General features: G+C 37.2%; 8 protein-coding genes across 27 annotated transcripts in view; 3 read left to right on the plus strand and 5 right to left on the minus strand.

Annotated features, from left to right (window-relative positions):
- The first annotated feature begins 33,577 nt into the window (after positions 1-33,577).
- On the plus strand, positions 33,578-36,127 carry LOC113302880 (exocyst complex component EXO70B1-like). Its single transcript, XM_026551838.1, has one exon. The coding sequence runs from the start codon at positions 33,757-33,759 to the stop codon at positions 35,749-35,751; it is 1,995 nt and encodes a 664-aa protein (XP_026407623.1). The 5' UTR covers positions 33,578-33,756; the 3' UTR covers positions 35,752-36,127.
- A 2,682-nt stretch (positions 36,128-38,809) lies between these two features.
- Positions 38,810-43,221, plus strand: LOC113302882. 4 transcript variants are annotated; one of them, XM_026551843.1, is made up of 9 exons: positions 38,810-38,943; positions 39,313-40,172; positions 40,273-41,019; positions 41,117-41,260; positions 41,393-41,462; positions 41,554-41,650; positions 41,732-42,228; positions 42,350-42,440; positions 42,597-43,221. In XM_026551843.1, exons 3-7 carry the CDS (start codon positions 40,491-40,493, stop codon positions 41,756-41,758), a joined length of 867 nt encoding a protein of 288 aa, XP_026407628.1. In that variant the 5' UTR covers positions 38,810-38,943; positions 39,313-40,172; positions 40,273-40,490; the 3' UTR covers positions 41,759-42,228; positions 42,350-42,440; positions 42,597-43,221. The 4 variants fall into 4 exon arrangements, with proteins under 4 accessions (XP_026407628.1, XP_026407624.1, XP_026407627.1 ...); XM_026551839.1 differs by having other exon boundaries at positions 41,117-41,462; XM_026551842.1 differs by having other exon boundaries at positions 41,117-41,462; positions 42,386-42,440.
- Positions 43,222-47,065: 3,844 nt separating this feature from the next.
- On the minus strand, positions 47,066-51,286 carry LOC113305993 (SNF1-related protein kinase regulatory subunit gamma-1-like). Its single transcript, XM_026554984.1, has 7 exons — positions 50,776-51,286; positions 48,728-48,900; positions 48,450-48,500; positions 48,392-48,415; positions 48,033-48,308; positions 47,591-47,754; positions 47,066-47,453 (listed from the first exon to the last, which is right to left on the minus strand). Exons 1-7 carry the CDS (start codon positions 51,284-51,286, stop codon positions 47,153-47,155), a joined length of 1,500 nt encoding a protein of 499 aa, XP_026410769.1. The 3' UTR covers positions 47,066-47,152.
- Positions 51,287-53,508: 2,222 nt separating this feature from the next.
- On the minus strand, positions 53,509-56,771 carry LOC113302883. Of its 16 annotated transcripts, none has more exons than XR_003337163.1 (10): positions 56,331-56,771; positions 56,152-56,238; positions 55,961-56,045; positions 55,629-55,663; positions 55,165-55,225; positions 54,970-55,040; positions 54,740-54,869; positions 54,524-54,640; positions 54,157-54,205; positions 53,509-53,846 (listed from the first exon to the last, which is right to left on the minus strand). XR_003337163.1 is itself a non-coding variant. In XM_026551849.1 (10 exons), the coding sequence occupies exons 4-9, from the start codon at positions 55,372-55,374 to the stop codon at positions 54,167-54,169; spliced, it is 402 nt and encodes a 133-aa protein (XP_026407634.1). In that variant the 5' UTR covers positions 55,375-55,663; positions 55,961-56,045; positions 56,152-56,238; positions 56,331-56,771; the 3' UTR covers positions 53,509-53,846; positions 54,157-54,166. The 16 variants fall into 16 exon arrangements, 6 of the variants coding, with proteins under 6 accessions (XP_026407634.1, XP_026407633.1, XP_026407630.1 ...); XR_003337162.1 differs by having other exon boundaries at positions 55,917-56,045; XM_026551849.1 differs by having other exon boundaries at positions 54,740-54,830; positions 55,169-55,225; positions 55,348-55,663.
- Positions 56,772-83,958: 27,187 nt separating this feature from the next.
- LOC113304834 lies at positions 83,959-84,827 on the plus strand. The gene is made up of 2 exons (XM_026553975.1): positions 83,959-84,121; positions 84,257-84,827. The coding sequence occupies exons 1-2, from the start codon at positions 84,022-84,024 to the stop codon at positions 84,673-84,675; spliced, it is 519 nt and encodes a 172-aa protein (XP_026409760.1). The 5' UTR covers positions 83,959-84,021; the 3' UTR covers positions 84,676-84,827.
- A 126-nt stretch (positions 84,828-84,953) lies between these two features.
- On the minus strand, positions 84,954-86,428 carry LOC113304831 (universal stress protein PHOS32-like). 2 transcript variants are annotated; one of them, XM_026553973.1, is made up of 3 exons: positions 85,922-86,428; positions 85,743-85,828; positions 84,954-85,466 (listed from the first exon to the last, which is right to left on the minus strand). In XM_026553973.1, the coding sequence occupies exons 1-3, from the start codon at positions 86,268-86,270 to the stop codon at positions 85,182-85,184; spliced, it is 720 nt and encodes a 239-aa protein (XP_026409758.1). In that variant the 5' UTR covers positions 86,271-86,428; the 3' UTR covers positions 84,954-85,181. The 2 variants fall into 2 exon arrangements, with proteins under 2 accessions (XP_026409758.1, XP_026409757.1); XM_026553972.1 differs by having other exon boundaries at positions 85,743-85,834.
- Positions 86,429-87,400: 972 nt separating this feature from the next.
- Positions 87,401-89,804, minus strand: LOC113302888 (60S ribosomal protein L17). Its single transcript, XM_026551852.1, has 7 exons — positions 89,664-89,804; positions 89,508-89,544; positions 89,362-89,402; positions 88,247-88,477; positions 88,059-88,161; positions 87,900-87,967; positions 87,401-87,796 (listed from the first exon to the last, which is right to left on the minus strand). Exons 1-7 carry the CDS (start codon positions 89,664-89,666, stop codon positions 87,728-87,730), a joined length of 552 nt encoding a protein of 183 aa, XP_026407637.1. The 5' UTR covers positions 89,667-89,804; the 3' UTR covers positions 87,401-87,727.
- Positions 89,805-143,322: 53,518 nt separating this feature from the next.
- The window catches only part of LOC113302887 (60S ribosomal protein L17), a 2,237-nt gene continuing 1,380 nt past the window's right edge, over positions 143,323-144,179 (minus strand). Inside the window, exons 4-7 of the mRNA XM_026551851.1 lie at positions 144,089-144,179; positions 143,902-144,004; positions 143,745-143,812; positions 143,323-143,639 (exon numbers count right to left, since the gene is read on the minus strand). The exon at positions 144,089-144,179 is cut by the window's right edge and continues 140 nt beyond it. Coding sequence (XP_026407636.1) covers positions 143,571-143,639; positions 143,745-143,812; positions 143,902-144,004; positions 144,089-144,179 — 331 coding nt within the window. The 3' untranslated portion in view covers positions 143,323-143,570. The remainder of the gene's footprint in view (positions 143,640-143,744; positions 143,813-143,901; positions 144,005-144,088) is intronic.

Below are 144,179 nucleotides of genomic sequence, written 5' to 3' on the forward strand. Positions count from 1 at the left end.
GATTCTCTTCACGGGTACGTGCTAGTCTTAGCGCCTATTCCTGCATTAACCTCTTTGATGTTCAAGCATGATGAACTGAAGCGTCTGCTGCTCGAGAAGGCTGAAGTCTAAGCGCTACGAGAGCGGATAACTACTAATAGACATGGCGTGAATACTAAGTTTAGGGAGGTGTCTGAAGCTTATCAAACCGCGCTAGACACGGAACCATCGGGTCGTGTGTCTCCAGAAACTCAACGCGCTCTCAATGATGCCGCTACCACACATGGAGCGGCTAATCAGTTGTATGAAGATTCCCTGGCGATGGTTGCTACAATAGACCGGGCTATTTCAGATTGTCACCTCTGTATTTCCAACCGAGTGGTGCGGCCACTACTCGGTCATACTTTGGTCTTAACAGTGACCACTTTGCTTGTACCTCATCCTTACATTGAGGACGAACTAGATCGTCTGCTAGTTCTAAGGGAGGAAGCGGGAATGTTATGGACCCTTCATTCGTTCCACCGGAACAAAACACGTAGATAATATGATGAACATGAGGACACCCTTTCACTTTAACAAGGGGCTGGGGCCGAGGATAAAATCATTTAGGAAATTATTAAGCGAGTTCACGAGGCTGATCAAGATTTGTGCTTGGCCGACATACAAGTCAGCGACAGTCTCTTGATGGTGGAGGCTCTGGACGTGGATATTGCTCGCTGTCGTTCAATATTGGCAGACTAAATTATTATTATTTATTATTATTATATTTTTTTTTGTTGCTTCTCCCTTTTTTTTAATATTTCTCTAGGACTTGGGGTTTGAAATTATGAAGGTATCCGATGTTCCAAAGACGCGATTTCTCAAGATACGCCTCCCCTTCAATGTTGTCCACGTGTCAGCCATGGTTTTTGTGGTCGTTGTAGTTGTTCATACTTTCATGATTCTTTATAAATATGCAATATTGGCTTCTTTAATCTCCACTTTGTCTGCTTATTTATTTTGTTCTAAATGGCATATGTTCTTCATGGTTACGTTCTTTCGTTGGCACCAATACCCTCGCTGGTTGACCTTCGATACAAGGAGGAGGAACTCGCGAGGCTTTTGTTAGTAAAAGCGGAAACTGAAGCGCTCAAGGCGCGGAGGGATATTGGAAGGGATGCCAAACGATCCCAATTTTCTGATCAATACGATACATTCCAGATGGCTGAAAGGGTTCGGGGGAAGGGGCGCGTGTATGTCCAAATCCGACGCGGATTAGACGAGACGATTAAGATCCGTCAAGCTGTCGATCAGCTCTTTGAAGAGACCGTTGTTATAACGGCAAGTATAGATCAAGCCATAGCTGATTGTCGTCTGTCTATCTCTGAGAGGGCTTTCCATCACTTGCATGGGTGTACTTTAACTCTTGCAGCGGTTTCCGCGCTTGTTCGCTCCTTTGATATTCCTGGTGAATTGAGGCATTTGCTCATTCTGAGGGGGGGGGGGAGATAGATATGTTATTGGCTTCTCGAGGGGTGCACGTGGACAAGATGCACACAATTTATCATGATCGAGAGGAAATGATAGCCGCTGCTCGTAAATCAAAGGTTCCCAGCGAAATAAAGGAGCTCGCTGAATTGGCTGATGAATCCGATTATGCGTTGGCTACTGCTATTGATCAACGTGAGGAAGCGCTCTTAATGGTGCAGTCTGTAGATGTAGACATTGCTCTTTGTCGCATGTTACTATCAAATGATGAATGAGTGACAGACGACTTGTTTTCGTTAGTTTAATTTATTTATTTTTTTAGCTTTCCTTTGTACTCGGATATTTATTCTATATAGTGTATTTCACTTCGTCTGCCTTCTTTCTCTCCCTCTCTTTTTGAGTGTTTAATTAATGATATGCTTATTCAATCCCCCCTTTTAACAGGGACGCTGGGTAGGAACTTGTGATAAAGCGTATTTACCCTCTCTCCCCCTCCCCTCCCCTCCCCTCTTTTTTTTAACGCGGATTAGGAGGGCGGGATGTATGTTAAACGCGCCTACTTCCCCCTTCGTTTTTCTCAATGGGGGTTGGGAGGGCGGAATGTATGTTAAACACGCCTACTCCCCCTATGTTTTTCTCAACGGGGAACTGGGAGTGTGGGATGTATGTTAAACGCGCCTACTCCCCCCTTTGTTTTTCTCAATAGGGGTTGGGAGGGCGGGATGTATGTTAAAGGCGCCTACTATCCCCTCTTTTTTATTTGATGGAGATCCGGAGGTCGGGATGTACGTTAAACGCGCCTACTCTCCCCCCACCCCTTCCCCCCACCCCCATTTTTTTAGCGGGGATTGGGAGGGCGGATGTATGTTAAACGCGCTACTCCCCCCCTTCGTTTTTATCAATGGGGGTTGGGAGGGCGGAATGTATGTTAAACACGCCTACTCCCCCTCTGTTTTTCTCAACAGGGAACTGGTAAGGAGGGATGTATGTTAAATGTGCCTACTCTCCCCTATTTTTTATATGATGGGGATCCGGAGGTCGGGATATATATTAAACGCGCCTACTCCCCCCTTCGTTTTTCTCAATGGGGGTTTGGAAGGCGGAATGTATGTTAAACGCGCCTACTCCCCCTCTGTTTTTCTCAAAAGGGAATTGGGAGGGAGGGATGTATGTTAAATGCGCCTACTCTCCCCTATTTCTTATTTAATGGGAATCCGGAGGTCGGGTATATATGTTAAATTGGTTAATCAGGTGCCATTGGCATTCCCATGGTTTTTCGTTAGTCAATCGGGTGCCATTAGCATTCCCGTAATCTTTTGTAAATTTGTCAGCCGATCGGGCGCCATTGGCATTCCCGCAGCCTTTTGTCAGTCGATCGGGCGCCATTGTCATTCCCGCAACCTTTTGACAGTTGATCTGGCGTCATTGGCGTTCCTGCAACCTTTAGTAAATTTGTCAGCCGATCGGGTGTCATTGGCGTTCCCGCAACCTTTTGTCAGTCGATCGGGCGACATTGGCATTCTCGCAACCTTTTGTCAGTCGACCAGGCGCCATTGGCATTCCTGCAACCTATAGTAAATTTGTCAGCCGATCGGGTGCCACAGTCGATCGGGCTCCATTGGCATTCCGACAACCTTTTGTCTGTCGATCAGGCGCCATTAGCATTCCTGCAACCTTTGGTAAATTTGTCAGCCGATCGGGAGCCATTGGCATTCCCGCATCCTTTTGTCATTCGATCGGACGCCATTGGCATTCCCGCAACCTTTTGTCAGTCGATCAGGCACCATTAGCATTCCTGCAACCTTTAGTAAATTTTTCAGCGGATCGGGCGTCATTGGCATTCCCGCAGCCTTTTGTCAGTCGATCGCGCCATTGGCATTCCCGAAACCTTTTGTCAGTCGATCAAGCGTCATTGGCATTCCTGCAACCTTTAGTAAATTTGTCAGGAAATCGGGCGCCATTGGTATTCCCACAGCCTTTTGTCAGTCGATCGGGTGCCATTGGCGTCCCCACGACCTTTGTAGATGTTACGAATCATATATCAAAAGTTGGATTTTATTCGAAACGAGAGTTTTTACATTGATCTGTTTATGCATAAAACTTCTTTAGCCATTTACCATTGATCGGTGACTTAACCTTTGTGCCATTCATGCGTCTGAGATTGTAATACCCGCTTTCTGGTACCTTCCTTACTCTGAAAGGTCCTTCCAAGTTTGCGGCGAATTTCCTTGCACTAGCATTTCTTTGCACATGAGGAGCGATCTTAAGGACCAAATCGTTTACCTCGAATCTCATTTCCTTTACATTCTGATTACAATAATTTGATGTGCGCTTCCGGTACGCCTCATCAAACCGTTCTGCACGGGCTCTCCTCTTGTAGATGGTGGATTTTCAACAAAGGGCAAAACCATAAAATTATGATACATGTTTCTGACACGGCTTTCAGGCATGTGACGATTCATATTTTATGAAGCCATGATGATTATGCATTTCGGAAGGCCTCCACTAGCTGAGCGTTCGATACCTCGCATTTCATCATGCCCTCTATGTAGAATAGCATAATTGGGCGGTTCTCCGTAATATTGAGAGAAATAACGCCTTCAGGACGTCGGTGACACTCACTGTTCCCTGACTATGTAGAGAGACCGTGTATAGACCCAGGCGGTTCTCCGTAAGATTGAGAGAAATAACGTCTTCAGGACTTCGGCAAACATCCGCTGTTTCCTGACTATGCACCTCAGAATGGGTATGGCGCTTTAACTGGCTAATATCCCTTCTGCAATAGATTAATTCTACCGTGACATTCACCATTGGAATCTTAGAAAATAATCTATCTTATCTTATTACTCATATTTCATGACCGAAATGGTAATAGATAAATGTATTACTCCGATTTCATGATCGAATCCACGGATGATCTCATCAAATGGTAATAGATATTACTCTGATTTCATGGTCGAACCCACGGTCGAACCCACGGCTGGTCTCATGAAATGGTAATATCACCACTTATTTTATTACTCCGATTTCATGGTCGAATCCACGATCCCATGGAATGGTAATACCTATTTTATTATTCTGAATTCATGGTCGAACCCACGGCTGATCCTACGAATTGATAATAAAAAACTACTCACTTTTATTACTCAGTTTCATGAATCATTCTCCACTGAATTTCATATATTAGTGCAAGTGTACTCGACAATGATGCACGAACGAGCACCCAAATGCGCGAACGCACATCCAAAATATGGACAAATGAGGAATCCCGCACAAAACAGGAGAGAGAAAATAACAATATTAAAATAATGGAGAAGCGCCCATGGGCAGGGCCCACCGGCCTGCCGGCCGTACCCTAGCCGTGGCCGGTCCCATGCTTCCTCACTTATTTTTCCTTATTTTTGTTGTTTTCATATACTCATGAAGACTCCTCCATCTCAACAACTTTCCTTGTTTGAGCAAAACTCATGGTTTCCCCAATTTTGTGTAGTTTCACGAAAAATAATAATAAAAAATAGGGAAAGGTGTTGTGGGACCGGGCAACTTAGCCGGTCGGCCATGCCCTAGCCGTGGCCGGTCCCAAACCTTGCAATCCCTAACTTTTCATAAATTGTTATTTTTCTCATCTTGTGAAACTCCCTTGTTTGTAAAAATCATGGTTTCTCCATATTTTCTCAAATATTGCGCAAACCATGAAACCGCCAAAAGTCAACATGGTCATACGACCGACTAGGCTACTCACGAAAAATATATTAAAATATTATTATTTTAGTATTCACAAAATATTGATCAAACGAGCATACTTGCTCATTCGAGCAAAATCGAGGATTTCAGTCAAAGATCGAACTCTTCTGAAAATCCGAAATATTGCTCAAACACACATCAGAAAATGCTGAAACTCTCATGACTGAGACACGAGCATCATGGAGACACGGGCATGCTTCCTTGACCGACCAAGGGTGGCTCTAAGGCTTGCAATGAGCCGGTCTCACACGTTTTCACACTTTTGACCTAATTTGCGCAATTGCTCTTATTGGGTCCAAACTCTTCACAACCAACTCAGAGTTTGTGCAAACGCCCATCAAGGGTCCCACAACCACCAAGTCTCACGCCATCTTGGTCGGTCCCCCACTTTTCTATAATTAGGTTTTATCACCTAATTCTCAATCGAGCACTATACAATAAATGATGAAACTGACATTTAATTGTCATTCCTTTACCAACCGGCCAACCCAGGACTCTGGTGTACGGTCACTCGAGCAATTGGGCATCACATGGACGTTCGTAGTCCCATGTGGTCGGTCCCTCCTTCGCTCATGACCTATTTTCAGCAATTCGTCAATTAATGAGCAATTGCTCAAAATTAGGGTTTCGAACAAACGCTCAACAAATCATTACTCTGAGCAAGTTCAAAACACTAAATAAATTTGTGTTGGTCCAGCAAACAACATGCATATTAATTATGTAATATTCAGTAATCTACTAATATTTTAATATTTTATTGGGTCACGACACCAATAAATAAATAATTCGTCGAATTGAGTAACACTTGCTCAATTGCTCGAATATTGATTCACTATCAATATTTCAGTAATTTATCAGTAATTCGTCGAGCAATACTTGCTCAATTGCTCGAATATTAATCCAACTATCAATATTCAGTAATTCGTTGAATTGAGCAATTGCTCAATTGCCCAACTATCAATACTCAGTAATTCGTCGAACCGAGAAATACTTGCTGAGACGCTCGAATTTACAGTAATTGCACACGAGCAATATCAACATAAGAACTAACACGTTCAAATTCATGAATCATTGAGCAATCACCAATCATGCTCAATTTCACAAAACTTAGATTCACTATCTAAAATAGTCAATAACTGACTAATAAAATACACGTATGTCATGCAGACTCCACGATTCGTGAGACTTCAATCACGTCACATAGGGGATATCAATTAGAGTTTTGTTCTGGCGGCCTACAGCACGTGGATTCATCCACGATGAGAAATGTGAGTAACTCGTACAATGGTTGAAGGAGTTAGCAAATTAGTGGGTAGACGGTTAACCAAGTCTCCGCACGACCTGGAACTGGTTTCACCACGATCTTCCACTTTCCCACTCTTTCGCTCATGAAACCGTCACACTTACTGGGATTAATGTGTTCGCTATTCTGACAATATAAATAAGTCTCTGGATCCACGATTGAACAACAACAATTTTTTGAGCAATCACTCTCAGAAATTCCATCAATCGCTCAGAACTTATTCACATAACTCAACTTCAGCAGTTCTTCAATTTGCATAAACCTTCAACACACCCACAATCCTTGATCATCATTGATCCCACACAATTCTCAGCTTCCCTCCTACAGATCAACCCATCTCCCTCTTTGTGACCGAATTGACTCTGGAACAGCCATTGTCTTGGTTTAGGCCGGAGTCCTACAGATTGATCTCTCGAATCTAAGCACTCCCTTTGCAGTGCATCTGTGTGTGGTTCAGCAGTTTGCTTGGTTGAGGAGTCTCGATAGCACGCTCGACTCTTCACTTTCCTAAAAATCCAGCAAACCGTTTTTCTCCATCCACAGATTGGCGACCACAGTGGGAGATTAATCTCTCGGTTGCAAGCTCACATTTTCACAAAATGGTTGATCTTAGGTCAGGTTCAGTTACAAATCCTAACACAAACAATGCTAGCACTCTCAACAATGGTGGTACTCCAGAAACTATTCCCGCTTCCAACACCGGCGCTGATGATACCACTCCTCCTCAAACCAACATCGGCAATCATCCTCTCTTTGGCCGGTCTCCCGTGGAAATCAGAGAAAATTCACCTAGCATAGCTGATCTTATGAAGGTGCAAAAGACTCTCGCCAAAAAATAGATTGACATGGATGCAACGCAGAAAGAGCTGTGAAATTATCTCAAACTCTCTCTGACAAGATGTCATAGAAAACTCGAGAGAAAGGAAAAGCCAAAGAAACATCTTCAGCTGCCGATACTAAAGTCACTCTGATCCATGTAGTAGATGATGATGAAGTCCACAAGGCTGCAGATAACCCACCAACAAAGAAACCTGCAGGCTTCATCACTCATGAGGACATGAAATGCTTCATGGAGGATCGAGGAAAAGACAAAGCATCATTTTTTCATCGTCATCAACCTCCATATCCTGCTGCTACGCAAAGAATTCCTCTTCGAAGGGCTACACTTCCCCAACGTCCATATTGTACAACAGAACAGGGAACGCTCGATAACACGTCTATCGATTTATAGAAGCACTAGGAGACCATTGACACAATGGAATGATCCCAATCTACAGAGTCTTGCTGGAGAATCTGCGATTCCAGACTTTCTCAGAACTTCATAAAGAAACCAAACGATCAATAACTACCGCACATGCTTTACTGGAAAAGGAAGGACCTAGACCAGAACCTCGTGATACTTAGCATCTCTTCAACAGACAATACAACCTCCAACCTTCTGTTGCTGAAGGAAGCAAAAGGAAAGCCGAGCCACCACAACATAAGCATGCTTCTCCAATCTCTCATGTTCCTCCGGAAGCGCAAAAAGAGGATGAACAATTCTGAAATGCACAAACCTCAACCCTGCATCAAAAAATGGGGAAATGATCAGACGGACTCAAACTTCCCTCTTCTCACCGAAGAAGTGATCGAGTTACTAGAAGTCTGGATTCAAGATGGTGCAACCAAATTTTCATTCACCAAGGGAGAGTCGACCGAAGAAGAAATAGAGAATCATAGAACATCAATCTCTCCGAGCAACCTGCCGACGGAGAATTTCAATCATTAATCGAGCACATCTGTGAATTGCTTTATCTGTCAAGAGATCAAAGGAAAGACATGCTCACGGCTCTGCATCACATCGTGTCAGCAAGTCCATTCCGTAAATACTTCCTGAGCCTCTAGACGTAGACAAAGATATGTACGACTGGGGACTGCTTACCACAGTCAATCTCCAAGGAAATTAATTTGAGAGAACGTTAATCGATGTTGTCACTTCTATCAACACTATTCCACTGAAATCCCTCAAAGTCACAGGAATCACTCGACAAGAAGCTACTCATGCTCCCATCTCAATCAGAGACCATAAAGAAATGCTCATGGATGCTTATGGATACATCACTCTCAAGTTGAAAATAGGCTCAACCTGAACCAATGCCAAGTTTCACATAATCAAGAAGATCCAAGATATGACATGATCTTCGGACGAGCGTGGATCCATGCTGAAAACATGACTACCAAGAAAGCGTCTTTTGTTTCACGTCTCTCCAACGAAGAAAGCTCTGATCCAGAAGATTTAGCGGACGCTCCATCATCAGAGCACTTGGAGGAAATTCAAACTTTGACGAGGTTGAAACAAGAACCTGCAAAATATGCATAGACATTTATCAATAGGTTTCGCATTCAGGCAAGTCTCATTCCTCCCATGTTATGTCATTTATTTCCTCACATACCATTCTAGCATGGGGACTCAATTCTGATAGCATCTATGCTATTACAAGATGTTATGAGTGGGTAATCTCACTTCAGCAATATTTTACCAAGTGGTTGAATCTGACACCGCTTCGAATCGAGCATCTCACCGAGACATTCACTACTGAGAGATGACGGAAGCATGGCAAAGAACGCTTTGGGAATTTCTTCATAGACTTGTTGAAGGAATGTCCACGAGTGCTACAAAAGCATAAATCTCTGATGTCTGCATAAGTGTCGAATCCCAGTATCGCAGCGGAATTCTGAATCACAGAAGATACATGGGGCCGAGACGATCAAGCCTAAGACATTCGACGCTTCAATGCTCAAGCATCTAAGAATTCTTCAAATTGTAATCCCTATCAAAGATTATACCCTTCTCATTGGCGCCTATGGATTCAGCACAAATATCTCGACGATGACACGCTGATTAAATACCAACATGATCAATCGATAAGTTTTCACTATCTCATGATAAGACTTTTGTATCAGATTCAACATCATGCACTCATAAATGGATGCTACAAACTCCTTCAACTCTGCTAAGTGAATGAGGGATGCACTGGGGACTTGATCTTATTGGAAATATCAATTCAATATATTTCAATAAATGTTATCCACATAAAAAGTCATTGCAACCTGATGCGATTCCATGAAACGCCATCAAACAGAATCTCCCTACATCACAAGCCCCTGCACGACTGGGGAACTTTCTCTCTTCACCAATCATATCCAGAATGAAGACTGCTACTGCTATCTACCGCGCAACAATACCCTGACGAAGCTACTTCACAATAAAGTCATATCAGGAGAATTTGGTTTGAAATCCTAGTAAACCTTCATCCTGGGAATGCTCAACTCACCAACTGGTTCATGCATGTAAAGGCTCACTGGATGGAAGAGCAAAGACTATCGCTTTCGGTCTCTGGAGCGACTCCAACCATATTATCGGCATCAACAGGGACATGTGTAGGAACTCCATTCATGTTTTCAACATCAACAAAAATTTCTGGAGAAAATTAAATTGTGATCTCATCAGTCTCAGGCGCAACATCCAGCTTCATCAATTATCTACTCTCTGAAGCGTTACTCTATGGATCGTACTTCTTCAAGCCCTAATGATTCATATAAAAATGTTTAGACCTGAAAACATGGTAACATGAACATCTTCCCAAAGATTAAACGACAGACGGGCACAAACCAAAGTCTTCTAAAAGATGTTCTCATCGCTTCCACAAAAGAGATACAACACATTTCAGGCCATGGGTTTACAAAAACGTACCAATCGGTGAGGAATGGGACAATTCCTCTTCAACCAAAGATGTTCGTCTATGTATCTTATACAACATACCAAAAGGGCGCATCAATCGCACATACGAGCTGAAAGATATGGCCTTTACCGTCAGGTCTACGAAATCTGAAAAAAATTATAGGGGATTACAAATTACAAATGTGCACACCTCGTTGGCTGACCTCTACAACTCTAAATTGAGTGATTCTTTTCTCATGTGATAACTCAGTCTCTTAGCTTCAAAAGTTGGGGTCAAGTATCGATCTCCGACGTGATATGAGGTTCCTACAGCTTCCATAGAATACAACATGCAAGCAGCAATTCTTAGACGAGATTCATAACTTCCACAGTCGATCGGTGTCCACCAGGTCATTCCGCTAAGTCCTTAATCAAAGTACCTCCAACTTAGACCACCTATGTCTTTACATCAATTTTTCTACCTGGGTCCTCTATCTAGGTCTTGCCAGAAGAAGGGAAAACAAAAAGAGAGGTTTAACAAAACACTGGGAACTGACGGTCCACTGATCATGGCAATGAGTTTCACAGTCCAAGACTCGTGACACCAGACTCTCGTGCGCTGATCATTCATGACAAAAGGAATTCTTCCACCGGGAAATGCAATCATGGTCATTACATCACCCTCTCTTGAGAGAAACCTCAGTGATGATCCTGTGACCAGGGTTTCAGAAGTGATGTTTCTACGACTGACAGAAACAAGATGGCACTGCAAGCACCATGCTCATGTATCAATCAAGGGGTCCTGATATCAAATGAATCAATGACATCAAAATCCTTCACCAACCGTCCAAGACACAAGCGAATGGTCTAAAGACACAACAGGAGTGTTTTACAACAAGCCCGTCTGAGATAATTTTACACTTCCCTGTATAAGATGACAAACTGGGAGCAATTGGTGAAGAATCTAGGGATGGGTCATATGCAATTCTATTCGTATGGATGTTCTCTACAACATATCAAAATTTTATAATAATTGGATGAACGATCAAGGAGATATGGCCAAAACATTGGACAACATACAATCTGAAAAAGTTCTGAAAGTCTCCTGGAAGTTTACTGTTTCGCCTTTTTCAGGCCCTAGACATGTTCAAAACTCAAAAATCTTCTGTTTTAAATCTTGGAAATTTCGCGGGCTTGAAGATACATATGCAGACCGCAAAAATCCTATTCTGGACGAGGATTCTACAGTGTTTTCACTAAAAGGCTGAAGTCTGAAATTTTCTGGTGACGTATTTCAGCAAAATTACTCTATACTCACATGGATTCTCATTCATTCATTCATAAATCAGAAATTTCATACTTCCATGAAGAATTTACAAGAGATGTACTTACCAAGGGAGTATTTTAATCATTTGAGGGCTCGACAATGCCGGAATCTCCATTGGCAATGCTGTTATCTCCATTCGGTTCGGGATTTCGGGAATTCTCCATATTCCCATTTTCCAAAGAAGAGTGCGCTTCATCAACATGCTGCGTATCTACAAAAATTTCTTCCTGGATTTATCAACAACAATTATTATTATTTTATTCAAGGAGATGCCACGATCACCTGCACGAAAGAGATACTTACATCGACTTCTTCATCAGTGCTGGATTCCTGAATTGTTTTCCTGGGAACAAGTTGAAGACCGTCAATCGATGGAGAAAAAGTCTGAAAATAAATAACAAACCTTGGTCTTGTGATCCTAATTGCACGGGCAAATTTATGACATAGGGAGCGCTAATAACTCACCAAAGAAACGGCTGGGGATTGCATGTCATTTGCTAACATCCTGTAGTCCTTACTTCTGGTTTCTCCTCTCTCGTAGACTTTCTTCCATTTCCGTGGAGTCTACATTGATCCGGGATCTCACTATAGGATCATCATGTGGTAAAGCTATTGAAATAACCAGGAGTACAACTCAGTATGAAGGATCTCTCATCATCACTCAGAGGTCCTAGAAGTACCATTTCTTAAAGTTGCATCCTTAGAGATGTCATCTCTGGAAACACCATCTTTGGAAGTATCATCATGGGAGTCAGTCATTCTTGCAAAGTGGCTACTTCAGCACATCGTTCATACAAAGCGCGGGATTCAACAAAACAATGAATCATGGAATAAAGGCGCTCACAACAGCGGTAATTCTCAACTCTTACCTATTTACAGTTTCACGAACTTAGTGATAACAACGTAAAACTCCGAAAAACTTGCTTACTCTTTCAAACATGCAAAAGTGAGCAAAAAACTTATCATTCAAGAGTCAACACTGACTTCTCACGAAACTTCCATCATGTGAACAATTCATATAATTTTCACCGTATGAGCGACTCCTACCGAGTGAAAACTCATTGGTTTTGTGCATACACTATCAGATCACAAAATCCATACAAACAATATTTTAACAAAAATTGTTTACTTCTAGCAATTGCTGAAAATCAAAATTTGATTTCATATAAATTTTCACTGTGTGAACATCCACCGGTTTTTCAAAAATTGGACAGACGTCCATTCTACAATTGTGAAAACTCACATACATACATTATTTCACCGTAAATAATTGTCTACTTTCAACAGTTGTTCAAAATCAAAACATTGATTTTACAAAAAAAATATATATTTTAACGCGAAACTGATGTAACTTTGAAAATATATTTTTTTGCTCCCTCTCGCGAGCATCCGTCTTTGAAACGGAAGTGTATTTTCAAAAATTTATGAAAGCTCACATATCGAAAATAAATTTTTTCATAAAAGCTCATAGACAAAAAATTTATTACTAACAGACGCACGTCTATTCAAAAAATAAAAAACTTTTCTCTCGTACGAGCATCCACCTTTGAAATGAGAGTTTACTCCCTTTTGTGAAATCTCACATACTTCAAAATAAAATTTTGGCTTTCGTGAAAGCGCATAGACATAATTTTTATCACTATATTTTGTTTGTTTCTTAACTAACGAACGAATGAACATTTGTTCTTAAAACAAGGATTTCTTTTTGGGATCGGGACCGCAAACATTAAACCGACCAAAACAGGATGCACGACCGTCCAAATCAGCAGTGCCTCATCTCACAGGATGACACTCCATCATTCAGGGTCCTTACCTGAACATTTGCTCGTACATGACAACGTTGGAGAAAATCGAGGATTCTGAAAATACCTTTGTAGACCGAGTTCGACCACTAATCTCGTTGACTGAAAATCATCATTTAATGCTTACTGCGGAACATGACTGTCCCTCACTAAGCAGGGGACTTAATGTAGATGGTGGATTTGCAACAAAGGGTAAAACCGTAAAATCATGATACATGTTTCTGACACGGCTTTCAGGCATGTGACGATTCATATTTTAAGAAGCCATGATTATTATGCATTTCGGAATGCCTCCACTAGCTAAGCGTTCAATACCTCGCATTTCATCATGCCCTCTATGTAGAATAACATAATTGGGCGGTTTTCCGTAAGATTGAGAGCAATAACGCCTTCAGGACGTCGGTGACACTCACTGTTCCCTGACTACATGAGAGAGACCCCCCTCTACATAGAAGAATGATTGGGCGGTTCTCCGTAAGATTGAGAGCAATAACGCCTTCAGGACGTCGGTGACACTCACTGTTCCCTGACTATGTAGAGAGACCGTGCATAGACCCAGGCGGTTCTCCGTAAGATTGAGAGCAATAACGTCTTCAAGACTTCGGCAAACATCCGTTGTTTTCTGAATATGCACCTCAGAAGGGGTATGACGCTTTAACTGGCTAATATCCCTTCTGCAATCGATTAATTCTACTGTGACATTCACCACTGGAATCCTAGAAAATAATCTATCTTATCTTATTACTCCTATTTCATGACCGAAATGGTAATAGATAAATGTATTACTCCGATTTCATGATCGAATCCACGGCTGATCTCATGAAATGGTAATAAATATTACTACGATTTCACGGTCGAACCCACGGCTGGTCTCATGAAATGGTAATATCACCACTTATTTTATTACTCCGATTTCATGGTCAAATCCACGATCCCATGGAATGGTAATACCTATTTTATTATTCTGAATTCATGGTCGAATCCACGGCTGATCCTATGAATTGATAATAAAAAACTACTCACTTTTATTACTCAGTTTCATGTATCATTCTCCACTGAATTTCATAAATTAGTGATAAATACTCAACAATCGGGCATCTGGACTACCATTGGGTAAGCCCCATAAAATAGTGCAAGTGTACTCGACAATGATGCACGAACGAGCACCCAAATGCGCGAACACACATCCAAAATATGGACAAATTAGGAATCCCGCACAAAACAGGAGAGAGAAAATAACAATATTAAAATAATGGAGAAGCGCCCATGGGCCGGGCCCACCGGCCGGCCGTCCGTACCCTAGCCGTGGCCGGTCCCATGCTTCCTCCATTAGTTTTCCTTATTTTTGTTGTTTTCATAAACTCATGAAGACTCCTCCATCTCAGCAACTTTCCTTGTTGAGCAAAACTCATGGTTTTTCCATATTTTGTGGTTTCCCCAATTTTGTGTAGTTTCACGAAAAATAATAATAAAAAATAGGGAAAGGTGTTGTGGGACCGGGCAACTTAGCCGGTCGGCCATGCCCTAGCCGTGGCCGGTCCCACACCTTGCAATCCCTAATTTTTCATAAATTGTTATTTTTCTCATCTTGTGAAACTCCCCTGTTTGGAAAAATCATGGTTTCTCCATATTTTCTCAAATATTGCGCAAACTATGAAAACGCCAAAAGTCAACATGGTCACACGACCGACTAGGCTACTCACGAAAAATATATTAAAATATTTTTATTTTAATATTCACAAAATATTGATCAAACGAGCATACTTGCTCATTCGAGCAAAATCGAGGATTTCAGTCAAAGATCGAACTCTTTTGAAAATCCGAAATATTTCTCAAACACACACAGAAAATGCCGAAACTCTCATGACTGTGACAGGAACATTATGGAGACACGGGCATGCTCCATTAACCAACCAAGGGCGGCTCTAAGGCTTGCAACGAGCCGGTCCCACACGTTTTCACACTTTTGACCTAATTTACGCAATTGCTCATATTGGGTCCAAACTCTTCACAACCAACTCAGAGTTTGTGCAAACGCCCATCAGCGGTCCCACGACCACCAAGTCTCACGCCATCTTGGTCGGTGCCCCACTTTTTTATAATTAGGTTTTATCACCTAATGCTCAATCGAGCACTATTTCAATAAATGATGAAACTGACATTTAATCGTCATTCCTTCACCAACCGGACAACCCAGGACTCTGGTGTACGCTCACTCGAGCATTTGGGCATCACATGGACGTTCGTAGTCCCATGTGGTCGGTCCCTCCTTCGCTCATGACCTATTTTCAGCAATTCTTCAATTAATGAGCAATTGCTCAAAATTAGGGTTTCGAACAAACGCTCAACAAATCATTATTCTGAGCAAGTTCAAAACACTAAATAAATTTATGTTGATCTAGCAAACAACATGCAGATTAATTATATAATATTCGGTAACCTACCAATATTTTAATATTTTATTGGGTCACGACACCAATAAATAAATAATTCTTCGAATTGAGTAATACTTGCTCAATTACTCGAATATAGATTCACTATCAATATTTCAGTAATTTATCAGTAATTCGTCGAGCAATACTTTCTCAATTGCTTGAATATTGATCCAACTAGCAATATTCAGTAATTCGTTGAATTGAGCAATTGCTCAATTGCCCAACTATCAATACTCAGTAATTCGTCGAACCGAGAAATACTTGCTCAGACACTCGAATTTACAGATTGCACACGAGCAATATCAATATAAGAACTAACACGTTCAAATCCATGAATCATTGAGCAATCGCCAATAATGCTCAATTTCACAAAACTTAGATTCACTATCTAAAATAGTCAACAACTGACTAATAAAATACACGTCTGTCATGCATATTCCACGATTATTGAGACTTCAATTAGGGTTTTGGTCTGGCGGCCTACAGCACGTGGATTCATCCACGATGAGAAATGTGAGCAAGTCGTGCAACGGTTGAAGGAGATAGCAAAGTAATGGGTAGACGGCTAACTAAGTCTCCGCACGACCTGGAACTGGTTTCACCACGATCTTCCACTTTTCCACTATTTCACTCATGACCGTCACACTTAATGGGATCAATGTGTTCGTTATTCTGACAATATAAATAAGTCTCTGGATTCACGATTGAACAACAACAATTTTTCGAGAAATCACTCTCAGAAATTCCATCAATCGCTCAGAACTTATTCACAGAACTAAACTTCAGCAGTTCTTCAATTTGCATAAACCTTCAACACACCCACAATCCTTGATCATCATTGATCCCACACAATTCTCAGCTTCCCTCCTACAGATCAACCCATCTCCCTCTTTGTGACCGAATTGACTCGGGAACGGCCATTGTCTTGGTTTAGGCCGGAGTCCTAGAAATTGATCTCTCGAATCTAAGCCCTCCCTTTGCAGTGCATCTGTGTGAGGTTCAACAGTTTGCTCGGTTGAGGAGTCTCGAAAGCACGCTCAACTCTTCACTTTCCTAAAAAACCAGCAAACCGTTTTTCCCCATCCACACCTCTCTTCTATTGTATCTAAATGGGCAAAGCGGATTACTCTTCTGGTGTCATATGACTGGCCATTTCTATCCTCGCGGATGGAATTGCAATCTCTGCCGGCAATATCGCGTCCTCCCCATAGACCAGAGAATATGGAGACTCCCCCGTGGAACTTCATTTCGAGATTCTGTATGCCCATACCGAGAGCGGGAGATGCTCATGCCACTCTCTGTGGTGGTCCTCCACCGTCCTGCTCCTGATCCGGATGAGCGTCTTATTGCTCGCCTCGGCTTTCCCGTTCCCTTGAGGATAGTAGGGGGTTGACGTATGAAGCCTCACATTATATTGGCGTAGCAAATCTATTACGTCCTTGTTTACGAACGACTTTGCAGTATCCGCCATGATAATCATGGGCGCACCAAACCTGCAAATAATGTATTCTTTGATAAATGTTGAAATAGTTTCCCCGGCATAGTCTTTGAGAGGTATCGCTTCTACCCATTTCGTGGTGTACTCAGTGGCGGTTATTATGTACTTGTGGCGCTTCGAGGACATCGGGTTGATCTGCCCTATAATGTGTAAAGCCCAACTGTGGAATGGCCATGGTGTTACCACGCTATGCATCACGGTGTGGGGTGTTCTGATTAGGTCTCCGTGTGTTTGTCAGCTGAGGCATCTTCTCACATGTTCTGTGGTATCGCTTTCCATAGTGGGCCAGTAAAACTCGCCTTCACAGAGATGTATAAACAACTTTCGAATTCCTTGATATTCTGTATTGTGGGACCGAGTCATTACTTCAGCGGCCTCCTCGTCCGATAAGCACCTTAACATAGCTTTACTATAGCTTCTGCGATAGAGGATCCCCTCATATATGCAAAAACGCGCAGCTTTCTTTTGGATTTTTAGGGCCGCCTGCCTGTCACTAGGTAATTTTCCATTTTAGATGAAACCCATATATGGTTGTCTCCAATATACCCCGTTGACTGTGCAGACCTCGGTGGGTTGTGGCGGGGCTTGGAAATCAACGCGTCTTGGAGGGCCGCTGCTTGCTATTATACCCCTCTCCTATGAAGCTTTCTTTATAGGTGAACTGCTGCAATTTGCCCACATGTTGTCGCGTGTATCTCCTGGAGTATTTTTTACGCTTCTCTCTTATTTACGCATGATGTGTTTTTCAATGATGTTGTAGTAATAAGTTCGTTGAGACCTGTGAAAGCAAAAGATTTTAGACTTATAAAACTTAAAAATAGAAAACTTATTGCAAAATTGATTTCAAGATATTAACCAAGACACTAGATTCCACTATTACACATGAATGAACGATACCAAATATGTTTCAAAACTTTAACTATCCTTTAAGTCCTGTATTTCTTAATTCACACATAATCAAAGATATTCCCAAATATTAATTGTATTCCCTAAGAATAGACTATCAATCAATTAAACAAAGTATAATCTATCAAATTGAATCACAAGTAATTAAGTATATTATGTGAACATTTAGAACTCCACAAAAGCGGTGATTGAATGAATTATAAATTGTAAATTAGAGAAAATAAAATTGTTACCAATCATTCATGCATAGATCGCTTCATCCATTGCCTTGGTTGCGCGAGAATTAGCTCATCATGATGGAAACACGCTCAAAATTCATTTTTATTGCTCAAAGGGTGTTTAAAAAGATGAAATGGGAGAAACAATGATAAAACAGTGATTTTCTTTTCTCTCCCAAAAAACTCCCCCCAAATGTGCTCTCTAGCTCTCTATTTATACACACAAATACACATCACTCAAATATATTCTTCCATAACTCCAAAATATTCTTCTTTTTAATTAAAAATATCTTCAGAAATTTTCCTTCTCTTTATTCTATATATTTCTTTACTAAACCCATATCTTCTTTAATTCACAGAATAAAATCCAAGATAAAATCTTCTAAGGATATCTTTCTTGTTTAATACAAGATAACTTCCTTTTTCTTCAAAACTTCATGTTTGTAAGGCAAGAAGATATTCTTATCTTAAAGATAATAAATCCTTTACCGTTGAAACCAAATTTCCCGCCAATTTTTTTCTTTTCAAATCAAGGAAGAAGATGGATCCCCCTTAACCAGTAATGGGGTGCGATTAGCAGTTGGTTCCCGGGGGTGCCCCTTATCAGTTAGGTGCCCCTTATCCAAAACTGAGAGTCCGAATAACATGTGTCCTCCTGGTGCCTATACCAACTTTTCGAGCCTAATTTTCCAAAAATACCTACAAACACATAAAACACCATAATAAGTAGAAAATCGAGTACCAACAATACTGAAAATTGAGGACAATTTGGTCACAAAAATGTGTCTATCAACGCACCTGGAAAGAGATCCCCCTGTTGCTCGATAGTAAAGAGCTCCTTGGATCAATACGAATTAATTCAGAATTCGGGTAGGTATTACACGATCCTCTTCCGTTTTGGTCAGATTGTCGATGTAAGTCCGCTTCCAATCATCCGCCTCTTCGAAGTCCATGTCTTATTTTCAGGTGTTGGGCAGCTCCTTCCTCCTAACTGTTACCGTACCCTCTTCCTTATCATTTAGTTGCATCTTGATAGCTAGTTTTTCCAGGGCATATGCGTGTTTATTCTTGCCTCTGCCCGTATGATCTAGGGTCGAACCTGTCTGACTTATCAGGTTTTGAGCCTCTGCTCGATATGGAGATAAATGTGTCTCTTTGACGTGGAAATCCCTGTTGACTTGGTTAGTTATCAACCTCGAGTCACCTTTTATCTCGACGCCTCCCAAGCCAAGCTCCTTCGCCATTCTGATCCCTAGGATCACAGCTTCATATTCGGCGATATTATTCCCGCTCCTCCGGCGGTATCATATGACGATCCATCAAAAAACATGGTCCAAGACTTGTTAATATCGGTGGCAGCTACCTCTCCCGGCACCAGGTCGTGAATCTCATCATCTCCTTTTCCAGGAAACATAGCCATTAGGTCGGCGATTTCTTGCCCTCGTACTCCTTTAGGTCGATGATAATCGAGTTATAACTCTGATAACTGCAATAGCCATCGGGCTGTTCTCCCAATCAGGACAGGCTTAGAGGCGAGGTAAACTATGGGGTTTGCCGCGGCTACAACGATCGTCTTATGCGTCAGAAGATACGGCCTTTGTTTCTGTGTTGCATAGATGAGGGCTGGGCATGCTTGTTCCACTCGTGGGTATCTCAATTCTGCGTCTCTTAAAACCCGACTTACGTAGTAGATGGGTGATAATTCGTTTCCTCCCATATCTTGTGCCAGGACTGCCCCTATGGCTGAGCTCGTGAATGTCGTGTATAAGTAAAGAGGCACTCCTTTTATTGGTGGTTTGAGAACTTGGGGGATGACGAGGCATTTTTTTAGTTTTTCAAATGCGAACTGTTGAGTTTCCTTTCATTTGAATATGGTCCCTTTCCTTAGTGGGGGCAAGAACGCCGACATTATCTGTGCCAAACCGGGCACGAAGCGCCGTATATAAGATATCCGTCCTATAAACGCCTGGAGATCTTTGGCATTAGTTGGTGGTGCCATATTCATAATCTCCTCGACCTTACTTGGATCCACCTGAATCCCTTCATCGGTTACAACGAATCCCAAGAACTTTCCAGATGTTACCCCAAAGGCGCAGTTGAGCGGGTTCATCTTGAGTTGGTACTTCCTACATCTTTCGAATACCGTATTTAGGTGAGATTAGTGGCTCTTAGTCTCTGAGGTCTTAACTACGATGTCGTCCACATATACCTCTACCGTCTGATACAGTAGATCGTGGAATATGGATGTCGTGGCGTACTGGTACGTGGATCCAGCGTTTTTTTAGCCCGAAGAGAATCACAACATAGTAGAAATTCCCATATGGAGTTTGGAAAGCAGTCTTCTTTGCATCTTACTTGGCCATCTTTATTTGGTTATATCCATTAAACCCATCCATGAAAGAGAAGAATGTCTTGCCACCAGTCGCGTCCAGCGTTAAGTCGATGTTGGGTAGTGGGAAATGATCTTTGGGACAGGCCCGGTTGAGACCCCTATAGTCTACGCATCATCAGATCTTTCCATTATTCTTCACCACTGGGACAATGTTGGCTAACCAGGTCGGGTGCTGGATAGGTTTGATGAACTTGTCTTTCAACAAGCGTTCCACTTCTTCCTTTATTGCGAGAGAGGTAGCCCTCGGTAACTCTCTACTTATTTGTTTTATCGGCTGGAATTCAAGGGACACTCCAAGGTTATGAGCTACGAGGCTGTTATCTAGACCCAACATTTCGTCATAATCGTAAGCGAAAATATCTCTGTATTCCCTGAGCAAGGCGATCAATGCTTCCTTTCTTCCGCGTCCAAGATTTTACTGATCATGATCGGTCGCTTGTCATCTTCTGTTCCGATGTTAATTTCTTCTACATCATCCATGGTGAGGTCTTTTGGAGCCCGTTCTTCTATAGACTGTGTGCTCGCATTAATTAGTTCCCGTAATTCTTCATTATCAATTTTATTGTATGGTAGTTCGCTTAGGTTTTAATCGTCTGAGGGGGCCTCTAGATCTGGTGTGTCGAAGTTTTACGTGCTTGTAGATGCTCTCTCGGTTAATTGCTATAAGCGGTACATGTGCCCCCTATATGTCCTTGAGAAACGCTGGAACCTAGGTTGATCTTCGTGTTTCCGCTTTCTTTCCTCTGGAAACGTCATTCTGGACAGGCTGAAGACTGACTTAATTGGCTCCGTCTTCTCTTCCTCACTCCATTTTGGTAGCGGGATAAGTTTCACCTCGGGGATTTCATCCACCTCCTTAGCCAAATCATAAAAAACCGCATCTGCCATGTAAGCTTCTTCCGGGTCAAAGGGGTGGCTCGTGGATGGTATCCGAAATTGCCTTCCTCATATGTTAGTCTTGGCGCACTGATGGTACGTTGACGCTACCACTTTATGGTTGAGTAACCACCCTCGTCCTATCAGTACATGGAACGTCGTGTCGTCTTCTAGTACATAGAAAGGGGTAAGCCCACAAATGGGACCAATCTTCATAACCAAATGGACGATCTCGATGGCCGTCTGAGTATGTCCTCCAAATCCTTTCACCGTTGTAGTTCATATTTTGATTGTCGACTTTTGTACTCCGAGAAATTCTAGCGTGTATGTAGATATTAAATTTAAGGATGCGCCCTCATATACGAAGGCCCTCTTCAAAGGGATCTTATTGATATACGCGGTCAGATACAGGGGTCGGAGGTGCTCTCCCGGGTAGCAAATATCCTCGTTCGTGAATACGATAGCTTCTTTAGGGAGGGAATCGTAGGGCTTTCCCGTCGCAATCGTTGTTATAGATTTGGCCGCTTCCCTGCTTTGATCTTCGCTAAAACCTAGCGATTCGAAGAAATGTTGAGCCAACACCGTGCCCGTGAATTTGGTGGCAACGCCGTCTGTATTTGAAAACGCGCGGCCCTCCATGGCGATCTCGCATGCTTTTTCATCCTTTTCCTCCCACAGTTTCCATTCGTCTCCGCTGGGGTCATGAGAAAGCATTATTACCTGATTTTGAGTTGCTTTTCCTCCCTCGGAATCTCCCATTTCGATTTCGCCCACTTCCAGTTCTTATGGCGTTGCTCTTCGATATCGTTGGGGTCCGCCCTTGTTGGAGGAAACTGAATTTCTTTGTTCGCTGCCCACTGTTCTAGGAGCCCGATGATCTGCTCTTTACTACAAGGCAATGGAGAGGAAGCGGTTGATCCCTGTAAGACTAATTTGTTTGCGCGCCCCATCCTTCTTGGTTGTTGTTTGCGCGGGTGTTCTTTGGTGTTGTTGAGATATTGTTGATTGCATTGCGCCAGACATAATCCGAGTTGCTCTCTTCAACACAGTCGACGATTCTTGCTGCCGCTTCTTCCAACTCGACGAAGGTTGGGAATCAGAAGTTCACTAGGATTTTCTTGTAACATGGTATCATTCCGCGTACGCAGATCTCCACTAGTACATCTTCTTTAACGTCCTCATGGCAATCCAACGCGAAATGACGAAACCGAGTGATGTACTTCCATATGTATTCCCCTAACCGCTGGTTACATTTACTCAAGTAGATGGTCGTGACTTTCCTTTTTGCGGAGTAAAACTTTTTGAGGAAGTGTGTGGATAGGTCCTTCCATGAGATGATTATTCCAGGCTTTAGGTTATCATACCAAGAGAAGGTCGTCTCATTCAACGACTTCGGGAACTCTCTTAGGCATAATTTCCCATCAGAGGCTCGATCGTTCATAGAAGCGATGAATCGGCAAAGATGTTCTCGCGTGTTCCCTTGTCCATCGTACACTTTGAAATTTGGTGAAGTATAATCTTCTGGATATTGATAGTCCACGACCTCAGGGGTGTACGGGATTTCCATAAAATCATAATTTTCTGTTTTACCACTTTGTAGTTCGTTTCGAAAAATTTGGCCACCGCTTCCTGCGTCATCATATCGTGATCCTCTCATTTATCCTCGGCGTTCTCTAGGGATTCCTTGGAGCTTTGCTCGTTGCTATATTCTTTCAGCAACCTTCTCAACTCTCTTTCCCTGTGGATGTGTTCCTCCAACTCTTTCTGCATTTCCTTCAAAGTAGGTTGCGCGAGTGACGTTCTTCCTCCCTCTAGTTGTTTATCCTTCTCTTGTGTCGCTTCAGGTATTCTCGCTTGTAAGATTGGGTCCGTCACTATACCTATCCGCTCCCCTTCTAGGTTAGGGGTCGTATTATTCAACTGACCGCTAGTCGTGTTTGGGCTAGTACCACTCAGCTGCATCATGATAGACTAAGCACGAGCCTCCGGGTGTGGTCGCCAAATGTTAATACCGGAATTCTCGTCAGGTTCTACCCGTCCTAGTGTACCAAGATGACCTCACTTTTCTTAGAATAGTATGATAGAGAGTTGTCTTTCCATTGTACCTTGTCTTTTCTTATATAGACTTTCCAAAAGCCCCTTCTTTTTATGACATCTTTCCATGTGTCCTAAACCTCCTTAAGTACTACTAATGCCATCCCTTTTCTAATATAACCTTCTCCTTCCTTGTTAATTCCTTCATTGTCTCTTCCACCTCATGGATACTTCTTCGGTGGACTTGTGCCTTAGTCCCCATGTTCCATGTGTGGCCTTTCCCCTCTTTGGGGCACCCTAACCTGGTTAAGGAGAATTATTTTTCATGTATCAACAATTGGTATAACAAAGATGCGTGGATTGATAAAATCTACCTATCTCACCTTTAGGGGGAGTATTATCTTTGTTATTATAATGTCAACAACGGCATTTAAGGATTGAATGAATGCAGGTTATTGTGCTATTGAATTAGGGAATCAAGCGTATGTGTAATGAATTCTTGTAATTTGTTTATCCATATGATTGTAAGAGTTTTGTCACTAAAATTGACAAAGGGGGAGATTGTTAGAGCATAGATCGGTTGAACCCACCAAGCGTTGGTATGTCAAGTTTGGTTGTCATGTTTTAGTGAATCAAAACTCATTTTAAGAGTCGCTTGATTATGTACTAGATTCAACTTCGTATAGGTTAGCTTGAAAGTATTAGGATATGAGACATTAAAAGTATTGCGAAGACTTGAAGAAGTGAAGAAGTAAGAAGCTACAACGACAACATCATCCTTCCGCTTGAGGTTAGTGATATTTGACTTGAACTGTTTCATTCCCTAACGTATCTTTCAAGTCGTGCATATTGAAAACGAAACTGCGAAGCATGAACACTCTAGATATACATAGTATTAAGGAATACAATATGAAGTTTATTGCTTAACCATTAAACTTTGTAGATAAGACATCTACATAATTGTTTAAATGCTATTGTGATTATATATGGGTATGAGGTGAGGATTTCATCCTAGGAAACAATGTTTTTACATGTGTTTTAAGGAAGTAAGTTCATAAACTTGTTTATGAATCGAAAAGGAAATCGCCAGGCGTTATTGGGATTGTTATTCATTTCATATCTTGTGAACATCCAATATGTGTGATTTAGTATAACCGCTCACGACTTGTTTGTGTTCATGGTAAAACTATTCACAAAGGCCTGACTTATGTATTGGTATGACTTTTATTAGTGAAACCGATCTTAAGTAATCAAATGAGATGGTATGATCGAGTTTGTGATTTGTTGGACCGAATCTGGGTAAAGGGGAACCGATCCTATGAAGAGGTTCAACACATCACAAAGGGGAATCGATCCTTGTATGAGGTGCAACAAGTTTGTAGTAGAAAGGGGAACCGATCCTATGGACATGTGCAACACGTTTTTAGGCAAAGGGGAACCGATCATATGGACATGTGCAACACATATGAGTTAGATACCATATATATGTGGGGAACCGATCCTAGTAACTAGTCAATCGAATTTTGGAAAGCTAGTGTGACTATGCACAATACTCACATGGAGGTAGAACCGAAACTTGTTTTGGTAGAACCGAAACTTGTTTTGGTAGAACCGTTAAACCCATGATTTGTGATTGAGTGTTCTTGATCAATCACATAGTTCTTGTAAGTCAGATGAACCAATTCTAAACTTGTTTGGAAGTGTGCAAATCGGTTTCAAGGTTATAAGTATGAAGGAGGACTTAGAAAATAAGGATGTCGACATACTTTGAACATGTACAGTAATGTTTATCTTTTATTGTTCGAAGTTATTCCTTAATAGCTAAATGAAGAAAATCCCAAGATCGAAATATAAATAAGTTAAGACTTTTAATTAAGGTTGTTAATTTTATTTTAGGAAAATGAGAATTAATAATGTGCATTTACTAGTTGAGATTTTCCAAAGAGATTTTCGGTCATTATTTTGGACAGAGCATTTCTAGGAAATATGGAAACCGAATTTGGAATGTATTTCATATCTTGAGAATATTTTCGGTTTTGGAAATTCCTTGGTGTCCAAACTTCCTTGTCTATAAATACTTGAAGTTTGGATTTCTAGCAAACTAATCCTTCGTGACAGCAAACTTCCTCGGCTGTGTTGTTACTGGTGAAGCCGCCTATTCGGAGAGGAGAGTAACCTAATTAGGCGAAATCTCTTACGGATGCTCAGTTTAAAATATTCTTTGGGATTGAGAAGCTCTATTAGTACTGTTGGTGGGAAACTAGATAATTGCGGTTTATCTTTTGTTTTCGATTGATTTAATTGACTAATGGTGGTTGAACTTTGATTGCACCTAGTTTGTTTATGTTTGAGAATCTTCTCTTCTTATATAAGATTCACTCAAACTAGATCGAAGTTTCGACAGGGATATTTAGACTGTTTATAGATCTAAAGACGTCTTGTGATAATCCATTGTTAACAAACTACGTTATGTGCGTGATTGATCACAAGAGATTCAAGTTGTTGTGTGCAGGTGTTTATTGAAGATCTAAGAAGATTTGAAGACAAAGAAGATATTAAATATTTCTGATTTGGGGTTCATAATCTTTGGTGTACACAATACTTGTTTCAGTATAAGAGGATCCAACTATAATCGGTTTATCCTTGTGGTAGATTGGATTGATTAGTTGTGTAGATGGCATCAATACAATTCTTTGTGATTAAAAGTATTGATTGCAAAATCTTAATAATTACTTCGGTAATTGAGAATAAAATAGATCTAAGAACCTGATGAAGGAGTTTATGTTAAGATAAACAGAAGAGCCTTTGTCCGACTTGTTAGAGAATTGCTCGGTCGAACTCGCATGCGTTGCTATCTCAAGCATGTTTGTCAATATTAGTGATCAAAACTATATGTATTGATTTCTAGTTTACTTATGACTAAGTCTCGGTCTAGGATAGTCAAGTGTAGTTGAATCTCCAGACTCCATGGAGATCATCTTTTGAAGACGAAGAACTACTCGAGGAACCGGTGGAACTTCATCCGACTAAAAGGTATGTGGAGACTTGAACTTATCTATCAATCAAAAGTCTATTCTATCTCCTACTCTTGAGACAAAGTTGTTTAAGTATGATAGTTTTCATACATACACATTTACTATTTCGAGCCGAGTTTACTCGCCTATCTTTTTCTCGAAATATGTATTGGTAAGCTTTCCCTTTAACCATTTTCATCTTTACCCGTGATGAAATTCATGATGACGTTTCAATCTTGAAAATAACTTTGATGACGATAGTCGTGAATAAAGATTGTTATAACATTATAGAAGAATGTTTCAATGATTGAAATGTAGAGTTGAGATTACCATCTATAGATATAAGCATCTATAGTGTATTCGCACATTAGTGTATAAATCCATGTACTGAAAGCCAAGTGTGTGCATATGTGTGCATGCGGTATTAGTGAAGGAGACAGGTTGAGTACGCGTACCCGTGGAAGTTTTCATACCGAAAATTTCTGCTGGAGTTTGTAAGTTTGCAAACTAGTAAACCAGTCACCTTAGGCACGCGTACCCACGGAAGTTTTCGATCAGAAAATTTCTGCTGGAGTTTGTAAGTTTGCAAACTAGTAAACCAGTCACCTTAGGCACGCGTACCCACGGAAGTTTATAAACTCAAATCCGGTAGCTAAGGTACGCATACCCGTATGCGTACTCAAGCTGGTGATATCTCAAACCGTCGCTATTGTTCATGAATTGATTCAAGTGGATCAAACCGATTTTTTTCCAATTTTTTCTATGAATAAAGACCTAAGCAATTGAATAACTCTTCAACTAGTTCTTATGAGTCATTTGAACTAGTTATGAGAAAGATGAATACGGTTAATACGAAGGTGCTCATATGGCTAACCATTGGTTAACTATTTGTGAACCAACTAAGTGTACATGTTTAGGTACGGTTACTCAAACCTAAATGAGTGCATTTCATTTGTGTGTGTGACAAGCTAAGTTTCGATCTAACGGTTGAAAGATATTAGCTTGGTTGAATCAGGTTTTTCATCTAACGGTGAATATTGAATGCTTTGTTACCAAGGTAACTTAGATTGCAAACCCTGATTTGAAAACTATATAAAGGAGACATCTAGCATCTGGAAAAACTAATCCCCACACCTCATGTGTGATACTAGTTGGTTTGCTAGAGTCGATTCTACTTTAACCTTAGGTTTCTTCTCGAGACCCTGTAGGTTAACGATTAAAAGAATTCATTGGGATTGTGAAGCCAGACGAAACTACTTTTCTTGTAGTTGAGCGATCTGATCTTGCCATTTTCTATCGTACGATTTCAATTGAATAATTGGCTTGAGATTATATCTCCGATAGGGCAAGATAAAAAGAAATCACAAACATCTTCGTCTCATCGTTTATGATTCCACAATATCTAGTTTCGCTACCATACAATTTAGATTATTGTGAGGTGATTGATAATACTAGGCTGTTCTTCGGGAATATAAGACCGGTTTATCAATTAGTTCATGTTCACCTTGATTTATCAAAAGACGGAACAAAAACTCTTGGGTATTTCTGTGGGAGACAGATTTATTCAATTATATAGACTTTTCTGTGTAAGACATCTTTGTCTATCAAGTATCCGACTTTGGGTCATAGCAATTCTTAGTTGTGGGTGAGATCAGCTAAGGGAATCAAGTGTGTAGTATCCTGCTGGGATCAGAGACGTAAGGAACGCAATCGTACCTTGAATCAATGTGAGATTGATTAGGGTTCAACTACAGTCCATACAGAAGTTAGTTTGTATTAGGCTAGTGTATGTAGCGGCTTAATACAGTGTGGTGTCCAATCCGGACTAGGTCCCGGGGTTTTTCTGCATCTGCGGTTTCCTCGTGAACAAAATTTCTGGTGTCTGTGTTATTTCTATTCCACATTATATTTTGTTATATAATTGAAATGTCACAGGTTGTGCGTTGTATCGATCAATTGTGAAATCCAACCTTTGGTTTTTGATTAGAAATTGATTGATCCGTGGATATTGGTCTTTGGTACCATCCAAGTTTATATCTCTTGTATTTAATCAAGACTCGCAGATTTGCTTGAGTAAGAATTAAATCAAGAGATAAAGATATAAAACTCTTTGATATACTTTTCTATTGATTGAGTCTAACTGTCTAGTTGATTCTCATAAAAGTATATTGGAGTTTGTCCATACAGATTGCTAATAGAAATATTGGGTGAGGTTTTTAGACCCCCGCTTTTGCACGACTCGCATCACTTGGTTGAATAGAGTTGATACCAAACAGATTTGTTGTTCCTTTACTGTTTGGAATACGAACCAAAGGAATTGTTCCAAGTACTTGACTTATTCATAAGTTGGAGGCGGGGGAATACAGACGGAACTAGGTGAACTATAGATTTAGTTGCTTGGTGTCAACTATAAGAAGTTGGTTTAATTTTGTGTAGCGGCTTAATCCTGAGAGTATTCAATTCTGGAAAAGGTCCCGGGGTTTTTCTGCATTTGCGGTTTCCTCGTTAACAAAATCTTGCTGTGTCATTTACTTTATATTTCCGCATTATAATTGTTTTATTATAATTAAAGTAAATTACACAAACGTTAATTCCTGTTTACTTGATAAGCAATCCTATTGTGTTTGGTTAAGTCCGAACCTTTTTATCAAGTAAACATACTTTGTTGTTGTATTGTCTCGATCTCGTATCCATAGACGATCACACGAAGTGTGAACCGATTAGTTGCATTGTCTCGACTTAGTCCATAGACAATCACTTTCGGAGAAAGGACTTATAGGTAGGAAAAGTTTTAGCTTGAGGTATATTTGGGTACCTCTCCTTTTCAATACTCAAATTATACACATTCACCTACTTCTTATTACCAAAACTATTCAAATCCTACACATTATCCACCTTCTAATTCAGTTCCATGTAATAATTCTTATATAGGTTCTTTTAATCGATCTAATGGATATCGTGGAAATCGATCTGGTGGTGGTTATAAAAGTGGTTATAGAGGTGGTCAATTTGACAATGGAGGTAGATCCAACAGGTTTGATTCTAAAGGAAGATCTCATCAAAATTTCTTTCCTCCAACATCACAAGTCAAGTACAATTATTCCGAGCCTTGTCAGATTTGTAAGAAAGATGGCCTTCTAGCATATGACTGTAGGTACATATATAGTGAGAACTCAATGGTCTAGGCTTATAAAACTAGCTATGAGTACTGTGGAGAAGATTCTGAAGATTTATGGTGTCCAAAACCTGAGGCATTTGTTGTTTACAATGACAACACTGCATCTTTAATTCTTCTTGGGTACCTGACTCAGGAGCTACTCATCACATTACCTCAGATCTTTCTAATCTGAATCTTAATTCTGAGTACCAAGGACATGATCAAGTAAAAGTTGGCAATGGCTCAGGTTTGCATATTACTCATGTTGTCTCTTCTACTTTACAGCATAATGATGTGCAATTTACTCTTTCCAATGTGCTTCATGCGCCTGCCATCTATTACTAGAAACCTTATTTTTGTGCATCAATTTGCAAAGGAGAATAACCGCTTCTTTGAATTTCATCCTGCTATATTCTATGTGAAGGATTTGGTTACTCATAGAGTTAACCTCAGTGGTCCTGTTAAAGATGGCTTATATAATTTGGAATTCAATGCAAATCAACTCAAACAGGCTCTCTCTACAACAACTTCAGCTAGCTGGCACAACAAGTTAGACCATCATGCCTATAAAACTTTGAAACATGTTTTATCTTCAGTTGATGAAGTCATTTACAAACATTTATCTACTAAAGTATGTTCTGCATGTGAAATTGCTAAATGTCATACTTTACTTTATCCTTATCCCTTAGCTTACAAGTCAGAAGTTCTTCCTACTTTTATCAAATTCAAAACATATGTTGAAAATATTTTGAGTAGAAAGATCAAACTTGTTCAATCTGACTAGGGAGGTGAATATAGAAATGTATCTACATATCTGGATAATTGTGGCATAGGTCATAGAGTCTCATTCCCCCATGCACATGCTCAGAATGGGAAAGCTGAGAGAAAACATAGACATATAGTGGAGACTGGCTTAACTCTACTTTCACATGTTGCTCTTCCCATCTCTTACCGGAGCTATGCTTTTGAAACTGCCAATTTTTTGATCAAGAGACTGCCAACATCATAATTACATCACATATTACCTTTAGAAAGTCCATTTCACATCAAACCTGACTATCAATTCCTACACACATTTGGTTGTGCATGCTATCCTTGCCTCAGACCTTTTAATCATCATAAATTAGAACCAGGGTCAGTCCAATGCATTTTTCTGGGATACAATCACATGCAAAAAGGTTATAGATGTCTTAATCCTCTCACCAACAGAATTATTATCTCCAGAGATGTAAGATTTGCAGAGTCATAATTTCCATTTACCCGATTATTTCACTCTCTTGCTTCTGACAATATTTCTTCACCTACAATGAGAATTATGCACTCTGTTGTTACTTCTGTTGCAATCTCTAATGAGGTAGATATCTCTCTCTCTGACAAGTGTGATGCTTCTCCTTCTTCACCAATCTCTAGTTTTACTCAGTACCTATTACTAATGAGGTAGATATCTCTCTCTCTGACAAGTGTGATGCTTCTCCTTCTTCACCAATCTCTGATCCTACTTTAGTACCTATTACTAATGAGCACTCAATGACTACTAGAGGCAAGAAAGGTATTTTAAAACCCAATATTTTTAATTCTGAAGTTCAAACAATATGTGAGGATATTATAGTTCCTACTTGTTATTCTGAGGCTTGTAAAGATCCAAGGTGGAGAGCTGCAATGGATGAAGAGATCAATGCACTATTGCAAAATGGTACTTGGAAGTTGGTGTTAGCTGGTTCAGGTGACAATGTGATTGGATGTAAATGGATTTTTAGAATCAAAGAGGCATGCTGATGGTACAATTGAAAGGTACAAGGCTAGGTTAGTGGCAAAGGGCTATAATCAGGTAGAAGGAATTGATTACCAAGACACATTCAATCCTGCTGTCAAACCTACTACTGTAAGGATGATATTTTCTATCTCTCTTTACAAGGGATGGCAGATTAGGAAACTTGATGTCAAGAATGCATTTCTGCATGGTCATTTGTCAGAAGATGTTTTCATGGTTCAACCCCCTGGATATATATACTGACAAACTTATACCCAATCATGTTTGCAAGTTGCAGAAGTCTTTGTATGGGTTAAAAAGGCTCCCAGAGCCTGTTTTGCAAGACTTAGTCAATTTTTAGTTCACCGTGATTTTCAGTCTTCAAAAACAGATACTTCTTTGTTCTTCAAAGTTACTTCTTCTTCAACAATCTATGTGCTTATCTATGTTGATGATATTTTGGTGATTGGAAGCTCTCCCGTGGAAGTTGATCAACTACTAGTAGATTTGGGCAGAGAATTTGCAATTAAAGACTTGGGAGAATTGCATTTCTTCCTGGGTATTCAAGCCTCTCGAAGAACAGTGAAGGCATCCTTTTGTCCCAAAAACAATACATCTCTAATGTGCTACATAAGACAAAGATGTCCTTTGCACATCCATTTTCTGCTCCACTTACAACAACTCAGTCTACTGATCCTTCTCCAGTATTTGATGATCCAGTTTTATTCAAGAGTGTTGTTGGTGCTTTACAGTATGTCACCATCACTAGACCAGATATGGCCTTTGCAGTTAACAAAGCCTGTCAATTCATGCGATCTCCTACTGAATCTCATTTGATAGCAGTAAAGAGAATATTGAGATACTTGAAAGGGACATTATCATATGGTCTTCAGTTCAAGCAATCTAGTTCACTGCAACTTCAATCCTTTTCAGATGCAGATTGGGATGGAGATATTGCTGACAGGCGCTCTACCAGTGGTATGGCAATTTTTATGGGCCCTAACCTAATTTCTTGGTGTTCAAGGAAGCAGAAAAGTGTGTCTCGTTCAAGTATTGAGGATGAATACCGTGCACTAGCTGATGCTACCTCTGAGATTATTTGGGTGCAACCTCTTCTCTCAGAACTTCAGTTTTCATCACCTAGACCTCTTGTTCTCTGGTGTGACAACATGGGAGCTACTTATCTCACTGCCAACCCCATTTTTCATCAACGTATGAAACACATTGAGATTGCATTTCATTATGTACATGAACTGGTGGCATCTAAATCTCTTGAAGTCAGGTTTATCTCCACTAAAGACCAGCTAGCAGATATCTTTACGAAGGGCCTTTCTACTACTCGGTTCTCTTGTCTTCATTCCAAGCTCAGTGTCTCTTTTCCTCCTTCGACACTGGACTTGCGGGGGTGTTAGAAAATAGGTTCAAGTGTGTGATTTTAGTGTGTGTTATGTAACTGGAAGGTGTAATTGTTGGTCAATGTGCAGACCAATCATAGTCTTTAAATATGTCTCTCTTTTTCTTCTGTGTCTGTAATGAAAATCAAAGAATAAATGAATCAATAAAATCTTCTGAGAGAATTGTTTAACGACATTCATCTCTTGACAGGTGCACACTTTTTAAAGGAGTGAGGGTGCATTCCTGTAGATTACACGGAGTTCACATGTTAAAAAAAAAATTCTTTATCATGCGCACTTCGCTTAACCAGGACCAAATGTCTTCTGTTGTTCTCCTTGCTGCACGTGCTCAACAAAAAGACAAAGAACTTCTTTCATTTTACAGTCACATGAGTGACGTGTCTCAATGCTCAGCGGGTCCTTCACTCCTTCTCATAACTCCACAAATCCAACAGACAAAAAGGCAAACCGCCGTATCCATAAATGCTATTCACGCTTCACACCCGGTAATCCCTCTCACCGAAAATAAACGTTTATTTCCTTATTAAATAGAAATAACATTCCCAAAAAGGACGGCCCAATATTTTCTTCAACAGTAAGTCCATTTCCAGAGAGAGAAAAGAAAAGGAAAATGCTCATAGATCATCGATTCAATTCTCGAAAACCCTAATCCCCAAATCTCAAGGTAAACATCTCAATTTTCCTCTTGGATCTGAATTTTCTTTGATTGATTTGTAATTTTATTGAACCTAATTTTGCCATGGCGACGAAAACTGAGGAAGGAGATGAGAAATTAGTAGCAGTAGCACAAACGATCTTGAAAAACTTAGGAACGACAGAGAATATAACCCAAGACATGATATTCATATTGTCCAAATTCGATGATCGATTTTCCAATGTATTCGCTGATAATAGCAATCACAAGAGTGAAATTGAAGAGCAGCTTGAAATCTCCGAGAAAGTGATATTAAAATGGGAAGAAATGAATATGAATACGAGGCAGAGAAACTGTTTAAGATGGGAAGATTCACATGACGAAGCGAGTGAGTATTTAAGAGCGGTAGATGATGTGATTAGGTTAACGGAAGAAGATTTGACTCCATGTGACAGTGAATTGAAAGATCGTGCTGAGAGTTTGTTGCAGCAAGCGATGGCGAGGTTGGAAGATGAATTTAGGCATGTTTTGGCTAGGAATACTGTTCCACTGGATGGGGATAGGTTGAGTAGTGTGTCGTTTTCTAGGAGGGTTTCTGTTTCTTTTGCTTCAAATGAAGGGGAGAATCAGGGTTCTGAGACGACGTCTGTTGAGGATGGACAGGAGGGGTATTGTGAGGAGAAGGAGGGAGTGGATGACGATGAGGAGGAGGGTGAGGAAGAAGAAGTAGAATATGGGGATGGTTATCTTGATTTGATTAATCCGAATGCTGTTTGTGATCTGAGGGAGATTGCGGAAAGGATGATTAGGTCTGGGTATGAGAAAGAGTGGTGTCAGGTTTATAGTAGTGTTCGCCGTGATGTTTTAGATGAATGTTTATCGATTCTTGGTATTGAGAAGTTAAGTATTGAAGAAGTGCAGAAGATTGAGTGGAGGTCATTAGATGAGAAAATGAAGAAGTGGACACATGCTGTGAAAAATGTGATTAGTGTTCTTTTGCCTAGTGAGAAACAGCTTATTGTTGAAATTTGCGGTGGGTCAGAATTAATCACTGAGGTTTGCTTTACTGAGACCACAAAGGGATGTGTGATGCAGTTGTTGAATTTCGGTGAGGCGATTATAATTGGACGGCGTGCATCAGAGAAGCTCTTTCGTATACTTGACATGTATGATGCGCTGGCTGATGTGATGCCGGGTTTGCAAGCATTATTTCCTAATGATTCTGGTGAATTTTTGTGCAATGAAGCACGAGGAATTCTGGATGGACTTGGTGAGTCAGCAAGAGGAACACTAGCTGAATTTGAGAATGCTGTTCGGGGTGAGACGTCTAGGAAGGCAACCCATGGTGGTGAAATCCATCCGCTGACACGTTATGTGATGAATTACTTGAAGTTACTTGTTGATTATAGTGATTCACTGAATATGCTCTTAAAAAGTGGCACAGAAGATTCGGATCATTCGGGAAGTAATAATTCTTTGAAGACGGATGACTTGTCTCCAATGGGCCATTGTTTGCTGTCGTTGATCTCATCTCTTGAGTCGAATCTTCAAGAGAAATCAAAGTTCTACGAGGAAGGTGGGATACAATATATATTTTTGATGAATAACATCCTTTACATTGTTCAGAAAGTTAAAGATTCCGAGCTCGGGAAGCTTTTGGGTGATCCCTGGGTTCGCAAACGCCGAGGTCAAGTACGTCAATATGCAACAAGTTATCTGAGAGCTTCTTGGAGCAAGGCCTTGTCTTTTATGAAGGATGAAGGAATCGGTGGTGGTGGGAGCTCAAGCAGTGTATCAAAAGTCGTTCTTAAGGAACGGTTTAAGAATTTTAATTTATGTTTTGAAGATATTTATAGGAATCAATCAGCTTGGAAGGTCACAGATCCTCAACTTCGTGAAGAGCTACGGTTATCTATCTCGGAGAAAGTTCTTCCAGCATACCGTTCATTTATGGGGAGATTTAGGGGCCATCTTGAGCGCGGGCGTCATTCCGGGAAGTACATAAAATACACTCCGGAGGATTTAGAGAATTATCTTTTAGATTTGTTTGAAGGAATGCCACGAATTCTGCAAAATCCAAGGAGAACACTAAGTTCATAGGACAATGAAGACATGGGAAGGTAAGCCCTTTGCTCCCATCAGGGTGTTGTTACTTCAGATCACTTGTCGAATTATATCATGGCAATCTGATATTTACTCTCTTTTATTTCATCTTCTGAATTGAACATTATGATGAAAAGATTCTCAGAAGTCTTATGTATGACCCCTATATAACTCTATATATACTGTTGGGGTTATGCATGACTTTGTAAATCATATTGAGGGTGGCATCTTGTCAGGATTTATGACTGTTTTGTTGTGATTCCAGCCATAATTACAGTAGCTCTGTGCCATAGGATTGTAAAATATGAGTGTGCTCTGAAAAATGTTTCGGCTGTTTTTAGTCGCATAATGCAGTTACTTTTTTGTTACCTCATCTTGTTTTTAGTCACATAATGCAGTTACTTTTTTGTTACCTCATCTTGTTTGACTTTGCACTTTTTCAACCTTCTGTTGTCCAATTATATATGTCATCCCTTGTTACTGCAGAGTATGTAAACCATATAGAAGCTGCTGTCTGTAACTCAATGGTGGTTCATACTTTCTGTGTAGAAGTTACAAATATGGAACTTGGAGCTTAGAATGATGATTGATGTTATATCTATTTTGGAACTTTGAGCTTGAAATGATGACTGATGTTTTATCTATGTTCGGAGATTGATGTTTCAGACTCTTATGTTACATATTTAGTTCATATAGGGATATACCCTGCCCTTCACTTCAGTTGGTACACCATGGAACATTTTATACTTACATTTACGCTAGTTTCCTCAGGGAAATCAGTTATTCACAATATTTTCCACAAAATCCTAGCGTGAGAAGATGACAATGTAACTGCACCTGATTTAATATCTCCTCTATGCAATTAGCATTGCTTGGTGATATTCTGTGATAAAATTTAAGGTCATCCCGTGTGGTTAACATCAGTTGAGGAGGTTCTTGTGATCTGGTCATAGATATAAGTAGGAGGGGTTCTAGAATACCCCTCATTTTCACGATCTTTCAAAGTAATGGGTCTCTTTTGCTCTTTTGGGTTATTAGAGCAAGTCCAATGGGACTCATCGTATCTGCTCATTTGATGATCCACATGGATGGGCAAATTCATTTTCTCACATTGGTAAAATAGAATGTCGGTGGAGTTTGAGCGGAGCGGCTTCTGTAGGGACGATCGTCCCATGTTGAGCTGAGACTCGGTGAACCGTGCCTCGGTTCAATCAGAACCGGTCATCTCCTTCTTCGATGAAATGGTTGTATGTCAACCTGTCAGTCCATTTGTTATATACCTACTAACCCTATATAAATCTTCTTTCATCCACTAATAAACTCATACAACTTGGATCTATTTTCTATTTCTACATTAGTTCATCAAATTGGTTCTATCAAACTTCTTCCATTAATATATTCCTTGTTTTAGGTTGGTGTAATCAATTTTTTTCTCTCTTGATGGATCCTAGTTTGGAAAATGAAGAAGCGTAGAAAGTTACAATGATCTTTCTCTAACAACAAAAATAGTTTATGCATCAGCATGATCAAATAGATGAAGATTCAAAGCTGGATCAAATAGTCGAAGATTCAAACAGTGAAGAACGCCATGGTACAATTATACACGTGGATCGTACCGCGAGCTCCAAAACTAAGAGCAATATTGACAAGAACATATACGTGGAGATTTCGAGGAAAAGGACATTAACAAATTATGCGTGATTATTTTAGCGACGGATATATTTACTCTGACGAGGATTTTCAACTTCGCTTCTGTATGCCGCGACACTTGGTTATTAGGCTTATCAAAAGGTCTTTGTCGGGTAAACCTTAGTTCAGTTATCAATTTGATGCACGAAATGCACGAAGACATAGTCTTGAACAAAAGGTCAGAGCAGCCCTAAGGATTCTAGGTTATGGTATGTCAGCGGATGCATGTAATGAGTACATCTGTACGACCAAAATAACAGCATAGGAAAATCTCGGTATGTTTTGAGAAACTATGTCAAACATTTTGGTCCACGTTTTTTACGACAACCAACACAAGATGATGTCGACCGACTACTGGTAGAAAATGCGAAGATAGGATTTCCCGGAATGCTAGATACCCTTGATTGCATGCATTGGGTGTGGTATGAATGTCCTTATGCTTGGCAAGGGCAAGTATAAGGGCACGACGGCTTCTTGTGATCGTTGAATATGGCATATGCCTTCTATTTTTTTGGACACTCGGCTTCAAATAACGACATCAATATTTTGCATAAATCACCTTTGTTTGAATTACTGAAGCATGAAAATTGCTCTAACTGCAAATTTTACCGTAAATGACAATAACTATAACAAGAGGTATTTTCTGGCAGGCAGAATTTATACAGCGTGCTCAACTTTAGTTCAAACTTACTTTGAGTTACCTGAAGCCAAGGAACACCGTGCTAGAACGCATTTTAACGGGAAGTAGATGGCATATACATAGAAATGATGTTCAACGAGCATTTGGAATTATAAAAAGGAAGTTCCATATATTCGTTCGTTTGAACCAATAAAAATGGATATGGTTATGCGTACCTGCATCTATGCATAACATGGTAATCGAGGAGTCCCAACGGGATACCAGTTGGACAAGTTATGCAAATAAAGATGGGGCTCTTAAGAAAGTGCCCATGTGGGAAAATGCATTTAAGAAAATACCCACGTTTTTTCATTATTTATTTAATGTCTACGCTGTTACGCTTTCCGTCCGGCCCCACCACTTTGGTAAAATCTCGTTTACTTTGTCAATTTCTCATCACACGAGATGAGAAAAAGGTGGGCGTAATTACTAATATATCCATTGGCCTAGAAATGATGAAGTAAATCTCACACCATCCATGCGTTGGTTTAATCGACGGCTAAGGTTTCAAACATCTGTTATCGTCCACGCGTTTTGTTAATGGATGGCTCAAGATTAAAATCACCAGAAGGTTACACGTGTTTGAAAAGTGAAAAATAACAAAACTGTGGTTAGGGTTTCATCCCCTTTCTTTATTTCTCTTCAGCTTCGTTTTTCTCCGCCATTCTCTCTAAAGGAACTCTTTCTCTGAAAAAAACCAAAGTCTCTGTCTCTGAAAAATCAAAGCTTTGTTCTTCCCTGATAGATAAGGGTTTGTGATTAAACAACATCTCTGCCCTGAATATGAAGAAAAAAAAGGAGAAACAGAAGTGTACGCAGCCGTAAGAAAACCCCAACTTTATTTTTCTTGTTTTATCAGTTTGTTTTCTTTGTTTAGATTTCTTCCTTGTTTTTATTTGTTAAAAGGGAATCAAATCTATGAGGGGTACTTGGTTTGATTTTATATTTGTTTTTTTGTTTAAAAACAAAATCAATAATCCCGAAGAAAAAATTTAGATTATCTGATTTTGTTTTTTATATATTATGTCAATTTAATATGCTATTAAGGATTGAATTTGAATAAATTATGTAATTAGGGTTTAAATTTGGGTATTTGATTTTATTAGGGTTTCAATTTGTTGATTTCTGTAATTGGTGTTTGTTGTAATTATAATTAGACTAATTTTTCATTTATTTTTGTTCTGTTGCAGGGGATATATCTATTTTCCATATGGAAACATTAGTGTGTATGCTCATATGAGTAAGTTAACATTGGAATTCCCTCACATGGACAAAGATAAAACAGATTTGAAGATGTCGGAGAACATGTTGCATTCAAGGTTGGGTCTGGCTGAAGAAGAAATAGTGCACTTATATTACACACCTGATGATCCATGTTTGCTAGTATGTTTGGTAACAAATGATGACTTCATTAGGTTTTGGGACAATTCTGTAGCCGATGATAAAGATTTTACACATCTTGTGATGATTACAACTAACTCTAAATTTGAAGATGATGACTTCTTGAATGCTGCAATGGAACCTCCAGTGATAAAAATTGATTATGAGACACCTAAGAAGGATGAGAGACCAAAGAAGATTTGGAAGATGAATAAGAAGCCAGTTTCAAAGGAAAAGCCAAAGCTGCTTAGGAGGTCACCAAGGTTTCAAGCCTCTTGTAAAGTGCAAATCTCAGATCAACAAGGACCATCAATGAAATTATGTTTTGTGGATTTGTTAAATGAAGTGGAGAATATGTCATGTTTGAGTGAAGCTAGTAGAGTAGGAACTAATAGAACGCAAGGTAGCAGTCAACCTAGTCAAGAGAAGTTTAATCATGATTACTGGGTTAATATAGCACAAGGAAGTATTGTGGACAATGATGCAATTGTATATGAAGATGAGGACAGTGTGTAGATAGAGAACACTGATTTAGATGAGTGTAACCCAGTTGAATATCCAGATGCCCCTTTAATATTTGATAGTGATGAAGACAATGAGATTGGTTATGATGAATATGTAAAGTCATATAAAGTACCAGATTACAATGAGGAATCAAGTAGCATTGAAGGTTTGAAAAGTAGTAGATGCTTTTACTAGTAGTAGTAAATGTTGATTTTTTATCTATTGTAACTTTAATGTATTATAACTTTAATGCTTGTAACTTGCAGATGAAGATGGTAGTGGTACTGAAGTTGAAGACAAAGATGGTGGTGGTCCTGAAGTTGAATTTAAAGTTAATGGTGGTCCTCAAGTAGAGATTGATAAAGCTGGTGGCAAACCAAGTCGGTACAATAAATACCAACCAGATATCAACAACATTGGTGAGGATGATGATCCATCTCTATTCCCCGAAGAAGATGAAATACCACAAGTGAACCCTGATAAGATGTTGGTAAAGTATGCTTTTCATAACAAAAAACAATTTAAAAAGCATCTTAAAAGATTTTGTGTCAAAAATAATTGGCAGTTCAAATGTAAAAAAAGTTGTTCTAAGCAAGTTAGGGCTCATTGTAGGTTTAAAGATAAATATGATTATAAGTGGTGTGTATATGCTAGTAGAGTTGATAATGAGTCAACTTTTGCTGTTAGAAGTGTAAACTTGGAACACACATGTGTAGGTGATAAAAAAGGTTTTAATACGTCTGCTGACCCTGAACTTGTAAAAGATGTTGTAATTGAAAAGTTGAGACATAGTTATGGGTCTTTCATACCAAAGCCCAGGAATATTCTAGAAGACTTTGCAATTACTCACAACATCAAGATTCCCTACATTTGTGAATGGAAAGCTAGGAATCTTGTTTTAGAAGAATTTTTTGGAAACTATGAAGAAAGTTATGCTGAAGTTCCTAAGTTCTATTCAATGGTGTCCAAGACTAACCCAGGATCTGTTGCAAAGTTTATATATGGAAGAAAAGGTAATTCACTAGCTAATTTAGTTTTTTGTTCTTTGTTTTGTATTATTACATTTGTTTTGGGAATGGAAAGTAATTGATGTTCAATCTACTTATGCAGATTTCAAGTTTGAGAGCATGACAATATCATTTGCTGCACCAATGAAAGCCTTTCAGGAGTCTTGCAGAGGTGTTGTAGAATTTGATGCATGCCATCTAACTGGAAAGTGGGGTGGTGTCTTAATGGATGCAACAACACTTGATGGTGAGAATATATTAGTGCCTTTAGGTATTTCAGTGGTTAGAAGTGAAACTAAGGAAAACTGGTTACAGTTCCTCAAAAACTTGGCACCAGGGATCTTAGATCATCATAGTGGCAGAGTCACTTTTATATCAGATCAGCAGAAAGGTTTGCTGGAAGCAGTTGCAGAGGTTTTTCCTGGTTCACCCGATAGATATTGTTGGAGGTAATTAGATTACTTACACAGTAGTTGTTGTGACTGTTTTTGTTTACAATGATTAATTTTACATTGTATCTGTGTCTGAATTGTGTTGCAGGCACAATTACAAGAATTTCAAGAAATACTATAAGTCCCCAACCTTGCACAGCTCAATGTGGAATGCTGCCAAATGCTACAAGATAAGGCATTTTGAGGTTTGTTTCTTTTGAATTGCTTTGTTTTACATTTGTAGGGTTGTAATGTAACAACATACTAATGTAGAGATATTAATGTAGGAAAATATGGCTGCTATGTACAAATAAAATGAAGCAGCTGCACAGTATCTTATGAAACAGGGCTGCCAAAATTGGTCTAGGGCATTTTTTGATCCTATTAGTTGTTGTGAGCATCTCAATAACAACTTCTCTGAGTTTTTTAATTCAATGATTTCTGAACTGAGAGACAAACCGATAATCATTCTTGGCATGTTGTATGGTAAGTTAGTGATGAAACTGTTTACTAAGAGGAGAGAACAATGTACAAAGTGGAAATCTGGAGAATTGGTTCCTAAAGCTAAGGACCTTCTCAAAAAAATGCTTGATATTAGTGAAAAATTTCATGTTCAAGGTAGTGTGGTTGGGGAGGTCTATTTGGTTACCAACAGGTTCACCAGAAAAATCTTCACAATGAATATAATAGAGAAGCAGCGTACTTGTTTGGAGTGGCAGTTTAGGGGATTCCCCTGTCAACATGCTATGTCTGCATTGAATACAATCTCACCAAATTGGGCAGAGTATGTATTATATTAACATTTATTATGGCATCTATGTATAATATTTTTCATTTATTTGTGCATTTAAGTACCAGAATTTTTTTGAAGACTAACAATATTATTTATTTATTTATTTTGTTAGCTACTGCCCTCCTTACTATTCAGTGGATTGTTATAGGACCACATATGCTCCACCTGTTTTCCCTTTGGAAGACATAGCTGACTATCCAAAGGTATTATTCTAAACTTAATGGGTTGTTGTGCATTTACTTTTTACTTTGTAAGATTCCCAATTATAAATTATAGGGTTTCATCACTTCAAATCTCTTCTCATCTCATCTCATCTCTTCTCTGAACTATTATTTTCCCTTTTTTATTTCTTGTTGCAGCCACCAATGGAAAATAAGATCTTACACCCTCCAACCCAAAGAAAGCCTGGCAGACCTACATCAAAGAGGAGGAGAAGTTATGATGAACCTCAAGCTGAGGTGAGGAAAAGGAGGTGTACTCAATGTGGATCCACAGATGGTCACAACAAGAGAACTTGTAAAGGTGGTGATGTAGGTAAGAATCAAACTGTATATAGGCCAAGAACTGAGTGTGATGCTGCCACTTTCACAAACATAGATAGAGCTGAAACCAGCACTGCAAGGGGTAAAGCAAAGAAGAAAGGGAAAACATCATATGTTGGTGAGTCTTCCTTTCATGGACTACCACCTCCAGTACCAAATACTCAAAGATCTGCATCTGCAGGACCTAGCAACACCCAAAATTTCAGTCAATCCTTTGCTGGTATAGAATATATGGCTCAAAACATTGCTACTGTCACAAATGCCAAGGTAAATAAGAAGTAATGTGTGTGTCTGTTTTACCTTGTTGTTGGAGCTGTGATCCTTTGTCTTTTGTTACTCTTCTGTTTCAAGTGCTTTTTGAGTCTGAACTTGTTTAGTGATGACAAAACAATGTTTTATGGATTATTTCAAGTACCTTTTAATATTAATCAAGTTTATTGAATCAAAGTAGTATTGCAGATTACATTTTAAGTTTTTTTTCAACTTCATTGCATATTTGTTTGACATGAATACTTGAAGGCCTAACTCTATTGTTAAAAAAGTGTCAACTCTGGGCCGTCGCTTCTTTTCTACAAGATCGTGACACGTGTCAGCCGACTGTTACTGAAGTTTGCATGTGCATGGAACGTGCTGTCAGTCATGAGCCGAGTTAGCACTGAGTCACTGTACCAACTCGGACCTATCCAACTGATTCAGGGGCTAGAATGTCTTTTTACATGCCTGATTTAGTGTCACGTGTCATGTAACGGCTGTTAGCCTTTTTTTCAAAAAAGCGGACGGAAATGGTCAATTCATGGGCATTAAATAAAAAATAAAAAAACGTGAGCATTTTCTTAAATGCATTTGCCCACATGGGCATTTTATTAAGTTTTCCAATAAAGAGTTGATGAAAGAAGTTCAACCCATTCATGGTGCTCCCGCGAGAGAGTATAGAATAGTAGAAGAGAGAATTCAAAACAGAAGTTTACATTTAACATTAAGAAAGGTTCTCACTACACACAATTAGGTTGAATTCGGAAGAAGAAATATTCCGCACGTTATTTAGTTCCTTTTAGATCATTTCAATTATTTTACATATATTAATTTTGATTTGTGTAATTTGGATTAAACAAACGTTGAAATTGGACAAAAGATTATATTGAGTTTAAAACTAAGGATTACATCGAGAATTTAAAACTAAAACTAAACAAGTGTAATGGTATTACTTTCATTTTCATTCTTATCTAAGTCCATCTTTATCGGAATCATTGTTAACTATAACTGGTTGTTGTCGTGCCTGATGTGGTTGAACTCCATCAAATTCATCTTTTCAGAGACGTAGTTGTGCAACATTCATTCTTGACGTGCCCATTCTCATTCCTCTCGTTGCGCATTAAACAAATCTTGTCAACCGCCTTACGACCTTTCCTCATTCTGAAACAATTTTCTTACGCTCTATTATTTTATCAACATCTGTTTTTTCTCGTTTTTCAAAAAATTCGTGACGTTTCATTCTGAAGTTGATGATTGTTCGGCTTCTTGAGTCATCTTTCTATTTCTTTTTGCTTTTTTGATACCCACTCCATCAAATATATATGCATTCCCATTAAAATTAAGATTAGAATTACTATATAGGGAGAATGGATAAGGTTTGAGTTTGTTTCTGGTAAAGAATAAGGATACCCATGATGCTGAGAAGCATTTGCAGTCCATAAGGTGATTCCTTTGGTACTTAATATCCATTAAAAAGATCAGGGTTATATTGGTTTAGCTTTCTAAGGATGCGGAAATATGCTTCGTGCTTGAAACTGGTAGAGTATTTTTTTTTTACCATTCCTCTTGAGTTTTTTGTTGTTGCTGTTTGAATATCTATAAATTAGTTATTATTACAAACACAACATGCTTTACAAATCAATTTAACCATTTGAAACAAAACTTACTAAATCGACTTCCCCTTACCGTTCACAATTTGACGAGCCATTTGCATCATCAAAGCTACCCGTAGGTTTATATCTTTACTGTTTCATCAAAACGACCAAACAACCCATTTGCATCATGTTTTTAAATATTCTCGATATCCTGACTAAACGATTATGAATTTCGCCCGAAAGAGTATTATGATGTTATTGAGCACCATTGACAAAATTAAGCGTATATGTCACATAAAATCTGCAAATAGCCTTATCGTCGTCCAAACTGTACTTTGGACCGCAAACTTTTGTTGATGAAACATTTCTAGCCGAAATATTTTGTGTTTGTCATGAACTGGCCATTTTTCTTGGAAATCTTTTTTCTTCTGATTCAGAGATAGAGTTCAAAAGTCAAAGTTTGAGTTAAAAGTGAAAATATAAGAATTTTTGGATGTGAAAGGTGTGATTTTGGAGTTGAAAATAGTTGAGTTTATAGGAAATGAGATGAGAGTCGTTGGATGATCACAGAGCACCGAGTGTCTCGAGTTACATCTCAACTTGATCCGAGACTCACGTCACCTAGGACGACCGTCCTAGTTTGAAACGGTCGTCTCAAATTGAGACTCTGGACTCAACTTGAGGCGGGCTGACGCCCAAATTTGAGCGTTCACCCATCCCATTATGTTTGCCAGTCTGATGCAGGGCGAAAGCATTGAATAGAACTAATATCTAAAACTCATGTTTCCGAGATACCACTCTCCAGAAAAACACTACTTTTTCAATTCATCCAAGATTGTTTAACATTAAAACAAAGAGCTCTTTATATAGATAACTCTTCTCATATTTCCTAAACTATCAAAATACTGATTACCTAAAATAAGAGATATTGCTAAACTAATAAATCCCTACATAAATAATGATACTACTAAAATATTCTTCATAAATGAAAATAACTTAATTAATTATAATATTATTTTCTAAATAATAATAATAATAAATAAGAGAATAATACCAATAAACAAATATATTTCCTTTCCCTAAATACTCCATCATTCTCCCCCTTCTCAGAAAAAATTCGCCCTCGAATTTTGCTGGTACAACTGCTCGCATTTATAATCCATTGAGGAAACTTCATATAATCCTTCGGCAAATCCAAACTTTGCATATTTATTTTCGGACACAATAACACTTGTACTGAACTAATTGTACAAACTGCTTCATGAGAATGATCAATGTATTTGGGACATATTAAAAACTTATCGTCAGGGTAAACATCATAGATTGGAGGTGAATTCCAATCCACAATAACTTGATATTTCAATTTCAGAAAAATAAAAGATATCATCAAACCTTTGGATTTCAAACTTTAACCCGGACTCCAACGAATCTCGCGGATCATGTGAAACTCCTTGAAATCCTTTCTCCTTGTCGCTAAAGAGGTTTTTGTTTTCATCACCGGTCACTTCCTCCACTCGCTGTAGGCTAGGACCATGATGAGGCTCTTGCTGATGATGCATTTCAGCCAATTGGAGGGTGAGCGCCTTAACCTTCCGTTCTAGATCATCTATTACCGCTTGGTCTTTCTCATCGCTGAGAGCGGCTCTTCGAACAACACCATAATTTCTTCCTCGAAACATGATGCAGGAGCGTTGCCTGGCTCTGATACCAACTGATGCAAGGCGGAAGCGTTGAATAGAACTAATATCTAAAACTCATGTTTCCGAGATACCACTCTCCAGGAAAACACTACTTTTTCAATTCATCCAAGACTGTTTAACATTAAAACAAAGAGCTCTTTATATAGATAACTCTTCTCGTATTTCCTAAACTATCAAAATACTGATTACCGAAAATAAGAGATATTGCTAAACTAATAAATCCCTACATAAATAATTATACTACTAAAATATTCTTCATAAATAAAAATAACTTAATTAATTATAATATTATTTTCTAAATAATAATAATAAATAAGAGAATAATACTAATAAACAAATACGGTTCCTTTCCCTAAATACTCCACCACAGTCCCAATGTGGGGTGGGAATGTGCAAATCTGCTCATTTGCCCACCCCACTTAGCCATTGCCGAGAAAGTAATCCGCTTTTCTTTTGAGAAAAAGAAATCTATCGAGAAAATAATCTTTCTTTTTACCAACACACTAACTCTGTTCAGCTGATGGATAGCAATTACTTAGCATCATGGTTTTTGACATATATCCGATTTTGGCTCGGAGGTAATGAGTAAATCTTGTACGTTTTTCCCAGAAAAATTCAAAGCACAAAGCAAGAAACTGAAAACGGGCACAAGTTGTACATATATACAAGTACTACCTGCGGGACTGAGATAACACTCTCACTCACCTCCTTGGCTGTTTCTCATTGTTAATCGCTTCAACAACATTAAAAAGGAGGCATAAAAACCATCATGAAATAACTAGCAGTTCAGAAAGAGCAGCTGCTTATTGCAAGTAAACAAGAACTTTCAAACACTGCTGCTGTTCCGAGGTAATGGAATAACCCCATCAAAGAAATCTCCAAAGTAATTACGAGGCTCGTGCACTAGCTTGGATATTATGTCTCTCAGTGAAATCACTCCTTCCAGATTTTCATCCGCATCTACTACGTAGATTCTATGTATCTTTTCTGAGTCGAGTTTCAGAATTACGTCTTTGATAGTATCATCTTTCCTGCACGTAATCATGCCCCGCAACATTGGTGACGCCTCTTGCTGCTCCTTTAGATGGTTTCTAACTGCTGTCAAGAAGCTCTTCGCGGTGATGGATCTGCAAGAAGATCTCAAATTTACAGTATCTTGAGGTTCATTGTCTGTTTTAACAAGATGATTGAAGTCCTCCAGGAAACTAGATATACATAAATAAATGGATATGTACTCAAAAGCAAGTTCAATTCAGCAGCAAACCTGTAATCTTTATAAATTTCTGGGGCAGCAAGGAGAAACTGAACATCCCGTACACTTATATTTCCTAATGCCTTTTGTCCGTTGCATTCAACCACTGGGAGCCCTCCAATCCTCTTTTCTCTCATCAGTTTAAACGCCTTGAGAACAGGCTCATCCTCGTACACCTTACAAGAGAGGAAAACAGGTATTTTAAAAGTAATTACTAATTAGCAACACAGTCAAATTTGAAGTCATTCTTTTCCTTTATTGTACATTGCAAAGAAGAAGAAACAAAACTAGCGCGACTGCGACTTTTAATGCATCAATGATACTTGGAATAATTCAGATAAAGGATTATCCTCATATGAAGTTTAATTTGAACAAAAACACAGAAACATCTGGCAGGCCGAAAATTGCCGACCATGTATGACTTATAAAAAAATAGGAATAGAAGGGGGGATACCTTAATCAATTTATGGGGCTTCATGATCGGAAGACCAAGATCTTTAAGCTTCTTCGTTCCCCAGCTCTCAAACCAATGAAGTCCAACACATTCCGCCAGCATATGCACCACAGAAGATTGTGTGATAATGTTATCGATATTTCCTTCACCCAGATCAACCACTGGTAGGCTCTTCATTTTGTATTTGGATAGCAGCAAAAGCATGGTTAAGAAGGTGTCAGATTTCTGCGGCGCAAGAAATGGAGCCCAACGGAAAGACCCTGAAATGTCTTGAACCTATGAAGGTAATGTCATAAATCTGATTTGTAAAGCAGAAATAAACAAGATAGAAAAAAAAATTGGTTGTGCTCGGAGGAAACCTTTGTAGTCTTATAAAAATCGGAAGAAGTTAAGAGTCTCGAAAAAGCTTCTACCCATTGAGGCAACAGCTTCAGGGGCTGAACTACCATTTAGAGCTGTGACTTCAGACTGCAAACGAAATGTAAATATAAGCCCTTCAGTTTTCATCACGCGAATAGGCATGTTAGTAAACTACCAGGCCAATAAATCGCCGATGGACAATTAGAAACAACAAAAGTTCCTTCCAGATTCGGTAACGAAAGAGCAGTTTAATATAAACAAATTTGGGATTACTTCGAGCAGTATATAACAGAAAAGACCACTCTTCTATTCAACTGTAAAGTCAGACTCCATACCTGATGCAAAAGCCATACAACGATTCCTTGCAACTCTACAATGCCATTGTATCTGTCAATCCAGCTGGCATCTTCTGGTGCCTCAACATTCCTCACAATTGCACTCAAAAGTTTGTGCCTGGACAATATTTGAACAGCATCAGCCAGACTCGAATCAAAATTTATCTCGATCACTGGGTACAAATTGTTCAAAAGAGAAAGTTGATTTCAAGTTTCACACATTAGCTTAAAAAGGCTAGCCGGGCAGAGTAAGACAAACATAACAGGATCTGGATTCTCAATGCAGAACCAAATATGTCAACAACACCTGACAAGGAAACTATAAAGTTTGCTCCAACAGGTACACCATTGTGGTAAATTCTTGCCTTTTGTTACTCTTCAAAAAACTAAGGACAGGTTTCCAAATTAAAAAAAAAAAAAATGCTTCTCTACAGCAAAAATACATTTTTTGGTTCGCTATTAAATCGACCAAATTCGGAAAACATCCAATCCAGTTTTCTCATACGCATAAATATGATCCAAAAGGGGTAACCTAATTACTAAGGGGACACCACTGTTTGCTAAGGGGACACCTTCTTCACGATTTGAAAAAATAAAATTGGCGGGAAAATTGGTTCATCAACTGGCAGAATTTCAATCGACAAAATGAAGGTGTTGTGGTGCGATTCAATGGCTCAAACTTGGTAAGAAGATGTGATATAGCTTAAGGAACACATTATGGGTGTCATAATCGATCAATTTAGGCTGGAATTCTCGGTTCGATTCACCAAACTCAAAACAGAGCAACACACACTGAACACGAGCTCAAGTGTGTTTGTGTTGTGCATGGAGTAATGTGGAGGTGCGGGAAAGCTTCTGAGGCATGAAGAAACTAATTTGGAGAGTTTTGGGAGCAAGTTAACGTGTGGAAATTCTATAAATGGTAAATATTCTCATTTTTTGGCAGCAAAGAATAATCGAATTAAAGAGAAAATATACGCAATAAATGGTCGGATTTCTTGCTCCAAAACACTATAAATACAAGTATAGGTCATTGGTAAGGGAGGGGGAGAGTTTGGGGAAGGCTAGGAAGCAAAGAGAAGCGAAAGAAAATCACACAGTGCAAGTTTCTGCTGCTGCTGGCGAGAGGAAGAAGATGAAGAATTGACGCCACCGAAGCGTCGTTCTTAAACAGTTCCCGCAGCAGTTCTGTTGTGTCGTTGTTTACAGCACTGTGTATGTATCGTTCTTTCCTACACTTAAGTTTATGCAGCGCAACAGTTAACAGCGCAATTGTAATGCTTATAACTGTTGCGAAATATCTGTTTAGCATTTTCTCATCATTTTATCAACTTGTTGGGCTATAAAATTGTATTTTGAGAACATGATTAATATGAGAGGCTAAACCCCAACACTGGGATGATGGAGGAAGCCGTACTTTATGCATATAAAAATTATATTTAATTCTTTTATGACTTCTTGCACTTTTATTAAATGTTTTATGATTTTTCTTAATTGATTGTCATTTCTTTTGATGGTTTATGCTTGGTCTTAGTACTTTTGATATGCCATGCTTTCGATTTACAGTTAATCTTCTAAAAATCTACCTTGGCAAGAATGAGAGTCCTTTTATTTGAACTATAACTGTTTGGAAAAAAATATAATAATTATATGAATAATTATGGTGGAATCCTGAATCCTAGTAACTCTTGATCCTGTGACAATTTTGTATATATTTATGTTTTAAAAATCTATTCAAGTCCGAGCAACGAACTTTTACTACCACTTTCAACACTATAACAGTTGCCTCAAGATATCAAACGTCTTCTGCAGATCAAGAAAATGCGACTTCTTTCGCTAAGATTTCACTACCATATTATTGATATATACTTCCATCGTCTTCCCAATCAGATCCTTGAACATATGATCTACCAAATGTTGATAGGTCGCCCCTGCGTTCTTTAGCCTGAACGACATTACAGTATAGCAGTAAACTCCTATGTTAGTCACAAACGCAGTATGCTCTTGATCTTCCTCGAACAAAGGTATTTGGTTATACCCCGAAAAACCGTCCATGAATGACAGTCTCCCGTATCCTGAGGTTGCATCCACCAAATCTATTATCCGCGGTAGCGGGTACGGATCACTAGGACATGCTTTATTCAAATCAGTAAAATCGATACAGACACGAATTTTACCATTCTTCTTTGGAACGGGTACGACATTAGACATCCATCGAGGATACTGCACTAGTCGAATAAAGCCTGCTTCCAACAGCTTTTCGACTTCTGCAGTAACTCCATCTTTTTTGCTTTGCGTCATATTCCTGATTTTCTGACGAACTGGATGGAACTTCTCATCGATATTTAGCCTGTGGAAGGCTACATTCGGATCTATCCCAGGCATCTCAGCAAAACTCCATGCGAAAACATCGGTGTTTGCCCTTAGAAATGTAATCAAACCATCACGTTCGTGTGCAGGAAGATATGCCCCTACGAACATTGTTTTGTGCTTCTCATCTCCAATCTGGACCTCGATCAGTTTCTCAATTGTTGGGGGTTCAGCTGCGTCCTCTCCCATATATGATTCTAGAGGGAGAGGATTCTGTAATTTCTATTTCTGCTCGACTCGCATGATTTGGTTCCCGCTAACTTCTGACTTCTTGTACCCATCCATGGCACTCTCATGGCACTTGTGGGCGGCCATCTGGTCGCTTCTGACTTCTTGCACTCATCCATGGCACTCTCAGATATTGATGATATGAGGATGCGACTGCACCGATCTCATGCATCCAGTCTCGTCCTACAATCGCATTGTAGGGAGATCGACAATCAAGAAACAAGAAATTGCCTAAAATGGACTTGTCAGACACTGTTATAGGTATCTTCATTTTTCCAATCGCCTTTGTAACTTCGCCACTGAAACCGATAATTGGATTTTCATCCTCTTTGATCAAGTCGTGTGGGAGATTCACAGAGGAATAGGCTTTTGAAAACAACACGCTCATTGAGCTTCCTGTATCCACTAGAATCCGGTGTACACGAAACATGCCAATCCAAGCAGTTATAATGATATTATCATTGTGGGGAGCATATACACTTATCATGTCTGCTTCAGAGAACTCGATATTTGTGCATCCAAGCTCCCGAATTTCCGCTCCATTTCCACTGACAAAATCGATATGATTTGTCAAGTACGATACTTTTAACTGCCTGAGCTTTATCCTTGTCTCATCTTCTGATGCCCGCCTTGTCATTAAATGGATCCTGGCATGACTGACGTTAATCACATGTGCGTTAATCACATGTGTTGTGCCAAACTATCCAGAATCTTTCCCAAAATCCTTTTTCACGTACTCTTGTAGCTTTCCAACGTCTATCATTCGCTAGACCTCGATCTGTAAAGAGCGATAATTCTCAGTCTTGTGGCCATGGTCTTTATGAAAGTTGCAGTATTTGCTCTTATCACGTTTATCACGTGTATCCGCTGGCAAAAGTCGAGGGGGATCAAATCCTTGCTTATTTTCTCATACAACTCTGTAAGCCGTATGTTCAACGGTGTCAGCATCATATCATGATATTTCTGATATCCAGTTTCCATTCGTTCTCCTTGATTTTTCTCCCGAACTTCACCTCGATCGTTATGTTGTCCGCTCGAACGGTTCTTTGACTTGTATTTCTTCCCATCATTTGGATGATTGGATGATCTGTTAACATCTTTCGTCTCTCGAGCTTTGGAGTCATCCTCAACTCGAGCGTATTCTTCTGCTTGATCATACAGTTCTTCCAGAGTCTTTGGTGGTCTCTTGACCAAGGAACTGTCACCTCTTTGATCATATTGGTATGCCTGTTTGTAAGCTTCGATGACGACTTGGTTGTTGGCACCATCCATATTGGCCAACTCTTTCTTGAAGCGTCGAGTAAACTGTCTGATGTTTTCCTCCTTCCAAGTTCCCAGAAGGAATAATGTATGGCATCCCTTCCAATCACGTTTGTTGTATTTTTAGTTAGAGCAGAATTCGTCAATCAACTTATGGTAAGTCCCGATCGACTGTGTCGGGAGCTGATTGAACCACGTTATTGCTCCTTCAGTCAGTGACTGTGGAAACATCTTGCATATGAACTCATCGCTGAACTTCCATAGAGTCATGGCAGTTTCATAGTGTAAAACATGCTGATCTGGATCATCTGTTTTCTCGTCGAATTCTGGCAGCTTGGGAACCTGAAAATTCATTGGCGGCCGGAATTCTCTGATATTCAGTTTGAAAGGAGCCCCAACGGCTCGATGCAACATGTCCATCTTTTCTTCTCTGGAACGCTTTTTCGACATTACTTCCTCGATCATCTTGCAAAGGCGAGCTTCTGTTATTGCGTCCACGTCGTCATCTAAGGAAATGTCTTCCTGCTCATAATCTCGGTCCTTTGGAATATGAGATTTAGATCTCATTCTTTTCATTTGGGGTCCAGTAGGCTCTCTTCCAGCTCTGCCTTGCTCCGAACGAGCATAGTAATCGGGCAAAAATTCTCTCTCATCGTGTCGATCTCGAACCTCATCTTCATGCACTAGTGGAAAATGCAAAAAAAAAGTCTGCCAGAAAAACACTTAAAACCTCTAAAAAGTACTGCTTCTGGGAGCCCTAAGATTGTAGTCTTATTTCTCAAGACGTCTGCTTTTGAGATTCTTTGATTTTTTCAAATTACGACTTCCTTGATCAGCCCAAATTACTAACTTGTGGAAGCAGACGTTTCATTAATTCATAATACAAAAAAAAAAGATTTGGTACAACTGAATCTTTGGCTGAAATAAAATATGATTTAAGCAATGAAATTGAAATAAGCTTATGTTCACAAAATTCATTGTACAACCCCAACAAACTACAATTACTCAAGTTCTAAATCTGCGTAGAATTCATTAAACACATGGATTTCATTTTACAATAACAAACTACAATCAGTTCCAAATCTGAAAATAATTTATGAAACATATAGAAATCTAAAAAGCAAATCACCATAGAAAAACTACCAAGGAAACATGAGTGAAATTCCACGTAACCATAATGCTTCTCCATAATTCCAGTTTTTGTCAGGTGGTGTCTTTGAAGAAGAAGAATTTGCAAGCTTCCTATTACATTTTCATATCCCTGACAGCACAAAACAAATTATAAATATCCAGTGAAAAATAACAAAGAGATATCTAGATGCAAACTAATAAAGATTAAACAAGGACTTGTAGTGACTAACAAAGAAATAACTAATGCAAATAAGTAATGACTGCAAAATAGTTCATTATCTCAGAAAGCATCAACCTTTTCCAAATAACAATAACCAAGCTTTCATTCCCAAACAAGTTGGGGAAAGCACCACATGCCACAACAACAAACACAATAGAAATTCGAAATGTTGATCGACATTTATTTAAAAGTGGCTTGATATATTTAACAACATCATTACCTTTCAGAAGTCAGTGATTATTAAGAGTGCGACGAGCAAGAGAGCTATTCTGCAAAGAAAAGAACACAATCTATGAGAGTCAAATACCAGGAGAGGTAAAATGTGTAGCACGACCTATGGCAGACAAGTAAGAGAAAAAGCTGAGAAAAAGGCAGTTGGATGCCTAAAGAGTTATCTAACATTGGTTAACGCTTAACTCAATGAAACTATTAAAATAAAATGTAACCCCATATGCAACAGAGTAATGATGTTATCACATAATGTGGTTCAAATTCCAGACACGCATACAAGACATTAGTTAAGGTCCATAAACAGAGTTACTACTGCAATCGTAATACCATGGCACTACGGAAGCATATAGTTGTACCTTGGATGGATGTATATCAATGAACAAAATTCCAGGTTTGCTAGTTTTGCGAAGGGGATCGCTAGAAAGCTGTGTGTACCTTTCAAAGGTATCGACAGAAGCCAATGTGGAAGGAATCTAAAAACACGCAAACAAAAAAAATTAATCGTGTCTGAAAGAAGCATAATGAACCTCTAACTATGCCTTTTCAAGCAAAAGGATCTAGAACGATACTACCTCATTATATTTAGAACAAGCACTTCCTTCGCCATAGTTAGATAATACCACCACACCTAACTGAAATGAAGCTCTAATGAACAAGCACTTCCTTCGCCATAGTTATGCAACTTATATTTAGAACAAGCTACTAATGAAGATTGTATATTATAAATAAATTTGGAAAGGAACTTAAAGGAAAAAATGAATAAATCACTGGAAACTCATAAAAATAAAAGGGGAAGATATACTTCGTAGGATCTCTAATATGATTGGGCCTGTATCCTACTTTCTCTAACCAAAACTCGAGAATCAAGGTCCACTACAAGAGAAAATACATAAATAATCGTTAAGAGAATGGAATACAATAAATAGGAAAAAAAGAAGAAGAAAGAAAACTAACAATAAACAGAAAACAAAGGAGCAGAAATGTGTAGAATGATTACATGCCATTAGTTGCATAACCAGCAGAAGTTTCATATCAGGGGTTAAAGTTATGACCTTGTTCTGCAACCACCAAAGGGAATGTTGGATACTAATAGAGATTAGAGATTACAAAAGAGCAGTTATAAGGAACCCAATCCTTGAGTTACAGAAGTTGGGACATGGGATAGAGAAAAGGAAATTACTTGATCCAAGTAGTAATGATTCATCATCTTATAAAGATAATAAATACTAGCACTAGTAGCAGCATACTAAATTTTCACTACATTCAAGACCCGATCATGCTTTAAAGACAAAATAACTCTCATTCCATCCAAAACAAATATTGAGCATACGTAGACGAATAACCCAGGAAGGCAGGAACGAAGTTAGAAACATTAGAGAAATAAGTTAGACTTCGGGTCATATATAATAATTCAATTGAAATTTGAATATTGGAACAATATTCCATCCAGAGAAAACTAACCTTAGCAAGTAGTGATTGAATGAAAATAATGATGTCTGCACTCATAAAGCCAAATATGTTTATCAGATGATACTCTTACTTGCAAGCTAGTAATGCAAATGAGCGTTAGTCATAATAGAACTAGGACTACCAATATGTAATGCAAAAGCATTTTGAATTTCAAATAAGTACACTTGAGATAGGAATTACTAAATCCTACAATACGAACTTATACTGTTGGATTAATATCGGTGAAAACATTATGTTAATCATAATGTTAAAGAACCCTAAAACCAAGTTAAAACATACCCTTTACTAGATTTAATACGAAGGACAAACAAAGTAAGTAATACCACTCGTTCCCAATAATCTTTTGTAGACAATGAAGCTAAAGTTGAATCCCTTCAATCATTATAACCAGCACACCATTTCAAACCCCTGAAAAGTAAACCAAGATTCATCAATTCAGATGAGACGATAAATCCATCAAGAAAAAATCAAATTCGACAAACACTATCAATGAATCAGGAGAAACAAATCTGACCTATATATGCTCAGTATACAATTTCTCGAGCAACTATTCTTTACCCATTTTGTCCATAGCCACATCCCAAATATCCATACTGATATGCTTCAGCAGAAAAAAAAATCAATGAAGTATAAATTACAGTTACAAAAAACTGAAACTATGAAAAATTAGGGTTTTGATTTTGTGTTTCTTACCCTGCAATTAGTTGTTGGTAGATTTAATACTGAAAATTACCCATAACAAAATAAAATCTAAACCAGTTAGGGTTTTCTTTTTCTGTTCTTAATCAATTGATGATCTTGAATAGATCTGGTAAATTGAACGATTATTGGGTTTTGAAATTAGAAAGTTTGGGGTTTTAGAGGTATGAAAGATCATGATAAAATGAAGTAAAGAGTTTATTAAACGATGATGAACGTAGTTCAGAAGATTGGGTTTTTCGTTTGAAGATGAGAAAGAAGCTATTGCAGTTATCTTGTGGTTTAGTAGAGGATATGAAGAAAAGGGTTCGATTTCTCTTGATTCTTCTGTTTCACCATTACTGTTGTTGAGGAGGGGATTCAATTTTTTGGTTTTGTCGAGGAGATGAAGTGAGAGGAAGTGAGGATAACTGAGAGAGAATAGATTAGAAAAGATGCAGGTTTGTTTGGGTTATAGAAACAAGTTTCTCTGGCGGTCTTAATTAAAGTGGGACCACCAAAACAATTTCCTCGGGAAGTCTTAATAGAAATCCACGTGGAATCATTTTATATTTCCCAAACTGTCTCCTTAAATAAAGTCTTCTATAATAGCTCGATTTGCTTTTGTTATTAAAAAGACTACCTTTGGAAGCCCATTGTATAGAAAGCCTAGGGAAGTACTTAAAAAACTCATATCCACTAGTGATCATTCCTGAATCGTTTTGAATCGTTTTGAATGGGTGGTAGTTCTGTCCGCACTCTGCTGAGTCGCAACTGGCCGGGTCCCTGCTCGTCGGGGTCGTACACGCCTTCGTTTAGGTAGATCTCCAGTGACCAGCAGATTTTTCTCTGGTCGATCAAGATCGATCACTTCTCTGTTTTGGTCTGCAGCTTGTGGGCTCATACGATTTCCAAGGCGCTTCCACACAGATCGACCCCTCTGGTTGTTCAGATTTCCAGACCTAGGTCGAGACTGGTTCTCACGTTCTAATCTCAGGAGAGCGTTCTCTTTCTCCACCTCGTTCAGCAGATTGCGCAACAGTTCTTCCTCTGTACTAGGAGTCGCGGTTCGTCCATCTCGCAGGTCATGTCGATCGTCATTCCTCCTTGATGGGTTGTCGAATACACGACATTCGTCTCCTCGAACTTGTGGGTTTTCCCCATCAGCATCCATTCCTTCGTCTTCGATCACTGATTGTTTTTCGCTTCTCCGATTCAGATCTCACGGGAACGATTTCGATCCCGACTACGATCCCGGGCTCTGTCATGAGCACGATCTCGACCCTGCCTGTTTCCAGTGGGTACTGCTGGAGCTGACTAAACCTCAATCTCGGGCCTTTCAATTTCGCGTCTCCTGCGCTGTTGAGAATGGCTAACAGAATCGACCCTTCGCGCAGTTTGTTTGACTACTGCCATAACTCGATTTGGGAAAACACGATTTTCTTTTCTCGATCCCCTTGGTCGACGCCAATGTTTGTATGGTAAAATATTCTTCTACCTCAAACACGAATTTGATGTGATTCGTTGAAGATCGATCTGCTACTTTTTTCTCCAATTGAACAGTGTTAGGAGGGGTACCGGCAAAAAGCCCTCTGATGCTTAAATTAGCTAGAGTTTTTCACAGGAGTATTAGTGGGGAAGATTGCCTACCTTTTAGGATTGTAAACCATCTATTTATATGTTATCAATTTCCGTTTTTTTTTCTCTAATTTCGAGGTAGGCATGAATTGCAATAACTGACCCTGCATGTCTCCTCACATAAATTGTAATTACTGGCCCTGCATGCCTCCTGTAAAAACTGGCCCTGCATGACTCTCTGGCATAAATTTCCTGCATGACTCCCTGGCATAAATTGAATTTACTTGCCCTTTTGAAATATTCTATAAGCTTCCCTGTATGACTTGGCCCGCAACCCCTTTCTAGAAACTTACTCTAGGGTTATGGAACTAGCCAAGCAAAAATGGTACAAAAGGTTGGCCCAAACAAATTGGTGTAATTGGCTAAGCCCACATAGTTGGGGAAATTGGCTTAGCCCAACAATTGGGGTGAAAACATCCAGAAGTGCAACTGGACTTGGTGGAAACATCTTAGCCAAATCAATGGGTTGTCTAATGACTCGGCTCGTCTCGGCGGCATATTAATCCTGCAGTGTTAATGATTGGGGCGTAAAATCCAAGGAGCATGGGAGTAATTTGCACCGTGATGCGTTGAATCAGGGCCACAGAATTAAGTTGTGCCGCGATACACTGAAGATGATGAAGATCTAATGATGAACGATTCTCTCTTCTTTCTATTTTCAGATCTAGTTTCTCTCCTTTTTCCTGCTAGTGATGAAGATGATGATGAACGATTCTCTTTTCTTTCTATTTTTTTCTCTACTAGTGATGAAAAAGAAGAACGATGATGATGATGATGAATACGATAAAGTTTTGCGTTTTTTTTTTTTTGATGTTTGATGATGAAGACGGTGAGGTTGAAGATTCTGCTCCTATTTATGATGATGATGAACCTTATCATCTTCACATGCTTGGGTAAGTTTCGGATCTACAAAAGAAGATGAAGATGACGGAGTTCGTTTCTAGAATGAACTCTGGTTTGTGATGAAGATTTTGATGTTTTTTCGTATGTTGTTGCTGCTGATGATGGAGACGATGAAGATGAGTTGCTGTTGTTGATGAAGAAGATGAAGATGAAAGAGTTCATTTCTGGAATGAACTCTGGGTTGTGATGCAGATTTTGATGTTTTTTCGTCTGTTATTGCTGCTGATGATGGAGACGATGAAGATGATGAAGATGAGTTGCTGCTGATGATGAAAGAAGATGAAGATGACGGAGTTCATTTCTGGAATGAACTCTGGTTTGTGATGAAGATTTTGATGTTTTTTCGTCTGTTGTTGCTGATGATGATGGAGACGACGAAGATGAGTTGTTGCTGCTGATGAAGAAGATGAAGATGATGGAGTTCATTTCTGGAACGAACTATGGTTTGTGACGAAGATTTTGATGTTTTTTCGTCTGTTGTTGCTGATGATGATGGAGACGATGAAGATGAGTTGTTGCTGCTGATGAAGAAGATGAAGATGACGGAGTTCATTTCTGAAATGAACTCTGTTTGTGATGAAGATGACGGAGTTCATTTCTGGAATGAACTCTGTTTCTTCTTTTTCTGCTGCTGTTGAAGATTTGGGTTCATGTAAAGAATGAATTATGTTTTTAGATTTTGAATTACTAGGTGTTCATGTAAAGAATGAACTCGTGTTGAAGATGAACTTTGTTTTTTTTAGTAGGTGTTCATGTAAAGAATGAACTCGTGTGTAAATTAATAGGTGTTCATTTGAAGGCATGAACTCCGTTCATTTGAATCATTTGAAGGCATGAACTCCGTTCATTTGAAGGAATGAACTCTGGAGTTCATCAGATAGAATGAACTTTGCACAAAAAATAAATAGGAAATTTAATTTAGTTTTAGTAGGAGTTCATCAGACAAAATGAACTGCTACAGAATATAAGTAGGAATTAACACTGAAGGGTACTTTGGTCCATTTAATATTTTTATATAATTATAGACCCAATGAAAAAGGTGATTTCTGAAAGAACCAAACTGACTTGGGACCACCTATAAAAAGACCAGATGATATTTTTCCCTTTTATTTTATTTTTATTTTTCATAAAAGTGGATTCTGAAACCCTGATGCTGAAAGGTAATGAAAGCACCAAGAATAGATTAAAAGAGAACGATATTGGCAGTCAGTTGCTGGGTAAATTCTCGGAGAATCACCTGATCATATAAACCAGGAGGGATAAAATGGTCACATCAGTTTTCCACACAAGCCATTGTGTCATCCAGAAGTTACCTTAAATCTCTTTTCTGGTCTCTGTAGTCTGAACCCTTTGCCATAATAGAGTTCCGACTGTGGATAGATTGTTTAAGGAAGACATGTCAGATTATGCGCAATGCTTGAGATTCTCTCTATCTACATAAACTATCACTGCAAGTCCACTAAAGATGCCAGAGCTATAAAATGAACAACTTTTTAATGGCTCCGAAGGCATGAGATGTGTCCGCTTCAGAAAAAAAAGGTTAAGATACGCAAATAAAGATTTTGTTTATAAACTACGAAAAAAGAAGATTTTGTTTACTTTCTCTGAGGAATTAAGTCATTGTAATTTCATCCTCCTGGACGCATAACAGATTGACTTTGAAGAATAATTTCCACAAGAACCATTAAAGAACGAAAGAAAAGGTAAAAATGCTAATGAAGCGTGAACACGCTTTGTGAACTAGTTAAACATTATCCATCATTTACTTAGTAAAAACTAGGAACATATTCATACTTCATCACCGAACTTGCATAAAGTTTTTTTAGTTCATGCAACTTAAACACAGATAGAGTACTAAATCACCATAACTAACAGTAACAAACATACATAAGACACACTTAATTGACTTTTACTTGGATGTTATACTACTAGCCTTTGCGTAAGTTACGAAAGTAAGTAGAAGGGTCTTCCACAAAGTCATCCCTATAAATTCTAGCATTTCTTCCAGGGGCTTTCATTGTCTTTCTATTAGAATCAGAACTACCAGACATGAGGTAAGAAATTCCCCATCCTACAAGTGCCACACCCACCGCTGCAGCAACTCCAGTTATGACATCCGATCCTTCATTAGCTGATGATGATATTTCAGTGCTCTGATTCTCTCTTACAGATGATGAATTTGAAGAGGAAGGAGCAGTACATCTAGAATATTTACAACCTGGCTTACTTTCGCAAGAACCTATTGTACCCTTTGATGTTTGAATGAACTGTGATTGTAGAAAGGGTTTCAATTTCATTTATAGACAACTAAATGAACCCATAAGAGTCCAGAGATTAGTTGAAGCAGTGCGATATTAACGAGGTTCATGCATGCCTACGAAGTGCAATCACTTAATTGGCTCATTTGGGTGGCAGCCTAGCCATAACTAAAAAGGCCACAGTACCAACGTAAAGATGGATGATAACAAACGACAAAAATAGTCGGTCAAAGTTCAACTCTAAAAGCCAAAAGGTAAGACCAAACGATGAAACGAGATGTCATTTTGCTAATTCAAAGTCTAAACACATATTTAATTTGTAATGTCCAAGACTAATAAAGATCAGAGATGAATGATGGCATCTTGCCAATGTGGTATGCATGCGCATGCACAGTTTTCAATTAAAGAAAAAAAAAGGATAATTCAAATGCAGTCTATATATAAATGCATCACAAAGGTTTAAGTAGAAACCAAACTGAGAGTAATTTGTGGAGAGAGGGAAATGGGTTCATCATTTTCTAGCTTTGGTAGCTTTGTTGTTGGGAAACTTAATGATTATCTTCCTCCCAATGGCGTGGCAAATGCAACAGATTTAGCAATTCCTTATGCTAAGAACATTGGGAGCTTTGCAGTAGCGAATCGTTGGCCGATTAAAAATTTTCTTATCCCCAATTCCTTCTTGGGGAGAATAGGTGCGACAATTCTGATGACCTTCACTGGAAGGTGGCCGATGCTGAACATTGGGGTCGCTTATTTGTGGAGCAATTTTCCATTCAAGATGATGAAGGCTCCTGGAGCTAATATACGTATACCAAGAGCATTGTTTGAGAGAAACCCTTCTGCTTACTTTAGGTATCTCAGAGGAAGAGGTAGATGGTACTGGTGGTTATGGTCAATGATAAGTAAATGTGTCGGGTGCAAATCGCTTAAATGAATTAAGATTCTTGTTATGTTTGTGGCATTGCAAATGTGGTGATCTTATTTTTTACAGGGGTTAGTCCACGAGTGAATTGGAGGGAGTTTAATGTATTTTGAATCTTGGGGATTTTGAGGGAGTGTAGGAGAGTATATGAAGTTTGAGAGAGTTTAGTGTTTTGAGTGTAAGGAGTTTGAGAGACTCTTCCAAAATTTCTACTTTTTTGAGAGATTTGGAGTGAGGCAAAAATACACTACAAACTCCCTAGAACTCCCCCAAAAAAACCAATTCCCTAACATTCTAATTTTTACCACTAACAGTGAGTTTAAGAGTTTCTTTCAAACTCTCCCACGACTAACAGGGTTTTCTAGGGAGATTGGGAGACTCTTCTAAACTCTCCAGTCTCTAGGGCTGCACAACGGGTAGGGTGGGTAGGATATGGCCTATACCCGTCACCCTACCCGTTTACTGGCGGTTAAGAAAATCTTTACCCGCCAAATAATGGATAGGGTAGGATACGATTAAAAAACTGGCGGGTAGGGTAGGGTTGGCGGGTATGGGTAGGGTATGTGCACTACTAGGTAGGGTGGGTAGGATATGGCCTATACCCGCCACCCTACCCGTTTACTGGCGGTTAAGAAAATCTTTACCCGCCACCCTACCCGCCAAATAGTGGATAGGGTAGGATACGGTTAAAAAACTGGCGGGTAGGGTAGGGTTGGCGGATATGGGTAGGGTATGTGCACCCCTACCAGTCTCCCACAACTAACAGGGGATTCTGTGAGACTCCCTCAAACTCCCCCACGACTAACGGGAAAAAAATCGACTACACCCAACTCCCTTGAGGACTAATGAAATGAATTTGATGTTAAATTTTAATTATTACATGAAAGTAGTTTATCCAGTATCTTTGGTTTTATTTTTATATCTACTCGTCGAATTGCCATCTAAACTGCTTGATCTGTTTTCGGTAATTCGCCATAACTCATAAGCTAATTGCACCTTGTTTTATACCTTTTTGGTTAAAAAAATTTTCTCGACTTTTTTGGTTAACGGTGGTTTAGATGTTCGAACATTTGATTTGAGCAGCAGATGTGCATCTATATATATTCCGCATTTGACCATGAAACTTGATCTCAACCTCCTATTGTGTACATTTTAGTCTTTGAAAGCTCTTGCTACTTACTAGTTTCTTCCAAATCCATTCCTTGTTTAGGAGCTGTTCTTATTCTGCAGAGGGGGAGACGTGAAAACCGCAATCAATCTTTCTGGACAAAATTGAGGGTTTATCAAAAAAAGTCATTTCTTACTAGTTACTTCAATTGTGGATGTTTGAATTTTACAGGGGAAATAGTACAGGAAGAAGTCACTCTTGCTACTAAGAGTTGTTCATATTCTGTTGTGAACATACTGCAAAAATCTTTTCCTTATGTGAAGAGATTTATGCTATTTTTGGAAAGCCAAAAATTTATCAAAGAACATCCATCCATACTCATCTTTGAGTATTTTTTGATCTCCCTTATAGTGATGAAAGCCCTGCCTTTTTTTCATTTACAGAACATTACATTAATGAAGGGATCACTTTCTTTATTTTTCTTCATTCATTTATAGACAACTAAGTGATGCAGGCATACTACAATTCCAGAAGATTCCGCTTAGAGGTTTGGCTTTCATGGTTTCCTAGTTTCAGTCTTTCTTATTTTTAGGATTCTTTTAGATTTCCTTTTAGTTTTCTGTTTCCTAATTTAGTTATTCTTCAAACCTATATAAAGGCTAGATTAAGTCTTGTAAGATCTATTTATTACTCAATCAAATTATTAAACACAAAACTTATCTTTCTCTTCTTGCTTGAATTCTCTTCTCTTCTTGCTTATAGCAATCTAGTATTGCTTTTTTTTACCTTGTTCCACATTAGTTGGTATCAGAGCTTTGTTTTAGGTTTTCATCCTATAACTTGATCCTTTACATCGCTTCCGCAACACCTTTTCATTCCTTTTAAGTACACAAAAAAAAAATGACTGCTCAACCAGTTACTCTAGCAGCAATCGAAGCTCTCATCAAATCTCATACCGAGATTTTGGCAAAAAACATTACTGAAGCTCTTGAGAAGTCCATGGAGGACAAATTAGGGTTAAGAGATACCAAGCTTGAAACCATGCAGAATCAACTTTTGAAGCCGATTCGTGGCACTGGGGATAAGAAAGATGGCATGAACGTTAATTTTGAGGAGGACCCTATGCCAGAACTTCCAAAGGCTCGTGACAGTTCCCTTGTTAAGTTAAAGCAATGGGTATGCTCTAAAAGGACTGGTTTGTCTACGAAGTTAGATGGAAAAGATGTTTGTCGAGGATTAAGATATATATCACTGACACGAAACCCATTAGTTGAGAATATTCAGTCAAATGTCAGCAACTCTCCTGAGGAGATACTCCAAAATCCTCCTACTCCAAAATTTGACAAAGAGGTGGCTGGGTCTCCAAAAGCCACTGTAAATCGTTTTAACTGCTTGAATGAGGGTATCACTTCTTCTACACATGGATGTACTCTGAAATTGTCAAGGACTTCCAAAAATCTCGTTACTTCTCCAAGGAGAAAGAGAGTAGAGGTCCAAAGTGTAGCCATTGCTGAAACGTCTGCCAGTTTGCCCAAGAGGAATGTTGTATACCCCTCAGTTGAACCATCTTTTTCTAAGTCAAAACCTTATGAAGGGGAGAAAAGCTGTATCTGGAAAAAGTCTCGCATGCATAGATCCACAACGAAGACAGGGGAGCAGGTTAAAACAGTTTGGTCGGATGTGAATGGGCAATACAGTCGGATGGATGATTCTTCGGAAAACAACCGTCGAATCCTAGATCAAATCCGAGGGGGTCATGAATCTAATAGACCAAACAAATTTGCAAGGAGTGAAGAAATAGATATGTGCATCAGTGATTTAGCGGTATCTCAACAAGAATCAGAACCTTACACTGTAGGATGGGTTAATGCCTCTAGCACACAGAAGATTACTCTTCAGTGTTATGTGTCATTCTCTTTTGAGGGTTATGAAGACACAGTTCTATGTGATGTCATTAATATAACGGCAACCCATCTTCTTCTTGGCAGACCTTGGCAATACGATCTTCACGCGGTTCACAATGGATTCGAGAATACTTACACTTTTGTTAATAATGGGAAAATCAAGGTTCTTAGTCCATCCAATTCCACTTCAAACTCTTGTGCGCAGACTGATGCTGTCGTAGCCACTGTTATTCGTTCTTTGCACCCACAACATTCTTTACATTCCCATGAAGATTCTAAGCCTATGATTGAGTTGCCTGCAAAGGTGAAGCCTTTATTATTTCAATATAATGTTTTATTTCCAGATGAACTACCAACTGCATTACATCCTTTACGGAATATTCAACACTGCATCGATTTTATTCCTGGAGCCTCTTTACCAAACCAAGCACACTATCGCTTGAGTCCTGCTGAGCATGAGATATTACAGGGACAGGTAAATGATTTGCTTACAAAGGGTTTGATACGACCTAGCAACAGTCCTTGTGCCAGTCCTTCCTTCTTGGTTAGTAAAAAAGACAATGGATGGAGGATGTGTATCGATTGCAGAGCATTAAATCGCATCACCATTCCTTATAGATTTCCGATCCCGCGTATTGATGATATGATTGATTTACTGTCGGGCTCTATTATTTTTACTAAGTTGGATTTACGCAGTGGTTACCACCAAATACGCATTCGAGGTGGAGATGAGTGGAAAACAGCATTCAAGACACGTGAAGGTTTATATGAATGGCTGGTCATGCCATTTGGGTTATCTAATGCACCTAGTACTTTTATGCGACTTATGAATCAGGTTCTCCAACCCTTTCTCAGTAAATTTTTTATTGTCTATTTTGATGACATACTAATTTTTAGTCGCAGTGAGCCAGAACACCTCCAACATCTTTCACAAGTGTTTCAAGTTCTTGCTGACAACTCTTTATATGTTAATTTGAAGAAGTGTACCTTCATGGCTTCTTCAGTAACATTTTTGGGATATGTGATTTCTACTGATGGTATTCATGTCGATCCTTCTAAAGTTCAAGCAATTGAAGATTGGCCAGTTCCTACTTCTATTCGTGATGTTCGTAGTTTTCATGGTTTGGCTTCTTTCTATCGAAGATTTGTGAAGAATTTTAGCTCTATTTCTGCACCTTTGACTGACTGTCTCAAGAAGGAGAAGTTTGAGTGGACGTAAGCAATGGATAAAAGCTTTATTCTTCTTAAAGAAAAGCTTTGTATGGCACCAATTATTGCACTTCCTAATTTCAACAAGCCTTTTGAAATAGATTGTGATGCATCTGTTGTTGGTATTGGTGCAGTATTATCACATGAGGGTCATCCAATTGCATATTACAGTGAGAAGAATTCAGATGCACAAAAGAAATGGTCTACATATGAATTAGATTTATTGGCTCTTGTTCAATCTCTTAAGCAGTGGCATACTTATCTTATACATAGGGAATTTGTTGTCAACACTGACAACCATGCTTTGAAGTTTCTGAATACTTCTGCTAAAGTTAACAGAATGCATGATCGATGGCTTTCCACACTCAACAAATACATTTTCTCCGTGAGACATAAAAGTGGCAAATTGAATCAAGTTGATGATGCCTTAAGTAGAAGAAGTCATCTATTAACTACAATTCGTAATGAGAGTTATGCATTTGACTATATCAAAGACATTTATCCAGAAGATGAAGATTTTGGCAAACTATGGGATCAATGCAGTTCTCAAACTCATGGGGTTGATGATTTTCTTATACAAGAAGGTTTTCTTTTTAAAGGGAATCGATTATGTATTCCTCAAGGGTCTTTACGTTTACATCTTATGCGAGAATTACATGGCAGTGGTCTTGGTGGTCATTTTGGGAGAGATAAAACCATTGCCCTGATTGAAAAAAGATATTTATGGCCATCTTTGAAACGTGATGTACAAAAGTTCGTACAAAAATGCATGGTCTGTCAGAGAGCAAAGGGTACAATTCAAAATACCGGGTTGTATACTCCTTTACCAGTTCCTGATGCACCTTGGGTTGATATAAGTATGGATTTATACTTGGTTTACCTCGTACTGCTAGAGGTAATGATTCTGTAATGGTCGTAGTTGATCGTTACTCTAAAATGGCTCACTTCGTGGCTTGTAAGAAATCAACTGACGCTTCTAATGTTGCTTCTTTGTTCTTTAAAGAAGTAGTAAGATTGCATGGGGTTCCAAAGTCTATCACTTCTGACAGAGATACCAAATTTTTGAGTTATTTCTGGAAAAATTTATGGATGCGCTTAGGCACAGTTCTATAATTCAGCACAACTTCACATCCGCAAACTGATGGACAGACTGAGGTTGTTAATAGATCACTTGGGAATTTGATTAGAGCTAAGTGCCTGGATAATAGTAAGCAGTGGGATGTGTTATTGCCACATATGGAATTCGCTTTTAACACTTTTGTGAATCGTTCTACTGGGAAAACTTCATTTGAGATTGTGTACTCTAAAGTACCTAATCATACTCTTGATTTGGTAGCCTTACCCACCACACAGAGTACAAACACTGCAGCCGACTCTTTTGTAGACAAAGCAACTGAATTACATAATGAAGTAAAATCTAAACTGGAGAAGTCCAATTCTAAATATAAAGAGGATGCTGATAAACACAAGAGGTTTAAAACCTTCAAGGAAGGGGAGCTCGTGATGATACATCTAAGAAAAGAGAGATTTCCAGTGGGTACTTATAACAAAACCAAGATGAAGAAATATGGTCCTTTCAAGGTTTTAAAGAAGATCAATGATAATGCTTATGTTATTGATCTACCAAATGATTGGAATATCTCCAACACATTTAATGTTCAAGAGATTTTTACGTTTCATGGTGACAATGAACTTCTGGTTTGTTTGGACAACTCGAGGACGAGCTTTACTCTAGAAGGGGGGACTGATGCAGGGCATACTACAATTCCAGAAGATTCCGCTTAGAGGTTTGGCTTCCATGGTTTCCTAGTTTCAGTCTTTCTTATTTTTAGGATTCTTTTAGATTTCCTTTTAGTTTTCTGTTTCCTAGTTTAGTTATTCTTCAAACCTATATAAAGGCTAGATTAAGTCTTGTAAGATCTATTTATTACTCAATCAAATTATTAAACACAAAACTTATCTTTCTCTTCTTGCTTGAATTCTCTTCTCTTCTTGCTTATAGCAATCTAGTATTGCTTTCTTTTACCTTGTTCCACATTACTAAGTGAACCCATAAGATTCCAGAGACTAGGTTCATGCATGCAGCATGCCTACGAAATGCAATCGCGTATTGGCTTATTTGGTGGCAATGTAACCATAATTAAAGCGGCCACAGTACCAACGTAAAGACGGATGAGAACAAACGATAAAATAGTCAGCCAAAATTCTACTCCCAAAGCTAAAAGGTAAGACCAAACGATGAAAGGAGATATATGAGGTTATAATTACTGTTTCCACAACCATTTTAGGTGATCAGCTCAAGTGGAATGTGAATGTTGTGGTTACCTACATAATGCATTCATTGACGACGTACCTGGATGATTCTTTGAACCTCACATTGATACCTGCAGAATTAAACTTTACCAGACCAACTAGAGGGGTCAGGGGTCTCAGGTCGTTACTGTCTATGTTTAGGAAAGCTATGGTTACCTTGAGCAAAACAAAAATCACATTCTCATAAATCAATAACCAAAATAGTTTTCTGGGGTTAATATTGCATTGCCCAGTCAAAATTACAATCGCACCCACAAATGATGTATAACGAGCTTACAATCTAACCCAAAAAAATAAAGAAAAAAATGACGAGAGCAAATCACAACACAAGATCTATAGTGGTTCGATAATGTGCCTACGTGGAACATTTGGTTCAACCGGGTTCCTTTGCTGGTAATGGCAGTGACCCGTTAAATTTCAGGAATAAATTCTCAATTCGGAAAAGCTTAAGAATTAGGAATCCAATTCGCTCAATTCTGGTTCAGTCAGTATTTCTTCTTCACCTTCTTCTGTTTGAGTCTTGTTGGAGAAAGGATTTGCTAATTCAAAGTCTAAACACATATTCCGATTCAAAATTTGTCATGTCCAAGACCAAGACTTTAATAAAGTTCAAAAATGAATGAAGGCATCTTTCCTATGTAGTATGCATGCGCATGCTGTAGGCTAAGGTCGGTGATGAATTTGAGTTTAAGTTAAACTCAAACTTGTTTGGGTCGGTGGAGAGGATTTTGGATAAACCAAAATCAGTCGGTCACAAGAGTTATGGTAACTCTTAGTGGTTTACTTGATCCTAAAGTTTAGGACCTTAATAGCTAAGTTTAGAAAACCCTAAACTTGTAGGATAAGTATATGTCTATTATATAAGGAGGCCTATGATATGAGTTTTAGCTATGGAATCCTCAAGGAAATTCTGCTTAGAGATGTGAGGAATTCATCCCACCTTTTGGGGTGGATATGTGAGAGACCTAATGGTGGAAGGAGTACATCATTATGGTGCTTATGGGATATTTATCGATGTTGGAAGATATGTCGTTATGGGGTATTTGTATGGAGATGTTGGTAAGACATCTTGTTGAGGAGAAGATCATCTTGGTGGTGCTGGATTAGATTATTGGTGTTGAGATAAAGGCGTCCATGATAATCTATATCAGGGTATGCAGAGAAGATCGTCTCGTTGAGACGGATAATGTGGTAAACATTATCTCGTAAGGGTGAAGACACTATTTTGGATTTATAGGGCGTTTGTGAGAGTTCTTGTGTTCGGTCACATTGTGGTGAGTCGATTAATTGATTATTCAATTCTTATGTAATTCTCAATTGGTGGTTCTATAATAAATAAAGAGGTCGTACCCGTTTAGTGGATGTAGACAATATTCACACATCGTGTATATTGTTGAACCACGTTAAATCCATGAGTACTTTATTTCTTGTTGCTTTTGTTTATGGCTTGAATCTGTTTGGTTCTCTTTCTCTTCTTCATATCCTAGATTGTAGTGAGGTTCATGGAGCAATCCGAGAGATCAAGTGTTTCTTGTTAGCTAGTTTATTTCCGCAAGATTAATTAACATGTGTATATGCCTCTGAATCCCAACAATTGGTGTCAGAACTTTAGGTTGGATAGAAGATTAGAAGAGAGAAGTTTTTTGGGTTTTTATGGATTGGCAGAAAATTTTGAAGACGAAGGATTTGGTTTCATCAAGTATGTGAGGATTTGATGTTATAGCTTCCGAAGATGCAGATTTTGATGTTATCAAGTATGCGTAGGATTTGATTTCATCAGTTTTTGGAACAAAGCAACGTAAAGCGTACTTCTGAAGGAATGAGATTATATCAGGTGATTTGCATTCGATATGGTCAAGATGTATGGTCTTGATGTTAGTGGTGCTCTACATTGGAGATTTGACATTGATACTTATTGAAGCATAAACCATATGCATATCTTCAAGTAAGTTTATTTATTCTCTATACTTCGTACTATATTCTTGGAATTGTTTGAAAGAACTGCATAGATTGGTTTTCAATTAATTGATGTTTGCTTGGCAAGACACAAGAAGGCAAGAATATCGTAATTGGGATACAAATTTTTGGTTTATATGTTGGTGGAAGTAAAGATGGAATGTTAGCATGTCTAAGTCTCATTATTGTTCCATACCAAGGGAAACAATAATTTAATTATCAATCGTCATCAGTTGGATTATGTTGTTGTTTGTCTTTAACCTGAAGTTAAAGAATGTGAAGATGAATTCATACTCGTTCTGCCTTAGTTGTTTATTACAATAAGGATTTGGGGAAATATCGTAGTAGGTTTGTTTCGTAAGTATTTACCGTTTTCCAGGGTTTGATATGTTCCAGAAGTGAAGAGTTTGATTTTCAGTCTGAGTATTTGAAGCACGTGGCTACAAATAGTTGCAAGACATTGATCGTTGGATGAGATGTGATATTGGTTGTGGTGGATCTATGGTTTCTTATTTTTATATAAGAAGAAGTTTTTCGACACAGTTTGTAGGGTTTGTTTGTCTGTGTTGAGTATGGCATTGTGTCGGGTAGAACAATGTTTTTGGAGTTTCTCTCGTACTGTTTCAGATGGAGAAGCTAAATAGTTTGTGATCTTTTGATTATTATCAATGACGTTCAGTCGAAGAGTTGTTTTTGGTTATACACCATTTGAAGTCGATCGGAGATGGTTGAAGTTCAAGACCGTTTGGAGAAACAGGTTGGTCTATTTGTGTTGTGGATACGTTCCTATTTTGGTAAAGACCCGTTGTGAGGAATTAAAAGGGTATCGCTTGGACACTTCAAGATTTTTAAGAATAAAGATACAATACTGCAGATTATTTTTGGTGGTGTGGCTATAGAAGCTAGCGCATACTATTTGGAGAAAACATGGTGCATGAATTCGAGAAGGGCTAAGATTTTGGCGTTTTTTTCTATCAACCTTTATTATCCATTGGCTATTTGATTTCTTGAAGATCAGTGTGAGACTTTCTGTTGGAGAGAGCTACATTATAGCAATGATAATATTTGGGGTTTGCTCGTCTGCTACAGATTGAAATTAATTTCAATAGTGACAAAGCCTGTAGAGATGAAGGTAAATACTTATATTGAGAAATTTGGTTTAGCAACGATTTAATTTCCGTCAAGTTAGCATGAGAAAGTAAATACAGCAGCGTCTTGAATTGCTTGGAGCTTGATAAAGTTACCAAAGGTTTCAAATTATGGATGGGTGTGATTGGGTCTTTGTGTAAAGGACGGATTATCAGATTTCGAACGTTGGTGTATGTTTGGAGCAAGATTGGGAAAGGGATATGCACAAGGCAGAATGTGTAACTTTATATATTGTTACGACGGTAACAATGAATTATTGGACATTAGTCACAGTGCTATCTGAGTCCGATTGTGTTGTGGTTTGACTTTCGCGATGTCGAAACTACATGGTTGCTATGAAATTGATAAAATATTGTCTTGACAATTATGTTAAAGCCCGTAAAAAGGGAATTGTTGTCAAAACCCGTTGAGGTTGCTGAAGTGGTGAAGATGATTGGTGTGTCATCTATCGAAGTCTCTGTGAAGCTGGACATGTGTTTTGGTATGTATGCAATGGTTCAAGATATGATGAGATTTCGTGGATGAGTAAAACTCAATTGGGGAAATGTGGTCGTGGAATCATGATCCAATCAGAGATAAGATCGTAAATCAAGATTCATAGAGATGAGCTCGAGATTGGTACAAAGTGGCAATGATCCGTGGATTGGTTGTATTTGGTGCATAGTTAGAGTCATGCTCAATATGTTTTGGTACATACAAGATGGTTAGTTTCTTGGAAGATAACACAAAGGTTGGTCTATTATAAACTAACGCAAGGTTTATCGTTAACTCGCTTTGGAGGACATGCTCGTGGAAAAGAGCAAGTATGTGATCAGTTGTTTAAATAATAAATTGACTCGGCTAGAGTTTAGAAACGAATATGAAGACTATGGTTATGATAAGGTAATTCTTAGGCATACGCATGAAAGCTACTGTGGTAGTTTTATTTGTTGATCGATTAGTTATGGATGTCAACCCTAACGGATGTGATGCGCAACTTGGAGTTAGTTGCTTAGAAGAGCGGAACATTAACTCGGGTGGAGCAAGGAAGGCCAAGGGAGATGTGTTCGTAGTATGAAGCAAGTTCAAAGGCGGCAAAGGCTCAAAGGCGCATAATGACTGTAACTAAGTTCGATGGTAGCATAAGGACAACGATTGTGTATGATCTGATTGAGTTGGCATGCAATACACATATAATGATGCCAATCAATGTGGGGTTGTGAACATAAAGGAGTAAGGTGTATTTTCTCAAGATGTTGCATAACGGATGATCATATGATGATTGTTGGTTTGATGGTCAGGATTTTTCGCCGTGGTGGAGATTTGTACAATCACAGATAGGTTGGATTGTTAAGTCTGAGTTATTGACGTTCAAGTTTGGTTTGTTCTCTTCTGGTGGAGGTTCTATGGAACAAGTTTGGGTGAACTACATTTTCGGTTTGATTCCTATTGAGGATATGTAGACAACCAGTGATGGTGCAATCGATATGCAGAAGATGGAGAGATAACATGTTAATCGTCTCATGCATAAATGCATGATCCGAGGTGGAGAATTGTAGGTTAAGGTCGGTGATGAATTTGAGTTTAAGTTAAACTCAAACTTGTTTGGGTCGGTGGAGAGGATTTTGGATAAACCAAAATCAGTCGGTCACAAGAGTTATGGTAACTCTTAGTGGGTTACTTGATCCTAAAGATTAGGACCTTAATAGATAAGTTTAGAAAACCCTAAACTTGTAGGATAAGTATATGTCTACTATATAAGGAGGCCTATGCTATGAGTTTTAACTATGGAATCCTCAAGTAAATTCTCCTTAGAGATATGAGGAATTCATCCCACCTTTTGGGGTGGATATGGGAGAGACCTAATGGTGGAAGGAGTACATCATTATGGTGCTTGTGGGATACTTATAAATGTTGGAAGATATGTCGTTATGAAGTATTCGTATGGAGATGTTGGTAAGACATCTTGTTGAGGAGAAGATCATCTTGGTGGTGCTGGATTAGATTATTGGTGTTGAGTTAAAGGAGTCTATGATAATCTATATCAGGATGTGTAGAGAAGATCGTCTCGTTGTGATGGATAATGTGGTAAACATTATCTCGTAAGGGTGAAGACACTACTTTGGATTTATAGGGCGTTTGTGAGAGTTCTTGTGTTTGGTCACATTGTGGTGAGTCGATTAATTGATTATTCAATTCTTGTGTAATTCTCAATTGGTGGTTCTATAATAAATAAAGAGGTCGTAGCCGTTTGGTGGATGTAGATAATATTCACACATCGTATATATTGTTGAACCATGTTAAATCCGTGAATACTTTATTTCTTGTTGCTTTTGTTTATGGCTTGCATTTGTTTGGTTCTCTTTCTCTTCTTCATATCCTAGATCGTAGTGAGGTTCATGGAGCAATCCGAGAGATCAAGTGTTTCTTGTTAGCTAGTTTATTTTCACAAGACTAATTAGCATGTGTAGATGGTTGTGAACCCCAACACATGCATTATCTCCAAAGCGTCAAAATCAAACTTTGAGTTTCGATGATTCAATGCTCAGTTTTCAATTAAAGAGAAAAGGATAATTCAATGCACGATTGTTTTGTTGATAAGCCAAATGCAATCTATATATATATACATGCATCACATAAGTTGAAGTAGTAGAAACCAAACTGAGATTTGGGACAGAGAGGTAAATGGCTAATTCAACATTTTCTAGCTTTAGTGGTTTTGTTTTGGGGGTACTTGAAGATTATCTTCCCAATGGCGTGGCGAGTGCAACGAATTCAGTAATTCCTTAGGCTAAGAACATCAGGAGCTTTGCATGGGCGAATCGCTGGTCAATAATTTTTTTTCTTATTCCCAATTCCTTCTTGGGGAGAATAGGTGCGACAATTATGATGAAGCTCACAGGTAGGTGGCCGATGATGAACATTGCGTTCATTTATTTGTGGAGCTATTTTCCATTGAAAATGATAAAGGCTCCTGGAACGAATCAATGCATTCCAAGAGAAGTGTTTGAAAGAGACCCTTCTGCGTACTTTAGGCATTACAGAGGAGGAGGTGGATGGTTCTGGTCGTTGTGGTCGGTGTTGAGCAAATTTTTCTGGTGCTGAAAATGAGTTATGATTCTTGTTATGCTTGTTTCGGCCCTTACAAATGTGATGGTTTTATTTTCTGTAATGAAATGGAATATGCATTTGATGTTAATCTTTGATTATTATGTAGTTTATTCATTCAGTATCTTTGGTTTCAGGTTTTCAGCAATTCGCCTGTAGGAGTGAGATATCGCACATGTTAGTAAGTATGCGAAGTGAAGACTATATAACTTAAACGAGGGAGATCGCACACAGCAAGGTTGAGCTGACGTAATGGATGATGTCAGCATAGTCACGAGTAAAGTGTGAAGATCTGTGCGAAGTATGGTCTGTGCGAGAACGAGTGATTGTACATGAGCGAGTGTATCGCATAGAGATTCTGAAAATAAAGGATCTCTTAGCTGTCATCCACTATGTAAGATCTTATATAAAGAGGAGAGGTTATTACTTGTGGAGGAGTTCTTTTAGTGAGGTTAGATAAGAAATCAGGAGAGAGAAAGTAAATCTAGGAGCAAGTAAGATTGTTGTAATACTTGTATCCATCTTGTAAAACGACTTAAGTCTTGATAATCAATGAAGAGTTTAATGATGATTACCTAATACTGATTATAGTTATAGTGCAATGTGGCTGTGAGGAAACTTGCAACTACATTTTTGGCGCTAGAAACAAGGAATGATAAATCTTGTTAGTAAATCCATTGAATCTTGGAAAAAGTAAGATCTGAAAATTGTGGAGAAAACTTTTAATTCTTTAAAATTAAAGATGGTGAGAATCGGGTCTACTGTTGAGCAAGGAACAGCGGCTAGAATGAGCAATAGAATCGCAGAAAGAAGAAGAATTAAAAATCTTGATCACCAAGAGGAAAGAATAGAAGAAACTCAAGAAAATGAACTCCAACATGAACCTCAGCCCGAACAAGAGCTGAACAACGATATTAATTATGATAGAGTGAGTGTTCATACTTCTCAAACAAGTTCTACTGGAGAAGAAACACAAAGGACTGGAATACCAGGAAGGATTAATGGAAATCAAGAAGATATGACAATTGCAGAACTTAGACAAAGATTGATTGCAGAACGGTGAAGAGATGACGAACAGCGTGCGAATTTGATTCGTCAAAATGATGATCTGAGAGAAGAAAATCTTAGGTTACATGAACAGAGATCAAGAAGTGCTACAAGGTCAAGATCAAGGTCAAGCAGAAGTTCATCAAAACAAAGTCAATCTAACCGTGAAAATGATAGGCACAGACATCGCATGGAAGTTATTGAAGAAAATTCTCAAGAAAATAACAATTCACGGGATCAACAGGAGAGAAGACGTACAATTCAAGATCGAGGAACTAAACGATATGAACATCCACGTAATCTTCTTCATCACACACATCATAATATTGAAAGAGAGGAAGATGATCCAAGACAAGAGCGTATGATGTTACATGGAAGAGAAATGGTGAGGAATCAGTATGAGTGCGAAGAGGAGATTACGCGTGTGAAAGATGAAAGAAATAGACAGAGAAGAAGAGAAGAAATTGAAGAGAGAGAATTGCAGGAAGCGTTACGTCAAAACAATCATGACAATAGATTAAGACGACGCGAACGTTATCGCATGGATGATAGAGAACAAAGAAGAGATGAATAAGAGAGGCATGATAAAGTGCATAATGATATGAACATTGAGAGATAAAGGTGTAGGCGAAGAAGAGAAAAAGCTGAAAAATGCGAAGTACAAGAGGCAGTACGTCAGAATAATCATGAGAATAGATTTAGGCAAGCAAGATTAAAAAGAACAAAGCGAGAAGATTTATATCAAACCTTAGGTGAAGAAATTTTGAGAGAAATGGCAGAATTAAGAGAAATGATGACTACACGAAGAAATGGTGGAAGGAGACAATTATAAGAAGCAATAGAAGAAGATGGAAAAACTCATTTTACAAGACAAATCCAAAGGGCAGCAACACCGTCCAAGTTCAGCTTACCAGTATTTACTAGTATATTTGATGGAAGTGCTTGTGCAATACAACATGTGAAATCCTACACCCGATCTCTATTACAATGGGAAAATAATGATGCAGTCATGTGTAAATATTTTGTTGCGATCTTGGCGGGAGAAGCTTTTAAATGGTTTGAAGGGCTACCAGTACAATCAATTGGGTCATTTCACCATTTACGGAATGTCTTTTTAGGAAAATACATCAGCAATGATATGTCAAGACCAGGGATTGAGACAGCATTCGGGCTTCGCAGAAGAACAAATGAGACTTTGCGTCATCTAACAACACGCTGGAGAACCATGTGTAGCGAAATGGGAAGACGAGTAGATGAGCGACACCCTATTCTTGCATTTATCAATGCTCTCTTTGCTACAGGTTTATTGTATACACAAATCTTTCGGATAAAGGATACGATAACAATGTCAGAATTGCGCGAATTTCAAGAAGAGTACATAGCACTTGAAGAGAAACAAAGAGATATGGAGTCGTACCCAGTTGCAATACCATATGCGAAGGGTGGAAATGCAAGTTTACTTCCAAGATTGACAAACACTGTTGCGAGTACATCGCAAGGGAATCAAGGAAGGAATGTTGCAGAAATGGAACAAAAACTGGTAGCCATGGGTAGTGCAGATCAAGCAGAGTTTGAAAAGCAACATCAAAATCGCGGAGGTACTGGTACGATTCAACCAGGAAGTTCTGGAGGTCCACAAAGACATTATAATAAAAAAAACTGGAAGAATAACGTAGGAGCAGATAAATTTTCCAAAGTTGAATACCATAGTGGATAAGATATGGGAAGCTACCATCCTAATGGAAGATATTCCAGAACCACATAATGCAGGAGACGAACCACCACCAGGGAGGAGGAGTAAATAATTTTGTGTATATCATAGATTTCACGGTCACACAACAAGTAACTGCAGAAATGTAAGGAAAATCATATTAAGGATGATTGAACAGGTAAAGTTGAACCATTTCTTAGCACAACCAAAGAATTTGCCACCACCACCACCAAGGGGAAATGAGTATAAAGCGGATAATGGAAAGAATGTTGAAGCAGGTGCGAAAGCGAAGAACATGTATTGTAATTCGATTATACATTCATTCAAGAATATAGAAGATTTCCATGATAATATCTTAAGTCGGGTGTATGCGAGAGATGTTGAAGGCAAAGAGATCCTAAATCTTGTGAAAGTATCACCATTAAAAGAATGGCAAAAACAAGTTATCTCATTCAGTGCGGAAGAAATACCAGGCGGAGGAGAATCACATAAAATGTCCATTGGTGGTAAGATTATGAATTAATCCAAATCCAAAAGTAGAGGATGATGAAGAGGATGAAGCAAATACATGGGATATGAATAGAATACTAATAGATACTAGGAGGTCTGTTGATATCCTTTTTTATCACACATACAAAACTATGGCCGGAAGAGATGACGAGTTAATTCCTTCAACATACAAAATTTATGGATTTAATGGAGCTGCGAACAAGCCAAAAGGAGAAGTGACAATGCGAATTCGCTTACAGAACCTATCAACGTACATTGTTTTCTGTGTAGTGGATGTCGAATCACCTTATAATGCTTTAATTGGTAGACCATGGTTACACAGTATACTGGGGGTGGCATCGATATTTTATCAATGCATAAAGTTCTCTTTGCCTAATGGCATTGGAATAATCACAGGAGATACAATTGCAAGCAGAAATTGTCAAGAAATTGACATTGATAAGTACGAAGAAAGAGAAAGTAAACGAAGGAATTGGAAACAGCGCATCGCAGAGAGTCAAAGAGCTTAGAAATTAATGATAGATGCAGTATATGAAGTTGCAAAAACAAATGAGCAGAATACTGAAGCAGAATCTTCTGCGAATAACAGTGCTAAGCGAATCAGAAATATTGCTTCTACAGAAGAAGGAAGCATACAGGGGCAAAAGTTATATTTTTAAGACAAAAACAAATGATATTAAGAACCTCGCATAGAGGATAATGAAAGATTATGCGAACTAATATTCTGCAAAACATTTGCAAGCTTAAGGAGATTCAGCAATTCAAGAGAAAAAATGAGTAGTATGAGGAATGCACATGTTATTTTTTTTGCGAAACAAAAACAATAAAAAATCTTTGTACTAGAGTTGTGAAAACTCAAACATTGGAAATATGGAATGAAAAATTCAAATTTCATATAGTGATATTGCGTCAAAGAAAAAAAAAGAGTTAAATCTTTAAATAAGACCTTAAAATAAGGAAACAAAAATGATATTCATTATCAGATAGACTAGGAATCCGAATATGGCGTGCAACCTAGTTCGCATACATGCAAGAGGCAGAAAAGTAAGACCTATCGCACGTCATAGTCGGAGAAACCTAGAAAGCATGACTCAAGGGAAAGCAACACCGACCCTGGAACTTGAGTTGTGGAGATTTGGGGTAAGAATAAACGAAAATGCCCATCCGGGAGAGATACCTTAAATTTTCAGTCTAAGGTAATAATATTAGATTGAGAGCCTAAGGTGAGAAAGTCTCTCTGAAGGAGTGCAGAAACTTGAACAGGGCGCCGAGGTACCCGGTTGAGTCAAGAGTACCCGGGGCGTCTGGAGCGTACCTTGACATTCTTGACAAGTCCTGAATATAATGCACTCGGTCCGAACATACCCCACCTAGGGTGCAGCCTCACAACCATAAACCTCGTCGTTAGTGTATGCGAGACTGCGAAATCAAATGGTTGTTGAATTACCGGATGGGAAGAGCCATAACCTTAACCCGGTAGAGGTAATCTTCCTTGAAGGGGCAATCAGAGAGGAAGATAAGGATGGCACCCTCCATTAGGGAGCTGAATTGTGTCAAAAGACGTAAATGTCATGATACTTTTTACTCACGGGAGTATTAAGACTTGTCATATTTATGCGATAAAACCTGAAGAGGTAATAATACAAGAAAAAGGTAAGACGAGATCAATGGGTCGATACACTACAGTGTAAAGACTACCTGCGATCTCGTCGCTCAGAAATACGGCAACATAAGACCTTTACATAAGAAGGCAAAATAAGACCTAAGAGAAAAAATTATTGAAGCTAATGCGATAATGTTCGCACAAGAAGAAGTTTATGATAAATGATATAAATCATACTTGGCCTATCAAGATGCGTCAATTAACAAGAGGCAAGAATGGGAATGCAAAGGAAATGTTAATTGCCCCATTTAATAGTCTAATATACATGCGAGAAATAATGTTTTCAGCATGAACACGAAGAAAAGAAGATTTGTATTAAAAGGATGAAAGTTAATATCTTCAAGATATACAAAAAGAAAGAAGAATTTACACACAAAGGAATTTGTAACAAAAAAAAAAGGATTAATCTTCATTTCCTTCATCTTCTCACTCAGCATCAAAATCACTAACTTCTTCTTCAGAATCTTCATCTTCTCCATCACTGATTATAATATCAGGAATAGGTACATTTTCAGGAATCTCTGGAAACTTATACTTCGATACAGGGATATTATTCTCTAGACAGACTCGTTTAACAGCAGCTATACGAGCGCGATTAGCATCATTGATGTTGTTTGAAACCATACGGGTCCAGTTTTCCTTCAATTGCTGGTACCTGAAGTTGCGATTAGAAGATTCTTCTTCTTTAGCAGTTAAGCGAGTTTCTAAATATCTAATTCTCTCAAGATAATCCTTCTCCTTCACCGCGAAATATGAGCAAGCAAGTTAGAACGACGTAAGATGTTATTCTTGAAGTATGAACAAGCATTAAAGAACAACAAATGACCTTCATAATTGGAAACAATGTCTGCGACCAATGCGGAATGCTCAGTCTGAAGGCTCACATTTACACCTAAATTATTTCTAGCATCATTCAGAACTCTAGCAGCCCAACTAAATTCAGCTTCACTCTCTATAAGCAGTTTAGATCGAATTGAATTTCTTTCTTCAATGAGTGTGTTCCTTTCGCTCAAAGCTGAATCACGTTCTTTTTTAACTTCGATAAGGGATTCTTAGAACTTTTCTAGTGCTTTCGCACCATTAAGAGTGATCTCATCTTTTTCAGTAATAAGTTTATTCCTCTTCGCTTCCAATACTCGAATTGTTTCTCTACTTTCATAAAGATGATGTTTAAAGCTATTGAATGAGGTTAATGAATTTCTATAGCTTTGCCTAAGGGTAGCGTATTTCAACCTTAATTCTTCCGAGCTAAGGTTCTCAAATCCTTGAGTGGGATAATTATTTAGGGAAGAATTGAGATGCTCTAAGAGAATTTCAGCATCAGGGAGATTAGCTGCTTCATCTGAAAGGTTATACAAGTCTGCGAACATAATAAAGTAAGAAGTGCGAATTATCGCATAAAAGAAGAAGAATGAAGAAAATGATAATTACATACCAATAAGTTCATTATTTCTTTCTCGATCCTGGCGAATCAGTTTAGAATTAGTTGAGTTCTCATCTTTAAGTTTGGCATTCTCATTTTTCAGCTTGAGAAGCTTCATTTCATAATCCACAGAAATTGCATAAGACAAACGAGTTCCCTGCGAGAGTGTAAAGAAAGCATTATGAGTAAAGAGAGGGGATACTAAGGAAAAGTTAAAAATAAAGTTGTGAATATTACCATAGCGTTAAGTGTAAATTGGAGATCTGGGTTTATCGCAGAGGAAAATCCACGAAGAGATGAATCCTCCAAATTAGGAGTGATACATACATTTGAGACCATTTTAAAGGCACGATCCATTCATTCATGATCAATAGTAGTCAGCATATCCCTAGAAAAAAGGTTTGATAATTCTTTCGCATACGAATCAATTGATGAATCTTCTTCAGGAGCGAGAATGTCATCATTAGTGGATTCCGAACTTGAGGAAGAATCATATCTTTTGCGCTTGTTAGAGAGATCAACCATGGACGAAGTCATTTTGGATGAAGACTTAGACACGGTTTTCTTCAGAATATTCTTACCCTTTCCCGAAGTCTTATCACCCAAAGATTTCACCTATGCGAATGACCAAGATAAGAAACAGAGGCAACAATATTGTTAAAATTAAAAAGGATGTTTCTTACTTTCTTATTCTGCGAAGGTGATGCATTGTGTGAAATTTTGGCCTTCTTAGTAGCCTGCAAAGGGAAAATACAGGAAAATAAGAAATTAGAGGAAAGATGATGCGAGATTGAGAATACTTATGCGAAAATTACATACCACTTTCTTTGTCTCACTCTCGGAAAATGCGAACTTCCAAGGTTGATAAGAAGAAAGATTATCAGGAAACGGAAGATCAGAACCATCCTCAACTTTACCAGAAATGTAAGGACATTCTAAAATAGTGGGACAATTAAGCCAGCTTGAATCATTAGATCTGCGAGCACTGTTATTGGATTTATCATTCCAGTCAACGTCTCACATGATTTTGTTATCTTCAGCAATCCTGTCTTTTCTTCTTAAGAGAACGGCCCATTTAGTTGAATTACTTTTCATAAGCCCAACATAATAATGATTGAAGAAATTTTCAAGAGTATATTCAGTGGGATCAATAACTTTATCGCGATACAATTTGTTTCGAATCTCATAAGGGTAAGAGGACTCTAATCCAGCTGCGCGACGAGAATATTCTAATCGCATCACCACTCAGTTGAAATATTCCCCGTGCGAATCTCTCATTAGCAAGAATTTTATAGAAAAGGGGAATTTCAGGGTTATACAGGGGAACTGGAAGAATTTGAAGTTTCCCTAATGAAACAATGACTCTATGATTACTCCACTGTTCAGAGTTGATCAAATTAAAATTAAGTTTGGAGGAATAATCAGTTGATGGAGGAAGAGAAAGTGTATAACCTTTCGAATGAAGTTCGTCCTTTAATTTGGTAAATTCTGTCTCCATCTTTTTACCAGCAGGAGCCATTAAAGAATGGGAATGGAGGTTATTTGATAAAGAACAGTAGCAGAGAAGATGAAGAAGAGTAAAAAAGATAAAAAGAATGAAGAAGAAGATAAAGGAAGATATATAGGGAAAGTGTGTCCCGTTTTTCAAAATTTCTTCTCATTAATGCGAGAAAATGAATGGATAGAAACAAGCGGTTAAAAAGACGTGTCAAAAAATGAACGGTTAAAAAGACATGCGTAAACAAGGGAAGACGGAATTCCGGAAAATTGTCGGCAAAGCAAAATGTGAAAAGACAAGCATATGCGATAATATAGGGTGGGAGTTTCTCATATCGCTCACCCTGTAGAATAAGCGAAATGAGAAGAGGCAGAATGTAGGAGTGAGATATCGCACATGTTAGTAAGTATGCGAAGTGAAGACTATATAACTTAAACGAGGGAGATCGTACACAGCAAGGTTGAGATGACGTAATGGATGATGTCAGCAAAGTCACGAGTAAAGTGTGAAGATCTGTGCGAAGTATGGTCTGTGCGAGAACGAGTGATTGTACATGAACGAGTGTATCGCATAGAGATTCCGAAAATAAAGGATCTCTTAGTTATCATCCATTATGTAAGATCTTATATAAAGAGAAGAGGTTATTACTTGTGGAGGAGTCCTTTTAGTGAGGTTAGATAAGAAATCAGGAGAGAGAAAATAAATCTATGACATATAAGATTGTTGTAATACTTGTATCCATCTTGTAAACCGACTTAAGTCTTGATAATCAATGAAGAGTTTAATGATGATTACCTAATATTGATTATAGTTATAGTGAAATGTGGTTACGGGGAAACTAGCAACTACATCGCCATTAACTAAGCACCTTCTTCCAGACATTTTGGTTGATAGTTATTTTTATTGAATATTTGATTTAAGCAGCAGATATATTTGTTAGTAACTGTAATTTTGATCATTTGGCAAGTTTGGAGTATTTTTTGGTCTCTCTTTTTCCCACTTATAATTATGAAAGACCCGCCTTTTTTCATGTAGAGAAACATTACATTAGTGAACAGATCACTTTCTTTATTTTTTATTTTTTTTTAATATTATTGAAACTTCGAAGAGATCACATTTTCCCTTATCTTAATTAAACGAACGAACAAATTAATAAGATTACATCCTTTTTTTGAGCATACACATTCAGCATACTGATTGTTGATTCATTGGTTTGACACTCACTGATCTTGGTCCTACCAGGAAATGATGTTTGAAGGTTTGTTAAGAAAGCTTAAACTTCATTTTGAATTAAAAAATTCACTAAGTTTACTGGTTGTTATCCTATATATGTACTCCAATCAAGCTATGGACGTTGAACATTCTATGTGATCATAGATAGAGCAAGCAAACAAGTATTAATTAGTTATGGAGTTTCTTTGTTTCATACTAAGGAGCAAATTTCTTGTACCACTGATATTGCTGCTGCTAATCTCTCTGGGGTCCGGTTTTGATTCTACTGACGAAGGTATGTGTGATATAAACGAGCACGTACGTTCCGTCGAGAAACTTGAATTTTGCCTCAATCTTGATCTCTACACGTTTTCTTGTATGTATAATACTGCAATGCTTAATCATTTAAAGAGTTTTCTCTATGCTGCAGATCAGAAAGTTGGAACCGTTATCAGTCCCTATGTTACGAGCTATTTGAATTTTACAGCGGCAAAAATTGATGAAATAATATGTTATTATAAGAGGTTTTTGCATTTCGTAGCTGAAGAAATAGTTCCTTGGATTAAAGATCGTTATGTTAGATATTGGAACTTTACAGCGGAGACAACATTACAAGAAGTCATTGCTTCTTTTAGGAATTTTAATATTTTGTTGATAGATCAAAAGTTCAAAGAATATTCATACTTGTTTGTCTTCAATGGTTTGATCATTTTGAGTGTTTGGTACTATCTTTCACCACCAACTAAGAGGATCAAAGTCTACAGAAGAAAGCACAAGATATCCAAGGCAGCTTTGAGAAAAACCCACGTTTTTATTTCTAAAAACTCAGAGAAAACAAAAGCAACATAGGACTGCACGGTGGTGAGGGTTGGCTGCCGTGGTGGTGGTGGTGACATCTCCATAAAATAAAATAAAAAACATACTTACATTACGTCGGGGTAATGTGTGTAATTGGAATTTTTAGTAATTACATTTCAAATAAATCTCTTTTCTTTGTACGATCTATTTTGTGTTGGTCGGAAATTATTCTTATACAGTGGTTCTACTGTATCTAAGTTTTTCTTTTTTTTTTTGTTTCTGCTCTAAAGCCTGTTTTTATAACTAACTGTACGTATGAACAAAGCTAGTTCAGTAGCAATAACAAACAAAGTAAATGTATCAAGATAATGCTCAACTACACCACATTGTTAAGGCTTGAGAACCAGCCTTCTTCATGTACAAAACTCTTACGTCACTGAACAATCACACGTCCATTCTCTTTTTGAACATCCTGTTTGCAAATCATCCAACACTAAATAAATTGGTTCATTCATTGTGCATAGACACTTTTTGTACATCTAAATTGTTGCGTACATTCAAGCCAACAACCAAAAATCTTTGTGATGTTTGGTCGTAATAAGATACCCTCCAACTTTTCTGTTGTTTCTTCTCACGCCAATTGTCATGCAACTGGCATTATCAATACAGTATTCAACGACACCAGCACCAATTCGACTCCCTGCCCACATCATTACTAGTCGCCAAGTCATTGATCGCTTCTTCTGCCCGAGTATCAATAGTGTCACCCCTTGGTGTTTTGCTTCTGCTACAATGGTTGGCCCTTTTTCTTTTCCTTGTACTACTGCAACTTCAATTTGTACCTGTATAGTAATACCCATACACAAAGTCATTGGAAATCCTAATTGAATGGGCTAAAAAACCTTCATAAATGCCATGTTAGTTTAGGAAAGCAGTGCAGTTTACAAATATCACCAATGAACTTGAGAAATGGCATTACTAGAGGAAATATGTTTAGAAAAAACTACATATTTACACAGTATTAATCGAATTTTCAGTGATATTCTTTAACGGAATTCCCTGCTTTTTCTATTTGCAAACGATCTGTAACTTCATAAAGCTAGCTGGTTACAACTTACCTTGGGTCTTTTGACATGGCACATGCTCTTCAGGGAGTAAAGAAGTTCATATTCTTTCGCGTAGACTTCCGTGTTCGTTTGTTCACCTGTAACTAATCAGAACAACTTTGAGAACCAAAATTTGAAGAGATGCTAATGGAAAAGTTTGCAAGAGAAAAATGTTAAAGAAAAATCCTAACCATTGGAACTAGTAGGCTTGGTGACATGGAGAAGAATGATAGTATCGTGATTCTGAATAGTATGTGAGAGAGCCCATTGAATAGCACCTTTAGCTTCAAGACTTGAATCAACAACAATCATAATTCTTCTGCCAACTAGTACTGATGAACTAGTTTCATTCCCCATTTCTGCGCCATTGATACTTGAAATTGTCTTCTCATCACTATTGTCTACAAGAACACTATCTTCATTTGCATTTATTATAGATTTAGAAGCGGGTTTTGATTGAACTAATGGTGACCGGACTCGGAAATGCGTCGTAACCCTACTCAAACAAAAGTTCGGCGACTTCGCCCCAGTCCGACCCATCTATGCATCTAGAGTTCAATGTGAAGAAGCAGAAGCTACTGCAAGAGTCAGGTCCTAGACTATCATCTCTTGATCAAAGGTAGTAGTTATCTAGAATTGTATCTGATAGACTTATTTTTTCTTCTTTAGTTGTCTCTCCCATCATTTTTCTTCTTTTCTTTTCCTTTAATATCAACTTTTGAACATGGTGATGAAATTGTAGGCCTATTCATAATTGTAGTGTTTACTAGCTGTTGTTGTGGTGGTGGTGGGCTTCCAAAAGTGAAAGTAGTATAAAACTATTAATTTCGTAAAGAAATTGGAGAAATAACTTCACTTCTGTTCTGGTACTCGTTGAACATATTTACTTACTCCCCACGTGGTTTGTCTATTGTTCATCTCATACCTAGAAGAACACTTGACCTTTGGATTGAATATTGTCATTGGAGAAACTAACTTCACTTCCACTCTCCACTCATTCCTAATTGAAATTTAACCAAAAAAACATTTCCTTCTTAAACATAGTTGTTAGATTCATCCATTGCGAGATTTAAGTAATCAATGATGCTAATTGACTTTTCCTTACGTTGTTAGGTGTAAAAAGTGCAATGATTAAAAATGGTCAATCCTTGGTACAGTTTATTGCTGCCTGAAGATGATCAGGTAATTGCACTACCAGGAACAGTGGACTAACGACTAACAAACAAGCTTATGGTAAAACATGGCACTTCGTCTAGTGATTTCAATGGGTGTGCAGGTCACCCTCTCGTTGAAGAAGCAGAAAAAGAAGAAATAGTGACCATCGTGATACAGTTCCCGATGATGTGCGACGAGCACCCAGTTTCCGATGATGTGTGACGAGCACACTGTGTGGGAATGATTCCACGTTTGTTACTTTCCGAGCCTTGTGTTCCAATAATGCGAGATTGGAGATAGTGTGCGATGTAGCCGCAAGTGTAGTGTGTTCCGTTACTGGGAGATCTTGCCGACTTCAACAACATATCCATATCAGGCACACCTTTCATTGAGCCAAATGAACATGGAAAAAAAAATTGACTCTGCCCGGTATTTTTTGTACATTACATGTACTGTCATCAACAGGTGTTTAACTAAAGACTAGACCACCGAAACAATAGAGTGACTTAACAAGCTGAGGAACTGGATTAACCATTTCATGCAACAACCATTCAACAATGCACACTACAAGATATCCATCAAATCAAATGTTTAACTAGCAGCTAGCACAGCATAGAGAAAAGATTTCAATTTAGTAGATCCTACTTTTACCAAAATCACTCGAAACAAACATTCACTGAGCTAATTGCAATAAAAGAGATGGCCACAGGCCATAAGCCAAAATCTTCATATGATTGAGAGTCGAAACATATCTAAAAGCAACAAAAATGGTTTCTAATGTAAAAATAACAAGGCCCAAAGAGAACTCAATGCATTTCTGAGGACTCATCTCTCTCTACTGCTTAAGATGAGGCACCACTACGAAGAACTTGAGATTTCTTTGACTTCCTTGGTGCCAACTGAGTGTCAGCCTGCAATAAAATGAAATAACGTCAGCAAGCAGTAACACAACAAGTATAACTAGGATTCTATAAATGAAACAACTGTAATTCTATTAATATTCCAACGACCCACCTCTTTCTTCACTGCTTCTTCCTTCTCTGATAAGGTCAACTCAATGTGACAAGGAGATGACATGTAAGCTGAGTCAAAGATGCACATTGCAGTCAGCTTAAATCGAAAATCCAACAATCCAAAAAAAGAGACAGGACACATGTTTAAAAGGAGACTTACGGTTGATTCTTCCGTGAGCACGGTATGTCCTACGCCTCTGCTTCTGAGCTTGGTTAACTTGGATATGAGAAATGTATAGTGAATCCACGTCCAAACCTTTTACCTGCATCGTATAATAAGCAATAATTCGGATGAGTAAACTCTTAACTTAATGAAGTAAAAATACAACAGAGAAGAGAGAGACCTACATCAGCATTGCTCTCAGCATTTTTAAGCAGATCAAGGATGAACTTGGCGGACTTAGCGGGCCAACGTCCTTGTCCATTTGAGTGACGGTTCTTGGCTTGAGCAGTCCTACCAACACCACCACAGAAACGTCTGAAGGGAATGGCTTGCTTGTGAGCTAAGACATCCTCCAAATACCTCTTGGCTTTGACCAAAGGCATCTTCCTTAAAGAGAAGGCTGTTTCCCTAGTGTTCTGAAAAGCGATGTACAAAAGAAATATGAGTAACTATTTAAAAATATTGAAATACAAAACCAAGAAAACAAAAAATTTAACAGCTCATAGATTCTACAAAGACAATCAGATATAGCTCATATAGGCATATTATAAGAAAAACTACTAGGATAGAAACCAGAACTACTCGTGTATTCTATTGACAATCAGAAATAGCTCAAAAGCAGGCTTAATTTGAAATATTAAGCTGGGAAGGAGTAAAAACAATTTAACATCGAGAAGAGTGATAGACAAACCAAATAACAGGAACACGGCAACATAATTGAAACTCGATAAAATCAAAGAAACAATAGTGCAGTTAATAAACCCCATTCACCTCAGATTAATTAGGCTAACAGACCAGAGAATATCATGTTACGCACTAGATACTTAATCAACTGGAGCGAGTTGAGCAGAAAATCTATGTATAAAAGTGTATAAAATTGACATAAGCACATTATCCACAACTATCCTAAGAGTCCACTATTCAAAGGGTTCCTCCATTAATAAACAACCCAGTGTTTTAATTCTATCTCAGCATTCCAGACCCTCCAACTAGACAAATATTCAAGCTTCAATACAAATCAATTATTAACTAACACAACTCCAATTATTAACTAACACAACTCGTTTGGTTAAGCTGAGTTTAGGGATATAACTCAGGATAACAAATCAGATAACAAATCAAATAATAACCCAAAATTCTCAGATAAAAGGTAACCAACAGACCAACCATTTAATCACGACCATATTTTCACTAAATCACACCATAAAAGCCAAAAACTCATTCGATTAGGCGAAAAAAAATTTTAAAAAAAAAAAACTCTTGCATCAATGAATAAATAAAAACCCTAAAACCATCATACCTTGAAATGAACACGAAGATCAGACCCCCTAGCTTTGCAGGCTGAAACAGAAAACATCATAAACACCACAACTCAGTAACTAAACTCATGCAAAACCCTTCAACTGTGACAAGGAGAATAAGATAACAGAGATTAGAGATGCTTACACTTGGTGGGATTATCGGGCTCCTTTGAGTACTTCACCTGTTATATTAAAATCAAAACAAAGAAGAGTTATATCAGTACACGAACAATCAAATCAAGTAATAGAAAATAAGGATATCGCAGATGGGGTTTGAATGGAGGCATTCAAATCTACGCACCATTGTTGATTTGGGTTTCTGGTGATTCTTTCTTCTTCCTTTGTTTGGAGAGCCGAATCAGAAATGCGGCACAAAAGAAGTTTTTAAAGAGAGACGGAAGGATATCTTTTATAAACTAGGGTTTTGTAGTAGGGAAGGTGAAAATTGGCCTGGACTGGACTTTTCTAGAAGGCGCTAAACTAATTGAGTTTCTACAACGTAAGCCCATGAAGATCCTTAGGTTCGGATTTTGAAGCCTAGTTTGGTGTTTGGAGCACCGTGCGTCCGCCTAACATTTTCGTTTTGAAAGGAAGAGGTGCCCCTTTTTTTTGTTTCACGAGTTTGGAACTTTGGTGACTGATATCATCTCTCAATGAATTTATCATTGTACTACCGTGATATCGGTTAGAGAGAGGTGTCTATGTTTCTCGCTCATTTTGAATTAGACCCTACTTTTCATAGGAATTGCTCTAACATGGTGTCAGTTTAGATGTAAGGCAATGGAAACTGATATAGGTAATGCTATGACTCGTGTATTTAGATATTTGAACCGTGCTATTGATACAACCAAGTTATTGGTCCGTTTAGTGAACATTTACTTTTTTCTTTGACACAGAAAGACAAGTTTATTTATACGTTGTTATTACATAATATCCGGCTAACTTCTTCATCCCTTAATACATCAACATATTCATTCGGGATGTTGCCAAAAAAGTCAAAAGAAACTCTATTTGTTCTATCTTTATTATCTAGTTTACGAGCTACATTTTTGTTTGTTCTTTTAACATAGTTAGTCGTACTAGAAACTACACTAGATAAGAGGTGCTTTATTTCTGTTACAATCCCCTAATTTCCCAACCCACATAAGGGGTTGCACCTGTTATGGGAGTTTATCATATTTAAGAAGTCGGATACAAAAATCACATTTCTGATATTTAGAGTCTTGTCCTCTAAGATAGCTTCTCTAACCACCAAGCATTTGGTCTGCTCTGCATATAATCCTTCATTGAAGTATCTGCCTTTGATGCCGTAGCAGGTACCTGTATAATCTCTAATAATCAGATCCACACATAAAACTTCATGTGCATCATCAAATGAAGTATCAATGTTAATCTTAAATTGATAAATGTGGGGTGATGTCCAATTATTTGTAATGTAAGAAAGACTATTTGTAGAAAGTTGATTTTGATTGTTAGTGCAACATTGATTAATTAGGTATGTAATGTTTTTCACTTTCGTTAGGAAGTTAGGGTTCCTATTCTGAAACACTTTAGTACATCTACTCTTCCATACGTACCAAGTTGTTATCATCATAGTTGTAACCCACAAGTTTCAGGAATCATCATCCATGTTGGAAATATCTGTAAACCAGCTTTTGATTCAAGAAGCAATAGTTTTATGGTTAGCTTGAATGTTATGAACATTTATGTTCATATTTATTCATATAGTTGTTGTTGAATTCCAGTTTATGATGATATGTTCTAGAGTTTCTGGTTGTGAACTACAATAGGGACACAGGATGTCGATATTCTCCTTGTAGTAACTAAGCTTTACCATAGTAGAACAATTCCTCTGAGACATTTCCAAATGAAAAGGATTACTCTATGTGGGGTTTTGGTTTTCCAAAGTTTTTTCCATATATGTCTTGGGATAATATATCTCTGTCGATTGATGTATTGAGAGTTCGGAGTGAACACATTTTAAGTAGATTTGACAGTGAACTTTCCCATCCTGTTTGGCTCCCAAATCTTTGTATCTTGACCATATTGAACCAAATGCATTTTAAGAATAGGATCAACAATATGATCAGGAAAAAAATCTTGGATAAGAGGGACATTCCATCTTCTAGGATTTTGAAGCATGATATTACATACATAAACTATTCTAGATGGTTCAGTATAGTCACTTCTTGGGACTGGTGGATGGTCAAGACCTTTAACCCATTTATCATACCAAACTAATATTTTTGTACCACATACCATTTGCGAAACTTCCTAACTTGCGTCATCCCCTGTTCTATGTGATACATGTGTATATTCCTCTCTCCGTAAACTAGTGATCCTCAAGACAGATGGAGGATATAATTGTAATTTAGGAGGGATTACTGATTTAAGGCAGTATTCCTATAGAAGGATTTTATATTCCTATGAGGTTTGGGAAACCAAACCAAAGTAATGAAGTATACCAAAATAGGGAAATACTTCCTAGACAAGGTAATATTCCTATATAAAGAAATATACCTAGAAAAGGAAATATTTCTAGAAGGTTTAGGAAACCATTAAAGCTATAAATAGAGATGTTTAGCTCATATCTAAGACATCTAGAGTGTGGTTTGTGATACATACACACCTAGATCAAAGAGGGAGGTTTGTGAGACAAATCACCTAAATATAAGTTTGTGAGGCAATTAATTATTGTAAAAGCAAGCTTAGCAAACAGTTTAAGATTGATCTACTGTTTAGAGAGATTGTGAGTGTAACAAAGAGAGAATTGTAATAGTTTTCTTGTTCATAATATATAGAAGATATTTTCTTCGAATCTGGTTTCTAGTGTGTTATGTTTTCTAGTTTTCGTCTATTATTATTCTGAATTCCGCCTCTATAATAATAGTCACCAAGGTACAGAGATCAATACGTATCACTATGCCCTTCCATATCCATGAGGAGTTGGAGTGATCATTCTAAAGATGAATAAAATCATGGCAGGGTAAATTTTTTGGCTTCAAGATTTTGACCCATAGTTGTTCAAATTTTGTATAAATCCTCTAAGCTAATTTAGTGATTAGAGCCATGTTGTATTGCTTTAAATTTCTAAAAGCTAAAGCTCCTTCACTTTTAGAATTGGAAAAAGCTCCCAAGCTGTGAAGTTAAGACCTTTATTATTCTTATGACTCCACCAAAATCTCATTTAAATTGTATCTAGATGTTTAAGAGTATTTTTTGGTAGCTTGAAATTGCTCATATAATGTGTTGGGATATGATATAAAACTGATTTGATCATTATAGTTATAGCAGTAAGAGTTTTAGAATTCCAACCATTAAGTTTGTTTTCAAAGGCTTCACTGATAAAGTTAAAAGAGTTTGTACAAAATTAGCTGTGTATGCTTACCCGTTTGCGAACTGTCGGAAAAGATCAAGTCCGGAACTTAAGTTTGCGTACCCGCTTGCAAACTTATGTGGTTAAGTTATAAAATCGATTAAATATGATTTCATACTCATGAACAAATACATTTATATATTAAGGAATGCAATCTTCGCAAATCGTGGCTAAAATGTTCATGAACTGATTCTTTTGAATCAATCTGATTTTGTTTTAATTGTGTCTTGTATACTTCTATGAATATATAAACAACTGAACAACTCTATGAGTAACACAAATGTTATCATTTTATCTAGAAGTGTTAAGATGAACATGGTTAACACAAAAGTGTTCATATGGCTAACTTCGGTTAAATATTGTTGAGACAACTTAATATACACGTTTAGGTATAGTTATCCATATATAAATGAAGGTATATTTCATTTGTGTGTAACAAGTTAAGACCATCTAACGGTGGAAAGATATTTCTTTTGTTTGTGCAAATTTAACTTGAATCTTAAATCAGGTTTTCATCCAACAGAGAATATTGTTTGCTTTGTTACAAAGTTATCTAACCCTGATTGGAAGACCATATAAGGGAAAACTCTAGAAACTGGGAAACCTAATCCCCACACCTCATGTGTAATACTAGTTGCGACTAGAGTCGATTCTCCTTTAACCTAGGTTTTTCCTAAAACCATTATAGGTTAACGACTTGAAGACTTCATTGGGATTCTGAAGCCAGACCCAACTCTTTTCTCTGTAGTTGTGTGTTCTGATCCTACTTGGTATATCGTATTGAGTACTATCTTCTCTAAGATTCTCTCAAGATTTATCTCCGATAGGTAAGATATAAAAATTAATCGCAAATCTTTTCGTCTCATTCTTTGTGATTCCACAATAACTTGTTCTACTACCATATAGTTAAGTCATTGTGAGGTAATTGATATTTTTAGGTTGTTCTTCGGGAATATAGGATCGGATTATCAATTGGTTCCCGTTCACCTTGATTTATCAAAACATGGAACAAAACTTCGTAGGTACTTATGTGGGAGATATATTTATCTATCAGAATAGACTTTTATGTGGGACACAAATTTGTTTATCAAGTCTTCGACTTTGGGTCGTAGAAACTCTTAGTTGTGGGTGAGATCAACTAAGGGAATTAAGTGTGCAGAGTCCTGCTGGGATTCAGAGGCGTAAGGAACGCGATTGTACCTTAATCAGTGTGAGATTGGTTAGGGCTCAACTACGTTCCGTTCCGAAGTTAACTTATAGTAGGCTAGAGTCTGTAGCGGCTTAAAACAATGTGGTGTTCAAATCTGGACTAGGTCCCAGGGTTTTTCTGCATTTGCGGTTTCCTTGTTAACAAAACTTCTGGTGTCTGTGTTATTTGTTTTCCGCATTATATTTGTTTATATAATTGAAATATCACAGGTTGTGTGTAGTTCAATCAATTGGTAAATCCAACCTTTGTCTGTTTATTGAAATTGGTTGACACTTGAACATTAGTCTTTGGTACCGTGCAAGTTGTTTCTCATAATAATCAGGCTCACGGATTCTATCTGTTTGATTTGCTGATTACATTGAGAAATAGAGATATAACTCTTAGATACATTTTCCTTGATTGAGTATGACTGTCTAGTTGATTCTCTTGGAATTATATTAGATTTAGTCCATACAAATTTCCTAAGGAAATATTAGGTGTGGTTGTTAGACCCCCGTTTTTTCAATTAGTATCAGAGCAGGCAAACACGTTTATGACCTCATAAGTCTGCGTTTGTAGCAATCTGACTTTGTGGACATATGTACTATTTCAAACAACGATCACCAGTTCAGAAACGTTTTGACTTGGGTCAAAGCTTTGCTTCTCCTGAGAAATCTTTCACATCTTCTCCATTGTCTGAAACTGTGTATAACTGGGAAACATGCCTAGATGAACAGTTGGATGATCTTTCGGATGAAAGTGATTCAGATGATGGATACGATGTTGATGAGGAAGTCTCGCAATACATCAATTTTTTTGACCATCTCACCAAGAAAAAGAAGTCAACATCTTGCTTGGCTGAGTTTCTAACTCCTCTCTGTCTAAAAAACAAGAAAATGAGAAAACTCTTTAAAGGTTACGATTGTGGATATAATCTCTTACAATCCCTTCTTAAAGATCGTGAAGAAGATGTGCGTTCAAAGAATCCTGAATGTGAAAATCTTCATCGAAATCTGTTTATGTTGAAAGAAGAACTTGCTGAATCTGAAGCTATATGTAGCTCTCAACAATGTTGTTATAAAGACAGAGAAAACGTTTTTCTCTCACGGGAGAAACAATTGGAGACTGAGCTTTCTGCTGCTCAGAACTAGGTAAATGTGCTGGAAGAAAACTTGAAGAAGTTTAATCTTAGTTCAACAAAATTATGTACTATGCTGGGAGCTTGTAAGAAATATCATGATACACGAGGTTTGGGCTATGAAGGAATAGACGCTCCAAGCAGTGGCAAGATTGATTTCTTTTTGTACTGATAGTAATTTCCTGCAGTAAAATTTCGCTAATGGCAAAATTGGAAAATTACCTTCTGCGACAAATGTGTCGATGAATAAAGGAAGTCAACCTCCTACTCATATGATAAAGGTTAACAACATTTCCTTCAGATGTTATTATTGCGGAAACAAAAGTCATCTTAAGAAGAGATGTCGTTTTCGTTTGCGGAATGAAAAACTTCATAACATTCTTATATGGATGTCTAAGGAAGTAATCAAACATGTTTCTCATATTAATGGTCTTAAATGTCCAACTCTCAGACAAGAATAATGTTGTGATGAGCCAAGTCTTGCCTGTAAAGATAACACAAATGCTTTCTATTATTGTAAAAAAAAATTGTGTTATAAGGACAAATGACTTCTTTGTTATCCAATGAGTAAGGAAGTTTCTTCAAACTATTCTTCTGTGTCTAAAGAAAGTGTTGGATCAAAAGTGTCAATCGTTCCTGAATATATTCATATCAATAATCGTGTTTAGGAACTCAAGACCAGTATAAATAGACTCAAGAGTAGTATTAAGAAGGCAAGGAAGGCAGCAGCTTCAGGTATCTCTTGTCCTCCTATTGTTAATTCTCTTGAGACTAACTCTGTTAACTTCCCTGATGATATTCAAGAAAGAAAAAGGGAAAATGTCAATACCCTTGATGAGCTATATGCTCGTCAATTTACAACTTGACTGCTTACAAATGTGCATCCTCTTTGAGATCGTGTGAGGATGCTCATAATTCTCAAGAAGCTATCTTCTTCTTGACAAAGTGGTCTTTGTTGTATCTGTTTTTTTTTTTTCGGTTTAAAAATAAAATGATCATCTTACTGCTGAGCCCTGAAAAGGAACTGCTGTTGTTCTATCTCTGCGACCCTCGTGTGGCTGTCGTTGTCACTGTTGATAAACGACTGCCTCTGGTGGTCTTTTGTTCTTCGTGTTTTTCAGCAACAACAGAAATGGTGGTTCTCTGGTGCGATTTTTTTTCTCTTCTGTTGTTGCTCTCCGCCTCTCCCAAACTCTCCGTCCTTTATTCTGCAACACCAGAACCCTTTATATATCCAGTAGCACCAAGAAATCTCGCTATAACTCAAAATAATTCTCTCTTAACTCGTCCTTGATGAAAAATATTCTGGGAATATTTTCTTCCCTGATTTAGCTTCTCACGCTCTTTCCCCACGCCAAATTACTCTCAATGCATCCAGTCATTGTCCAGAAGTGTTCCAACATGCAACAGCGACGCGAAAATCTCTTGGTCACTCAATCAGGACTCGGAATGGAAAACCAACCCGTGATGCTCTGATTTCATATATTGGGTTATCTAGCCAAATTTGATCGAAACAAACACCCATAACAGCTTTGTTTTAACAAATCACATCTACCCATGAAGTTTCAGCAATTGAATCGCACAAAAACTCCTCCAAAATCCGATCGAAATTCTGCCAGTGAAGTAATATTTTTCCCGCCATTTTTTACTTTTGAAATGTTGAAGATGAAGTTCCCCTGTCCTTTTCTGGGGTGCGAATAGCAGATGGGTGCTGAGGATGAATTTGGGCTACGCATAACCTTGGGTGTCCCTTAGCCTTCGAAGAACTACTACCATCCGGTGTCTCGATCTCAACAGCTCCATGAGGAAAGACAATGCGAACAATAAAAGGACCCGTCCACTGAGAACGTAACTTCCCAGGGAAAAGATGCAAGCGGGTATCATACAGAAGAACTTTTTGACCTGGAGAAAATGACTTTCTTAAGATATTTCTATCATGCACAAGTTTCATTTTGTTCTTATACTCCTTAGCACTATCGTATGCATCTCTACGAATCTCTTCCAACTCATTGAGCTGGAGTTTCCTATAGGCTCCTGCCTTGTCAAGTGAAAAATTTAGCTGCTTAACAACCCAATAAGCTCTATGTTCTAACTCAACAGGTAAGTGACATGCCTTGCCATACACAAGTCGATAAGGTGACATTCCAATGGGGGTCTTAAACGCAGTACTGTAAGCCCAAAAGGCATCAATAAGCCTATACGACCAGTCTTTCCGATTAGGATTAATTGTTTTCTCTAATATACGTTTTATCTCCCTATTGGAAACTTCTACCTGACCACTAGTCTGTGAATGATACGGGATAGCTACCTTATGTGTAATACCATATTTCTTCATCAAAATCCTAAAAGGTCCATTATAAAAGTGCGACCCTCCATCACTAATTATAGCTCGCGGTGTACCAAAATGTGTAAGTATATTATTTTTCAAGAACTCAATCACAACCCTATGGTCATTGGTTTTACACGCAGCCGCCTCAATCCACTTAGAGACATAGTCTACAGCGACAAGGATGTATAAGTTACCAAAAGAATTAGGAAACGTACCCATAAAGTCAATACCCCACAAGTCAAAGACCTCCACAACTAAAATAGGGTTCAAGGGCATCATGTTCCTACGGGAAATGGTTCCTAATTTCTGGCAATGTTCACAAGTCACACAATAACTGTGGGAGTCTTTAAACAACAAAGGCCAATAAAATCCACACTGCAATATCTTAGGAGCATTTTTCTTAGCACTAAAGTGACCCCCCACAAGCATGATCATGACAAAAGGAAATAATACTGGACTGGTCACTCTCAGGTATACATCTCCTAATAATCTGGTCTGTACAATACTTAAACAAATAAGGATCATTCCAAAAGAAGTGTTTAACCTCATCTAAAAACCTAGAACGATCTTATTTACCCCAATGTTGGGGCATTCGACCAGTAACAAGATAGTTCACTATATTCGCATACCAAGGTAATTGGGTAACAAAGAACAATTGTTCATCAGTAAAGCTATCCCTTATAGGAAGGGAATCATCAGGGGAACTAACAACTAGCCTAGACAAGTGGTCTGCTACAACATTTTCGGCACCCTTTTTGTCTCTAATGTCTGGAGAAAACTCTTGCAACAAAAGGATCCACCTAATCAATCTAGGTTTTGTATCCTTCTTAGACAAAAGATATTTCAAAGCAGCATGATCAGTATATATGATGATCTTAGAACCTAAGAGATAGGGTATAAACTTGTCTAAGGCAAACACAATGGCTAACAGTTCCTTCTCGGTAGTGGTATAGTTCAACTGGGCATCATTCAGAGTTTTGCTAGCATAGTAAATCACATGAAGTAATTTGTTTTCTCCCTGACCTAGAACAACACCAATAGAATAATCTGAAGCATCACACATGATCTCAAAGGGTAGGTTCCAGTTGGGTGCCTGGACTATGGGGGCGGTAGTGAGTAAATTCTTAAGCTTCTTAAAAGTCTCTAAACAAGCATCATCAAAGACAAACTTAACATATTTTGCAAGCAAATTGGAAAGAGGTCAAGAAATTAGGCTAAAATCCTTAATGAATCGACGATAAAAACCTCCATGCCCTAAGAATGACTTAATATCTCTTACGGTTTTTGGGACCTGTAAAGTCTTAATAAGGTCAACTTTGGCTTTGTCTACCTCTATACCCTTAGAAGATACGATATGCCCTAAAAAAATCCTGAACGAACCATGAAGTGACATTTCTCCCAATTAAGCACTAAAATTTTTTCCTTACACCTAGTCAACACTAGTGACAAATGATACAAGCACTCATCGAAACACGAACCAAACACTGAAAAATCATCCATAAAGACCTCTAAGAACCGTTCTACCATGTCAGAAAATATGCTCATCATGCAACGCTGAAAAGTCGCAGGGGCATTACAAAGCCCGAAAGGCATGCGTCTATACGCAAAGGTACCGAAGGGACATGTAAAAGTGGTTTTCTCCTGGTCTTCTGGGGCAATAACGATCTGATTATATCCAGAGTAGCCATCTACAAAGCAGTAGTGACTATGTCCAGCTAATCTCTCTAGCATCTGGTCGATGAATGGAAGGGGAAAGTGGTCCTTCCTAGTGACCTTGTTCAATTTCCTATAGTCAATACAAACACGCCAACCCGTGGTCACTCGGGTCGGGATTAACTCATTGTTATCATTCTGGACTACAGTAATACCGGATTTCTTGGGTACAACCTGAACGGGGTTGACCCACTTACTGTCTGAAATGGGGTAGATAATGCCTGCATCTAACAACTTAAGGACCTCGTTTCGAAATACCTCTTTCATATTAGGGTTTAGTCGACGTTTCATCTCTCTGGAAGGTTTGGTATCACTCTCTAAATAGATCCGATGCATACAAACAGTGGGACTTATACCCTTAATGTCAGCTATGGTCCACCCTAAAGCTTCCTTGTTGTTTTTAAGGACAGTTACTAGCCTACTTTCCTGGTCACTATCCAAGACGGAAGAAATAATCACAGGTAAAGTCTCAGACGGGCCTAAAAACCTATATTTCAGGGAATCTGACAATGGTTTTAGGTCCAACTTAGGAGGCTCTTCCAATGAAGGAACTAGGGTAGACTTAGAAACTGGTAGTGGTTCGACTTTAGGTTTCCATCCATTACTAGTATCTAACAAAGGGGTTGAATCTAACAACGCATTAACTTCATTAATCAAATTATCATCATCAAAATCAATCCCAAAGTGAGCTAGGCATTTCTCTAATGGATCTTCTAACAAAGTGTTTGGTAATGACTCCTCGACTAATGTTCCTATCATGTTCACCTCTTCTATGTTCGAGTCATCTAGTTTAGAGGGTAGCTTACTAATATTAAAAATGTTCAGCTCAATAGTCATATTACCAAAAGACAATTTCATAATACCATTTCGACAGTTAATGATCGCATTGGATGTAGCTAAAAACGGGCGACCTAAATTACCGGTATCTGGTTCTCTGGGTCAGGGACAGGTTGGGTATCTAGGATAACAAAATCCACTGGATACATAAACTTGTCAACCTCTATGAGAACATCCTCGATCACACCACGAGGAATTTTAACGGACCTATCAGCTAACTGAAGTGTCATCTGGTAGGTTTCATCTCACCAAGTCCTAGCTTAAGGTACACATGATATGGTAGTAAGTTCACACTAGCTCCTAAGTCAAGCAACGCTTTCTCAACATGGTATTTACCTATTGTGCAAGAAATGGTAGGGGACCCTGAGTCTTTATACTTAGGAGTAGTGGTATTCTGAATAATAGAACTCACCTGACTAGCTAGAAAGGCTTCTTCTGGACATTAAGCTTTCGCTTTCGCGTACACATATCCTTGAGAAACTTGGCATAAGAGGGAATCTGCTTAATTGCATCTAGTAGTGGAAGGTTGATAGTTACCTGCTTAAAAACCTCCAATATATCATTAAAATTGGACTCCCTCTTAGTTGGAACTAGAAGCTGTGGGAATGGGGCTCTAGGGACAAAGCCGGGCTCAATATGACCCTAATTGGTCTCTTTAGGGACTCTATCAGTCTCCTCAGTTTCTGGTTCAGAAGGGTGAACTACAGCATGTTCACTATCAGTCATGGAAACCTTGTTGTCTATCACTCTACCACTCCTAAGGGTTTTAATAGCATTCACATGATCAGATGGTCGAGTCTGACTAGGAAACTTACCTCTTTTTCTTAAAGACTCATTTATCTGACTAACCTGGGTTTTCAACTCGGAAATAGCCTGAGAGTTAGCCTGACCTATTCTCTTATTTTCTTCTAAACCTTGAGCAACAGATTGCTGAAACTGCACAGTGTTACGATTTAACAAAGCAAGAGACTCTTCTAAACTCATAATCTTCTTATCCGAAGGGTTCTGAAACTGTGCCGGGGCTGAAGGATTCTTAGTATAGCCAAAACCTGGGGGAACCTGAGCATTACTAGACTGGCCTTGATTCTGGCCCTTGGACCAAGAAAGGTTTGGATGGTTTCTCCATCCAGGGTTATAGGTTTCTGAATATGGGTCAAACTTCTGTCGGTTATCAAACCTAGTGTTGTTATAAAGAGCATTGGATTGCTCTTCAACAGCATGGCCTTCCCAAAAAGGCTCATTTCTTCCACTACTACCACTAGAATGACCTAATTCTAAGGCTTCTAACCTTTTGTCTATAGCTGCTATTTTGACATCTGACTCATGAGATCCTTCTACCCTATTAACATTTCCTCTACTTAGAAGAATTGTTTTCTGGGGTTCCCTACTATTTTCGCATTGTTGGGTTTTATCGGATATTTCATTCAAAAATGTCATCGCCTCATCAACAGTTTTATTCCCAAACCCACCTGTGCATAAGGACTCAACCATGGTTGTTGCTGAATAATCTAAACCATCATAGAGGATCTGAACTAACCTAACCTTCTCCAAACCATGATGAGGACATTGAGATATCAAGTCATTGAACCTTTCTAAGTACCTATATAAAGATTCTACCTCTTGTTGGGAAAAAGTACATATTTGTGTCCTAATAGACGATGTTTTATGCCTTGGGAAAAACTTATGTATAAAGGCAGAAGTAAGTTGGTCATAGGTTTCAATTGACTCAGAGTCCAAACTATACAACCAAGATTTGGATTTATCTTTTAAGAAAAAGGGGAATAACCTAAGTTTCAACCCATCATCACTTAGGTTTTTGATTTTCAGAGTACTAAAAACTTCCTCAAATTCCCTAACATGAAAATAGGGGTTCTCATTATCCTTCCCTAAAAAAATTGGGAGCATCTGTAAAGTCCCAGGTTTCAGTTCATAATTTGCCTCGGTTTCAACTAACTTGATACAAGACGGACGAGAGGTCCTAGTTGGGTTTAGAAAAGCTTACAAAGTTGCCATTTATGGAACTACCAAAGTACTAGGAGTACTAGGGGTACTTTCCTCACGAAGAGACAGATTCTCAAAACTGAAGTTTCCAAAAACGGGGCTCTCAAAAGAAGAGTCTTCGAGCTCCCCGCCTTCACAAGAAGAACTACTAGGTTTGTCACTAATCAAACGACCTAGATTGTTTCTTTTCCAAGCCCGTTTAAAAACTTCGGGCATACACTAGAAAAACAAAATCAAAAAGAAAAGTCCTAAAAAGGAAGGGATGTTCTATGCAAACACAAACAAGGCTGACTACACCACAGCAAACCTACTGATTTCTAGCAAACAAAAAGCATGATGGCTCCACTTAGATTGTTTCTTGACCAGCTTCTAATCCTTCGAACGGGAATTCGTTACAATTTAGGCAAACCCCTCTGGAATCAATCCGAGTTAAAGTAAGTTGAATAGAGGCGAGGGAGTCTCGGTGGAGCTTTGATACCCAAGGCCTCACCGGTATTACAAGGCGGCGCAGTCACGCATTCAACTTACATAAACCGTCAAGAACTTCGAAGTATGCTTAAAAGAGTAACCAATATTTTTCGAATGACTTTCGTGTTAAGCTCGTTAACCTATCGATCTCGTTCTAGTCAAAATTTTAGGCTTAGGTTCGCGTTTGGTGTCGTTTTCCTAAGGCGTGCAAGAAGAGAACGGTGATGAAATCCGAACCCTTATCTTGTATGACCAGTCCTTGCCCTTTACTAGGAAATTAAAGCAGCCGTTTTCAAGTCCTCAACATATATGCATAGGAAGGAAGACCGTAACTCGCTGACAAGGGATTCGCGAGTGTTTCAATAAACTTACCTCCCGTACCAGACGGGGGATGAACCTTTGTAGTCGACTCGGGCCACGACTCCTATGTCATGTACGAACCCGAGGGGCCGAGGTGATATCATAATCACCGTCCTTCTCTGCAAACAGTTTATATTTAAACTACCCTTCCGTAGGGTTTAAAAAATAATGTCCCGAAATTTAAAGTCCTAAGTCCAAAAATATAAAGTGCCAAAGAAAAAGAAAGTCTAAAAAAAATAAAAATCTACCAAAATAAAAATGTCTCTCTTTTTTTTTTCTTTTTTTTTATAAAATAAAAAAAAAAATCTTCTTCTTTCGCTTTGCCTTTCACTCGAAGTCTTTAAGTATTCACCAAAAGCTTTGGCAAAATTTTCTTCCACTCCAAATTCCGAATTCTGTAAGAAAAAGACAAAAACCCAAAAACGTAAAGAATAACAGATAAAATAAAAACCTAAAAAAAAATCTAAAAACTCTAGCCTAAAGACAAGTCAGCGTCGGCGGCGCCAAAAATTGATGTGTTTTCAAAGTTGTTGTAGTGATAAGATTCGTTCAAGACTTGTGAAAGCATATTTTAGACTTAATTTAAATAAAAAATATAGGAAACTTAAATAAAAGTGATATGAAAAATATGGAGAAGACTGGGGCTATGGGTTCCACTAATTACCAATATCAAAGTGATTTATATTTTCTAATTATAATTATGCAAATCCTTCATTCAAGTTGATTCTTAATATTGCAAAAGTTGATTTTTTAGAAATAACAATTGTAAATTGAAAGTATGGGACATCAAAACCCTAGGCTAGCATGCTCCATCAATTGAAATAACAATTGTTTAACAAAAACCATTTTATCTATTTATTTATCAAGGCAAATAATCATATAATTGTTGCAAAACACTGTTACAAAGAACGATAAAAAGGAACTGATGTTGTTGTATCTTTGCGACCCTCGTGTGGCTGTCGTTGTCACTGTTGATAAACGACTGCCTATGGTGGTCTTTTGTTCTTTGTGTTCTTCAGCAGCAGTAGAAATGGTGGTTCTCTGGTGCGATTTTTTTTCTCTTCTGTTGTTGCTCTCCGCCTCTCCCAAACTCTCCATCCTTTATTCTTTAACACAAGAACCCTTTATATATCCAGTAGCACCAAGAAATCTCGCTATAACTCAAGATAACTCTCTCTTAACTCGGCCTTGATGAAAAATATTCAGGGAATATTTTCTTCCCTGATTTAGCTTCTCACGTTGTTTCCTCACGCCAAATTACTCTCAACGCATCCAGTCATTGTCCAGAAGTGTTCCAACATGCAGCAGCCACGCGAAAATCCCTTGGTCACTCAATCAGGACTCGGAATGGAAAACCAACCCGTGATGCTCTGATTTCATATCTTGGGTTATCTAGCCAAATTTGATTGAAACAAACACCCATAACAGCTTTGTTCTAACAAGTCACATCTACCCATGAAGTTTCAGCGATTGAATCGCACAAAAACTCCTCCAAAATCCGATCGAAATTCTGCCAGTGAAGTGAATATTTTTCCAGCCATTTTTTATTTTTGAAATGTTGAAGATGAAGTGCCCCTGTCCTTTTCTGGGGTGCGAATAGCAGATGGGTGCTGAGGATGAATTTGGGCTACGCATAACCTTGGGTGTCCCTTAGCCAAATCTGGGGTCCGTATAGCAAATGTCCTCCAGGGGTCCAAATAACACTTTTTGAGCAACTTTTTCCACACAAGTGTATTTCTCCAAAAACACCTACACAAACATAAAAACACCATAATAAGTACAAAATCAAGCACTAGCAATAGAGACACTGAGGACAATTCAGACACAAAAATGTGTCTATCACCCTGCTCCGGTTAATTATTACATGATGTAATATAAATGATCAATAACTCTTGAGAAAATTCTCTTTGTTGTTCACTTTGAAAATCTTCATTCTGTTTTTCCTTAATGACAGTTGACTATCAACAATTACCTTTTGCTTTATTTCTAAGCTAAGATGTTATGTTATATTTTTAGAACTTGTTTTTTATGTTATCAAAACATACTTTTATAAATAGGCTCCATTGGTTCCTTGGTTTTGAATTTGGTTCATAACCACGAACGTACGTGCACCCGAACCTTTACCGAACGTAAACGAGTAACCCTAAAGTTTCCTATGAAAATATCGTATATATATATGTATATCATGGATTCTTTCTTATGATATATGCTCGTTCTGTAACATCAATATCTCTCTTGTGATATTATGGAGTGCACAATGGATGGATGGATGCAAAAAGGAAGACAAAGTTGAAGAGGGCAGAGTCATTGAGTTTCACGAGAACCATGTTTTCATAACCTGCTATCATGCAGTAGACCATGAAAACGATCTTCCAGTTAGGATGTCATCTCAATTGGTTGGAAATCTTCTTCGAGATTTTGAGGTTGTTCGTGGTCAACTTGAAATTGCAACAAAGAATCTTGAGTTTCTGAAGACTAAACCGAAGAAAGCGACTGTGAACTTGTTTTTGTTCGATCCCTGGTTGCTGGTTATGTCTAAAGTTTTTTTTTAGTTCTTGTTTGTCTAGGAAACTTCTTATGAGAACTTATTCTTGTGTTTTTAAAAAGGATAACTAGGGTTTGGAATATTGTGATTACACATAGCTATTGCCAATTATTTTCATCTTGCAATGTTTTAGATTTATTTTTTTAAATTCTAAGTTATTTGGAAGATGATTTTGCAGTATTAATCTTTACTGGTTTTATATATTGCAAAAAATGTTATGGGATATGTGTGGTTACGTCTGTGAACTGTGATTGTCCCATATATGTCAAGAGTTAAGTCAATTATGTCATTAGTAAATATTGATAAAATATAGAATGAACTTTTGAGTATTCTGCAGTATTGATCTTTCCCTGATCCACTTTTATGTGAAAGTACTGTATGGCTCCGCAAGTTTTCTTATGATGAGCATTTCCGATTAAATTAATCATTAAGGTTCCTTTGTGGTTAATTTACTTGAGTTTACTGGATACAAATTCATGTTTCATGTGATTTTTTAATGTTTAAAGAAATCCTTCTTTTCTAGTAAAAGTAAGGTCGCTCTTGTTGTTCTTTTGGGAATGACATTTATGGGAGAGAGTTCTTAATTGAACTTGTACTTAATTGTCAAATCATTGTTGGGAATGCGGCTGTGGAATATCGTAGGAGTTTTCGTGTATCTTTATAAACTCCTCTATGAATACACTAGGTTTCAACTATGTGAAATCATTGAAACCAAGGTTATATGTTCTATTTTAGTCATGAAGTATCTCTATGAGAATTTCATTATGATCCCGTTAATTTTCGTACCTTTGCCAATTTATATTGACAAAAAGGGGGAGAATTATTTTGTAATTCACACTGAAAAAGCGGGGGTCTAACAACCACACCCAATATTTCATTTAGCAATCTGTATGGACTAACTCCAATATACTTTCAAAAGAATCAACTAGACAGTCAGACTCAATCTTACGAAAACTATATCAAAGAGTTATATCCCGATTTCTCAATTCAATCCGCAATCAAACAAATAGGAATTTGCGATCCCGATTGAATATAAGAAAAAACTTGGACGGTATCAAAAACCAATATCCAAGTGTCAATCAATTTAATCAAGAACCAAAGGTTGGATTCACAATTGATTGAACTTACGCACAACCTGTGATAGTTTAATTATATAAACAAATATAATGCGGAAAAGAATTAACACAAACACCTGAAGTTTTGTTAACGAGGAAACCGAAAATGAAGAAAAACCGTGGGAGCTAGTCCAGTTTGAACACCACACTGTATTAAGCCGCTACAAACACTATCATAATCCAAGTTAACTTCAGACTGGAACGTAGTGGAGCCCTAACCAGTCTGACATTGATCAAGGTACAGTCGCGTTCCTTGCGCCTCTAGAACCACGCCGGATTTTGCGCACTTGATTTACTTAGCTGATCTCACCCACAACTAAGTGTTGCTATGACTCAAAGTCAAAGACTTGATAAACCAATCTGTCTCACACAGAAGAGTCTATTGAATAGATAAATTTGTCTCCCACAGATAAACCTATGAGTTTTGTTCTGTCTTTTCATAAATCAAGGTGAACAGGAACCAATTGATATGCCGGACTTATATTCCCGAAGAACAACCTAAAAATATCAATCACCTCACAATAATCTTAATCGTATCGTATCGAAACAAGATATTGTGGAATCACAAACGATGAGACGAAGATGCTTGTAACTATTTTTTATCTTGCCTATAGGAGATTAAATCTCGAGCAAATCTTAGAGAAGATAGTACTCAGTCACGATAGAAAACAACAAGATCAAAACACGTAATTACATAGAAAATAGTTGGGTCTGGCTTCACAATCCCAATGAAGTCTTCAAGTCGTTAACCTACAGGGTATCGTGAAAAATCTAAGGTTAAAGGAGAAACGACTCTAGTCGCAACTACTATCACACAGGAGGTGTGGAGTTTAGTTTTCCCAGTTACTAGAGTTCTCCTTTATATAGTCTTCAAGTCAGGGTTTACAATCAATGCTACCTTGGTAACAAAGCATTCAATATTCATCGTTAGATGAAAACCTTATTAGACTCAAGCTAATATCTTTCAACCGTTAGATCGAACTTAGCTTGTTACATACAAATGAAAAGTGATTTCATTTAGATATGAGTAATCGTACCCAAACGTGTACACCTTTGTTAACCCAATAATAGTTAACCGAAGTTAGCCATATGAACACTTTCATATCAACCTCATTCATCTTAACCATTAACTAGTTCAAATGACTCGAATGAAACTAGTTCTAGAGTTGTTCAATTGTTCATATTCTCATAGAAGTATACAAGACACAACTGAAGCAAAATCGATTTTGATTCACTCGAATCAAGTCATGAACATTATAACCACGGTTTGCAAAAGATTGAATTCCTTAATATATAAATATATTAGTTCATGAACAAACCAATTTTAGAACTTAACTTACCCAGGTATGCATACGGGTACGTATACCTAAGTACACGGACTAAGTCTGGGTTCGCCAGTATGGGAACGGGTACGTATACCTTCCAAACTCAGCAGAAATTCCCGGACCTGAACTTCACGCCAAGGATCCCGGACTTTCACTAAACCAACCAGTACGCATACGGGTATGCATACTATGGTTCCCGGACTTGGATTACATATATACAAGTATGCATATTATGCTTATATCCAATTGTTCTAAACTCCATTTCAATCACTGGAACATTCTCGGAAGACGACAATAGCTGTCTCACACAAACTATTAGATTCAAAGCAATTTTCAAGTGATTGAATGATCAATACGAAACATTCCGAGTCTACATCAAATGACTGTCTCACACAAATCATGTAAGATGTTACAAGGCGATTTTCACATGATCATCTTTTGACTTTCGTCAAGAATATAAGATGAACTTGGTTAAAGAGAAAGCTTACCAACACATATTTCGAGAAATATGTAAGCGGGTTAAATTCAACTCGAAATATCAAATGTGCATAATTGAAGTCTATATAGCTCTACGACTTTTGTCTCAAATAGGAGATACAGTAGATATAATTTTGAGTGATAGATGAGTTCAAGTCTCCACATACCTTTTGTTGATGAAGTTCCAGAAGCTCCCCTTAGTAGTTCTTCGTCTTCAATTGATGAACGTCGCGAAGTCTAATGCTCAACTACATTTTCTCTCCTAATCCGAGACTTAGCTATAAGTAGACTAGAAATCAAGACTTGTAATTTTTGAAACTAAACTTGACAAACAAGCTTGAGATAGCAACGCTTGCGAGTTCGACCGAGCAATGCTCTAACAATCTCCCCCTTTGTCAATTTTAGTGACAAACTATCAATACATATTGATTACAAAATAAATAAACTTTGTAGTTCTCAATCCAAATGTTTGATTTCCTTGGTTCTTCAACATTACTCAAAATATTCGTCACTTCCAAGTACTCCAGTGATTCTGAACGTGTTCAACTCAGCATCATAGTTTTTGAAGATCCGTAGCTATAACAATGAGAAAATAGTTGCTCTCAATCATTGTTATACAGTGTCATAGTATTATTACGCAGCATCAAAGTCCAATTGTATCACAACTGAAAAGGCGAGGGTACCCAAATATACCTCAAGCTAAAACTTTTCCTACCTATAAATCCTTTCTCCGAAAGTGATTATCTATGGACTGAGTCGAGACAATACAACTAATCGGTTCACACTTCGTGTGATCGTCTACGGATACGAGATCGAGACAATACAACAATGAAGTATGTTTACTTGATATATAGGTTCGGACTTAACCAAACACAATAGGATTGCTTATCAAGTAAATAGGAATTAACGTTTGTGTGATTTACTTTAATTATAATAAAACAATTATAATGCGGAAAATAAAAGTAAATGACATAAAAAGATTTTGTTAACAAGGAAACCGCAAATGCAGAAAAATCCCGGGACCTAGTCCATGATTGAATACTCTCAGGATTAAGCCGATACACAAAATTACACTTAACTTCATATAGTTGAGACCAAGTAACTAACCCTATAGTTCACCTAGTTCCGTCTGTATTCCCACACCTCCAACTTATGAATAAGTCACGTACTTGGAACAATCCTTTTGATTTGTATTCCAAACAGTAAAGGAACAAGAAATCTGTTTGGTATCAACTCTATTCAACCAAGTGATATGAGTCGGACAAAGGCTCTTCCGTTTATCTTAACATAAACTCGTTCGTCGGGTATAGATCTTATAATCAATCACCCAAAGGTAATCGATTAAGATTAAGACAATAACAAATTTAATCTGAAGAACCGTGTTGATGCCGATCTACTCAATTAATCAATCCAATCTACCACAAGGATAAACCGATTATTAATTGGATCCTCTTTTACCCAAACAAGTATTGTGCACACCAAAAATAATAAAACCCAAGTCAGATCTTCAATATCTTCTTTGTCTTCAAATCTTCTTAAATCTTCAATAAAAACCTACACACATTCACTTGAATCTCTTGTGATCAATCACGCACAGAACGGAGTCTGTTAACAATGGATTATCACAAGATCGTATTTAGAACTAACAACAGTCTAAATATCCCTGTCGAAACTCTGAACTAGTTTGAGTGAATCTTATATCAGAAGAGAAGATTCTCAAGAATAAACAAACTAGGTGAAATCAGATTTCAACCACCGTTAGTCAATCAAATCAATAGAAAACAAAGATAACCAGCAATTATCTAGTTTCCCACCAACGGGTCGCGCTAGATCTTCTCAATCCCAAAGAAGACTTTAAAACAAGCGGACGTAAGAGATTTCACCTAATTAGATTACTCTCCTCTCTGATAGGCGGCTACACCAGTAACAAAGAAAAAAGAGGAAGTCTGTTGCTACGAAGGATTAGTTTGCTAGAAAGGCAAACTTCGTGTATTTATAGACAAGGAAGTTTGGACACCAAGGAATTTCCAAAACCGAAAATATTCTCAAGATATTCATAAAACACAAATTCAGTTTCCAGAATTCCTGGAAATGCTCTGTCCAAAGATAACAATCGAAATCTCTTGGACAATTTAATTAGTAAATGCACATTACTAATTCTATAATTTCCCTACAAAGTGAAATTAATAACCTTAATTAATAGATTCTTATCTTACTTATGTTTCGATCCTGGGATTCTCTTCCCTTAGCCGTAAAGGAATATCTTTGAACAATTATAGAAATAAACATTCACAACACGTGTTCAAAGTTTGTCGACATCTTTACTTTGTAAGTTCTCTTTCACACTTACAACCTTGAAACCGATTTGCCACACTTCCAAACAAGTTTAGAATTGGTTCATCTGACTTTCAAGAACTATGTGATTGATCAAACCAACATTCAATCACAATCATGGGTTTACGGTTCTACCAAAACAAGTTTCGGTGCTACCTCCATGTGAGTACTACGCATAGTCACACTAGCTTCCCAAAGATTCGGTTGACTAGGTACTAGGATCGGTTCCCCACATATATATGGTATCTAACTTATATGTGTTGCACATGTCCATAGGATCGGTTCCCCTTTCTGCTATAAACCTTGCTACACCCCATACAAGAATCGGTTCCCTTGATGTACTGCACCCCTTACAAGGATCGGTTCCCTTTCCCTTACAAGGGTCGGTTCCCTTTCCATTACTAGGATCGGTTCCCTTTCCCCAAGGCAGACATAATCCGATCATACCACAGGTGATTACTTAAGATTGGTTTTACTAATAAAATTTATACCAATACAAAAGTCAGGACTTTTTGTATAGTTCTACCAAGAACACAACAAGTTGTGAGCGGTTATACTCTATGACACATATTGGTTGTTCATAAGATATACAATGAATAACAAAACCAATAACTCCTGGCAATTTCCTTTTCAGTCCACAAACAAGTTTATGAACTTACTTCCTTAGAACACATGTAAACATTGTTCCCTAGGATAAAATCCTCACCTCATACCCATACATAATCACAATAGCATTCGCATGATTATGGCGATGTCTTATCTACAAAGTTTAATGGTTAAGCAATAAACCTCGTATTGTATTCCTTAATACTATGTCTATCTAGAGTTCATATATGCTTCGCATTTATGTTTTCAATATGCACGACTTGAAAGATACGTTAGCGAATGAAACAGTTCAAATCAAATATCACTAACCTCAAGTGGAAGGATGATTGTTGTCATTGTAGCTCCTTGCTTCTTCACATCTTAAAGACTTCTCAATACTTGTAATGTCTCATATCCTAATGCTTTCAAGCTAACCTATACGAAGTTTAACTCTAGTACATAATCAAGCGACTCTTAACATGAGTTTTGATTCATTAAAATACGACAACCAAACTTGACATACCAACGCTTGGTGGGTTAAACCGAGAAATGCTCTAACAATCTCCCCCTTTGTCAATTTTAGTGACAAAACTCTTACATCATTTGGATAAACAAATTACAAGAATTCATTACACTCCGGTTGATTCCCGATTCAACAGCACAGTAAAACTGCTTACATTCAATCCTTGAAAATGCCGATGTTGACATTATAATAACAAAGATAATACTCCCCCTAAGGAAGATAGGTAGATATTCAATCCACTCGTCTTTGTTATACCAGTCAATATGACATGTTACTCCCTCTTAATCTGTGCTTTCACTCTTTCGTTAGATAAAACATTCAAGTACCAATGTTCTTTTCCTTAGTGATACCAATTAATATAAAATCAATGCCAGTATCACTTGTTTAATCCATATATTTCTCCCCCTTTTTGTCACAAAAATGACAAAGAAACGAAAAAATAAAGGACAACACGAAAAGAATCTTACAAATCTCAGAATAGACTTGTAGACCTGTAGAGTTGGGCACGAGGGTTCCACACATCATATTCTGATGACCAATATCAAAACTGAAACTACAAGTAGTCTTATTTTTATATGTTACCAAGGAAACAATAGCCCGAAACAATTTTTCCCATTTAGTTTAGCAAACCAAAAACAACTAATCACATTAGTTCCTTTGCTAAACCGATTGTTCAAAAACAACCGCTTAATTCGATAAGACCAAAATAAAGATAAATCCATTTTTCTCATCAGGTTCTAATTACCCTAAACTTAGACCTTTCAATTCTAAACAAACCAAATACTAGGTTAGTTAACTAGCATTTCTTTGTTTAGGCATTCGATTAGACTTGAATAACCGAAACCTCACTTCGGTAAGACAAACTAAGATCAGAATTAACTTAGTTTCTTATCCGGAATCGAATTGGACTAAACAACTCATCCCGTACACATGTTATTTCCTTAAGCCATAAATAATTCATACAAACCAACATAAATCAACTTGCATAATTATTCACCTCAACTGGAAGCAATTGAAACAACATAGACATTAAAAGCACCGTAATTTTGTAAGCCTAAACCATTGAAACTATACAAAAGAAAGATAACAATAGTTTTTCTTAACCGGAACCAATTGAATCACACATACATCAATTGTACCGAAATTTTGTAAGACTAAACGATTGATACCACACAATAAAGCAAGATAACAATAGTTTTTCTTAACAGGAACCAATTGAAACACACACCATGGAATAAATATCAATTTAACCTAAATTTTGCTAAGCAAAAGCAACAAATATATATAATATAAACTCAGACTTTTCTTATAAAGGAAAATAATTAACTAACAAGATTGTTACCTCAAATTTCGCATCCACTTCTCCAATATGATAGCATCTTCGTCCAGGGAGAATTGATATCGAAATACCACCACGTTGTCATCCTTATGCATAAACAAAAGAATAACAACACACCTCAAACTTTACCAGAGAAAGGTTGAAAACCGGTTTTAACAATTGCAAGCAAAAGTTGAAAACCTTCGAAACACATATGCTTTTATGCTAAACCAAAACCGACTCAACATATTATGACTTTTTCACATACTGTTTCTATTAGAACCCCTCATAATCCTTTGATAAAGCCTACCTACTAGGGCTAAAACTTAATCCCGCTAAATCAAAAAGTCACCCAAACCATGAGGGTTCACCATATATGAGATCGAATATAAAGGTAGTAAAACCGAAATCAAACATCCCATAAACATACATAGCAATAAGATAAAATCAATTATGTACAGGCTATGTAAACCAAAAACTATCACAAGAAAAATTACTAATCAAATAATTTTATTCATAATAGTTTTATTCATAATAGACTTTACATAATGTACCCCAGTTTCAAATAAGAATCTGTTCTCATTCTTGCAGTGTATGCCTTATCGGAGAACTCTTTTAGAAGAAACTCAGTCTTTATTTCTTCCCCTTTGGAGAAAACTAAATTTCTTTTCAACTCTCCAAGGTTTTCAGGCCATCTATATTTTGTAATAGAGTCTTTGTATCCAGCGATACTTGTCTTAGCATAGAGAAGATCATCCTTGAGAAGATCTCTTCTTCCAATGAGTTTCATTGTTCCCTCAAACAAATTTCGAGCAAAAATCGTTGAGAGAGTAGTCTTGATAGGAAAAGAACAATAATCGGAACAGATTCCATAAATTATTTTCTCATAATATGTGCAGCTAGACTCGAGAGTCCTTTGAATTTTTTCCACACAAAAGTCACAGACAACATCATACCTTTCTTTTCCTTCTGCCATGAAAGGAATCATGTACAGAATTTTTGAACGAGGCAGAGTAATACAAGAGCTGATTATTTGCAAAACTTCTTCGGTCAGGTCTTCCTATTTTTCTTCAAAAGGATAAAGCATTGTAATACTATATTACAAAATGGTCATAATCGAACCTATTTATATTTCTTATTTTAGTCCCTAAATGAAAAGTATTTTTTGATTCCGAAGAACAACTCTTTCCTTACAAAATTGAGGAAACAACCACTATGGTCTGAGAGGTTTTAGAACACTGTTCGGTCCCCCCCTTGTTTTTCTACTTTGTAGTGGATCATCAAAAGATGTTTTCACATTGATATCACTGGATATCTCTAGATCCTGTTTGAGTCTAGCTACTAGATCTTCGTAGTCATCTTTGTTCATAATTAAAACAGGGTTGTCCCTTTTAGGCTTTGTTCTAGATGACTTTCCTTTTGATACCTTCTCAGATTTTGGTATCAATTTGTAGATAGGATCTGAATGAATATCCTTCAATTCATGAGTCCTTTCATCTTTCCACCTTGAAGCATCAGATCTCATATCTTTATTAAAATAGGTATTACCCTTTACATTATTTCTCCTCTTAGGGTTGTTTCCTTTTGGATATGATTTTGATTTTTTGTAAAAATTCGTTTGTCTTATTGGACAATGGTGATCTGAGAGTTTTTTCAAGAAAAAGTTATCTAGCTCTTTTGAAACAAACGATAGAGCATTATGCATCTTTCGAATCATACACTCCCTTTGCTTATGACCTTTTTCTCTACAATAAAAACAATGTTTATTGAAAGGTGTATAGTTTTTAGACTTACCTTTATGAGAATTTTGATCATGATTCTGCTTATTAGTTGGGATCTTCTTCAGTTTGTATTTGAAGACCTTTTCTGGTGGAGCCTTACTTGAGCATTTGGGTGAATCATGTAAGCATACTTGTTCCGGTGGATCTTCGGGAGTTTGTATTGGTGGATCTTCAGGAGTAGGCGGACAGACAGCCTTTACAAATTTTACTTCTTTGTTGATTGATGAAGTATCAATCCCATCATATCCTAATCCTCGTTTGTCTCCATGATATCTACCTGCGTCTAACATGGAAGACAAGTTAATTGTGATATCATTAAGTCTTATCAGCCTCACAACTTCTTCATCTAGCAACTTGATTTTTTTCAGTGCATCAGCTAGTTGATCTTCAAGAAGATTTCCTTTTATAGAATCAGACTCATGCTGAACACTGCTCGTTGAATGTTGAGAATTAATCAAAGCTTTTGTCTCAAGAAGTTTTTTATTCAACAAGAAATGTTTCCTGTTGTGATTCTCAAACTCAAGGATTTTTTAGTGAAGACTTTCTTTGTAGTATTTAAGAAGATATCTGGAAGTCTGATATCCATAGAAGAAGCCAGAAAAGACTATTCTCAATTTTCTGTTTTCTCTGCTGAGAGGAGCAAAAAGTCCAATCACATCTGAAGAAGATAGTTTCTTTGTAGAGACAGCCTCTAGTAGTGAAGAGTATTCAGATAGATCTTCTTCAACATCTTGATCAATTTCTGAATCACCATCTTCAGAAATCTCATCAAGTTCTTTTTTAAGGCAAGTTTTCCAATCACCTGAGTCTACATTGTAGAGATCAGCTTGATCATTAGATTCACACAAGGTGTTATCTTCCAGACAAGTTTTATCATCTTGACTTACGTTAACTGAATCATCCTTTGGATTCCTTCTTATAGGTTGGATCGCACCAAACACATATTGTTAGATCTTTTCGTGTTTGCCTGCTCTGATACCAATTGAAAAGGCGAGGGTACCCAAATATACCTCAAGCTAAAACTTTTCCTACCTATAAGTCCTTTCTCCGAAAGTGATTGTCTATGGACTGAGTCGAGACAATACAACTAATCGGTTCACACTTCGTGTGATCGTATACGGATACGAGATCGAGACAATATAACAACGAAGTATGTTTACTTGATATAAAGGTTCGGACTTAACCAAACACAATAGGATTCCTTATCAAGTAAATAGGAATTAACGTTTGTGTAATTTACTTTAATTATAATAAAACAATTATAATGCGAAAAATAAAAGTAAATGACACAACAAGATTTTGTTAACGAGGAAACCGCAACCTAGTCCAGAATTGAATACTCAGGATTAAGCCGCTACACAAAAATACACTTAACTTCGAATAGTTGAGACCAAGTAACTAACCCTATAGTTCACCTAGTTCCTTCTGTATTCCCACGCCTCCGACTTATGAATAAGTCACGTACTTGGAACAATCCCTTTAGTTTGTATTCCAAATAGTAAAGGAACAAGAAATCTGTTTGGTATCAACTCTATTCAACCAAGTGATATGAAACGGACAAAGGCTCTTCCATTTATCTTAACATAAACTCCTTCGTCGGGTATAGATCTATCTTATGTTCAATCACCCAAAGGTAATCGATTAAGATTAAGCCAACAACACCTTTAATCCGAAGAACCGTGTTGATGCCGATCTACTCAATTAATCAATCCAATCTACCACAAGGATAAACCGATTATTAATTGGATCCTCTTTTACCAAAACAAGTATTGTGCACACCAAAGATTATAAAACCCAAGTCAGATCTTCAATATTTTCTTTGTCTTCAAATCTTCTTAAATCTTCAATAAAAACCTACACACAATCACTTGAATCTCTTGTGATCAATCACGCGCAGAACTGAGTCTGTTAACAATGGATTATCACAAGATCGTCTTTAGAACTAACAACAGTCTAAAGATTCCTTTCGAAACTCTGAACTAGTTTGAGTAAATCTTATATCAGCAGGGAAGATTCTCAAAAATAAACAAACTAGGTGCAATCATATTACAACCATCATTAGTCAATCAAATCAATCGAAAACAAAGATAAACCGCAATTATCTAGTTTTCCACCAACGGGTCGCGCTAGAGCTTCTCAATTCCAAAGAAGACTTTAAAACGAGCGGATGTAAGAGATTTCACCTAATTAGATTACTCTCCTCTCCGATAGGCGGCTACACCAGTAACAAAGACAAAAGAGGAAGTTTGTTGTTACGAAGGATTAGTTTGCTTGAAAGGCAAACTTCGTGTATTTATAGACAATGAATTTTGGACACCAAGGAATTTCCAAAACCGAAAATATTCTCAAGATATTCATTAAAGCACAAATTCGACTTTCATAATTCCTTGTAATGCTGTCCAAAAATAACAATCGAAATATCTCGGAAAATCTAATTAGTAAATGCACATTACTAATTCTATAATTTCCCTACAAAGTGAAATTAATAACCTTAATTAAAAGATTCTTAACTTACTTATGTTTCGATCCTGGGATTCTCTTCCCTTAGCCGTTAAGGAATATCTTTGAACAATTATAGAAATAAACATTCACAGCACATGTTAAAAGTTTGTCGACATCTTTACTTTGTAAGTTCTCTTTCACACTTACAACCTTGAAACCGATTTGCCACACTTCCAAACAAGTTTAGAATTGGTTCATCCGACTTTCAAGAACTATGTGATTGATCAAACCAACATTCAATCACAATCATGGGTTTATTGTTCTACCAAAACAGTTTTGGTTCTACCTCCATGTGAGTACTACGCATAGTCACACTAGCTTCCCAAAGATTCGGTTGACTAGGTACTAGGATCTGTTCCCCACATATATATGGTATCTAACTTATATGTGTTGCACATGTCCATAGGATCGGTTCCCCTTTCTGTTATAAACCTTGTTGCACCCCGTACAAGGATCGGTTCCCTTGATGTATTGCACCCCTTACAAGGATCGGTTCCCTTTCCCTTACTAGGATCGGTTCCCTTTCCCCAAGGCAGACATAATCCGATCATACCACAGGTGATTACTTAAGATTGGTTTTATTAATAAAAGTTATACCAATACAAAAGTCATGACTTTGTGAATAGCTCTACCAAGAACACAACAAGTTGTGAGCGGTTATACTCTATCGCACATATTGGTCGTTCATAAGATATGCAATGAATAACAAAACCAATAACTCCTGGCAATTTCCTTTTCGGTCCACAAACAAGTTTATGAACTTACTGCCTTAGAACACATGTAAACATTGTTCCCTAGGATTAAATCCTCACTTCATACCCATACATAATCACAATAGCATTCTAATGATTATATCGATGTCTTATCTACAAAGTCTAATAGTTAAGCAATTAACCTCGTATTGTATTCCTTAATACTATGTCTATCTAGAGTTCATATATGCTTCGCAGTTATGTTTTCAATATGCACGACTTGAAAGATACGTTAGGGAATGAAACAGTTCAAGTCAAATATCACTAACCTCAAGTGGAAGGATGATTGTTGTCATTGTAGCTCCTTGCTTCTTCACATCTTCAAGACTTCGCAATACTTGTAATGTGTCATATCCTAATGCTTTCAAGCTAACCTATACAAAGTTTAAATCTAGTACATAATCAAGCAACTCTTAACATGAGTTTTGATTCACTAAAATATGACAACCAAACTTGACATACCAACGCTTGGTGGGTTCAACCGAGCAATGCTCTGACAATAACTTTGACAACAATACTATGGTGATATGTATCACTATCCCTTAGTCAATACTTCATGTCCCATGAAAACCACTCCCCCTTACATAATAATCCGTAAACCATATGTATTTTTAATGTGAACTACACATTAATTCTCCCCCTTTTTGTCTATATAAATTGGCAAAGGTACGAAAACTAGTGGGATCCTAATGAAATTTCCATAGAGATACTTCATGACCAAAGGAGAACATATCAACTTTGTTTCGATGATTTCACATAGCCAAAACTAGTGTATTCATCAAGGAGTTTATAAAGATATAAGAAAACTCCTACAATATTCCACAACCGCACTCCCCACAAAGATTTGGCAACTAATCACAAGTTCAAATAAGAACTCTCCCCCATAAAATGTCATTCCCGAAATAACAACAAGAGCGACCTTACTTTCACAAGAAAAGAAGGATTTCTTTGGACAATAACAAATCAAGTGAAACATGAATTTTTATCCAAAATACTCAATTAAATTAACCACAAGAGAACCCATGATTAATTTAATCATAAATACTCATATAAGAGAACTTATGGAGCCGCACAGTATTTACACAAGGATGTGGATCAGGGAAAGACACCAATACTGCGGAATATTCAAAGGTTCATTCTATTTTTCAGCAATATTTGCATAGAGACGTATAATAGACTCAATATTTGTAGCCAAAAGTTCATCCTATCTTCCATCAATATTTGTATAATGACATAATAGGCTTAACTTTTGTTGTCAAAAATTCATTCTTTCTTTTATCAATAAAGACATATGATAGACTTAACTTTTGAGCAAATATGAGATAATCATAGTTCACGGACGCAAAGACACATATCCCATAACAAGTTGCAATATATAAAACCATAAAGATTAATACTGCAATATCATCTTCCAAATAAACTTTAGAATTTAAATAAATAAATCTAAAAACATTGCAAGATGAAAATCGTTGGAAATAGGTATATGTACTCACAATAATTGCTTCCAAACCCTAGTTATCCTTCTTAAAACACAAAAATAAAATCTCATAAGAAGTTTCCTAGACAAAATAAAAACAAGAGAAATTAATCATCATCTTCATAATCGGCGATCATTAAAGTGGCTTGAATCTTATCAATATCTTCCTTGATTTCGAGAAACTTGGTAGCAATCACACAAAGTTGTTCTTGCACACATTTTACCTCAGAATTGATCTTACACACACCCTTGTGAATTTGATGAAGAATATTCAAGGTGGTGGGATCACAAGAACCATCAATGATATCACATATTTGTCTCTTGCTTGCATTTTCCTCCATGCGTTTGAAGATACAAGGACGAACAGCAATGGAATGAGTGTTACAAATCTGCTCAATCAAACAAGGATAGCCTAACTTCTTGTTGGAAGATGTCATCGAAAGCATTTGAAGAATGATGAATCCACAAATATCGAGACTTGGAGTACCCAATTCAAGGAAATAGACTAACTCCGCAAACTTACGACTCCACCAAGAATTCTCAATTGTGGAGGGACAAATATTAGACATACCAAATTTTCCAAACGACATCAAGGAGAAGCTAAGACAATTGGTAGGAAATTTTCCTTCAATCCAATCAACATTCTTACCATAAAGACCATCATAAATGGTTTCATAGGATGGTCTTTCTCCACTTGGTCTTGGAAGGCGAAAATTGCCCAAAGGGATTTTAGTAATCTTTGAAATCAATTCTATATTAACAAGAATCCTTTCTCTATTTATCACTGTCTTGAATTTCATGTCCTCGGGATCAACATCATGGATGTTAGCATAGAATATTCTTGTAAGAGTATCAAAACCTTCACCAAGACCATTAAAGATGTTTCCAATATTATATTTTTAAAAGCAAACCAAATCTTCTTTATGACCACTAACCAAATCCAATTTCTTTTCTAGAATAAAACCACTAGAAGAAATCCTTTCAAAGATCCTACTACTAGAATCATTGACAAATCTAATTCTAACAGAATCTTGATTTTGAGGTATAGTCATGCTAGATGATGAAAAATCCAAAGTTTTTAAAGCCTTCTTTGAACCCTTGAAATTTCCCATGAGACCTATAAATTGAGAGTACAAGAAGAAGGAAGAACTTACTTGATTTTCTCCATCAAAAATAATAAAACCCGTAGTCACTTTTGAGTCTCCATAGATGAACTCTAACGGAGATGGTACATGAACCCTATAAAAGTTCACGTACGCGGACAAGAGAGGAAGAAGAAAGGTACGCGTACCATGCTTCTTATAAACCCAAAGATGGGCTTGGACCCGTTTATGAACCGCTCCACACAAAAAAAAAAAGTAGGATTTATTAAGCCGTTCAACAGCCAAGGTTCGCACACTAACAGGGTCTGTACCGTGCAATAAAGGGATAGTAGAAAAACTACACCACTTTAAATAACCTTTGGTAGAAAGAGAGAAAAAAAAACCTGTCAAGGAATTTTTCTCAAGGAAAAAAGATAAAAAATAAATTAACCCAAACACACAAAAAATAATCCGACCGTTACTTGCCCCATCTCAAGTTATATACAAATGGGGTAGAGCCAAGCTTGTTACCAAGTGGAAAGATATGCAGAGAGATTCTCATGCAACTTTCCCGGTTGATATTTGTGAAATGTACCAGAAGTATAATCATAGTAATGATGACACTCAGGGTTAATATAATTTTTTGAAATCTTTTTCTTATGACCAAGGAATGACCTTTTCACAATTAGAACCTACGCCGAACTCACCAGAAATCTTTTTATCAATTTCACATGAGTTGGTAGTAAGCATTGTTCGTACATCACGAATACATGATTTGACAGGTATAGAACTTTTATCAGAATGATTTTTTTCCTCAATCGAATGAAGTTTTTCTAAGAATTTAAGAACGCTTTCAAAAGCTCTAAATAGATCTTTGTCAATTGATCCATCACGATAGTATTTCTCAAAAAGATTAAGAGTTAATCTAGTGAGATTCCATATCTTTGAGCGTTGACCACGTTTTCTCGAACTATTTTTCTTAGAAGAACTTTTAATTTTTCCTTTAGATTGTTCCTCATCATCTAAGTTTTCCAAAGTCTTAGATGAAACAAGATTATCATGAGAGACCAGAGGTCTAATAGATAATAAGTTCTGAATAATCTGTAAGGAATTCTGGCGTGTGTTACAGATGCTTAGAGCAAGTTTTCCAAATAAATTTCCCATAGGGATAGACTTTAGAGATTACTCAAACACAAACATATTAGGTTTATAGTGTTTTCCTGCTCTGATGAAAAAAGCGGGGGTCTAACAGCCACACCTAATATTTCACTTAGCAATTGGTATGGACTAACTCCAATATACTTTCAATATAATCAACTATACAATCAGACTCAATCTTAAGAAAAGCATATCAAAGAATTATATCTCGATTTCTCAATTCAATCCGCAATCAAACAAATAGGAATTTGCGAGCCCGATTTAACATAAGAAATAACTTGGACTGTATCAAAAACCAATATCCAAGTGTTAATCAATTTAATCAACAACCAAAGGTTGGATTCACAATTGATTGAACTTACGCACAACCTATGATAGTTCAATTATATAAACAAATATAATGCAGAAAAGAAATAACACAGACACCAGAAGTTTTGTTAATGAGGAAACCGCAAACGCAGAAAAACCTCGGGACCTAGTCCAGATTTGAACACCACATTGTATTAAGCCGCTATAGACACTAGCCTACTCCAAGTTAACTTCGGACTGGAATGTAGTTGAGCCCTAACCAATCTCACACTGATCAAGGTACACTCGCGTTCCTTACGCCTCTAGAACCACACCGGATTCTGCGCACTTGATTCCCTTAGTTGATCTCACCCACAACTAATAATTGTTACGACCCAAAGTCGAAGACTTGATAAACCAATTTGTCTCACACATAAAAGTCTATTGAATAGATAAATCTGTCTCCACGATAAACCTATGAGTTTTGTTCCATCTTTTGGTAAATCAAGATTAACAGGAACCAATTGATATACCGGACTTATATTCCCGACGAACATCCTAGAAATATTAATCACCTCACAATAATCTTAATCGTATCGCAGCGAAAAAAGATATAGTCAAATCACAAACGATGAGACGAAAATGTTTGTGACTACTTTTTATCTTTCCTATCGGAGATTAAATCTTGAGAAAATCTTAGAGAAGATAATACTCAATCATGATAAAAAAAAACACCAAGATCAGAACACACAACTACAAAGAAATAGTTGGGTCTGGCTTCACAATCCCAATGAAGTCTTCAAGTCGTTAACCTACAGGGTTTCATGAAAAACCTAAGGTTAAAGGAGAATCGACGCTAGTCACAACTAGTATCACAAAGGAAACCCAGTTGCTAGAGTTCTCCTTTATATAGTTTTCAAATCAGGGTTTGCAATCAATGCTACCTTGGTAACAAAGCATTCAATATTCACCGTTATATGAAAACCTTGTTAGACTCAATCTAATATTTCAACAGTTAGATCGAACTTATCATGCTACACACAAATGAAAAGTGACTTCATTTAGATATTAGTAACCGTACCTAAACGTGTAAACCTTTATCGGCTCAGCAATAGTTAACCGAAGTTATCCATATGAAAACTTTCATATCAACCTCATCCATCTTAACCAAAACTAGTTCAAATGACTCAAATGAAACTAGTTCTAGAGTTGTTCAGTTGTTTATTTTCTCATAGAAGTATACAAGAAACAATTTTAGCAAAATCGATTTTGATTCACTCGAATCAAGTCATGAACATTATAGCCACGGTTTGCAAAAGATTGTATTCCTTAATATATAAATGTATTAACGTATTTACCTGCTCTGATACCAATTGAAAATGCGGGGGTATAACAACCACACCCAATAATTCGTTTGGCAATCTATATGGACTAACTCCAATATAATTCCGAGAGCACCAACTTAAAAAGCGAGCTCAATTAAGAAATATATTAAAGAGTTATATCTCAATTTCTCAATACAATATGCAATCGTACAGATAAAAATATGTGAGCCCGATTGATATGAGAAATAACTTGGACGGTACCAAAGACCAATGTCCAAGTGTCAATCAATTACTACCCAACAAACAAGGTCGAATTTTCCAATTGATCGAACTACGCACAACCTGTGATATTTCAATTATATAAAAAAATATAATGCGGAAAAGAAATAACACACATACCAGAAGTTTTGTTAGCGACGAAACCGCAAATGCAGAAAAAACCCGGGACCTAGTCCAGATTTGAACACCACACTGTATCAAGCCGCTACAGACACTAGCCTACTACAAGTTAACTTCGGACTGGAATGTATTTGAGCCCGAACCAAGTATCACACTGATTAAGGTACAGTCGTGTTCCTTATGCTTCTTGAACCACGCCGGATTTTGTGCACTTGATTCCCTTAGATGATCTCATCCACAACCAAGAGTTGCTACGAACCAAAGTCGAAGACTTATAAACAAATTTGTCTCCCATAGATAAGTCTCATCTGATAGATAAATTTGTCTCCCACAAAAGTACCTATGAAGTTTTTGTTCCGTCTTTTGATAAATCAAGGTGAACATGAACCAATTGATAATCCGGTCATTTACTCCCGAAGAGCATCCTAGAAATATCAATCACCTCACAATAACTTAACTATATGGTAGTAGAAGAAGTTATTGTGGAATCACAAAGAATGAGACGAAGAGCTTTGTGATTACTTTTTGTATCTTATATTTCGGAGATAAATCTTGATTTAATCTTAGAGAAGATAGTACTCAATACGATAGAAAAAGTAAGATCAGATCACGCAACAACAGAGAAAATAGTTGGGTCTGGCTTCACGAATCTCAAATGAAGTCTTCAAGTCGTTAACTATAATGGTTTTGGAAAAACCTAGGTTAAAGTAGAATCAACTCTAGTCGCAACTAGGACACAGGAAAGCACCATGATTAGGTTCTGCAGTTGCTAGAGTTCTCCTTTATATAGTCTTTCAAATCAGAGTTTGCTTTCAATCAAATCTAAGATAGCTTAGTAACAAAGCATTCAATATATTCAGCGTTAGTTGAAAACCTGATTTAAGATTCAAGCTAAGTTTGCTTAAAACCAAAGCAATATCTCTCCACTGTTAGATTGTCTTAGCTTGTTGCACACAAATGAAATATACTTTCATTTTAGATATGGGTAACCATACCTAAACGTGTATATTAAGTTGGCTCAATAATAGTTAACCTAAGTTAGCCATATGAAAACTTTCGTATTAACCATATTCATCTAACACTTCTAGATCAACTATGATGATCAATCAATCATGAAAGATAATCAAATGAATCTAATTTTGTTTCAAACAAAGTTGTTCAATTGTTCACTATTTCACAGAAATATATATGAACCAATTGAAATTCATGAACATTAAGTCACAGTTTGCAAAGATGGCATTCCTTAATTCATAAATGTATTTTTTCATGAGTATGAAAACATACTTAACCGATTTTAGAACTTTAACCACTAAGTTTGCAAACGGGTATGTAAACTTTAGCTTCTGGACTTTGGTCTTGTCCAGCAGTTTGCAAACGTGTATGCATACTGTTGTCCCGGACCTTAACTCAGGTATAACCGTTCGCATACGGGTATGAAAACTTGTTTCCTAGACTTTAACAGTTAAAACCGTTCGAATACTGGTATGCATACAAGGTTTCCAGACCTGAATCATACCACAACAGTTTGTATACTGATATGCATACCATGTTATATCCAGACAATGGGTAGTTGTTCTAAACTCCCATTTCAATCATTGCAACATCCTTAGAAGGCGATAATATAGTTGTCTCACACAAACTATTAGCTTATAACAAAGTAGTTCAAATCGTTCCTCGGTCCTACTCGGCTGGGGAGCTTGGAGCGAGGAGCAATTAGTTCAGACTTGGAAATTGCCAAAACTCGGTCAAATACTCAGAATTTATTTATTAGAGACTTATAAATTGCTCCTCATAAGTCATGATTTGTACCTAATTAAAATCAAAATCTTAACACTATCATGTAATTAAGTGTGTAATATTGTTGTATTGAACGTATTTATCATGTATTTAGAGGTTTTTCTATTTGATAACTCCCATATAAGGGGTTAAGAAAATTTTCTTTTCTGGTTTTAGTGCATGCAGGGCCAACTTGGAAAAATTGTTAACTCGTTTTTCTCAAAAATCGGTCCAAATCGTCCGCCTTAATCTTTAAAACTCGAAAATGCCTTGGAATCAGAAATCTCCTCGGTCATATAGCCTGTAGGGATTACTCGGCGAGTAATCGGTCTTGGAGAGCGATTTTTACTACACTGGCTTATAAGTAATTTTCAAGTGATTGAATGATCAATACGAAACTTTCCGAGTCGACATCAAACGATTGTCTCCAATTAAAATCGTCAAGAATATGATGAACATAGCTAAAATAAAAATCTTATAACACATATTTCGAGAAATAGATAGCCGAGTTAAACACCATGAAAATATCAAATGTGTATAATATAAAAGTCTATATATCTAGACGACTTAGTCTCATTAGGGGATATAATATAATAGACTTCTGAGTGGTATATAAGTTTTAGTCTTCATATACCTTTTGTTGATGAAGTTCCTCCAATCTCTCCTTAGTAGATCCGCGTCTTCAATCGATGAACGTCGTGAAGTCTAAAGCTCAACTACATATTATTTCCTAATTCGATACATAGCTATAAGTAGACTAGAAATCAAGACTTATAGTTTTGATCAACTAAACTTGACAAACAAGCTTGAGATAGCAACTCTTGCGAGTTCGACCGTAAAATGCTCTAACATAGAGCTTCTTGATCCCACAAAAGTCCTTAAACGAGCGGTCGTAAGAGATTTCACCTAATTAGGGTACTTTCCTCTCTGAATAGACCGCTTCACCAGAAACTACAAGAAATGAAGTTTGCCTGGCTCTTAGGATGGTTTGCAATAAATGCAAACTCAAGTATTTATAAACCAAGGTTGTTTGGACAACAAGGAAATTCCAAAACCGAAAATATTCTCAAGACATGCATTAAAGTACCTAAATTAGGTTTTCATATTTCCAATTAATGTTAACCAATATTTCCGAAAACTCTCATAGAAAAACTTCTATTATTAGTCTAGCACATTAACTAATAATATTTTCCAGGGGATATGCTTTAATTGCTGGTAATTAAAACATATATGATGAAAATCATAATTAAATGCTTTTCACTTTTCCGGACCAGGGATCACCTTGAGGATAAAGAAATATCTTTGAACAATAAATGATAATAGTTACGTACATGTTCAAATATGTTGACATCCGGAAGCTTCTCAACTTGACAAACCCAAACCCTAATTCACACACACCATGAAGAAATATGTGAAACCTGGTTATTGGTTTTGTATTGAAAATGATTAAACCATCACTCCAAAATATGTTGTGACCGGTTATAACATGATTCCCAATACATGACGTAATCGGTTACACCTTGCTCACAAAGTAGCTTGTGTCCGGTTGCACCTTGGTTCTCGAGTTAGCTTGTGATAGGTTACAACTTCCTTCCCAAAGGTAGCTTGTGATCGATTACAACTAACTTCCCAATTCATCTCGTGACCGGTTATACCTTGGTTCCCAAAGTAACTTATGTCAGGTTACAATTTGCATTCCAATATAGATTATGATCGGTTATACCTTGATTTATAATTTAGCTCATGGTCGATTACAACTAGATATATTATATAGACTAAGACTGGTTATACCTCAAATCTCAACAAAGTTAAGATAGGTTCTATCAAAGTCATCTCCCATTGGTCATCCAAAAAGATATTCAAAGAATAGCAAGACCAATCATGATTTCCCTTTCGATTATGAAAACAAGTTCATACATCTATTTCCTTAAACTCATGTAAAGATACATAGTTTTCTATGATGAAATCATACCTATATAATGCACACATAATCAAATAACTATATATAATGGATTATGTCGATGTCGTATTTACGAAGTTCCAAAATATAAGCTTTTATACTCTGTAATATGTTTTCCTTGACACTTTGATCATACTATTATGACCAAGTCTCACCACTATCGCATTATATACAATATATACAGCTTCACATGTTATGTTTTCAATATAATATGACTTGAAAGATACGTTAGGAACAGAAAAAAGTCAAGTCAGTATTACTAACCTCAAGTGGAAGGATGATGTCTTCATTGCAGTAGTTACTTCTTATCATTCTTCAGGTATTCGGAATAATACTTGTACGTCTCAACATTCCTAGACTTTTTAGTCTAACCTAAACGAAGTTGACTCTAGTATTTAATCAAGCGACTCTAGATGAGTTTTGATACTAAAATATTACAACCAAACTTGACTTACCAACGCTTGGTGGGTTCAACCGATCTATGCTCTAGCAATCTCCCCCGTTGTTAATTTTAGTGACAAAACTCTTATTACATTTGGATCTAAACGAATTACAAAATAACTCATTCTTCATATGCTTGATTCCAAGTTTCAACAGCACAATAACCTGCATATATTCAAAAAAAAAAATATCGTTGTTGACATTTGAATAACAAAATCTTTTACTCCCCCTAAAGGCAAGCTAGGTAAATATTCAATCCGAACATCTTTGTCATTCCCCTTTTGTAGTATGAAATACTACACATCATGATGATATGTTTCCCCCCCTTAGTCTATGCTTTACTCTTTCGTTACATATAACTTTTAAGCACAATTGTCATTTCCTAGTGATAAAAAATCACTTGTTTACTCCATATATTTCTCCCCCTTTTTGTCACAAAATGACAAAGGTTCGAGTAAATAAAGGACAAACCGAAAAGATCTTATAAATCTATAAGACTTGTACAACCTATAATAGTTAAGCACGAAGGTTTCACATACCATTTTAGATAACCAATATTAAAACCAAAACTACAAGAGTAATTTAGTTTTAATACGTTATCAAGGAAACAATTGCCCAAAGAAATTTTCCCTATAGTCCAACAAATCGACTAAGATACTTAATTTTATTGTTGAACCGATTGCGTATATACAATCATTTGGACAAGACCAAAATAAAGATCAGAATTAACTATATTTTTCTCGTCAGGCTCTAATTATTTCGGAAAATAACTTATACCTTTCCCTTTAGACAATGCAAATACTAGGTTAGTTAACTAGTTTTTCTTGTCAAGGCATTCAATTAGACTTGAATAACTGAATCCTCCAATTGATTAGTCTAACTAAGATCATAATTAACTTAGTTTTTCTTATCTGGAATCAAATTGACTAAACAAATGACCCCGTAATTTTTTTAAGCCAAAAACAATAGATACAAACCAAAATAAATTGTCTTACAGATGCTTTTCTTAACCGGAAGCAGTTGAAACAAATATAGACATTACAACACCGCAATTGCACCGAATTTCGTTAAGCAAAAACACTTGATACCCAAAAATAAAGAAGATACCAAATCATAAACCAATAAATTGACACAGTTTTTTTTTAACCAGAAACAATTGAATCATATAAGGCAATCCATACACAATAATGGAACAAATCAATTGTACCGAAATTTTGTTAAGCAAAAGCAAAATATATGTAATATAAACAGGCTTTTTTTAAACAGGAAAAACGATTAACTAAAAAATAAACAATTAATTTTCCATGGTGTATAGATTGTGCTTTAACAACATGTTTGGTTCAAGGAATTGGATTTTTGGTAATCCAATTCCAGGGGAATGTGGCCAATTCCTTGAACCAAACAACAAAAATCAACTCTATGTAATTAGGAATTTTGATTCCTAAGAATCCAATTCCCTCCAAAATGATAGATTTCCACTGTATTGGTTTAATAGAACAATGGAATTGGATTTCACGGTTAAAAAAATTGAATTACTTCAACCAAACACTTATTTATTTATTTTGATTTGAATTCAATTCCAAGAATTGGATTACTCCATAATTGGATTCCTAGGTGTTAGAGCATAGCTCGGTTGAACTCACCAAGCATTGGTATGTCAAGTTTGGTTGTCAAATTTTAGTATCAAAACTCATTTAGATTCGCTTGATTAAATACTAGAGTCAACTTCGTTTAGGTTAGACTAGAAAGTCTAAGAATGTTGATACATATAAGTATTACTCCGAAGATCTGAAGAATGCGAAGAAGTAACAAACTACAACGACGATATCATCCTTCCACTTGAGGTTAGTAATACTGACTTGAACTTGTTTCATTCCTAACTTATCTTTCAAGTTGTGCATATTGGAAACATAACTGCGAAGCTGTATATACTGTACATATTGTATAATACTCTAGTGATGTGACATGGTCATAATAGTATGATCATAATATTAGGGAATTAGACTACGAAATATAATGCTTATCTTTTGAACTTCGTAGATATGACATCGAAATAATGTTGTATATATTGTTATGATTATGTGAATGGGTTATGGTGAAGATTTCACCTTAGGAAACAATGTTTTACATTTGTTTAAAGGAAGCACATTCATGAATTTGTTTCGTGAGTTGAAAGGGAAATCATTAAGCTTATTGGTCCGGCTATTCATTGCAAATCATTGGATGACCAATATGTGTGAGATGGTAGAACTGATCTTAACTTATGTTATGCATCTTGGTATAACTAACCACAATGCCTGACTTATGATTTGGTATAATTGGTTTTTGTTAATTGGTGTAACCGATCCTAAGTAATCACCATGTGATGGTATGATCGATCCTTGTAACTGGTGTAACCGATCCTAGTAATTGGTGTGACCAATCACGAGTGTTGTTTGACCAATCCTTGTAATTGGAAATCGGTCCTTGTAATTGGTGTAACTGGTCCTGGTAACTGGTGTGACCGATCACAAGTAATACCATGTGTAGATGGAACCTATCCTTGTAACCAGTGTAACCGATCCTAGTGACTGGTGTGACCGATCACAAGTGTTTCCATAATTAGGTATAACTGATCCTAGTGATTGGTATAACCGATTGAACCCATGTATGTGATTTGGTATTTGATCAATCATATAGTAGTCTTGGAATATATGTGAACCAATTCTAAACTTGTTTGGAAGTGTGGTATAACCGATTCCAAGAATGTAAATCCATGTAAATATGAAATAAGAATTTGCAGTGAAAAGATGTCAACATACTTTGAACACGAGCAATAACTCTTATCATTTATTGTTCAAAGATATTCCTTAGTACTCAAGATGATCCTGTGCCAAAATAAATTAAGAATCTTTTAATCAAGGTTTTTAAATTTTATATACATTAATTACCAGCAATTAATATATAGATCTAGAAAATAAAAATTAGTAATGTGCATTTACTAGTTGGAGATTTTTTATTGAGTGATTTCGGAAATATTGGACAAGCATTTATTGGAATTAAGAAAACCGAATTTTGCTATTCATTGAATATGGAATATTTTCGGTTTTGGAAATTGGTGTCCAGAAATCCTTGGACTATAAATACCTAAGTTAGCATTTCTATCAATCCATCCTAAGAGCCAGGAAAACTTATCTCTTGTTTTTTATGGTGGATCCGTCTATTCGGAGAGGAAAGTATCCTAATTAGGTGAAATTTCTTACGACCACTCATTTAAAGACTTCAGTGGGATCAAGAAGCTTTACGAGTATTGGTGGGAACTTTGATTGCACCTAATTTATTTATTATTGAGAATCTTCTCTTCTGATATAAGATTCACTCAAACTAGATCAGAGTATCGACGGGATCTTTAGAACTGTTTGTAAATTTAAAAACATCTTGTGATAATCCATTGTAACAGACTCCGCTCAAAATGTGAAAAGAGATTAGATTCACCTGCCTACCCAAGTTCTGAATTTCGTAAAATGTTAGAAAGATATTTCCAACGTGTTGAAAACTATTCAGAAAAGGGAAAAACCATTGACAACCTGGATGATGTCTTAGAACTTATTGTTCAATTAAATGTAAGAATCTGTGAAGGAAAGCGAGAAACACTCGGTCTTCAAAATAATCTGGCAGATTATTTGGAACAAAATTGGCCCTGTGCAACGAAGTTCATCAACAGACTACATAGTCTGAAATTCTTACTCAATCGCTGGAGCATTCACAAATAAGGAATAAGATCCTTATTGAAGAACTTCTTACAGAAACATGTCAGAAGGTATATCAAGACAAGTGTTTAGAAAAAAAATTCCAACAAGGAATGGATATCTTAAGAGGACATATAGAATGTCTTGAACAAAAGACATCGACAATTTATCTAATGGCAGATCAAGATCACATGGGTTCAAGTTCAAGGAACATACCATCCTGGGCACAAGATGTAATCAAGGATATGACATCTTACAATATTACTAATAGAGAGGATGGATTCAAAACCCACACAAGGGAACATGATAATGTCCCTAAAAATAAGAAGGAAGAAATTCCTCAAAAGGTATTTGGTGAGGAAGATCCTCACCCCTATGCTTAATTGCGTCGGAATGTGCATCCTTACAATGCCCAAACTACTGATGTAAGGAAGCACACATATCTAGGCAATCTGTATCCTGTCAATAATCTCTTATTCAACATAGAGAGTTTACACAATCTATCTGAAGATGCATAATATGTCTCCATGTGTAGAAAAGTTGTCTTGCAAACAACTTGTGTAAACGGGATAAGTTTCCTATCTAAAGTATCTCTTGATACTGATCTAGAAGATAATTTCTTTTCGAAGAAAGTTGTGATTCAGTAACACATAAGATGCAAAAATCCTTTCAAATCTTGTCAGAATTATTTATTTAAGGCTGACATCTATGTTTGGTATGTGTTAAAGATATTTCAAGTATATGTACTCAACGTGTTTGAGAACTTATGCTAAAGGATGTATTCTCAAACCAGATCTCAAGCTAAACTTCTAAAAGAGCTGAGTGCAATGGCTTCTAATGAAACTATTGATCTTGATTCCTTCAAGAAATCTGGTTGAGAAGATAAAGAAAAGGAAGATGTGACTCATTTCCTTGTCCAAAACAGTTTGGATGCTAAGATTGATATCCTCAATCTCCAACAAGTCCTCCTCAGTACTATTGAAACTCATCATAGACAGGCAGCATAACCAAAGAAAACTGATTAAAATTGGAATCGGTAATAGGGAGTATGCTCGGAATATTAATTGAAAGCTTAATGCTTTATCTTGTGAAGATAACCAAGGTACTGTGTACAGAATCCGAGATATCAATTGAGATGCTGTTGATGAATATCCTGAAAAATTTGAGGACATTGAAGATGATCTTTAAGAAACTGTTTAAAGATATATCAAGGAAAAATAGACATCAGTTTTTGATTTCTTTCAATATTTGTATAAGGTCTATTTTGAATAAAACTATTTATGAATAAAATTATGATTTTATAATTTTTCTTGTGATAGTTTTTCGATTACATAGCCTGTGCTTGAATGCTTTATATTATTGCTATGTGTTTATGAGATGTTTGGTTTCGGTTTTCTTAACCTTAATATTCGATCTCATATGGTGTGAACCCTTATGGTTTGGGTGACTTTTTGGTTTAGCGGGATTAAGTTCTAGCCCATGTTAGTAGGATTTATCAAAGGATCATAAGGGGTTCCGATTGAAATTCATATGTGAAAAAGTCACAATATATTGAATCGTTTTTGGTTTAGCATAAAAGCATATGTGTTTCGAGGTTTTCAACTTTTGCTATGCATTAGTTAAAACCGGTTTTCAACCTTTCTCTGGTAAAGGTTGTTGTTGTTTGTTCTTGCGAGAGGATGAAAACATTAATGTGAGAGAGTTCGAACTTGAATTTGCGCTTAATGACATATCTTTTTGGGGAGAAGAGGATGCGGAATTTGAGGTAACGAATTTGTTAGTTAATCGTTTTCCTGTTCAATAAAAGCTTGATTTTATTGCATATATTTTGCTTTTGCTTAACAAAATTTTGGTACAATATATGTTTATTCCATTATATGTGTATGGATGTATGTGCGATTCAATTGTTTCCGATTAATAAAAACTATTGTTATATTTCTTTATTATTTGGTATCAATTGTTTAGGCTTAACGAAATTTCGGTGCAATTGTGGTGCTTTAATGTCTATGTTTGTTTCAATTGCTTCCGGTTGAGATAATAATTATGCAAGTTGATTTATTTGGTTTGTATGAATGGTTTATGGCTTAACAAAAGTTTTCGGGATCATTTGTTTAGTCCAAATCGATCCCGGATAAGAGAAAATAAGTTAATTATGTTCTTAGTTAGACTTATCAAAGTGAGGATTCGGTTATTCAAGTCTAATCGAATGCCTTAACAAGAAATACTAGTTAAATAACCTAGTACTTGTCTTGTTTAAAGTGAAAGGTCTAAGTTATTGTTTGGAATAATTAGAACCTGATGAGAAAAATAAAGTTAATTCTGATCTTTATTTTGGTCTTATCAAACAAGCGATCGTATTTGTACAATCGGTTTAGCAAAAGAACTAAGGTGCTTAGTCAATTTTTTAATTTGCTAAACTATTAGGGAAAATTTCTTCGGGCAATTGTTTCCTTGGTAACATATCAAAACAAAATTACTTTGTAGTTTCGGTTTTGATATTGGTTATCTAAAATGGTGTGTGGAACCATCGCGTTTAACTCTTATAGGTTGCAAGTCTTTTGAGATTTGTAAGAACCTTTCGGTTTGTCCTTTATTTGCTCGTACCTTTGTCATTTTGTGACAAAAAGGGGGAGAAATATATGGAGTAAACAAGTAATTTGGTATCACTAAGGAAAGGAAAATGGTTCTTAAACGTTATATCTAACGAAAGAGTAAAGCATAAACTAAGGGGGAGTAACATATCATATTGATACTTGTGGTTATCTTTACTACAAAGGGAATAACAAAGACGTGCGGATTGAAAATCTACCTATCTTACCTTTAGGGGGAGTATTAGCTTTTTTATTATAATGTCAACAACGGCATTTTTGGATTGAATGTATACATGTTATTGTGTTGTTGAAACTTGGAATCAAGCGTATGTATAATGAATCTTGTAATTTGTTTATCCATATGATGTAAGAGTTTTTTCACTAAAATTGACAAGGAGGGAGATTGCTAGAGCATAGCTCGGTTGAACCCACCAAGCGTTGGTTATCAAGTTTGGTTGTCATATTTTAGTGAACCAAAACTCATTTAAAGACTCGCTTGATTATTTACTAGAGTCAACTTCGTATAGGTTAGCTAGAGAGTTATTAGGATATGAGACATACAAGTATTACTCGAAGACTTGAAGAATGTGAAGAAGTAAAGAGATACAACGATGACATCATCCCTCCTCTTGAGGTTAGTAATATTTTGACTTGAACTGTTTCATTCCTAACGTATCTTTCAAGACGTGCTATATTGAAAACATAACTGCGAAGCTGTAAATGATTATACTCTAGTTAGACGTAGTATTAAGGAATTATAATACGAAGTATAATGCCTATATTTTGAACTTCGTATATAAGACATCGACATACATCGTATGAATGCTATTGTGATTATGTATGGGTACGGGTGAAGATTCCGTCCTAGGAAACAATTTTTTACATTCGTTTAAAGGAAGTACAATTCATAAACTTGTTTTATGAATCGAAAGGGAAATCACTAGGCTTATTGGTATTGCTATTCATTGCAAATCTTTGGATTACCAATATGTTTGTTTAGTATAACCGCTCATAACTTATTTATGTATCTTGGTAAAACTATTCACAATGCCTGAATTAAGTATCAGTATAACTTTTATTAGTGAAACCAATCTTAAGTAATCACCTGAGATGGTATGATCGATATTTGTAATTGGCGTGACCATTCCTGGTCATTGGGTAACCGATCCTAGAACTTGGTGGGACTAATCACAAGATGTGTAATTGATCCTTGTAGTAGGTTAACAAGTATTAGTAATTCTTGTAACCTATCTTATAACTTGTGCAACCGATCACAAGTAAGTACCATAAATAAGTGGTAACCGATCCTGGTACTTAGTTAGACATTTTATGGAAATTAGTGTGACCGATCCTAGTAGCCACTTGGAGGTAGAACCAAACTTGTGTTTGGTAGAACCGTTAAACCCATGAATGGTGATTGAATGTTTTTGATCAATCACATAGTTCTTGGAAATCAGATGAACCAATTCTAAACTCATTTGGAAGTGTGGCAAATCGGTTCCAAGATTATAAATATGAAAGAGGTTTACAAAGTAAAGATGTCGACATAGTTTGAACATGTGCAGTAATTCTTATCCGTTATTGTTCAAAGATATTCCTTAATAACTAAAGGAGAATCCCGGATCGAAATAAATTGAGAATCTTTTAATTAAGGTTTTTAGTTTTATATGCTTTTAATTTCTAGCAATTAAATACATATCTTTAGAAAATAAAAATTGGTAATGTGCATTTACTAATTGGAGATTTTCTACTGAGATTTCGGTCAATATTTGGACAGAGCATTTCCAGGAATTATGAAAACCGATTTTGGGTTTATTGCGTATCTTTGAGAATATTCGGTTTTGGAAATTCCTTGGTGTCCAAACTTACTTGGTCTATAAATATTGAAGTTTGTATTTCGAGCAAACTAATCCTCAGAGGCAGCAAAACTACCTTGTTGTGTTGTTACTGATGGAGCCGTCTATTCGGAGAGGAAAGTACCCTAATTAGGCGAAATCTCTTACGACCGCTCATTTTAAAGACTTCTTTTGGATTTGGAATCTCTACGAGTACCGTTGGTGGGAAACTAAATAATTGCAGTTTATTATTAGTTTCCGATTGATTTGATTGACTAACGGTTGTTGAACATTGATTGCACCTAGTTTTTTTATACTTGAGAATCTTCTCTTCTGATATAAGACTCACTCATCGAAGTATCGACGAGGATCTTTAGAATGTTTGTTGATCTAAGATGTGTTGTGATAATCCATCGTTGACAGACTCCATTCTGTGTGTGATTGATCACAAGAGATTCAAGTTGTTTATGTGCGGGTGTTTATTGAAGATCTAAGAAGATTTGAAGACAAATAAGATTTATTATTTGAGTTCATAATCTTTGGTGTGCACAAAACTTGATCGGCTGGGGATCCAACTATAATATGTTTATCTTTTGATAGATTGGATTAATTAATTGAGTAGATCGGCATCAATACATTTCTTTGTGATTCATAGTATTGATTACATAGTCTAATCAATTACTTTGGTAATTGTTGAATAGATTGATCTAAGAACCCGGAAAAAGAGTTTATTGGGATAAACAAAAGAGCCTTTTGTCAAACTCATATCACGTTGTTTGAAAAGAGTTGTTACCGAACAAAATTGTTGTTCCTTTACTGTTTGGAATACGAACCAAAGGAATTGTTCCAAGTGCGTGACTTATTGCAAGTTGGAGGCGCAGGGAGACTGACGGAACTAGGTGGACTATAGGTTTAGTTGTTTGGTCTCAACTATACGGAGTTGGTTTAGATTTTGTATAGCAGCTTAATCCTGAGAGTATTCAATTCTAGACAAGGTCTTGCGATTTTTATGCATTTGCGGTTTCCTCGTTGACAAAATCTTGTTATGTCTTTTACTTTTCTATTTTCGCAATTATAATTGTTTTTATTGTAATTAGAAGTAAAATACACAAACGTTAATTCCTAATTACTTGATAGCAATCATATTGTGTTTGGTTAAGTCTGAACCTATTATCAAGTAATCATACTTCGTTGTTGTATTGTATCGATCTTGTATCCATAGTCAATCACGCAAGTTATCTTGTTGTCTTATTGTCTCGATATCGTATCCATAGACGATCACACGAAGTGTGAACCGATTAGTTGTATTGTATCGACTCAGTCCATAGACAATCACTTTCAGAGAAAGGACTTATAGGTGGAAAAGTTTTAGATTGAGGTATATTTGGGTACCCTCGTCTTTTCAGATTCAAGTGGTGTTGTGCAGGTTATTAAAGATTAAAGAAGATTTGAAGAATAAGAAGAAGATTTCTTATTGGTTTTCGTATCTTGTGAATTTGTGTGCACAAACCTTGATCGGCTGGGATCCAACTATAATCGGATTTATTCAATTGATTAGTTGCGTGAGATCAGCATTCGCTATATTTCTCTTTTGAGATTTATTTTGATGTGAATCTATACTTGACTATTTCGGTAGTTAAAGTTAGATTGATCTAACCAGACAAAGGAGTTTATTAGAGTAAACATAAGAGCCTTTGTCAACGACTCATCAAAATATGTAGTCTGTAGAAAGATTGATTAGAGTGGTTACTAAACAGATTCTTCCTTCGCTGCTTGGAATACGATCCGAAGGACTTGCTATTCACGTGCGTGACTCTAGAAGTCGAATGCACAGGGATACTGAGGGAACTCAGTAGCTCCGGGAGTCTGCATGGTCTCAACTATACCAAGTTGGTATTAGATTTTGTATAACGGCTTAATTCTGAAAGTATTCAAAACTGGATTAGGTCTCGTGGTTTTTCTGCATTTGCGGTTTCCTCGTTAACAAAATCTTGTTGTGTCTTTTACTTTGATTTCCGCATTATAATTGTTTATTATAATAAAGTAAAATACACATACTTTAACTCCGTTGTACTTGATAGTGATCCTATAGATTTTGGTTATTACCGAGCCTATTATCAAGTAGCACACTTTGATTGTCGTATCGTCTCGATCTTGTATCCATAGTCAATCACACAAGTTATTTTGTTGTCGTATTGTCTCGATATTGTATCCATAGACGATCACACGAATTGTGAATATCAAAGTTATTGTATTGTATCGACTTTTTACATAGACGATCACAGTTGGTAAGAGGACTTACAGGTTGATAAATAAAAGATTGTGTTGTATTTGGGTACCTCGTCTTTTCACTAGGAATCCAATTCTTCCAACAAAACGAGGTGTAAGTGTGGTTTTTAATTTTGGGGAAGGATTTTGGTAAGTTGCGGCATCGCTTCCCTTGATATTTTGGGAATTGGCTATTGTTTTAGAAATTTTCTTTTACTTGGAAAATCTACATGTGATTTGCCGCCACGAAGAACTAGACTCTACTATAGGACCGTCAGGCCTAAGTGGTACCCCTACCACCTCAGTGGCTACTCGGAAGATCGTTCGGAACGATGGATGATAACCATAACTACCCTGACGTTGGCATTGGCCTTGTAAATGACATAGTAGCTTAACTAAATTTACAACTCCTGGTCTTCAAATGAATTTTATTTATGTAAGGCTTTACATTTCATATATTGTTTTGATTGTTTGCTCTTTGTCTTGTCATCCATGTGTGTATCGTGCCGGCACTACATATTTTATGTTATAACCCCTACTGGGCTGTGGCTCACCCTGTTATGTTCTGTTTTCCCACAGAGTTTGAAGCTAGTTTAATGTAGTAAGCTGAGGAGAGCTTATGGCGTAAAGTTATGGACACAATGATGTATACGTTGTTGTCATTATATATACATATATCATGGTTTTTTTTAGGTAGTTTCATGTGGGTATTAAATGATTTTTTCCTTTTAGTTTTATTGTGTATATGTATGTAGACTATGGACTAACTTTTAGATGTATACAAGACTTGTTGAAACTTCTTTGATGTATAATTTTTATATTATTACATACTTCCCTATGCACATTACCTTCTTTTCAGACTTTTGTTTATACATTTAATTCTAAAGTCATGGCTTTATTTTCATGTGTTTGGCCGTGTTCTTCTTTTTATATCGGATATTTGGAGCAACGATTTTAGTTCTTCTCTTTATTTTTCTTACAAGCCTAGTAAATGTTGGATTCTTTGGTTTAGGTGTTGGATGTTCTTAGCATTTGACTTTGATTACAAAATGATTGAGTTCCCGATACATTTTATTCATTTTAAATCTTTTATTTTCTGTGTAGAAGTTAGCCTTCGAGTGACGCGATGGGAGGTTTGTGCTTGTCAGTCGGGTCGGATCCCGCATTTCCTGCCCGTTACATAAATATTATTAAAAAAAACCATTATGACAGTTTAGGAACTTATTTTTTCTTGGAGATTAATTGAACTTCATTGTTTCTTGATGGTTCACAGACAACTTAATCATTCTTCTTAGATTAACTCTTTGTGCACGAAGCTTATATCGATAAATACGCGGGTGCATATTTTTCTTTGTAACTCAAGCCAAACTTCACACATGCTTTCATGAATCAATCAATATTGAGAAGTTTAGTTTACTTGGTATCAAAGTAATGCGTAAACATGAAAACTAGTTCACGAACTCAGCTTTGATTGTAAGCTACCTAGCCTATTATCATTATAAATAGAGGACTCTCTGCAACCTATAAATTAAATCATGGAAATTTATGTCCTACTTGTGGTTAAAGTCGTACTTTAAAACCTAAGTTTCCTCGAGAAACATAATTAGGTTACGACTTATGAATTCATCACTGAGCGACTCGTGAAGCCCGATCAAACTATCTTTTACTCGATAATTATTGATATCCAGAATTTTATTTTGATCCTCATAGCTCTTGTCTATTTTAAGTTCCGTCTCTTCAGTTATACGACCATTCAAAAAATATCGATCAGGGAATTAGATTGATATAAATTACAAAGTTAACCTTGCATTTGTAATTCCATAATATATGTGTGTGTGTGTTCTTAGATTGATCTTATAAGGTAGAACCGATTAGGCATCTCTATAAGCTTTTAAGGAGAGCAAGCTAACCTAATTGTTTAGGTTTGGTTGATACCTTTCTTACCCTTGAAGATATCTCATAAGCAGACAGATTTTCATTACTTTGATTAAATACATTTTTAAAGGAGATCAATTGTCTATTTGTTAGATGTAGAATAGGTAAAAGTCTTCACTTAGGATAAAGCAACTCATATGCATGTAAAAGACGTCAGCTACGAAAATCAAGTGGGGTCTTGCCACATCCAAGAGACGTAAGGAGCACGGCTGAAGTTGAATTTCACGGAGGGTCGATTCGGTCTCACTTGTCTCACTTACATTTCAGTCTGAAATCTGATAGTAGGCGAGTGTTTGTAGCGGTTTAATACAGTATGGTGTCCAAGTCGGACGAGGCCCCTGGATTTTTCTACAAGATTTTAGTTTCCTCGTTAATAAAATTCTTGTGTGTGCTTTTAGCTTCCGCATTAAAAGTTTTGTATTATTTTAATTTTTAAAAGTATTACACAGTTTCATAGTCCTATCATATAAAAAGTTGGTGGTTTACTTTGTACCCTCTTCTTTTCAATTGGCATCAGAGGAGGTTCATATAATAAGGTCTCACAACTGACATGACGACCCCTTGCTATAATCAGAGTAGTTCGTGTACAAAAATTGATTGTGTTCTCGGAACTCTTTCATATGATTTTTGCACAAACTAAGTAAAAATTGTTAATACACTTAGTTAAACATCGATTGATAAAGAAAATGTACGAACTTTTTAATTAACTTTATATAAAGGGTTCTGACCTTCTTGAATGGTCTGAAAGAGAGGCAATTCTTCAAAAGAAACTAGATGCTCAAATCTAATTAAAAAAGGATATCCTTGCAAAAGTTCGCTTCGATTGGAAACTGAAAAGGAAAAATCTATGTCTCCTAAGGCTTCTAGTTCTCTAACTCTTGATTATTGTCTAAAGAATTACATAAATCAGGTAAAATACGCGACATATAGGCTTTGTAAGAAGTGATATGATTCAGATGTCGTAAAACATTAAAGCCAAGAGAAGATTTTCCAAATCGGTCTTGATGTGTACGTTTTGTGACATGAATTATTACATGGCTAGGAATCTTCACAAGAAGGCTCTAGAGCTCATGTATAAATCAGAAATTTCAAAGAAAATACGAGAAAACACAATAAAAAGAGTAATATTGTCGATACGCGAGCTTTTGCTCTTAAATCCATTTCACAGTTCCAATGGTTTTTTGATAGTGGATATAATCAACACATGACATGTGACATATCATGGTTTGTGAACGCGGATGACTACAAAAGGGAACCAGTAACCTTTGTAGATGGGAGTTGTTGCTACATCAGCAAAAAGTAAATGATCAAGCTTACCCAGAATTCCTGAAATTCGTCAAGTACCTTACATTAAAAGTATGATTGCTAACCTCCTTTATGTCGGTCAAATTTGTGACAAAGGCCATAACGTTGTCTTCAATGTTGAATGATGTGATATTCAAGATATGTTAGGAAAAGCAATTTTTCATGGCATTCGTAGAAAAAATAACTTACATCTTTTAGACATATTCGGTATATCCTTTGTTACAATTTGACTAAGGTATAATCTATACATTTACAGAATAATGATCATATGAATTGTCGTTTTCTTAACAAGTTTCTAAATAAAGAACTTTCAGAAGAGCACCCAAAATCAATGTTAAAATTGATGATATTGACGATATTTGTTGGTACATCCGTTTGGGATTCTTTGTAGACCCAATGGGCAAACCCTCAATTTTTTTGTTTCGCCCATTACGGAGATAATTATACCACCAGGATTGGCTAAATATGCCACGCTTACCCATAGGGGAAAAACAAAAAACAAAAAAAACTTAAAATAAAACATGGTAATTCGTCTAGTGATTGTCACAAATTCAATGGATTGTAAGTGACCCTCTAGTTGAAGAAGAAGAAAAACAGATGATTTTTTTTTCTTCGAAGCATAGAATTTATTAAACTAGGATGTGTGGTAGCTTATTAAACTAGGATACGTGGTACCTAAAGATTCATCAATTAGGTTTGGATTGGTAGGTCTTCAAATCAGAGATCAGGGGTTGATGTTGGAGTTGAGCTATGGTTTAGAATGCCACGAGAAAAGCTATACTTTTGAAGGACAACAATACCCGTAAGAACTTAGAATGCTTAATCATTTACAACAATATCCATCAGAACTTAGAATATCCGTAAGAACTTAGAATGCTTAATCATTTACAACAATATCCATCAGAACTTAGAATAATGCTTCATCACTTACAATAATATCCATAAGAACTTGGAATGCTTCGTCACTTCCAACAATATACTTAACAAGCTGCTTGTGTATTTCAAAGGCTAATTAATAGCTAATAATTTGAATCCAAATGAAGATTGGAAATAGTGTGATGTCCAAATTTTTGGAACAGGTTGCTTGGTAGATCTTGGCAATTCAATAACGAGTCTTTCATTGCATGAATGCAATGCATTCTAATGAAGACAATTGCGTTCTGAACTTCAATCGATATTTCGCACAAGATATAAAGGGCTAGGGGGGGCTCGAATTACCTACTTCTCTACCTCCTCTTTCTCAGGATCATTTCAGCAGAAGAAAAAAAATCATGGTGGAAGATGCGGCATGAGCCGTCAGGGTAGTGTTTAAAACGAACATGCGTAAGTGTTTAAAACGAACATGCGTAACTGACCACCAAAATTATCTAACAAAAACGTACCACAATAGCACTGTATACTGGAGTAACAATTTCATGTTACTGGTGTTATCTCTAAATCCAAACTGCATCCGAAGCTCAATAAGTGAATGTCATTTCAGTTGGATAAGAGGATTTCTATCAGAACAAATGTTTTAACTAGGACAGCATCAGAGAAAAGGATTTTAATCTAGCACAGCCGGCTTGTACGAAAATCTCTCAAAACAAACATTCACTAATAGTGGATATGGCCACATAACCACCATTCAACAGTGAACATTATTAACTAGCATTACCTCTAAATCAAAACTGGATCCGAATCTCCGTCATTTCAGTTGGATAAGAGGATTTCTATCAGAACAAATGTTTTAACTAGGACAGCATCAGAGAAAAAGGATTTTAATCTTAGCACAACCTGCTTGTACGAAAATCTCTCAAAACAAACATTCACTAATAGTAGATATGGCCACAGGCCATAAGCCAAAATCTTCATATGATAGAAAGACAAAAAAGTAGAAACATATATAAAAGCAACCAAAATGGTTTCTAATGTCAAAATAGTAAGGCTAAAACGGAACCCAATACATTTCTGAGTACTCATCTCTGTCTACTGCTTAAGATGAGGCACCACTACGGAGAACTTGAGATTTCTTTGACTTCCTTGGTGCCAACTGAGTGTCAGCCTACAACAAAATGAACCAACATCAGCAAGCATTAACACAACAAGTATAACTAGGATTTTATAAATGAAACAACTATAATTCTGTTAATATACCAGCGACCCTCACCTCTTTCTTAACTGCTTCTTCCTTCTCTGACAAGGTCAGCTCGATGTGACAAGGAGATGACATGTAAGCTGAGTCAAAGATGCACATTGCAGTCAGCTAAATTGAAAATCCAAAAATCCAAAAAAAGAGAAACAGCACATGTTTAAAGGAGACTTACGGTTGATTCTTCCGTGAGCACGGTATGTCCTACGCCTCTGCTTCTGAGCTTGGTTAACTTGGATATGAGAAATGTATAGTGAATCCACGTCCAACCCTTTTACCTGCATCGTATAATAAGCAACAATTCGGATGAGTAAACTCTTAACTTGATATAAGTAAACATACAACAGAGAAGAGAGACCTACATCAGCATTGCTCTCGGCATTTTTAAGCAGATCAAGGATGAACTTGGCGGACTTAGCAGGCCAACGTCCTTGTCCATTTGAGTGACGGTTC

This window comes from Papaver somniferum, chromosome 8 (assembly GCF_003573695.1).
Source record: "Papaver somniferum cultivar HN1 chromosome 8, ASM357369v1, whole genome shotgun sequence".
NCBI lineage: Eukaryota > Viridiplantae > Streptophyta > Magnoliopsida > Ranunculales > Papaveraceae > Papaver > Papaver somniferum.

Bases quoted from the DNA above. Each gene is read 5' to 3' on its own strand.
- LOC113302880 (XM_026551838.1), top strand. From the start codon at position 33,757: ATGGCGACGAAAACTGAGGAAGGAGATGAGAAATTAGTAGCAGTAGCA.
- LOC113302882 (XM_026551839.1), top strand. From the start codon at position 40,491: ATGTTGGTAAAGTATGCTTTTCATAACAAAAAACAATTTAAAAAGCAT. The intron at 41,020-41,116 runs GTAATTCACTAG...CTACTTATGCAG, and splicing joins GTTTATATATGGAAGAAAAG to ATTTCAAGTTTGAGAGCATG. The intron at 41,651-41,731 runs GTTTGTTTCTTT...ATATTAATGTAG, and splicing joins ACAAGATAAGGCATTTTGAG to GAAAATATGGCTGCTATGTA.
- LOC113305993 (XM_026554984.1), bottom strand. From the start codon at position 51,286: ATGGGAGAGGACGCAGCTGAACCCCCAACAATTGAGAAACTGATCGAG. The intron at 48,501-48,727 runs GTATGGAGTCTG...TTTCGTTTGCAG, and splicing joins TTGTATGGCTTTTGCATCAG to TCTGAAGTCACAGCTCTAAA. The intron at 47,454-47,590 runs GTTTGCTGCTGA...ATCTTCTTGCAG, and splicing joins GAAATTTATAAAGATTACAG to ATCCATCACCGCGAAGAGCT.
- LOC113302883 (XM_026551845.1), bottom strand. From the start codon at position 55,673: ATGAGTGCAGACATCATTATTTTCATTCAATCACTACTTGCTAAG. The intron at 55,041-55,168 runs GCATGTAATCAT...TTTCTCTTGTAG, and splicing joins TGCTGGTTATGCAACTAATG to TGGACCTTGATTCTCGAGTT. The intron at 54,831-54,969 runs GTATATCTTCCC...ACTATGGCGAAG, and splicing joins CATATTAGAGATCCTACGAA to GAAGTGCTTGTTCATTAGAG.
- LOC113304834 (XM_026553975.1), top strand. From the start codon at position 84,022: ATGGAGTTTCTTTGTTTCATACTAAGGAGCAAATTTCTTGTACCACTG. The intron at 84,122-84,256 runs GTATGTGTGATA...TCTATGCTGCAG, and splicing joins TTTTGATTCTACTGACGAAG to ATCAGAAAGTTGGAACCGTT.
- LOC113304831 (XM_026553972.1), bottom strand. From the start codon at position 86,270: ATGGGTCGGACTGGGGCGAAGTCGCCGAACTTTTGTTTGAGTAGGGTT. The intron at 85,835-85,921 runs GTTAGGATTTTT...TGTTCTGATTAG, and splicing joins CAAGCCTACTAGTTCCAATG to TTACAGGTGAACAAACGAAC. The intron at 85,467-85,742 runs GTAAGTTGTAAC...ATTACTATACAG, and splicing joins GCCATGTCAAAAGACCCAAG to GTACAAATTGAAGTTGCAGT.
- LOC113302888 (XM_026551852.1), bottom strand. The intron at 87,968-88,058 runs GTAAGTCTCCTT...TCTTTGACTCAG, and splicing joins TGCTCACGGAAGAATCAACC to CTTACATGTCATCTCCTTGT. The intron at 87,797-87,899 runs GTGGGTCGTTGG...ATTTTATTGCAG, and splicing joins AAGAAGCAGTGAAGAAAGAG to GCTGACACTCAGTTGGCACC.